The 144179-nt window shown below is 42.2% G+C and overlaps 1 protein-coding gene across 1 annotated transcript; it reads right to left on the bottom strand.

Annotated features, from left to right (window-relative positions):
* Positions 1-1345: 1345 nt before the first annotated feature.
* Htr2a (5-hydroxytryptamine receptor 2A) lies at positions 1346-64568 on the bottom strand. The gene is made up of 3 exons (XM_057786880.1): positions 63072-64568; positions 59870-60070; positions 1346-5488 (listed from the first exon to the last, which is right to left on the bottom strand). Exons 1-3 carry the CDS (start codon positions 63475-63477, stop codon positions 4686-4688), a joined length of 1410 nt encoding a protein of 469 aa, XP_057642863.1. The 5' UTR covers positions 63478-64568; the 3' UTR covers positions 1346-4685.
* Between the last annotated feature and the right edge of the window lie 79611 nt (positions 64569-144179).

Here is a 144179-nt window from a genome sequence, read left to right on the forward strand (position 1 = left end):
AGGTAGCAGGGCCCAGCAGGCCCATTCTAGAGGCGATTCAGTGAGGTACATGGTGATAAGAATGACTCAATGTCATAGCCAAGTGTATAGAAGAAGCAAAGATAGAAACTGGGGTGTTTGGGTTCTGAAGGGACTCTTTCCAGCACTTGGATGAAGTTGGGAGAAGCATTTATGGATTTGAATCAGATGCCCCTGGCTTGAATGACCACTTTTCTTGCTAGCTGTGTGACTTTTGACACGTCACTAACTGAGCCTCACTTTTATCATCTTCAAAAAGACTATTCCTACCTTTAGGATCATGGCAAAGAGTTCATTTATGTAAAACGAGCAAAACAGACAGCTTAACGCCGGGCACACAGTAGGTGGATGCTCAATACATGAGGCATGAAAACCCGGGAAAAACCACTCTCTCTGTAATTATCTCTATACTTTCCTCATTTAAAATGTTTTGGAAACAGGGTATTATCTAACTCAGCCTGGCCTTGTAATCTGTAGGTATCCCCCAGCCTCTATCCTTCAGCCTCCACTCCTGAGTGCTGGGGTTATAGGCATGCAGCTATGAAGCCATGCTCTGTTTCTACTCTTAAAGGTGAAAAGATGACTCAGGTGATATTCTGGCCTATTTAATGATGCTATACGTCCTTGATTAACTGTGGTTCTTGTGTAGGTGTGTGTGTTTGTGTGTGTGTGTGTGTGTTTTCTCGGGCATGTATGGCAATGTACCTGTACACTTGTGGGCATGCCTCTATATCTCTTGGTGGTATCAATAATACACAGAGCAGCCACCTGTATATGGTAGAAACTGGACTCACGACCAATAAGCTCAAGAAGTTGCTGTGGGACAATGGTCTTGCACCTTGTACAGATGTTTTACTTGTATTTTAATAAAATACTGATTGGCCAGTAGCCAGGCAGGAAGTAGAGGCAGGGCAACCAGGCAGGAAGTAGAGGCAGGACAATGAGAACAGGAGAATTCTGGGAAGAGGAAAGGGTGAATCTGCAGTCATGACCCAGCCACAGAGGAAGCAAGATGAGAATGCCTCACTGATAAAGATACCAAGCCACGTGGCTAACACAGACAAGCATTATGGGCTAATATAAGTTATAAGAGTTAATAAGAAGCCTGAGCTAATAGGCCAACCAATTTATGTGTTTTCTTTGGGACTGAACGGCTGCTGGACTGGGTGGGTCAGAAACCTCTGTCAACAAGAAGTGAGGTTCTAGCTTTGTGATGTGGTGAAGTCAGAATTCCAGGCTTTCACTTTCTAACTGTCCTCATCTTGGAGATCTGGAAGGTTTGGACAATTCCTTTGAGCAAACACAGCTACTGACTCACTGTTTTTAATGTACTTTATTGGCAATTAATCATTCATTCATTCATTCTTTTGAAATATTTTAGAATAGATTAAAATCAGTACATAAAATAAATCTTCACTATGTTTGTTACATATGGCACAGAATAACAACACTTTATAAATACGCTTCATCAGTGCACGAAGTGGGAGAAGAACCCTTTTGCTAAAAGCAGTACGGTTGCAATTTGATTGGACTATGGTGGCACTTCCCAAAACTGACCATGAGATGGCGATGTGGCCAAATAGATTATGTAAGCTTTAACTGAGTGTTCCTTAACTATGGCATTGAACCCCTTAGGTCTAGAAGAAGCTATCATTCAACTTAAAGAAGAGTGAAGTCTGTTACTCTTTTAATAGTATTGACTAGAAATGAATCCTTTCATCACGGATCCCTAAATCATTAGAGGGCCATTGCTCCCCCTACTGGGGAGAGGAGGGTATCTGAAAAGCCACAGAAGTCAGGAAGGACCCAGACTAAAGAGAGGCCTTAAGCTACCATTCAATTTAAGATTAATTCATGGAACACAGATGATTGTTTTCAACACCCTGATAAAACTGTGTGAAAATCTTTCCATACCATGAAAGCAACTTCCAGTTTATTTAAAGGGCATCTCTGTTACACAGTGACCTCCCTTGGCAGTCATGGAAGGTCATAGGAATATTAGAACATGAATTCACATTTAGATCAACATGATTCAAACATGCACATGTGTATGTTTTCACCGACTTGCTCTTCTTCCATATAAATATATAAATATTGAATAAAGTGCATGGGAACATGTCTGTACATATATACAGGCACACATTTTCTTATATACACTTCAATAGATACTTACAGAGAGAAAAACCACATACACACTGGTAATATATGTGTAGTCAAAAGACATCTGCCAGGCAGTATTTATGTTCAATCCTGATGAATTAAGTCCGTGGATTTGAATCTGTAATCTTTTCCTTAATGCATATTGACACGTTTGAAACTAAGGCAAAACGCAGAACTTCTGCCCACTTCTATTTTTAGCAGTCATTAGGGTCTAGTCATTAAGGACTAACTCCTTTTCAATACAACCTCGGTACTAGAGACGCACTATCAATTCTATCTGAAGTTCCTGTAAGGACAAACTTGGGAAAACCTTGATGCATTTCCAACTTACGCAATGAAGCTTCCTATATTCTTTAATTCCCCAAACATGTAACATTTCCCAAAGACTTATAGCAAAACACCTTTATAGTCGATAAAAACCCTTCAGCATTTTATCCTGTATCTATCGTCTGTCCCAACAGAAATGTGCAATTTACCCTTGGGCATCACAGTGTCAAGGTGGACCAACGGTGACTGATTCTCGTTAGTCTGTAATAGCCATTTCTACATTATGGTAACTGATATTTGCTTTTTTTAAAAAAAAATTAATTTAATTTATTTATTTTGGTTTTTCAAGACAGGGTTTCTCTGTAGCTTTGGAGCCTGTCCTGGAACTAGCTCTTATAGATTAGGCTGGTTTCAGAACTCACAGAGATCTTGCCTGCTTCTGCCTCCCAAACATGAGATTAAAGGTGTGCGCCTCCACCGCCCAGCTGTATTTGCTTTTTCATTGGGAACTAGTGTCTTTCAGAGTAAAATGAATGCAGTTTTAGAGGGAAGGAATGAAAATATTGCTTTAAGCCTTGATAGTCATGGACTGGATCCAGTATGAGGTGTTTATTTCTATACGTCAGTTCAAATCCTTGATTCAATTTTTCCCCCCATTTCCTTGCCTGCTTGGTAAATGAGGAAAACTGAAATAAAATATTCTCAGGAGTGCATATAAACTCTTTTCTGAATCAGGTAAAAAAAGAAACTGAACTGATTGATTCTCAAAACAAATCCGCTCATACTTTTGATAACAACCAATTAAGTTGTCCTTTGTTAAATGCAAAGATCTTATGCATTTCTTTTTATATCCTTAGCAACTAAGAAATTGCTCCACTCCTAAGATACACTCAGTAGATCACTGTTAAGCTAACCTGTTTTAATAAATAATATAAATACATCAATCTCAAAGTATCATGTTTTTAAAGCCTATATTTATTTATTTACTTTTTGGAGACAGGGTTTCATGCTTTCCACACTGACCTCAAACCTGGTAAACATCTGAGAATGACGTGGAAGTCCTGATTCTCTCACCTGCATCTCCAAGGGACTAGGATTACTGGCTTGTACCACGGCTTCACAAAGCACTGGGGGTCCAAGGTAGGGCTTCCTGCGTGGTGGATGAGCACTCATCATTAGAGCTACATCCCCTGCCCTTTGAAATCAGTTTTACCTGATTAAGTGTCAGTAGAAAAATCACTTGATTTTTTAATTTTATTTATTTTTAATTTTTACAGAAATAGCCTAAGAAACTACAGCTAACAGCGAGAAACCTGAGTTTATTGCTTAGCTGGGACAGTCAACTCAATGTACTGGTCGCAGCTCAAAGGGCGCATGCGCAATGCAGTGGTTCCGTAGAGCGTGACCAAACACCTCCAGGATGCTTTTTTTTTTTTTTTTTTTTTTTTTTTTTTTTTTTTTTAAAGCAATTTCTAGAACTGTATTTCGAAAAGCGAAATTATCCTTTGATAGTTTACGGAGATGAAAATATAAGAAACAAGACCACATTGCAAATTCAGGTAAAGCCCAAGAAGTAGAAGAGAAAGCAGCGCGTTATCGAATAACATTTAAAACCCTTCCACATCTGAGAATTAAATGGCAAACGCAGCAGATGCCAGCGATCATGTGAACACTTCAAAATGACATCTATGAAAAGGCAAGAATGAAAAATATTGTCAAGTATTTCAATTAATTGTATTAGCAATACAAATTTCGTAATACTGTCTATTTTCTATTTTCAAAATATGCATCATGGTGAATTTTAAACGCTTTTTTTTAAAAAAAAAGAGGCTATTCACTATTTTCATCATTTCTAGCTATTTTTATATACAATAATCGGTCACCAACTCACTCCCAAGCCACCCATCAACAACAGGGCTGCAAGGTTTCTATTTGATAATCGAAATTAGCTGGGATTGATTTTATGCCTCATAATTGTACAGTAAAGGAAAATGGTTTTTAAAGATCTCACTGACAATGTTAAAAGGACAATGATAAAACCCTAACACTCCTAGCTCAGATGCTGTCAGGACATTGTCCCAGTGTGCACTGTGACACGCTGCTCCTCGGACACAGAACACAATGAGGCATAGGCTGTTGAGTCACTGGGGTGCTCTCATTTGTCCCAGTCTCCGTACCCCTGCCCCCACACGCAAGGGTTAAAACCTTGTTCAAGTGCAGTTGTCAGAGCAACCAGTCCATCACACGCTGCTAATCTTTTCATTTACTGTGTTGATATTGTCTGTACACGTCTCTTCTGAGGGTTGTTTTCCTAGAGTAACCATAGAGCAGTCGTTACCTGTTGGTTCAGTGTCTTCCTCTGAGTTCTTTTTCTGCCCTCCCTGGAGTTGACTAGACTTGTATGCCAACGTGGGTATGGTGTTCACTAAAATTAGCTGCAGGGGCTTTCTGTTCTCCTTGTACTGACATTGAATGTACCGCGAGAAAGCAGACCTGTAAGTCTTATTGAACAGGGTATAGACCAGTGGATTGACAGCAGAGGAGAGGTAACCAATCCAGACGAACACGTTGAGGAGGGCTCCGATGACATTTTCGTTGCAGGACTCCTTGCAGATGACGGCCATGATGTTGGTGATGAAGAAGGGGCACCACATGACAACAAACAGAAAGAACACGATGCCCAGCACCTTGCACGCTTTTTGCTCATTGCTGATGGACTGCATCGTCCTCCTGCCTGCGTAGGAGCCTGGCTCCCTGTGGATGGACCGCTGGAAGAGCTTTTCGGAGGACATAGAACTCTGAGGGAGGAAGCTGAAGGAGGCTAATTTGGCCCGGGTGCTGAGGTCGCTCACACACAAGGTGGCTTCTTTCTGAAGTGACTTGATAGTGAGGAAGTAGGTGATCACCATGATGGTTAAGGGGATGAAAAATGCCACGAAAGAACCTATGAGGACAAAGTTGTCATCAGCGAGCAGGCAGCTCCCCTCCTTAAAGACCTTCGAATCATCCTGCAATCCAAAGACTGGGATCGGCATGGATATACCTGGAAGAGGATGGAAAGCAAGACACGTGATCAAGATATTGATATGCTGGCTGGTCAAAGAATAAATACCAACTTACCGTAAGGGTTTAATAATGAGAGTTGGGCTAATTCTTACTCTATATGTACTTATTAAATGGCAAAAACATACACAGAGGTAAAAGGTAGCAAATAAAAATGACCACTATCACCACCATCCGGAGATCAACAAACTGCCACGGACAATTTCATGCTGTTTGTTTAAGCACACGTCACATATATCATGCAAGCACTCACTGGGAGACAGAACAAGTTTATTATACTTTAGCAACAATTTTGTAACTTTTCATTTCACATTATGTTATCAACATACCTTACTTTGCAAAGTTGCAAACCTAACGTATTTTCTTTCTAGCAAATTTGAAAAATACAAAAAAGTAACAGCGAATAAAGGAACTAGCACTTATTTTCACCACCGTGGGTCCTAGGTTACATTTCTTTTGTTTACATGACATTTCCTAGGCAGTTTTAGATCTTCCTCTTCCACTTAATACTCATTATACAAATGAATTGCTTTTGCTTCTTAAGGCAGGGTCTTTCCTAGCCTAGGTTAGCTTCAAACTCACCTTGATCCTCCTGCTTCGGGCTCATTAGTGTGTGAGCCAACATGAACAGTTTTAAAGTTAAACAGATTTTTAGATTTTTTGAAATAACACCTTCTGATACTAATTTCAAGTCATCCAGGTGAATTTTGGTTAGTTTTACAAAGCTTTTTATCTTGGAAAATGTTAACATCGGCAAACCCCCCCCAAAGAACAGAGGCAAGAGCTGTCCCAAGGAAGCCACAGAGCTCTTACAGTTGGGAATATGGTGTCATCCAGGTCCTCACCTGGGACATCCCTCCTTAGTTTGAAGCAAACCTCAGACATCACATGATTAAACACGTGCACATCGTATTATGTAGATCTAAAAGTGACAAGCTTTCGGAGAAACCTATGATCACATACTGGCTTCATCCTAAAGATATTTAGTGTTTCCTTCACATCATGAAATACAGAATTCATGTTCAGACTTCTCATTGTTTCCATAAAAATCATATATTTTCATAGCAGAGTGCCCAGTAGGATGAACAAAGAAAGGCAGCTGTACACTTTTATTGTCAAATGTATGACTTAGGCACAAAATGCTAAAGTACGTGGGAATACAAGCTTGCAGCCAACCAGTTGCTCTATACTCAGATTTGGGTCACCTATCACGGTCCTGCAGGTATACGCTCAGGCAGAGGAGTACAGCAGTGAGGAACAGCACAGTTGGTTCTGATCTTGCTGATTTCTCCCCATGGTGATTGGACCCTACTTCGTGAAGGCAGCTTGACCAAGATGGGAGGAGATTTTGTTCCCTTTTTGGAGCTCAGGAGATCCAAAAGAGGCTGGGTAAGGCAACACAACCATGGTTGCCCTTCTTATTCTGTTATTTTCTCTGCCACAAAGGCAGCGTCAGGAGAATGGGGAAACAGAAGAAACAACTGCACTACTCAGTTGGTTTGCTTCTTTAACCAGGGGGTAGACACTCTGTTTCCTTCCAGCACTTTCCAGTATTTTCAGTTTCCTGAATGAAAGAGAGTCTTGGTTGTACTTCCAGCTGCTGATAGCCCAAGTCCAGCTTTCAGGCCAGCTCATCCCAGAGTCAGGACCACTCTTTAACCCTTGCCTTGCCAGTCGACAGGAAAGAAGTTTCCTTTGAGAATGTGTAACACAATCACTGAAGCCGCAGTAACAACAAGAAAACAAGAGAAAAACAGCCAAAGTCTGCATGGTCAGAAACGAGTTTGGCTCTCCCCAAACACAGGTGTGACTGTCCTAACATCCAGCTGTTGGGAGGGACAGGAGCTGGAACTTAGAGTTACACTTGACAGGGACATCTGTCCATCTGTCTGTCTCCCTGTCCTCTCTCTCTCCCCCTCCCCCTCTCTCTCTTAGCTTGCCCACAGTCTGGGCCCACATGGGAGCCAAGGTTGACAACTTCCTTAATTTTTTGAGACAGGGTCTCTCACTGAACTGAGAACTTGCCATTTCAGCCAGACTGGATGGCCAGTGAGACCCTGGATCTGTCTGTCTTCATCCTGCTAGACTGATGGCCAGTGATAACCAGGATCTGTTTGTCTTCATCCAGCTAGAATGATGGCCAGTGAGACCTTGGATCTGTCTGTCTCCAGCCTGCTAGACTGATGGCCATTGAGGCCCTGATCTGTCTGTCTCCATCCTGCCTCTCTCTCTTGCTGTCAAGCCCAGATTTTTTTTTTCCGTCTCTGGGTTTTTATTTTTTTATTTTTTTTATTCTTTTTTAATTAAAATTTCCAACTGCTCCCCGTTTCCCATTTCCCTCCCCCTCCTTCCATATATTGCCCCCTCCCCCGCTCCCCTCCCCCTATCCCCACTCCTCTCCTCCTCCCCCCAGTCCATTCCCCCTCCCTCTCGATACTGAAGAGCAGTCCAAATTCCCTGCCCTACAGGAAGACCAAGGTCCTCCCACTTCTATCTAGGTCCAGGAAGGTGAGCATCCAAACAGGCTAAGCTCCCACAAAGCCAGTTCATGTATTAGGATCGAAACCTAGTGCCATTGTCCTTGGCTTCTCATCAGCCTTCATTGTCTGCCATATTCAGAGAGTCCAGTTTCAACCCATGCTTATTCAGTCCCAGTCCAGCTGGCCTTGGAGAGCTCCCAATAGATCAGTTCCACTGTCACAGTGGGTGGGTGCACGCCTCGTGGTCCTGATTTCCTTGCTCATGTTCTCCCTCCTTCTGCTCCTCATTTGGACCTTAGGAGCTCAGACCGTTGCTCCAGATTGGGTCTCTGTCTCTCTCTCGATCCATCGCCAGATGAAAGTTCCCGTGCCATTCTCCTTGGCCTCTCGTCAGCTCTCATTGTCCGCCACATTCAGAGAGTCTGGTTTTATCCCATGTTTTTTCAGTAGCAGTCCAGCTGGCCTTGGTGAGCTCCCAATAGATCGGCCCCACTGTCTCAGTGGTTGGGTGCACCCCTCATGGTCCTGTCAAGCCCAGATTTTTGCATGGGTGTTTGGGGTCCACATTTGGGTCCTCATGCTTGCCTGGCATGTGCTCTGCCCCTGAACTGTTTTCCTAGCTTCATAAGACTCTTTCTGAGTGCCATTTGCCCATAACTCCATAGGCTTCAGTGAGGATCCTTGTCACTTGTCTATGCAAGGTCATCCCAGTTTGTTGTTGTTGTTGTTACTGCTTTGTTTTTGGAAGGTGAACATAAATGACGTCAGGGATACTGTTTGTGGGAAACCACTCTTCATTTACCACCTGTGTGTCCCTTCCACACTGTTGAGAACATCCTCTGAGCGAAGAGTTGTGGTGTAGGGGAACCCTCCTCTGAGACCCTCTGGTCCCTCACCAAATCCAGTCTTATGTTCAGACTCCATGATTAGAATGGATACACTGGACATTGTTTCAGATGGACTTGGGTTTGAGTCTTGGCGATTGCTCTGGGCCCCTGGGCTGATGTTCAGCTCTCCTACGGTATGAGGCTGGTGCCAGCAAGCCTTCATGGATGGAATGGGGATAAAATGGATCAAATGTGCAGAGCATCAGTGTGGTGCCAGGCCTAAAGGAGATAGAGCAGCAAATGACAAAGCAGGTGGAAATAATTTTCTTGGTGGAATTACTCAGAAAACAAAATCAACATCATTTTGTTCTAAACTATTTTGCTTAGGTTTTTCACATTTGCTTTTATATAATAGAGTTTATGAACCAAAAGAAAAAAGAACAGTGTTTTGGCTGTTTACTATTGGCTATGTAAAAATGATGTAATTATTAGCTTCTGCCAGGGTCATGGGAGGTCTCAATCAATTTTAATTTGGTATGGCTAGCACTGTTGATTACTTTTCTAATGTGATGAATTACAGCCATTACTATTAGTCATGATGCATCTAAACAAAATATCAACTGTCCAAAAGGGTATATGATTTTGTTATTAAATTCTTGGGTGTTCATTTTATTGATTAATACAAAGGAAGTTCCCACCTTGAAAGTGTTTTGGCCTATTATTTATGACCCAGTAATTTATAATGAGTGGCCATGTTCAATGAACCAGAATGTAGGACAGTCTGAAACATCCAATCCCTCAATCATTTGGAACTTGCTATTGTGTCTTGGGTTGATGAGACACACGAATTATACACACCCAGTGGGATGTTTTGATTTTTGCAACCCCGGAAGGAAAGGGTGATGGAACCATTCCCATAGACACAGAGATTCTCCCTCTAAAATATCTGAGATAAGAAGCTTCCTCGGGAGGATATAGTAGAAGGTCATCAGCAGGGTTGTTATGTACTTGGAGAGGACACCTTGATTTGGATGGGGGACAATCATGTTCATGGGTCTTTAGATGGCCCATTTCTCTTCATGAGCAACAAAACGACCCTGATTACTGCTGATAACCATTTGTTTGTAGCGTTTTAGGAAGAAACGCTGGGGTCAGCAAATGTTTGTAAAATACTGGTCGAAAAGTTAAAGCAATACTCTAGAAAGAAGGGAAGAAAGTTTTGTCAAAGAACTAAGGCATGTAGATAGGCTTTGTGTGCACAAAAAGGCACGCTAAAGCATGCTCCTACCAAGAGAGACAAAGATACTGGCTGACAGCCAAGAGTATGGTCACAGTCTTCTCAAGTGCATTCATTTTCTGGCTGCTTTGTTTGATAATAGTGGTTTTTGGAGACCTGACATCTCCTCTCACTGAAATTTCTGCAGATTAAGCATTTTGTTTTATGAACAAACAGTCAGTAGCTTGAACTATGTGACTCTGCATCTCTTTTAATAAGTTCTTCCCCTTCCCCCCGCCGAGGAGTAGAAAACAGCAATCTAAATTCACTAAAGGTAGTGGATCTTCTGTGAACATTTTTTATTCCTCTGCATTAACATTCAGACAGTGACGTGAACTGGGAAACATGGACACTAAGAACGCAAAGACTCTGGAGGGTGTTCTCTTTGAGCTCGGCTCTCTGCTTGCTTTGCAAGTAAAGTTCACATCGCTAGTTAGCGCCATACCGTGGACTAAAGAATCTTAACTCTGAGCTATTGGATGTGACAGATGGGCTTTTCCTTTTAATCCTACACTTTTATGATTTAGGATCTTGCAACTAATGGTTCCTTTGTGGCAACTACTTTTCTTGAGATACAAGAAGTTTGAAGTATTAGGTAGTAAGGGTCTCATGGGATGTTGAGAGTTGGGGGTGGGGTTTTCAGTGGAGAGAGAGCAGAGATGATAGAAACGGGTATTTCAGGGCCTCGAGGACTGTTTTGAGTTATGGGTTTCAATTTCCCTCAGATTGTTACCTTTTCTTTGAATTTGAACATCTGACTTTTTTTTAATTAGAAGAGAGGATTTACTAGCAGTTTTGCAGAAAGTATCATAAGCCAACACTGCAGGATAATCTTCAGGCTGCAGGTAAGGGAAAATTGAGGAAGGACGGGGAAACTGGAAATGGCACCCTCAAGCCTGCCAGCTCCAGTGTGTGGCCACATTTCAGGATACTTTACACAGTCATTCACTCTCCACTGACTTTTTTTTTTAACAAATTGGATAAACACTACCCAGACCACCCTAAGAGTTGCCAAGAATTTCGCCATATGGAGATGAAAATTGGCCCTAGCCAGCTTATGCAACTTACTTAGAATTGCACAGAAATTTAGAGACGAAATTAAGACTTCTACCAGTCTTTTAATTTTAATGGCTAATATTTAAAAAACTGATTTTATAGTAGTTATAAAATCTATGACTATATCAGAGTTCATTAATGTTGGTTTGAGGAAGTCCCCAGTAATCCTAGAAAACCTTTAACTGGCACAGACATGTGTTTATGTATAGTCTATGATAGAACTTCAACAGATTATCTGAAAACTTTTAGCAACCAACATCGTTATCACTAAATCTCAAGATGCTGCATGTACAGTACACACACATACACACTTATATACCTACTCATATACCTACACACAAGTACATACATACATATATATTATATATACACCAACAATACACACACACACACACATACACATACACCCTTCTTCAGTGGATTCTCTGAACTTTGAATCTTCACTCTTAATCTCAAAATATGTGTCTTCTGGTGAGACATTGTGTTTTTGAGGCTAGAAATTAGGAAGACAATTTTAAATCCTCACTTGGTCTCTGCCACTTATAACAGTTGTCCCCAACTTTGGTTGTACATTAGAGTCACAGGTGTATATATAATATATATGTATGTATGTACATGTGTGTAGGTATATGAGTAGGTATGTAAGTGTGTATGTGTGTGTACCCAAGGAGCTTTTTAAAATGATGGTGCCTGGGCCTTATTCCTGACTGATTTACAGAGTTTGAGAACTATGAATGCCCAGGCTCTGTCTTGACATTGAAGCAAAAACCATGCCAGTGACCTCTGAGAGCTAAGCAGTGTGTAATGCAGAGGCTTGCTGCCCAGTTACCCAATCTCAGGTTCTTGGTTCAGTGGCTCCTGGTTCTGCTGGCCCTCTCTGTTTTGTAGCAAAGGGACCATGCTTGGACACTGTCATGATCTCCCATGGGAAGGGAGGTAGAACTCTGACTTGGAGATTCAGATTGTCGGCAGCAACTCCAACTCCCAGAAGTCCATCTACATGCTTCTTGTTCCAGGCAAGCTTTATTTACATTTACTATTTTTGCCTCTTGAAAATATAAATCTCCGAATCATAGCAAATAATCGAAATCATTAAAATTTATTCTTAAAAATTCCTATGTTAATATTGTGGGAAGGGCACATGTGTGAGAAGATCAGAGGATGATTCTGTGCAGTTGGTTCTCCCCTCCCTGCTGTCAGTTCTGAGGACCGAACTTAGGTCTCAGGCTTAGGCAGCAAGCACCTGCTGAGCCATTCCACTGCCCCTAAAACAAATTATTATAACCTTGCTTTGCTGTTGAAACCACAAATCAGAAAAGAACTTTGGGTGATGGTTATGTAATTTAACCTGATTCAATTATCCTATATCAGATATATCCATCAAAACTCATATTATACAGTTATAATAAGTTATTTTCAGTCTAAGAAAATATTAATAAAAACTCAAATATATGGTTTCTTTTAAATCAGCATATGACAGTTAGTGTTGTCCAGCATTACCAAGTGTTCTTTTCTCAGCTGAGTATTTAGCAACATGCTCATCAACGATTTATTCCGGCAAAGGTCATGTCTGGTCCATATTATTGAACCCCCATCTTTTATTGCAGCTTCCCTGAATTTCTACTGTCAGGTTTTTTTGAATAAATTCTACACGGGATACATCTCATTTTGGCAACTCCAGTCTGCAAGGTATGTGTAGAAACAGTCATGGCGTCTGGGAAACTAGACAGCTATGCGTGGCAGCTATGTGTCCATAGAACAGGTCTGATAGATGCCAAATCTGCCTATGGGTTTACACACCCATATAACCAGACTATACAATAGAGGACCCACAATGTTTCTAATTCTGAAGCAATTACCAATCACTCAGCTCACCCTAAGGCCTTTGCGATTTTGTCTTCGTGTAATTCAAAATTCTTAAATTTTCTCCTAATTGTGTAGCCTTCTTGCTCTGGCTCTTTGTCTTCAAGTCTGGAGGTATTCAGAACAGCATTGTACCTGGTTTGTCTTTAAGGCTAGTTGCATAGTAATTCAAGACGTTCTAAGACCCGTCTCCCTGCCCATGCGTCTCCCCCCAGTGACTCGGCTGATATAAGGCTGTGCCCTGTTGCTAGTAAGAGACATTCCTTTTTGTGCACCTAGTAACATTGGAGGGTTGGCCTTAACACAAATTCAAATGGCTTTGGACAGAGGTGGGTCCATGTGGACCTTGGTTGTCATGAAAGAGGCCTCAGGGAATAGCTTAGGGGTGCTAGTCTGAGGGTAACATGATGCATATATCCTGGTATGTTCTTAAAAGTCTAGCATCAAGGGGCACTGCAAATAGGAATGAGTAAACAGAGAATCACATCTCCTTTCTCCTCTGGACCAATTCTGATGCTCTCTACTTCTCCAAATGCTTCACAAACGACCAGGATTTCTGTCAGGCAGGGTCTTGGGTAAGGCAGGGGGCTATGTATCTGGGGGTGGGAAACCTGTCTCATGGATACATTTGCAAAGAAAGCAGACTTTTTATTTTGTATGGTTACCACATATGATATTGGGTTGGGTGGGGACTGTATTCCCAAGATGCCACCAGTCTCTTCCAAGACATTTCTCAAGGCATATCCCCCAACTGTGAAAGCTTTCCAAAATTATTTCTCTCACTCCAATACGATCTTTATTGAGTACCAGTATCAGAAGAAAGCAAAATGGTGACCTATGCGAGGCGGAAGCACTACCCACAGGACGAGGAGTAGACTACTCAGACAGCTAAAACCACGGGGTTGTGGGCACAGGTGTCCACAGTGCCATGTGGAAAGCAAGAACCTGGTTCAGTTCCTTTCCACTCTGACTCCTGGGCTGGGGTTTTGGCCCCTTATTTTCCTTAAAGCTGTTTCTCAGATAAATTGATTAGTGGGAATTTAGAGAGTCACATAGTGGGGGAAAGGCAAGATTTAAGGTTTGTCTCCTGATTGTACATCGCTAGCTGAGTGACCTTAGGCTGTGGAATTTTAATGATTCTACCTGTAATATAAGGAATACTAAGAGAGAGAGAGAGAGAGAGAGAGAGAGAGAGAGAGAGAGAGAGATCCATCCTGATCTTCCTGTAATGAGGAAATAGTGATGCACTGGTACAGAATTATTTTGTAAACTTCTATAAAAGCAATTACAATTCACTTTATGCTGGCAGGATTCTGTAGGTGACACAAAGGGCATATGAGAAGCTTCGGGAAGCCTGGGATCTTACAGGGGAAATTAAATGTGCATACGTAATTTATTAAGGAGGCGGTGCAGCAGGAAATGAGATCAAGAGACAGAGCAGGAGACCTGGGTGAGTACAGCTGCATGATGGCCAACTGCGATGCTCATAGTGGGTTCGCATTTCTGAGGCGGGGCAGTCATGGAGGAGACAGCCCCTGAGCTGGCCCTGTGGCTGAGTAACATCTGGATGGGCTTCTGGACTGAAGGCAGGGTCCAAGAGGTGATCTGCATGCACCCTGACTGAGGAACACCTGGCCTCGTGCATCCCAGGAGGCAAGCGCCTGACCCTGTGTATTTTGGCATAGGTGTGCCTGGCCTCACTGTGGGTTAATGCAATCTCCAGTTTATTCTGAAACAGCAGGCTCAGAAGAAAGCACACATATTTCCTTTGTTTTGTTTTTGTTGTCTTTTTTTTTTCTTTTCTTTTTTATGCTGGACTGAAACCCAAGGCCCTGCCTATACTCATCAAGGACGCCCCTACTGAGCTACAAACTAAGTTCCTCATGCATGTAGGGCCTCCATCTGGGTCAGCAATCAGTTTGGGCCATTTGACCATCAATTGACTATTTAATTGAATCTCCACTGAATGAGGTACTTAGGGATGAAAGAGGAAGAAGGGGATTTACTATAAATAGTTATTTTATAATCTAAGAACTTTCCTGGTCATCAGATCATCAGTCCCAGAGAAGACTAGGGGGGAGAGAGAGGGGGAAGCAGGCAGACCCAGGGCTACCACCAACATCACACGGCTATAAACATGACATATTCAGGGAAATCTGCTTTTACTTGGAACTTTGTCGTTGCTGTTGGAGAGTACTATAATGAGTACTAGCACATTCGATCTTAAGACTTGTTTACACATTTAAAATTCATTAAAGAGCCTGGAAGCTTTTTGTTTTAGGAGGTTTTAAGTATCTATTGTTTCAGAAATCCAAAAGAGCACTTTAAAAGCAATCATTCATTGATTCATTTAATAATAAAATATCATATATCAACATGATAGCATATTTTAATCAAAGAAGCTCCTGTTTTTTCCCAAACACATGGGAAGTGATGCTGTTTTGTAAGTGAATATCTCTTCACCATTGAGTTTAATAGAAGATGGTGGGTTCATGCGACTCCATCTGCTTCCACCTTGGTGTTATCACAGACTCTTGTTGCTGGAGATTGCACGCTGTCCTCATAAGAGGATGAGAAGGAAGGAGGCAAATGACATCTTGAAAATATCACTGATCCCTTTGGACTTCCTATGAGTCTCTGGGATTCCCAAAGAGCTACACAGCCCACTTAAAGCCACTGAGGTAAGAGAGATGGGCAATTAGCTTACAACAGAAAAGCCCAGTTTGGATCCCCTGTTATTTGAAGCAAGGCTCTTCCCTTGTCTGAGTTTCCTCTGTAAAACAAGGGTTGCTCAGTAATGTCCCTTGAAAGGATTGTCCTCAGGAGGAGAAATGAGACTCTCTGTACCATTAGTGGCCATTGTGACACTATTTAACAGCTGGCAAAGAGAAAAATGCTCTGTCACCTCCCTTAATGCTTGGAGTTCATTCCGTCTGAAATCCCCGCTATAGCCCAAACCTCCAGCCACCCTTGTCTGGTTCTAATAGCATGCTACTATCCTTACAACTTTGGAGATATGTGCATAACTTCACTCCTATGCACAAATGTTTTTTATTAACATCAAATATTAACTTCCCAGGACAGAGACTGCAAGTGCTGAACATGACCTCTGGGGAGGGAACAACGGAGTCATCCACGGACATTGAATATGGGTGCAAATGCAAAAAATATGAGCATGACTTAAGAAAAGACATGAGGTTTCAGATGTGCAGAACGAGGAGAAAAGAGATGCTCACTGTGGCTTTTGTCTCTGGACCTTCTGATAGGTGGGATTTCTTAGCTGGCGTTAGGGCTCCTGGGAATTAGTATGAATGATCCTCTTCCTAAGAAGTTCCCAATGAAAGGTCTGCCTTGCTTTCTTTGTTAGTGGAAATCTTTGGATTTAAAAAAGGGTAGCTGATTCTGGCTGATGTAGCAGAAACTGAGCCTCATAAAGTGATACTGAGCCTATCAAGGAATGCGGGAAAGGACTGGGCTCCAGGATAAAAATCTCAGGATTGAAAGTGTACTGCAGGTGCAAGGGTTGGTTTAGAACATTAGCTGATCTTTGTCCACTCTGTGCTCATGAGACCACGGAAGTGTCCCTTCTGCATTTGGGCCTTAGGGTATCTGAACCAACACTGGGTAACTGCTTCATCCTGTCTGTTCATTTCCCTCCTTCCAAAGTCGGAGTCTGACCAGTACATTTCTCCTGGCTCTAAGTCTAGGTCCTAGGAAGAGCCAGAAAGTAAGAGTTCTGAGAAGCTTTGGAGTTCCCAGGAACCTCTTCCAAATATTGAAGTCATGGTGAGAACAGTCATAGCTCTGGAGTGCAGTGGCTGGCACCCACTTCCACAACATGAAGTAAGAGATGCTGTTGTGGAAACGAACTGTGTAAAGGTGTGCAACATTGGCTTATGCTGTGGATTATCACTTTAAGTGTGTAAAGGTGTGTTGCATTTGTTCACGCTGCCTTGTTTAATGCTGTAAGGATGTGTTACATTTGTGCTGCATTTGTTTAGTCATGGTAAGATGTGTTGCTATTTCACGTTGCCTGCCTAAGGCACTTGATTGGTCTAAAAAAAGCTGAACAGTTAACAGCTGGACAGGAGAGAAATAAGTGAAGCTGGTAGGCAGAGAGAATAGACAGGAGCAGAAATCTAGGCTCGAGAGAAAAGAAGAAAACAAGGGAAAAAGAGAGGGACATGCCCTAGGCCAGAAGTTAAACAGCTGCCAGCCAGATATAAGAATCAATGAAAGTAAGATATATAGAAGGGGAGAATGGTAAAAAACCCTGAGGCAAAATGTAGCTGAAGGGAACCAGGTTCATTTAAGTTACAGAATAAAAGCTAGCCAGAAAGAAGCTAAGCTAGGCTGAGTATTCATAACTGACAAGAAGTGTCCTTGTTATGATTTGAGATTTGGTTGGTGGCCTAAAAAAATGCCTGGTACAATATTCAACTGCTGTAATGGTCTATTTCAGAGGTGCTGATGATAAAGTTTCTGTGCCCCCCCCATTTCCCACTTCTCTTGGATTTTATTCTTTTACAGTGGCCTTTGCAGTTAGCATAGGGTCAAGTAGTTAATACTTAAAAAAAAAAATAGGACTAGAAAGATGGCACAGTTGATAAAGTGCCTACCATACAAACACAAGGGCCTGAGCCTCAGAGTCTGCTAAAACCTAGGTACAGCAGCACACACCTGTAACCCAGAACTCCAAGGTGGTGCAGAGATGGGAAGGGCCTTGGTACTTGTTGGCCAGCCAGCCTAGCTGAATCAATGGAATCCAGGTTCAGCGAAAGATTCTGGCAGAGCTGGGGAGATGGCTTAGTGGGTAGGAGCCTTTTCTGGATGAAGACCTCAGTTCAAATTCCCAGCCCCCATCTGGAAAGCAGCGCTTGGGCACGCATGCCTGAAACGCTCGCACAATATTGAGGATGGAGACAAGAGGATCACTGGGACTTTCTAGACACCAGCCTACTTTTAGGCTTAGTGAGAGACCTTATCTCAAAAGAATAGGGTGAAGAGTGATAAAGCAGTACATTCAAGGTCCTCCTCTGACTTCTCCACATTCCCATGGCATATATGCCTGTACACACACACACACACACACACACACACACACACACACAATCAAAGAGGACACTTGATATTGACCTCTGGCCTCCACAGGCATGTGTACACACATCTGCAACACCTCCATTCCTCCATGCACACACACATGAACAAATTTATAGACATACACACACACATACATCAGTCAGTCTGGAGACACAAACCGCTTCCTGACAGCTGTGAACACACTCCTGGGGGCTGTGTTTATAACTTAGTAACATATCAAGGCTATGAGGTAGGATGGGGGCTGGCTGGAAGACCGGTGCTAGGTAGATGGTAATATCGGTGTTGAATTAAAAGGAAAACCGAGACACACGGTACAAGCAAAACAAAATGTATCTGTAGGCTAGAGATAATTTTCCATTTTGTTATTAGCTTGGCGAGCTTAGAGCTTTAGAGAATTTTTCTCTTGAGTTCTTTTTAGTTCACATCTTTCATGGGTTTTTCCCCTTGGCCTTACTCTTAGGGTCACTGTCCCTGTACTGATAAACTGACACCATTTCTACCGCCAGGCTCAAAATAACTTATTTGGTTCCCAAATCCTGAGATCTCTGGGCTTGTTCTTGGCTTCATTTCAGATTCATGCCCTTGGGCTCAGAAAAGACCACTTTTACCCGGACAGGCAAGGTCTCAATTTGACAGTGCCTCTGGGAACTGTTTGGGGGCATGAAAAGCTCCTAACTAGTTTTCATTTTCTAACCCCAGCTACACTTCAGTTCCCTACTGTCTTAATTGTGCTTGAGCTCCTGGAATTCTAGAAGCTTCTCTATGGTTTCGTCTTTTAACACCTAGTTAGGTCAGACCCTCACATTTTGAATCCGTCTCAGGGAGGCTCAGGATGAAGAGGTCGGAGCTCTGCTTTCTCTCAAGTTGCATTTGCTATGAGTTGAACAACACGAACGCCAGTGAAGAGTTTATCATACTACTCTCGTCTTCTGTAAAGATAACGCACACCTTACGTGTTAGTTCAGGGATACGGAGGGAGAATTATTTACTCCTATATCTGAGCTCTAATCCCTACTTGTTCATGCTCCAACTTCTCCAGTCTAAGTATGCCTTTGGGTTTGCAGGAAGAGGCACTGTCTTCAAGTCAAAAAGCACCGTTGACGGAATCTATCTGGTTGTTACCAAGAAGATCGTATATCGCTTTCTTGTGAAGAGCTTTGGTAGGGCTTAATGGCCATCGACGAAGCGGCTTGTCTTTGCATTCACTGCCTCATGCAAACAGACATGCAAAGGCAGCAAGCAGGGAGCAATGACCCACCAGGGTCAGGCTCCGTGTAGGTCACCACAGATGTTCTACCCCACAAGGAACTGATGGGGTGGCAGGCGTTCTTCTCAGCCTTGGAGCGAATGAATGACTGAGTTAGGACAGGAAGTTAGATCTGAGCTATTTTCTTCCATAACTCGAATGTTTCAGGACCATGGTCCGCTGGATGGATGTTAGTCTTGTCTGGTTTAACTAGGCTGTTGTGTTTATAGACCAGTGGGAAGGAACTTTCATAGATCCCTTGACGGTGAGAGGTTTATTAGCGTTTTCATGACTTTCATTTTGAAGCCAGTGCTGCTGGGCTCTGAGGAGCAAGCGCATTCACTCCTGGGGGCATTGAGATGCATATGGAAATTATTCAATATCTCAGAATACTTAAACATGGGCAAAGAAGGGAACAGAAGGAAGAGTTAGAAAATAGAAACAGACAAAACCTCCACCCCAAGGGCAGGGCATTATCACAATCAGTAAGATACAAGTGTGAGCTGCCTGCTTGGCTCTCCACCCTGCATCTCTCTCATGGGCATTCCTACCTTTGCACAACCATAACAGTGCTCTGGGCTGCATCCCATCCCTAGTGCCTTTAGCCCATGAAACGGTACTGCACTGTGTGAACACTCAGCCCAAGATCTTAGGAGAAACATCTTCATTAGGCTCCCTCTGAGCAGGCTAGTAATGTTAGGAACTTGTACGCTTTCTACCCTGGAGTACACTTAATGACCGAATTGATCTCTATTCCCATCGCTATGTCTACATGGCAAGCCCTTGGGATGCATGTTTGATCTTCTCCACTGTTCTTACTACTTCAAGTCCTGCCTGTGGATCCTTGGATCTCCATGGCATGCTCTGGCCTTCCTCTCTTGCTCAGTTACCACCACTCACTGCCTTTCGTAGGATACCAGAGCAGCACTGTTGGTTTCGCTGTTCTTCAGTCCGTAAACTGCTTACCTCTTGTGGTCATGAGACTTGTTGATCTCCCCACCAGGACACTTTCTCCACTGGCAGTCATACAGCCATGTCCTTATGATTCCGTATCCTCACACATCCCCTGTCATCAGAGGTCCCCTCCTGACCACTTAGTCTAAACTGGCCCGAGTCACCGGGGACCTTGCTTTCTGCTTGGCTTTCCCTTTAGCTTGTGCCACATTCTGAGGTCGCTTTCCTGGTTTATTTGCTTGGTGGGTGTCTGCTCCATGAATGTGAGCTCCACAGAAGCAGAGGCTCTTCCTGAGTTCATGCCTAGCACCCGGTGCTAAAATAAAGTTTCTGGAATAAGTGACCAAGAAAATGTAGCTAAGCAGTTGTGATGAAATGGTAAGCCTCATTATATGAGGGACAGAGCTAAAAGATTGCCCAAATATAGGTCATTTGATGGTTAGCAATTTTGGCAGCTTGGGCTTTATAGAAGATTCAGTAAAGATTGAGAATCCTCTGTTGGTGTTGCTCCTAATGTCCCAATTGATAACATTCCCTTTATATTTCTTACCTAGAACTACTCTGGAGAGCTGTGTGGTAGAGGGGTGGTTATAACAAACACATATACTCATGAAAGCCAAATGGGGAGAGAGTATGACGGACGGACAGGGTAATGGGGGTGAATACAAGCAAAGTACAAAGTTATCCACACGTATATGTACAAAAATGTCATAACAAAAATTATTTTATGTAGCTAAAAATTAGTTAAAAAATCAGACTAGTAGCAACTATTTATGCAAAACTCACGCTGTTTCAGGCTCATCTTAAATGCTTTCTGCAAATTAGCTCACCCATTCCTCCTAGCATCCCTGCGATAGCGTTATCTCTATTTGCTGCTGAGAAGATGGAGAGGCAAGTTAATCAGTTTGCCCAAGGTCACACGTTAAATGGTAGAACTAGAATTTTGATCCACACTCAATGTGCCTCTGTAGTCTTTGTTTTCCATGCTGTGTGACCTCAGCATGACAGTTTAGACATTAGGTGTACAGGTTCAGGGATCAAATTTTCTCACTTTGAAGAGTTAGGTGATCAAGTCTGGCTCTTGGGTCCTGAATCCCCAGGTCATGAGGGGTCTAGAAGTCACACTGACCCCTGTGCCATGTTTCTGTGAGCTCACATTGTCTTTTATGTGTGCTTGTGTCATGGGGGTGATCATTTCAAATTTAGAGCCATTAAGATGAGGTTGAGGTGAAAGTGGGTCATGGCTTCCCAGAGGAGACAGATAAAGGTGATGTGGAGTAACTTCTGGAACTTAGTTTGAAGGGATAATTGGCTTTTAACTATAAGCCTTTAATGCGCATCTTCCAGGCCAACTTTCTTTATTACCATTTCCTCCACACTTACAATGTTTAATTTCTGTCATTGGATTCCTGAGAACTGATATCCAAGACCAGTACTGAAGTTGACTCTTTCTCCTCCAACTTCACCTCTGGAGGAGGTCAGAGGGCATGGTGAGCAGGTGTCCTTAAAGAGGGGTGCCGAAAAGCATTTACATGTTTATGTGTCCAAGTTTAGAAGGGGTGGATTCTGCACGCACTCTAACACATAAGACATTCTGACTCACTGGACCTAGATGAACAGTGGCCTTTCTGACGGAGCTGCACGTGTGTGTGTGTGTGTGTGTTGTGTACACACATGCTCATGCCTGTTGGACTTTTTCTCGACAGTCCTTTTCTGAGAGTAGAAAAGCAATTGATAGTTGGGCAACACCGTAAGAAACAAAAGTCACAGTCAAAAGGGACCAGGACAGGCGTTTCTGAGAAAATGCAGTGGAATTATGATAAGTGTCTGGGGGGAGTATGGCACACCGACGTCCCGGAAGAGGATAATTTGCTGGGTTGCACTCACATGTTAACACAGAAGATGGAAATCTGTCAGGCAGGGAGGGCTCTGCAAGATGGGAAGCTTGTAGGATGGAAAAAGGAAGCTCTAGAAAGTTGCTGGAGCTTTCCACTTCACAGGGGCAGGTTTAGAATAATGAAACCTCGCTTCTAGCAATATTGTCAGAATTGTGTGTGTGTGGTGTGTGTGCGTGTGCGTGCGTGTGCATGCATGTGAAGATCCAGCTGACCAAGCTGCCAACTTCTCCGTAATGCAAGCTAACTTTTAGATTTTGTGAGAGTAATAGGAAGTTGTTTAGTTTTCTTGCAGAACTTGTTGAACGCTTGCACCTGATGTATTGTGTGGTGGGCAGAATAATGGTGGTCCAAAGATGCCCTCATCCGATCCTGGAGTCTGTGACTATGTTATGTTACGCTCCATAGTAAAGAGGAATTAAAGTGATGGGTGGGAATTAAGCATTCTGATCAGTTGATCTGAAAAATAGGCTGCAAGCTCTGAACCCACCAGGTGGGCCCAATGTAATCACAGGAGTCATTGGAAGTGGAAGAGCCTTTGATCAGGGCTGCTTAGGGAAAGGAAGCCCACCCGGTCCTGATTGGCTTTGCAGGTGGAACAAGCACACAGGCCTAGCTTGTTTCTCTCCTGGATGTTTAAAGGCAGAAGTCCCACCTCTAGGAAGAGCAATTCTAGCCTTACTGTTGGCTACAAGGTATTATTTACCCATTTCCTGCCTGGGTATCTCCATCGACACGTGCATGGCTCTCGCTCAAACTACCTTAACTCCTGTGCTTAGAAGCAGGAGAGAAAACTCAGAGACTGGTGAATCGTGCTTGCTCCTCTCTGTACTATCATTGCTCACTGGATACACACTGGGACCACCGAGCAACTTAAAAAACTCGAACATTGGACGGTGGCGGCGCACGCCTTTAATCTCACTCAGCACTCGGTTAAGCAGAGGCAGGTGGATCTCTGTGAGTTCAAGCCAGCCTGGTCTACAAGAGCTAGTTCCAGGACAGGCTCTAAAACTACAGCAAAACCCTGTCTCAAAAAACAACAAAACAAAACCCGAACATCTGGCTGAATCCATGTGGTCTGACCTTACATCCCAGGTAAGGCTGAGGGTGTGGACATTGGAATGTTCCTCAGAGCCCCCTGAGTGACTCTATGTAGCATGAATTAAGCTTGTTATTCTTCAGAGGCCAGAGAAGATTCTGGACCTCCACTGCCTCTCAGCCTTGGGCAAAAGGTGGGCAGGCCCTGGCCAAGCACAGTATGGACACAGTGCCAGGGCACTCTCTGCATCGTGGCTTTTTAGCTGTTCTCCCCTCTGGTCGGCCTATGGTTCCTGCAGGTGGATTAATGAACTCTGGTCTGTAGACAATCTTTAGTTTTTCTGTTGGTTTTGAGCCTCTCATCTTCTTCCAATTAGAACAGACAGTCTATAGACCTAGGTTGTGTTCCTTCAGAGCAGGACAAGGAGCCCCCTTTACCTTTTGATTTATTTTTGATTTGATGTGATGAGTGTTTGCTAGCATGTATGTCTGTGCACCATCTGTGTGCCTGATATCCGTGGATGCCAGAAGAGGGCATTGTATCCTCTGGTGCTGGAGTTACAGGTGGTTCTGTGTCAACATGTGGGTTTGGGAATTGAACCCAGGTCCTCTGGGAGAACAACAGTGCTCTTAGCTGCTGAACCCTCTCTCCAGGTTTTCTTTTTTACTTGAAATTCTGAGAGAAGGGGAATCCAGCTTGATTCAGTCAGGTGGCTATGGTGATTAGCACTCCTTTATCCCACCGTGGGCCCAGAAATTCTCTGTTCACTGAGCCACGCCCCTGCTCCTTCCCTCTTGGCTGCTTTAGTAGATTTGGTCAAAATTGGCTTTATCGGAACTTTCTTCCATTGTGTGACAGAAGAGGCACATGGCTAGGTGCATCCAGGCAGTTCCTTTATGGGCTGGACTAGTGTGGTACCGACGATTATAGGAAGGCCTTCTAAGAGGGGTTTGGGGCTGACACTGAAGAAAATACATCACTCCAGAACTGGACCTACCTGACTTCAGCTCTTTCTAGATTAAAAGTTGCCCCCTAGGCTTTTATGGTTTACAGGGCTGATGGTCCGAGGGGGAAAGACCCTGGGCCTAGAGATATGGAACTCTTGGTTATCAGCTTGACATACCTGGGAAGAGGGATCCTCAGTTGACTAATTGCCTCTATCAGATTTGCCTGTGGGGGCATTTCTCGATTAATGATTGATTCAGAAGGGCCTCGCCAACTTTGGGCAGTACGGCAGGTGGTCCTGGATGGCATAAAAACCAGGCTGAGCCATCCTGTAGTAGCACTGCTCTATGGTCTGTTTCAGTTCCTACCTTGCCTTCTGTCAGTGGTGGGCCCTACCTTGCCTTCTGTCAGTGGTGGGCTGTAACGTGTAAAACAAATCAATCCTTTCCTTTAAGTTGCTTTGGGTCATTGTGTTTTCAAGGGATTATAGGATCAGAAGCAAATTAGGACAGTAGTAATGTAATTAACATTTTAAAAAAAAATCCCATTCAATGTAGCAACAGAATAGTGCTTGTGGCTAGAGCATCAGTCTCTAAAGCCTGTTGTGGGCTGGGGCTGGTAGGTTTTCTACAACATGCTCCAAGTACTAAGAGTCTTAATCTCCAGCAGTGAGTATGATCTTACTTGGAAATAAACTGTCTGCAGATGATCAAAATAAAGTCAGATTCTGGGGGTGGCCCCAGTCTAGTATTATTGATGACCTTATAAAAAGGGGGTTGAATAGAACCCAGAGGAAGACCTGCACACAGGTCTAATGCTTTATGAAAGGGAAGACAGAGATTAAGCGACAACCTAAAAGCCAAGGGACAGCAAGGATCACCAATATCCCAGCAGAATCTAAGACCAGGGCATCACGAGGACCCCAGAGGGAAGAGGACCGGCTGGTACCCTGACCCTAGTCTTCTGATGTGCAAAGGGAGGCAAAGACAGTGATGCAGCAGCCCTCGGACTCAGTATCACCCTTCTCTGCCTTTTAGAAGGGATGTTGTAGATTGGTCAAACACAGGAACGCCTACTCACTTCACAGGCTAAGATACAGAAAGACTGACAACCATTCTTGTCTAGAGAAGCGGAAATTTCACAGGTATATCTTTGACAACCATTCTTATCTAGAGAAACAGAAATTCCACAGGACTGAACTTAGTATGTCTTTCAGCAAGAAGAGCTCTGTAGAGATCCCTCTGGAGCCAGGTATGGACATGACTTTCAGTTTGCAGCTGCTCAGAGAGAGGTAAAGTGGTGGAGAGATCCCCAAATAGATACATATTTTCCATTGCTTTTCCTTACACTTTTCAGATGATCTTCACTCCATGTATTCAGCAAACACATAAACAGAGGCAGAATCCCCAAACTCTCCTCCAATGAAAGTGGCAGGCAGGCAGGTGGAAATCTAAGAAAACCTGGAAAAAAGTATTGTCCAAAATACAAAAAAACCAACCAAACAAACAACAAAAAAACAAACAAACAAACCCCACAACTGCAATCTCAGAATTAATACATTGAAATCTCTGTTAAAATGCTCTCACCCATTGGGCAGATGGGTTCTAGCAGTTGGATAGCTAAGGTATCTAGCATGACATATTAATGCATACGATAGGGTACACGTGAATGCTCCATAAGGAAGAGGGGGCCAAGGTCTGAAATGGCCATGGGCATCGGGACAACTGCTTTTCTTCTGCTCCTACTCGCTCACAACTAGACCTTCCTACAAGAGCACCTGCTTCCCAGCCTTCAATAGGATGGAATGATGACTTGGCTTGATGTGAGCTGAGGACAAAGGGGGAGAGGAAAGCAGTCCCTTCCGGGGCTTCATCTCTGCCCATGCACTTTGTCTTAGAAAACCGAGCAATTTAGCAGTGGGCTGAGAACAAGTCTCGGACATTCTTGGGCTCCTGCCAATACCCTTGCATCTCTTGCGAGAGTACCCAGTTGAAATTTTTCTCTGTAGAAATTCATTAAAATAAAAGCAAAGCAGCAGTCCTTCACAGATTTATAATCAAACTAATATCCCATTTAGAAAAGACGAAGCCAAAGCTGAGGCACAGAGTTCTGTCTTTCCAATGAAACTTCAATTAATCGAATGACTTTCATACAGTCTTAACAGAGGCAGGTGGGAGGGACAATGTTTAAGAAACATTGCTGGGAATGCTATAGGCTTCAAAAAATGAATGTGGTAGGAAACACAGCAAAGAGAAACAGCGAGAGAGGTTTTAAGATGGATATGAAGATAAGTTGTCCCCAAGGGGGTGTGGGTCTTTTAAATGGACATGGACACTGTGGTGGTTTGAATGAAAATGGCCCCTGTAGGCTCATAGGGAATGACACTATCAGAACCATGTAGCCTTGTTGGAGGAAGTGTGTCACTGGGGGTGGGCTTTGCAGTTTCAAATACTCAAACCAGGCCCAGTCTCTCTCTCTTCTCTCTCTCTCTGTGTCTCTCTGTCTCTGTGTCTCTCTGTCTCTCTCTCTTCTCTCTGTCTCTCTCTGTCTCTCTCTCTCTGTCTCTGTCTCTTGTTGCCTGCCAATCCAGACGTAGAACTGTCAACTACCTCTCTAGCACATGTCTGTCTGCATGCCACCACGCTTCCCACCATGATGATAATGAACTAAATTTAACTGTAAGCCAGTCCTAATTAACTGTTTTTCTTTATAAGAGTTGCTGTGGTCATGGCGTCTCTTTACAGCAATGAAACTCTAAGACAGACCCTTCAACTTTGTGGCAGTGAATTCAGCAAGGCCTGTTAGGCTTCCTGAACCAAATCCTAGACAGGATAGATCATTAATGCAATCATGTTGGTGGTTATGTATGGTTTCACCCTTGAATTACATTTTTCTTAAGACTTAGACTAAAAGCCATACTGTTATTCAATTCCATGACTGATTCCTGGCTATATTTTATCCATGGGTATATTTTACTGAACATGTAAGGGTCAGACATGAGGTTAAATCCTGAGAAGTATAACCTTTGTCCAATACAGCAATGGTCCGTATTACTAAGCAGCTTACAGGTCAACAGGAGACATCTACGTCAGCAGGGTAAATACTAGCATAAGGATCGTGCAAGGTGTGAGACACACTGGATATTACACCCAACAGGCTGCACTAATAAAATAACACCAACAAGGTCATTTATGATTCATAGAAATGTGGTTCTTACAGCTCTGAAGGCTAGAAAATCAAAAATGGTGGCAATAACAATTGGGTGTCTTATGTAGGCTCATTTCTGCACACACACACACATGCACACACACACAACACTATATTCATGGCATCTTCACATGGTGAAAGGACCAAGGCAGCTCTCACGCACACACACACACACACACATACACACACACCCAACTATAATCATGGTATCGTCACACAGTGAAAGGACCAAGGCAGCTCTCTGAAGCCCCTTGTACAAAGGCATTAATCCATTCATGAGATTTCTGCCCTCAGGATTTAACCAGCTCTCCCCAGGACATTGGTGATTAGGTTTCAGTCCACAGATCAGAGACACACTCACACATTCAGATCATAGCGTGCAGGGAGGGGCACTTGACTTGGATCTGAGAACTGATTAGGAATGATTTCTGGGAAAAGTGATAGCCAAGCCTTCGAAAACACCAAGACTTTATCCAGACAAATTGGATAAATGCCCCAGAGGCAAGGAAGCCGAACACATAATCAGCACCGAAAGGGATTCAATGTGAGCTAAGGATGCTCAAGAGAGACATGGGCTCAGACTAAGATGCAAGAGGCACATCTCGAAAGGGCTTGCAAGCTATTTAGACAAAAGACAACTTTATCCTCAGGGCAATGGGCAGCTTTCAGATGATTTCAGGCAGAGACCAGAAATGATGTAATGAGTGGTTTGGCCGTATGGAGGATGGATTTGGACTAGAGCAGCAAAGAGGATGCTACTGTAAATAAGATGGGCAAAGACAGGGCACTGGGGACAGGAAGCAGAGGGCTCCTCACATCCTGGGAGATAGAACTGGTAGGACTTAGTGACTAACTAGGAATAGGTGCTAAGGAAAATATTGGGAGTTTCTAGCGTAAGAATCTGTGAAGGGAGAAGCAAGGTTTGAAGGGAAGGCAATGGCTCCACATCGTTCATCCTGTGTTGGAGGTAAAGTGTACCTAAATTGATAGATGCCGTCTTAGTTAGGGTTTCTATCGCTGTGACAAAATAACACGGTGGAAGCAAATTGAGGAGGAAAGAGTTCATTTGGCTTACACTCCCATATTGTTCATTATGGAAGGAAATCAGGACAGGAACTCAAACAGGGCAAGAACCTGGACGCAGGAGCCTCTCATAGACTGCAGACTCACCAGCCCAGGGGTGGCACCATACACAATGGGCTGGGCCCTGCTCCACCAATCACCAAGTCAGAAAATTCTTCATAGCTGGATCTAATGGAGGCATTTTTCCAACTGAAGTTCCTTCTTTTTAGACACTTTAGTATGTGTCAAGTTGACCTAAGACTAGCCTGCACACATGCTCACTGAGTTCTGAGAAGGGAGCTCCTGGGAACGCATCTTAGAACAAGCAGCTCTGGGGTCCTCAAGAGGGGAGTGTGGAGCTGAGTCAGGAAGGATTAATGCTGGTGAATAGGATGCGGAGGAAAGAAAACATGCTGGGAAGAAATGGTCCAGAGGGCTGGAGACACAGGGCAGGGCAGTCCTGATGGCCTTCTCCATCATCTTTAATATCTGGGCAGGCTAAAGAGCCAAAGACTTCAGACAAGAGAGAGATGACAACCTTTGTTTTAGAAATTAGACTAGCGTGGATGTAACCTGTCAGCGGGAAGAAAGCAGCCCAATTTAGAGACTGGTATGAGCACATTCAAAAGATCAGCTCCCAAACTGGGGCAAAGACCAGGCGGTAGAGAGGAAGGAATACATTTGAGAAATGCAGTATTCAACTAGGTATGGAGGAAGTTGGCGAGGATAGTGTTCGGGGTTCCGCTTTGGCGACCTGGAAGATGGGCAATACCACCTGGGGGCTAGGGAACCTTGGGTGCAAAATGTCAGGGCAGACTGGTCCCAAACCTTGGTTTTTCATTTTAGTCTTAAAGCCATCAGTTTCTAAAACAGTTGAACGTGTGTCCCTATAGGAAACAATCACCACTGCTCCGTCCGCACCAAGGAATGTGATGTCACCTAGCCCCTAGTCTCTTAGCAGTCTTCGGGCTTAGGAATTAGTTGCGTATTTGTGAAATGGTTTGGTCTTTAGACAGCAGCAGTGCGATTATTCAGCGTCCACGAGGCTGATGCAATCCCTCTGGGATTTAGCACTTGCACGGCATTGTTGTCAAACAGCTCAAAAGAACCAGGTGCCTCTCTGCAGCAGTCAAAGCCTTAAGTTTGCCCATGTCCCCCGAGATGCCGTATGTGGTGGTGGCTGCTCCTCCAAGTGTCTGCAGAGACAAAAAAACGGGCAGCAAGGGCTTTCCTGAAGAATTTCTGGGTAGGTTCTATCCCTGAAGTTGTGACTATCATGCCCTATTCACCAACAGCACCTCCCTTGCCATCATTCAAGGCTGTTTATTTACCCATTCATTGTCTTCTTTCCACCTACACGAGGTCCTGGGGGAGGAGGGAGCTTTCCAGCTTCTCCACCTGGGCCTAACCCATAGCAGCATTGTGAAGCTGGGAATCCACTGTTCTGTCAATCTTGACTCTTGGAGATAGATCCCTGTTTGCAGGCTCTTTTAAGCTGGCAGCATTTTTACATGACCACATTGATGGTTAACAGTCCAATGCCTTTTGCTTTCCTTACCAACCACGGCTCAGAGCCCTGGGATCCTTCCCTATTACCAATCCACATTTCTCCCTTCCCCTGGGAGTCTTTGATCTCCCTCCCCCTCAAAACCCACAATTTAAAGCTCAACAACCGGGTCAAGAGGCTCTTAACCCTGGTGCTAAAACTGATGCTTGCTCAAGTTGGTCGCTGTGCTGTACACGTTCATATGTTGACTACTGTTCCCTCACTACCTTTAATTTGTTTTGCTAGGTAATGCATGGGAACTTTCACAACAAGTAGATCAACGTAAGAAAGGATTCCTAATGTTAGCCATGAGCAAGGGCGTTTACGTGAAAGGGAACCCATAGCGTGGATTATTGCCGATAGATCTATGTGTATAATTGTGACAGAGTCAAGAAATACAGACTCTGGAAAGGGGTGGGGGACTGGAACCTCAACATGTTTACTCTATTTTGAATGGAATGCAATGTTTTTATTGCTTTCAAAGGAAGTTAAGGTTCGTTGAAAGGAGTCTTAACTTGAAATGTGTTGATTCTGCAAGACATTCTTAAGTGGACGATCTTGAATGAACCTTCCTCTTTAGTTGGCTTAATTGGATTCCAACCGGGCAGAATAGATTCTTAATCAGAATGTATTTTATTTGCTTAAAATGAACACCACTGCAGTTGCCCCCTATTTATCAAGAGAGTGGTCATTAAGAGCCATCAGCGGCTGACCTTGACAGATTCCATTACTGAAATAATGAAACCGGATGGCTTACTATTATTTGCTAATGACTCTACATGGCAGAGAAAGCATGAAACCAGGGTGAAGTGAGAGCTCCTTCCTCAGGCAGGCTGACCCCAGGGAGGAGGTGAGGCAGGAATTAGTGAAATGTAAGGAGAACTTGATGAAAACCAAATGCCTCTCGGGCAGAGTTTCTACAAATGAAATCAAATTCGAATATCTATCTTTTAATCACCGGACTGAAAAAGCTGATTACTTAAAATTCGAGTCCCCAGATGTGTTTGTGGGAGGCAGGAACGGGAGGCTGACGAAGGGGGGAAATGAGAAGGCAGCTTTGACAAAGCTCTGGCTATTTCATAGCAGCTCCTGAGGGGATGGCCTGATTCACTGAGGGCATCCAGGCTTAGGAGGGGAATGAAGGGTAAACCCCAAGAACAAGAAGGAAGGAAAAGCAAGTCGGACTCTCAGCCTTATCAGAGCTTAGCAGTTCTCACATCTGGAAACCTGAGTTGGTAGGCAAAGGAAGTAATGTTCTTAGGCTTTTTTTCTTCCCCAAAGGTATTCATAGGCTAGTAGTGTTTTCCTCACTGATCTATTTTGAGCTCGTTAAAAATTCCCTTCAGAAGCACTCCGTGTTCATCAATTATAAATATATGACCCACAGAAAACAACCTAGCTATTTTCATTTTTTCTGGGCAGGACCAGCCGTGCATACAGGAGCGTCTTTTCTTCTGTGACACAGCTCAGGGGACACCGGAAAGGCAGGCCTGTTCTAGCTCAGATATCCCCCCACCTTTCTGAAATTTCCCATCAGGCATGTGTTTCTTCACATCTCTCAAGCATTTTGATGTTTCTACCTTCTCACATAAAAGCATCGGAGGAGATCATGCACCCCTTTGCTCTTAGTATGTGGAGTTCCAGCCTAAATGGAAGTCCTGTCAGGGCTGAGTCCCATGGGGTGGATCATTTTGGAGTAATTATCTGGATGAGGGAAAATAACACTCAGAGGGTATGGCAGAAGCCACTTCCTCCGGTCTTATGGTTTGAAGAGGGAGGGACCAGCTCTGACTGAGCCAGTCTCTACCACCCAGACTTTGTGGCTCACTGATTCTCCAACCAAAGCCAGCTTAGGCATTTTCATGCCTGTCGGTCGCACTGGAACCCATGGTAATGAATACTAAACACAGACAGGGGCAGGCACTCTATTTATCTTGAAGACAGAAATGGAGTCTACGTGGCTACCCTTGTGTCCCCGAGTCGGTGGTCTAGGTTGCTGATGGTTTCCTACACAAGACATTCGCTGGAGATCTCAGAATGACCTCTGTTGAAGAAGGCAAAATATCAGCTATGACTAAACTCTTGGCCAGTGCTGACCAGCTGTAATTACATAAGTGCAGCAGCATCATTTGTAGCTCTACTTGACCTTGCTAATCGGGGCACAGCATATGGGAAATGCAGATGCAGTTTCAGACACACACTTTAAAGCACGTAGCTCCTTTAAAAATACACTTTTTTTTTCTACCAGCCTACAGTTCACAAACCCAGAGAACCTAGACAACAAAGGGGACCCTACGAGAGACATACCTGGATCTAATCTACATGGGAAGTAGAAAAAGATAAGATCTTTGGAGTAAACTGGGAGCATAGGGATCATGGGAGAGGGGAGAAGGGGAGGGGGAATAAAGGGGGGAGCAGAGATAAATATATAGCTCAATAAAAATAATTTAAAAAATGCATACTCAAAATAATTAAAAATAATACATTTTCTGTATATCACTTTAAATACAGAGTATATAGCCTCTGTAGTTCTCACAACCTAAGACTACAAAGATGATCACCCTGCAGACGGTGGGCCTGAATGCAAATGGATGTGTTATTAGGGATTTAGGCTACATTGTATTACCAAATTGCTTGTTTTAATATTAAAATTTTATTTTAAGTATATGGGTGTTGGGGCTGCATGTATGTATGTACCATTCATAGGCCTGGTGCTAGCGGAGGCCGGAGAAGGTATCAGATCCCCGACAACAAAAGTTGCTTGTGATCCACCATGTGAGTGCTGGGAATTGAACCCAGGTCCTCGGAAAGAGCAGCTAGTGATCTTAACCACTGAACAATCTCTCCAACCCTCATACTATCAAATTTAATAAAAGAAAGAAGTTAATTTATTTGGCAGAAGAAAATTGTAGTATAATTCTTTTCAAAATAGATAAAAATGGCTTTGAGAACATAGTCCCCCACAGTGAGGAGCCTCGGAAACAGAAAAGACAGAAATTGGTGACTCTTCCTTAGGTGATAATTAACAGCAACTTCCTAGTTCATAGAAAAACTCAGCTCTCACCTCAAAAGGGGTAACATAGCTTATTCTAGAGCCAAATGTAAATAATCATGGCTTGGGGACACAGATCCAGGTCACCCCAAGTACCGTGTTCCAATGTGACAAGAGCTCCATCAAGTTTTACAGAGTATCGGACCAAAGGCAGGTCGTCAAGAAAGATGCTTTTCAAACACAGTGGGGAGCAGCAGGAAAGGGAACCGCAGCAAAGGGTGGGGGGGGGGCATCCCCGCTCTAGGCTTCAGATTCTGCCTGAAGACACTCGAAGCCTGTGTTTTGGTTCAGGCTGCATTAGTTAGTTCTGTTCCTGGTTATTTGAAAAGGATCTGCCTGATTATTTTCAGATGTTCGATCTAACAGAGGTGGCAATGGAGAGCTATTAAAGGGCTAATAATAATAATAATAATAAGGCATTTGGGCCTGCACCATTTCCGGTTCTCCCTGATTGTGGCATTGTGATCACATCAGTCTTTTGCAATCTTTCATTTTTCTCCCATGCAAACATCAGCTTACATATTAAGTGAACTGTGATGCAGAGTATAACTTGTGTTGTATGAGTTCACTTGGAAAAAATCTTCTAGTGTCTAATAAACAGATCCAGTGCTAAACTGTACAGTGCATCCAGCTGGGAGCCCAGACCGGAAGGGAGAAGAGGAAGCTAAGGGGAGAGTGGGCATGAACAGGATATGAGTTTGGACCCCAAAATGGGAATAACTGGTAACTGGGGAAGGTCTCTGCCTGCTTTTCAGGGGGAAATGAGGAAGAAGGGTGCTGTGGGGGGGAGGGGGTGGCGAGAAGAAGCCAGGAAGACCTTTGAAAGCCGTCCTAAGGACAGTGAAAGACCACACTTCCGACGATAGAAACTAAAGGAAATATACTCCCAACTCGCATCTCAGAAGTCTGCAGCATTGTCCAAAATAATGACAACTGCTTTGTTTGTTCAAACATTTAAGGAATCAGATTAACAGGGTAAAGTGTATGTGTGTAGTATGTATATGCATGGTGTGTGTATATATTAATATATATGTATAAAATATGATGTGTGCATATATGTAAGTTTCTTCTTCCTTCTCTTCTTCTCCTCCTCTTGTATATTATATCCCGACTGCAGCTTCCTCTCCTTCTCCTCTCCCAGCCTCTCCCCATCTCCCTTATCTCTAGATCCATGTCTCCTTCGTCTTCCCTCAGAAAAGAGCAGGTCTCCCAGGGACATCAACCAAACATGGCATAATATGTTACAAGAAGACAAAGTAGACCAGGTACATATCATCACGTCAAGACTGAATGAGTACACCCAGTAGGAGGAAAAGGGTCCCGTAAGTAGGCAAAAGAGTCTTTTTTATTTGTTTGCTTTTTTTGAGACAGCCCTAGCTATCCTGGACCTAGCTCTTATAGACCAGTCTGGTCTCGAACTCACAGTACTGCCTCCCCAGTACTGGGATTAAAGGTGTGTGTCACCACCACCCAGCGAGTCTTTTTTTCTAAATTCAGAGTTTTACTGTGTAGTCTTGTCCGGTCTAGACCTCACTATGTAGACCAAACAGACCTTGAAATTTTGACAATCCTCTTGAGTACTGGTATTACAAGGCATACATCACCATACCCAGATGACTAATTGTGTCTTTTGTATGATTATTAAAAATCTTGGCAATGCTCTGACCACTGAAGAATGAAATGAAGGAATAATACACCGACTGCAGCCAACTGGTCCTTGACATGAATGATGGGGTTATTTTTTCAAATTAGAATCTTAATAAGGATTGAAATCAAATTTCTAAACCATGTGGTAGGGAGTTTCCCTAAGATGTAACAGAAGTCAGCAAGAGCATAACATTGTTATATGCAATATTTTTTGATAACTCAATAAAGGAGGCAAAAACCTTAAGCAAGGCAATAAATCCAAGACAAATTAAGTTCTCTACTTCACATAGTAAAAATTTATTTAAATATTAATTACTACTTCAAAAAATACAAAGATAAATTTGCACCACCTATAAAATGACATTTTAGAGACAAATAGCATAAGTGAGCTTCGGGGAAAATAATCAGATGATTGGGTGGTTTTCAGGCACTTGTCTTTTGTTTGTAACGACATCAGCCACTAATTAAAAATGTTTCAATTCAGTCCTCATAGAAGACACCGCAAGGACCTACCCACTGGTGCTCCTTTTGACAAACCGGCCTCTACGTGCATCCAAAGGTGAAAACTCTCTAAAGTCATTTGACATCTAGAGTCACTCAGGGTCAGCTTTCTCAAAGATCAGTCAGGTGACACTACAGATGTCTGGACACACCTTGAGGGGACCTATTTTGTGACGATCGAATGTGCGAATATGAGTGTGAAGCCTTTGCTGACAGCGTTTTCCTTTGCACGCTTGTGATTACCAACTGCCTCTCTCCTCTTGGAGACATAATCTTTCTAAAACCCTCTTGCTGGGCTTAGAACTTCTGAGTCTCTTTTTCCCGAGAGAATGATGTGTGATCTCCAAAGGGACAGTATTGCTATCTTCTGTGTTCGAGGATGGGAAGAGGGGAGCCCAGTCTCCTAGAGCTGCCTCTCTCCAAGTTACAACTACCTTTTGCCATTCTGTGGTCCTGATCCTTTTCATGAAGCCAATTAGTCGGTACAGATGGTTACTCCGGTGTCCAGGAAAATTTAAAATGGCCTATGTGTGGCAGATGGAGCTGTCAGTCATCCTTCTTGACGATGGTCTAGTTTTAATCTTGGAAATATGTGTGCCACGGGTTGCATCGTCAAGGCTCTATAAAAAGATGAGATTTCTTCCTATCATTGCAATCTCTTATCTATCCCTGTGTGCGTCAGCCCTGATTAACTGTGGGCCCAACAACAGCACTGTTTTCTGGACGATCCTTGAGGAGAAATTTTCTAGGTTGGAAGATGATTTTGTTTGAATCTTCCCTGTGTGACCTTGTATTGATCATCTGGGTGGGTCTCCATGCTCTTAAGACTCTCCCACAGTCGATGTTAGTGGTTTCAGTGTGTGGATTAACCACCGGTGTCAAACCACTTCCTCTCCCTAAACTCACTGAGATCATCTGGAACACACATTCTGTGGTTCTCCCTATCCTTAACAATGTATTGAAACTTTAATTTAAATATGGAGGGTTAATTTTATATTTACCAAGGAGTGAGCTGAAGAACAGGGTGGCTTATTGAAGCTTTGGGAGGCTGGGAACTCTCAGGCATCTGAGCAAAAGGGGACTGATTACAACCAGGGGGGAGGGAGAAAGACTCAGCTATTGGCAGTTCAAGGTCAGTGATGGGACAACAGGAAATAAAATATTTTGTGATCCCCAATGGCAGACTAGATGAAGCAATGGCTTACAGTCACAGAGAGGAGAGAAGCAAAGAGGATGCTGCCCTTCATTCCTAGCAACGGAACGTGATGATAGAATTGCGGCTAAAAGTGGTCCTTAGTGAAGGACCCCTCCATTTTCCCCTTACATCACCTAATTCTGGTTCAGACCCGAACCAGCCCTCCATGTTCCTACCATCCCGAAAGCGACATTGACCGATCACACTTTGTTTTCCATCCCTTTTGATAGGGTCATGCTGTGTCCTCCAGACCATTTGGCCTCAAACACTGAGTCTTCTGCCTTAGTCTCCTAAGTGCTGGGATTACAACAACGCTCTCCCATTCCTCGATTTCTTTTGAACCTTCAGAAGCCAGGGAAGTGTTGCAGGCCTGTGCTGTTGCAGTGTCCCGTGCAGCAGCCACCAGCCACGTGTGTCAGTTGGGTCATGTGACATGTGCATCCATTCACCACTGGATATGGTTAGTGTGACTGGAGACCATTAAAAGTTTTAATTTAAAAACTTAAGTTTTTAATCCACTTTTTTTAATCCACTTAAATGTATGTGGCTATACTATACCTAGTTCTCCAGTCCCCTGGACAGCACAGAATTAGGTGATGTAAGGGGAAAATGGAGGGGTCCTTCACTAAGGACCACTTTTAGTGCAGCTGGTGCTGTTAGATGTAAGTCATATGTGTGGGTGCTACCCATCATCCACCCCGACGGGGGCTGCTCAGGGCTGCTCAGTGCTGCCCAGGGCCAGAGCTCCTGAAGGTTGCTCCTGAAGGAATGAGGTAAGCTCTTCTGGGCTCTTACAGCCACTGCCTGAGACCTTTGCTGTCTTCTTTCATATGTTCCATTATTCCCAAGTTCTGCTATCTTTATCTTGCCCACATCCCGGGACTCCTAAGAGGATTCATTTGCGCGAGTTTTAGAAATAGCTTTGTAGATGAAAATTCTGCGGAAAGTTTCTATTACCACTGGCAGTCCTGACTTAGAGAGATTAGGCTTCTGACACTTCGTCGTTACAGGGCTTAGAGCCACGAATCTCTGTCATTAACGCAGGAGGCAGGCCCTTTCGGACACGCCCTAAGAGAGAGGATGTTTACCCACAGAGCTAGCCTTTCTGCTCCTGCAGCCTGTCGGCACACTCCCTCACTGCTCTGCCCATCCTAGAGTCTCAGGCTCCCGACAGAACTGATTGACATCTGCCTGGGGGCTGTGCCAACAGGTCTGTCTGGGGCCAGTGTTAGCAGCTCTGTCTGAGGCAGGGAGAGGTTGGTCCCAGGGCTAAGCACCATCGCACAGTGAAAAGTACAGTCACTTGAAAGTCAGGAGACAAATCTTTGAGCCCTAACGCTGCCATGTTAGTTATGAAGGCATAACATAATCTCTTTTTAAAAAATATTTATTTATTTATTTATTTATTTATTTATTTATTTATTTATTTATTATGTATACAATATTTTGTCTGTGTGTATGTCTACAGGCCAGAAGAAGGCACCAGACCTCATTACAGATGGTTGTGAGCCACCATGTGGTTGCCGGGAATTGAACTCAGGACTTTTGGAAGAGCAGGCAATGCTCTTAACCACTGAGCCATATCTCCAGCCCCAACATAATCAGGGTAGGTCTTACAGAGACACAGATCTTAGAGCAGGGACTAGATGAAAAGAAGTATGTAACCCTATATGATCCAGATCCTCAGGTAACACAGGGTTGGTTTAGAACAAGATGGGGAACCCTGAAAGTACAATGTGATGGGTCACTCTCACTGAGCGACAATAACAGCTACTGTGGAAGTGTCTAACATGTGCTAGATGCCAATAATTTAAAATTATCTTTACCTTTTCTTTCTCTTTCTCTCTATCTTCTCTGTCTGCCCCCGTCCCCCACCCCGGTCTGTTTGTGTGTTACTGGGAATCAACTCCAGCACTTTGAACATCTGTGTACACACTCTGCCACATGCCTGGCTCCAAATATTTTACATCTGAAAACTGGTATCAACTGGTCTCCCCGCTTGGAAGACGAAGGTCAACAGTGAAGCTTTGAACTGTCAGTCTCAGGAAATAGGTATTTCCAACCTGAATCTGACTCCACTCACCACTGGGGATTTATCTCGATATTAAGAACTGCCTAGATATGCAGAGATGAGGAATGAAACGCAGAACCAGCGAGAGTCAGTTCCCCCTGGGACCATGAATGAGATCCTGCTTTCCCCCAACCTTTTTTGAGGATGCCTGAGGATTTAATAGCCTGAAGCCCAGATGGTGTCTATACCTGGAGTAAAGGGCACATTTGCTTATTGTTCACGACGAAAGACCTGGTTTCCTTACGCTTACTTCCTTTTCCTGTGGTGCAGCTGTTCTCAAGCTGTGGGTCACCACCCCTTGGGGGTCAAAGGGCCCTTTCAGAGTGGTTGCCTAAGGTCATCAGAAAAACAGATATTTACATTATGATTCATAACAATAGTAAGGGTACAGATATGGAGTAGCAAGGAAAATAATGTTATGGTTGGGGTTACTGCAGCACGAGGAACTGTATTAAAGGGTTGCAGCACTGGGAAGGTTGAGAGCCCTGCTCTAGTGTCATCAAGTGTTTATAGCAGTGGGAAGTGACAATCAGACAGCCAGTGGGCACACATGACGACAGTGAGATTACCGGGTGAATCTCTGAGCCGAGAGTCTTATCCGTCGTTCTCTAAGAAAGAGTGGCAGGCTAACTCACTAGCTGGCTAGCAGAGTGTAATTTAAAGATCTAATCGGGGCACCTTTGCTCTGGATATCTGTGTGAATTATTAGACTTTCAAGGAGGAAATAGAAGAGAATTCAAGGATGAATGATAAAAAGAACCTTCTAACCATAAGGTATTGGACTCTTTGAGTAATGGTCTAGATAAATTATAAAGCACACAAAGAAATGATGGCTCATTTGTTTTCCAGTAAAGTTGTAAAGAGATGGTTCTTAAGCAGCAGGTTTCTTTTGGCATTGGAAGAATAGATGATTTTGCGGATGTATTAGGCCATTATTAGCTGTTCTGTTTCCATTTTTCAAGCATTTACCCCAGTCCTGTCATCATACAGCCAAGGGAATGCTGTTTCCCTTCAAAAAGCAGACCTTGGGGAGCCCTGGACATTTGAATGTGAGCGCCCAACATCCTTGCTTTTGTGAGCTGCCAGAGCAGGATCAGAGGCAAGCTGGAAGGAGCAGGTGACCTGGAGGTGAGACAGACAGCAAAGCTCTGGGGCAGCACCTTAACATTTATTCAAGGTCCTGGAGGGTAAAGGCATGGGCAAGAACAAACACAACTGTCAAGATCATGATTTCAAAGACTCCTCCACATGACCGAAAGCAAATGCCAAGACGAGGACTCACACACCACCCAGAATCCAGAAAATATTGCTGCTGATTTTATTTTCTTTAAAACTATGGGATTAGCACCCTACAAATGATGGCTACTCCTAGCTCTTGGCAAGAGCCTATTCATGGGAAGTTGACTCTGTGTTTAACTGAGTCCCTGTTTTATCCTCTATGTGGCATGTGCATGGTTTATCTTCATGTGATTTTGAAGGAGGTCTAGGGCGGATATTCATCTTTGAACAAACGTGTGTGTTGCAAGACTAGGGTACAGCTCACTTTCCTAATGTATGTGAGATTCTGGGCTCAATCTCCAAAAGCATCCTAAAGAATGTAGTATAAACTATATCCATGTTCACCAGCTTCTATTTCTAAGAGTGAGTATGGTGGTTTGAATAAGAATGGCCCCTAGGCTCACGGATTTGAATACCTGGTCACCAGGGAGTGGCACCATTTAAAGGGATTAGGAGGTGTGGCCTTGTTGGAGTGGGTGTGGCTTGGTGGAGGAAGTGTGTCACTGGGTCTGGGCATTGGGGTTTCAGAAGCCTAGGTCAAGGTTGGACTTTGTCTAGAGGCTCTCTTTTTCTACTGCCCGTGGATACGAATGTAGAACTCTCAGCAACTTCTCCAATACCATTGCTACATGCATGCTGCCATGGTCCCTGCCATTATGACTACATGCATGCTGCCATGGTCCCTGCCATTATGACTACATGCATGCTGCCATGGTCCCTGCCATTATGACAATGGACTAAATCTATGAAACTATAAGTCTCAGTTCAATGTTTTGCTCTATTGGAGTTGATGTGGTCATAGTGTCTCTTTTCAGCAATAGAACACTAAGACTGTGAGCAAAATTTCATTGCTATAGTATCGTCATATAGGAAATTGAAATAGGACATATATATATAAAATATGTGTGTGACATACATACACACACTCATATATGTGTGTGTGTGTATATATATGTATACACACACAATACAATCACATATGCTTAAAGACAGGAGCAACTGTAATGGGAGAATTAAATGGAGAGGGTGAGGGAAGAAAGGAGAAAGGGAGGGAATCTGGAGAGGGACAGACAACACTAGTGCCATTTTGGGGGTCATATGTAAACCCGCTGCAGTAGAAACTTCTTAAAATATACACATGTGAAAGAAATATAAAAGGACTCCTCAAATAATGGGGGAAACAAAGCCCCAATGAGACATCTCTTGTCATCAAGTGAAAATCCAGTGTCAGCAATGGGTTACATCTAATTGGGATGTTGGCCAATGGAAACTTCATGAAAACCCTCAGACAACTCAGGCTACTGCCAAGGCTGTCGGTTGCTCTCCATAAGCTGATGGCAAAGCCTTATTGCTGAATGTTAACATATCTTTTGAAACATGAATAATTCGAGCTGATGCCTTCATCCCTGCTGGCTAGTGTACACAGACCTGGAAGGTACTTTGTACACTGTCAGAGGAGAAAGGTAAGCACCAACGCTGCTAGAGATTCTCTGATCTACAATGGTGACCTGTCTGCAGAATATGCTGGTGCAAAAGGGGAAGATTTTGTGTTTTTGTAGGTTTTCTTTATATGTGTGTCTTGGTGTGTATGTGTTTGGCGCTCTCTTTGTTTCCTTTCTGTGTGCTTCTCTATTTATTTTTGTTTTATTTTTATTCATTTGTCTATTTTTACTTGCTTGTTTGTGTTCTTAACAGAGAGAGAAAGAAGGCCTGGAGTTAGAAAGTAGGGGAGGTGGGAAGAATCTGGAAGGAGAATTATCATCAGAATATAATGTATGTATAAAAAAACCTTTTATTTTTAATTGAAAAGTTCAAACACAAAAAAACAGATATATTGGCCTCATCAAAACTAGACCCATTTGTATATCAAAGGGTATTGCCAAGAACCACGAAAAGAGCTTTTAGAATAATGTACAGAATGCAAATCATATCGGCTAAGATTACATTTCCAGGCTAGATGAAGAGCACCCAACACTCAACAAGATAACACCACCAACTAAAGATGGGCAAAGGACTCAGACATTTTTGCAGAGAAGACATACAAGTGGTAATAAGCATATGAAATGATGCCGATTTCATTAATTAGTAGGGATATACAAATTAGGACTACAAGGTCCTAACAGTTAACATATAATCTAGTGGTCAGAATGAAAACAATGGGAAATATGAGTGTAGCTGAGGGCTGGGGAAATGAGAACCATCTTTCATTGATAGTGGGGACCCAAAAAGCTAGGTGCTTTAGAAAAGACTTTGACACTTGATGGTGGTGGTGTGTCTTTAATCCCAGAACCTGGGAGACAGGCAGGCGAATCTCTGAGTTCAAGGTCAGCCTGATCCATAGAGTGAGTTCCAGGATGACCACACACACACACACACACACACACACACACACACACACACACACACAGACTTTGGTAATTCTTTAAAAAAAATAAAACAAAACCAAAACCTAAAACCTAAATCTACTAAAGGACCCAGTAATTCCATTCATGGGTACAAAACTGAAAGATTTAAGGATCTCTGTGAGTTCGAGACCAGCCTGGTCTACAAGAGCTAGTTCCAGGAAAGGCTCCAAAACCACAGAGAAACCCTGTCTTGAAAAACCAAAACCAAAACAAAACAAAACAAAAATCTAGATAGTTATTTGTGTGCCCATCTTCACTGTAATGTCACTCACAACAGACACAGGAGAGAAACAGCAGCTTAACCATCCATTCACCACTAAGCAAGCTGTACCTACACAGAATATTACTCAGCAGTAAACAGTCATCTAAGGGAAATCACTGAAAGGGAAAACATTGTGCAATCTCACTTACATAAAATGCCTAGGATACACAGATCATTAGAAAGTCGGTTAAGGATAACCCAGGAGCACAGCTGGAGAGAGGAAAAGGTTACTGATTAATGGAGACAGTTTGTGTTCAGGTGCTGAGGGCTTAGAAACAGTGTGGATGATAGATGGTACTTTAGGTGCCTTTAATGCCACTTGACAATATGCGTAAGAGTGGTTAAAATAGCAAATTCAGTGTTAGATATTTCATAATGTGATATATTTTTTAAATTATACTTCTATCTTTGTGACTTTGAGGATGTGAATTCTAAATTCATCAAATACAGGTAATAAAATTATTGCCACCCAAACACATATACCTGAGCTAATGATAAAGAGGTAAAACTGAAAGGCCAGTGTAGACTTCTCTGGGGTGGAGGTGGCTGAAACCAGACCAGAGATGCTGCCTGAACATACTACTTTATTTCCCTTTTGCCAGGTGGTCAGAAGTGGGTTGGGGAAGGACAGTTAAGACTGTGCTAGACCAGCACGAGGGAAATATCCGCGGTACTGGAGTCATTATGACCCCAAGGTGGAGAAACAAAGGCATTAGCGATGCCAGGTTACATAGAAGGAGCAGAGCATAGACGGGCAGGTGATGTTCTTGTGGCTGTAAGCTACATTGCATGCGGCAGACAGAACATGAAATGGAAATCACTGTGCTAGAGTTAAAATATTTCGAGTGCTGTTGTATTGGTCAGTTTTTTAAAAGAGAAGATAAAAAGAAAAAGGTTGACTTCATACATTGCAGCTCAACGATGACTCGGTGCCCAATTAGATGCCTGGGGGCTTTGGGATCGATTTCCTCTGTCCTAGAGTTGTATGGAGAACGTAAAATCACAGATCAGGTCTAATTGAGGTGGGATGTTGGAGTGAAGCCAACGGTTTAGTTACAGATTTTGGAAATTCTACATTGTGTGCTACTTGAGAGCTCCCTAAATATTCCAACTGGTAAGACCTCAAGGTTCGGTTTCTGCAGCCAAGATTATGGGGTTGGAGATGAGCTTTGGCTTCGGTAGCCTGCAGAAGTTCAGGTCACCTGGGTATTAATCTCATCAAGGCAGTGTGATGGCTGATTTGTTCTCAAATTCTGCACCCATGGTGCAGACGCATGAAAGTGAACTTGGCACTTGAAGACAACGTTGAATGACGTCAGCGTGTGGCTATAAACTTGCACTAAACTAACAAAATTGAGTTGGGGAGTTTTTCTTTCTCAGCCAGAAAAACTGTACACATGTGAGGACCTGTGTTTGATCCTCATGTAAATGCCAGGCATGAAGGCACATGCTTATAATGCCAGTATTGGGGAGGCAGAGACAGGTGGATCTTTTTGGCCAGCCAGCTTAGCCAAATCAGGGAGACCCAGGTCAGGGAACATGTGTGGACAAGAGGTAAGGTGACCAGTTTCTGAAGAATAAGAACCACAGTTGTCTTCCTGCCGCCACGTGGACCTGTGCACATACGTGCATTCCCCACAAATGGCATGTACACATACATGAGATAGACTATATATATCAATATTATATATTATATTATTAATATTATATATATAAGATTATATATATAATATCTAACCGAATTGGTTAATCCATTGCCTTCTCGTATCCTAAGAGGGATTATCAATTTAGTTATTCTTCGACTCTGAGAAGAGAGCGAAGCCGAATGCAGTCGGTCCTACAAATACAGTCTGATTCAGTTTCCTTGTATCTTGCATCCCAGAAAAATATGTTCCTAGCCCATAAGTATTTGCATCAATTCTAACTCCAAACACATCAGACAAAGCAGAAGGAAATCAGTGTGGAGACCCGCCGCCTCCAGGGCTGCTCTCTAGGTTCACCTGGAGCAGGCAGTTGGGGCAGAGTAGAACCTCTCTGGCCCTTCAGCCTTTTCCTAGTCTAATGCCATTGCTGTCCTGTTAATTCAGTTTGATGAGCCCAGTGAGGCTGTCAAAGAATCCATTTTCTGCTCTGCACTCAGCTCTTGGAAAAGAAAGGAAAATCGTCTTGAAAATGGACTCTTAGCATCACTGATTCAATAGGGTCTACCAACAACATAGTGTGTTCCACCAAGAACTAACCCCACTAAAGGATAACCCCGTGTTCATAACCTCTACACTTAGATAGCCAAAGGTGAAGCTGCAGTTAGTCAGACCTCTGAGAGGTTTTAGCTCCTCCCGTGTTTTGGGTCGCCTAGCTACCTTTGAGCATGACTCTGAAAATTGCATGGAGACTTGAGATCCAATGCTGTTGATGCCAAACATCCCTCATGAAGCTTGCTGACAGTCTGAGGTGTTGACACCTGAGTGCCACGCTGTAACTAGAATACTGAGAAGGATTACCAAAATGTAGCTTGAGTTGAGACGAATTCCCTGTAAGACAACCTTGTGGTTTTCTGAGCCGATTCTAGTTTTCCTTCTGTTTCTCTGTTTCTGCCTGGAAGTAGTCCCTAATGGATGGTGTTGTCTTTCAAACACTGTGGTACCATTAAGATGGGAAGAGACACCTTTCCACCTTCTCCCCAGCTTGCCATGAAAACTGCCCCTGCGTACAGACTTCAGATCCAAGGTAACAGGAGAGGAGATTCTAAAAAAATCAAGGCCAGCACACAGGCTTGAGGAAATCATGCTGGGCTTCTCAAAAGACATTGGTAGTATTGACTAAGTATTGACTACGCATCTCTGGGTCACTGAGAGAAGCCTAGCCAGACATGTCCTCGTCACCGTAGTGGTGAAGACACATGAAGGGAGAAATGATTTCCTTCTGGTCAAGAGAATAGAAATCTCTGGCCTGGGTGGAGACCTAATATTCCAGAGGCCAGTCACCTGGGTAAAGGCACCCCCAAGGTAGCTGGATCCACCTTCAGAGCACGCTAAGCAGGAAAGAGGGGCAATTATCTCCTTGATGAAGCAATGTCCTTTTCCTTTCCAGAATTCCCACCCCCAGTGCAGTTGCTATGGGACTGCTGGGAGGCTCTTTTGGGTCTGCCACATCCTTTGGGCCCTAGAGTAACTTCCCTTTCCTTGCCCTCCCTCTCTCCCACCCTCCCTTCCTCTCTCCCTGATGCTCCTCAGAGCCTAAGTATGCCTTGTCTTTCGGGTACCTTGGCTTCCTTCTCTTTCTCTGACCTCCATACCTGGTTCAAAGTGCAGAACTTTCTTTCTCTTACCCATCTCTGTGCATGGGACACCTGCTGAGATTGACAGCTGGCCTGCTGAGATTGACAGCTTGCCTGCTTTGAGTTTCCCTTTTAAATTGTGAGAGAACTGTTCAAAAGCTTTCTTCTGAGCCTGTTCTTAAAGTATTTTATTAACTAGACTCAAATTTCCAACACAGTACCCTGGTTTCTCGTAATTTGTGGCAATTCTGGCCAGAGCACTCCCCTCCCCACAATTTTCAATAATATCTCTTGCTCCCGAGAGCCTAAAACTTTCTTAGGCTCTATGTCATGGTTAACTCGGCCACTCTGCATATTGCTGCTGGAGGTGCTTGCATAAGAAACACATGGATAGGACAGAAACCCTGTGAGTTTAGAAAGAAGTGTATATCCTGTGTGGCTCATGCAGTCGGCCTAAATCTCTAAGCAAACATTTAAGGAGTGCATCTGAGTCTTCTCAATCCTAGCTTGCTCCTCAGTTCCTATTGAATCAGATTCTCCGGGAATGGCCTTTAAGAAAATGCATTTTCCAGAAACTGCTATGTGCTTTGCGGAAAAGTCATGCTTCTCGGAGATAAAGGTTTTCACCAAAGGTCCAGAGGTCCTCAGAGGCTGTCATTTTTGCTTCTATGTCCCGTTCAGATTTATCTGGATCTTGAGCAAGCATTGCTTGTATACGTCAGTCATATTCTCCCCATAAAGTTCCTTCTTAGAACAGTTTATCCAAACTTAATACAAAAATGCTTTGAAGCAGGCAGGTGTGGGTCTGGCCACAGATTCATTGTGGAAAGGGCTTGAGGCAAGGAACTGTGAAGGCTGTGGCAGGAGTCTAAGTTCTCTATCGCCCCACCCTCCCAGGAACGTTCCCCATGAACATAGTTCCTTCAATTTCTTTCACTCAGAGGAGAAGCTGAAACGGTCCGAAATATCACCTCATGAACACAGGGAAAACATTCCTTGGTAGAATTAACGTGCCACTCCCCTGAGTGTAACGTTCTGGGTTACTGAACAAACTGTGCAAGAGAAGCAGCAGCATGTACGCACTTCCCAGACTCCGTGCAAACTCCTGGTGCTATATGATTTTCATTCTTGGCTTCTGCCTGCAGCCAGCATTGCCAAAACCATCTCCAAGGAAACCAACATCAAATCTGGGAAAATACTGGAAAAGCCACCGTGGAGATGTTCATCCAAACTCATTTGTTGTACTTTTCCAAGTATGGGCCCCTATGCACGCAGGCAGACACAGGCAGACATTCGACTGTAGAAACCACTTCCTTATCAGGCAAAGGCACAAGGGCCTCTGGGGAAACATTCTCTTCTGTCAGCTCTTGGTTGGCTCTCCTTATTTTCTCTCCCTTCTTTTCTCATTTGTCATTCGTTCAACGACATAGATGTGCTCACATTTGTGGCTAAATATGTAATGTGCATATACTTCTATTTCTTCCTGTCTAGCTCTGGCCTGTGATACGTAGATTTAAGGGAAGCCAATAACAAAGCTAGCATGTTTGAGTGTTTCTAGGGAAGCTGTTTATTAAACCGATAAGGATGCGAAGGAAAGCTTGCTGTCGACGTCACTAACGTCTAAACCGAATCATGCTGTGCATATATTTTCAGTGTGACGGTTGGATAGGATGGCAGGGAGACTGGGGTAGAGCTGCCTTAGGGGTGAGGAGCAGTGGAGAACACAAAAGGCTCCTTGGTAGAGCTGTAGTTGACAGTGGCCTAGCTCCCTGCCTTCTTCAGGTGGACTCAATAAACTATTAAAAAATAACAACAAAGGATCTTTGATTAACTGAAGACGCCTCAAGCATCTAATGCATGACAGTAGGGATGGGGATGTGGCCAGATATTTCAAAATGCCATGCCTAAGGTAAAAGCGGGAGACTCAAAGTCACCATGTTCCCAGCACTCCTGGTAACTAGAAACTATCTCTCTTTATTTAAGACAAGCTTGAATATCTCTCTTTAGATGAAACAAATTTTAGTAAAAGCCGCTTCCAATAACAGATGGATGAATCTATCTATTAGCGAGTAGACAGGAGGCTGTCCTTGGCTCCTGTAACAAGCTGTATATGATCAACCCAGTGATGTATTTAGCCTGGGATTGTACTCTGTTAAACATGATCACCTATGCGAATTTTTAGAGTGGTTGAGTTGAGACTTTAAAAAGGGCAGAGATATGGATAAGTGTCAAAATGGATCTGCTCCACAGAAGAGAGTGAATGACAGAAGACAATCAAGTCACATTTTAAAGAGACTTTAGTAAGCTAAACATGGGGCATGGGAGATGGCTCAGAGGCAAAACACTCATCACACACAAACATGACCTGAATTTGGATCCCAGGATGCAGACACAGTTGGACATTGCAATCACATCCCTAATCCCAGCATTCTTAAGTTGAGAAGGGGAGGTGGAGAGAGAAGGTCCCCTTAGATGCTCACTGGCCAGCTGACCTGGGGTACAAAGTAGTGTCCACCAAGAGACCCTGTCTCAAACAAGGTGGTAGGCAAGGAGCATTACTCAAGGTCCTCATAGATATGAAATCATTCACACATACATCATATACCTCCCCAGCCATAATCACACAACTTGATAATATCGAGAGTGGCAAGCATGAGTGGTTTGGACCCTAAAGGTTCTTAAGGACATATTTAATATGTTAGGCACCAAGGTTCTCCTCGTCTCTCTACCTCACCACAGCCAAATGCCCTAATTCCGGGCGTCAGATGTTAATAATAAACGAGAAAGGTAATTTAATAATTCACTTCCTAGATACCACTTTTTAAATATGCCATGGTAATTCACACTTCTTATAATAACACAAAAGACAGAGGTCCCAAACTGGGGACCTAGAATGCTCCAGAAAATTGCTTCATTATGAGAAGAAATCCAGGTTTGTCATGAGCCAGTGAAAATGTTCATCGGCTGATGTTTCCCTAGAATGGCCTGTCCAGAAGAATTTTGCAAGTTTTCTCATAAAAATACTTCCCTTTCTAGATGTCACCAAACAGGAATTTACAACGTGACTGGTATGAGCCTGGGTTAATCCTGGAACTTTGATATAAAAATAGCAGAGGGTTGATGCCTGAGCAGGATAAGTCTGGCAAGTTGGGCACCATCCCTGTGCTGCCAGGGGAACAATGTTCTGGTTAGAGACAACTGGGTTCACATCACCAACCTCTGATACCTCGTGGCAGCGGGCTATAGAATGTTGGAGTTCTAAAAAACTTGGAGAAAGTTTGATTTTTTCCATACAATACACATTCTGATTACAATTCTTCTTCCTCAACTCCTCCCAGATCCTCCCAGAACCCAAATTCCCAACCTTCCTTTCTCACTTCCATTAGAAAACAAGCAAGTATCTAATAAAAGTAAACTAAGATAAAGTAAAAAGAAACAGATCAGAATAGGACAAAATAGAAAAAAGACGCAAAGAAAAAGCACAAAAAAACTATGTAAAGGTTCAGAGAGTCACATTTTTGCACACCTAGAAATTTCATAAAAACACATAGCCAGAAACCATACGATATAAGCCAAACTAATAAGGTAAAGAAACCAAATGCACAGATAACACAGTACGAGACTAAAAACCTCCCCAATACCAGTGAGTCGCTTTGTGGTCACCGTCTATTGCTGGGCATGGGACCTGCCTTCACTGCGCTTTGTGTGCCAGTGAGACGCCTTTGGAGAGAACTAACTTTTTTTTTTTCTTTTTTTCTGAGCATCTTAACCCTTTGTTTATGAGGCCTCTCTCCCACAGCAGTCTTCTCTTGGAAGTTCTCCCTCTGATTTCTCTTGCTAATAATCTGTTCGTCATTCAAGATTCGATTTTAACCTTTCCCTAACCAGCTTCTCTGATGCCCAATGCTGCCATGGTTCTCTGCACGTCAATCATAATGGTAAATTCTGCATGGAATTGTTTCTTCATTATCTATATTTAGTGTGTTTAGATATTTAATTTTTTAAATGAAAAATTAAGTTTTTTTTGGCAACTTTATACACAAATGCAGTATTTTGTGAACATATCCACTACATATCCTCTTAGCTCCTGCTCCCTTAGCTGATTTTTTAAAAACAGTCTGTGGGCATTTCCACGTCAACCTGCTGAGCGCTCAGTTGTGCTCTCCCATGCTGTGCAGTCCCTGGCCCACTGTGGCCTCTCACTTCTCTTGCAATGTTCTTTAATATGGCCTGTGCGAGGTTTCCCCATCTAGGAGCAGGGCCTCGTGGAGCTGAAAGGAACCAGGAAAATGTGTCTCTGGGAATCCACATTCCAACTAAAGAAATTTAATTGCAATTTGATACGTGACTTTCCTCAGAAGGTGGCAATCCTTGAATAAAGGAAACAAGCATCCAGGGAGTGAACTAGACTTGGCCTGTTGATGCCGGGGCTGTGGGCTGTGGACAATGCCCTAAGCAGTAGCCAGTTGTTGAGATCCTGCCTAGGCAAATATAGAGGTCTGCCTGCTTGCTGTTTTTTTTTTTTTCCTCTTTTCCGCTTCTCTCCTTACCTCTTTGTCCACCTGAAAAATCAACAACCCTTAGACAGTACTTTGATTCCAAAGTGGGAAATCCCACTTTCGAAAGGAATGATTCCCAAATGCTTGCTGAAGAAATTTCAAGATCTCAAACGAAAGCTTAGCAACGAGTGGGGAGCCCAACCTGGCAAAGCCCACGAAGAGTCCTTTCTTACAGCCTCTACTGATTAGCGCTGCTAATAACTCTACCAGGCTGATGCTAAGCGGAACAATAAAACAAGCCCTTTCTTGCATAACTATTAGTCTTTATTACTTGAAGTATAGGGAGACAGTCTAAAAATAGCTTTTAAACGGGGCACAGAAATACAATTTCTTTTAAAGGTATTTCAGTGTCAGATTGAAGAAATTAGTTTTTGGATGAGTGCTTGGTTAGGCGTTTTTCTATTATCATGTGGATTGGGAGCAAGAGGGAGTACGTTTTATTTCTGTTTGTTTTGCTTTCTCTTTCTTGTTTTCTGGAAACTTGTGACCTAGCAGGGAAATAGATTATTATCACATAAGTGGAATAGGCAAGGAGATAGATTGTCAAAAGCAGGGCAATACTTAATTTCTGGAGAGAAGAGAAATTTGAAGAAGTGTTCTTAGAGGTGGTGGATTAAAAATTATCTAAGCAAGGGTAAGGGAGGGCTTGGCAGACAGACTTTTGCTAGATACTGTGAGAATAAAGGTGACTCATTGTGGCTGGGGAGTGACGAGCGAGCTGGGGTGCCCTAGGAGAAACACCCCTGGCCAGGGTTTATGGAAATTTTCTTGAAAATGTGAACACTTGGTCCCCAGTTGGTAAGCCAAAATGAACACTTTGTTCCTTAAATTGCTTTTGGTTGTTGCCCTAGGAATTGTCAATGATGTTCAGTTATTAGAGCATTTTGGAGGTATGTTCAGATTCAACTTCCCTATGAGAGTCCCATGAACACAAAGGGAAACACTTGGCTGGTTTTCTTTTTAAATTGAAATTATTAGCACATATGTAAAGATGTACAGAAGTCCATATTTGTGGGGTGCCATGAAATCAGAATACATATATACAATTTATGGTTAAGTATGAAAATATAATGAAAGTCTGGCATGAAAATAGTTGTTATAAATTAAAACTAGTTAGCTGTATTATTCTTCCCATCCCTGTGTGTGCATCCTGGGAAAAAGGTTCTCCACCTGCATAAAGGAAGAGGTTTGATCCAGGGACTGAAGCTTTTGGTTTAGGATTCCATGCACGAGTCACAGCTTCTGAGGATAAAGAGCTTGAATAGATGTGACCCAGCCTACCTCTTTATCTATTACAGAAGTAATAACACAGAGAATGGGTGCTTAGCCTTGAGGGGGCAAATCTTTCTATTTCGATGCACGTCAGAATTACCCTATACGTTGCAGATGCATTTCTGGAATGGGATACTATTTATGGAAAAGGGATTTGAAGAGGTGTATTGGCTTGTCATCATATGACAATGTGCAAACACCATTTTAACCTTCCTATCCCTTTCTTGTCTGGCTCATGACAGTCAGGAAATAAAGGAACGTGTATTTCTTTTCCCCTGGCATCAGTAAGGCAATCAAGGATAGAGTTTGCTCATTTTAAGCATTAGGGTAAAGTCACAGTTAGCTCTGGTAATGGAAATTAGATCTGAGAAGGAAACTATAATCAACAGACAATCCCAGGATCATTCTTAATCGAATGCCTCATTCACTGATTGTCGCTTCTGTGCCTCGGGAAGCTCACAAATGGGACACAGGATTGATTTGTAATTATGCTCATTTTCCTTAGAAGTCGATGGAAGCCTAGGCAAGCAAGAACATGGCCATGCTGGTAGCGATAAATGGAAGAAAACAGGAGGTGTTAGAATTTACCGAGAGCAAAGAAACCCAAATCCTCTGCAAGCAGAGAGCTGAGGCTGCCATTTGTGATATAAGCCCTCAAGGTTGACCCCTGCCTCCAGCCAGTCTTTTTGACTCATGATCTTCCATTCTTGGTTATCTAGACACCTTGGAAGTGATGTTTGTGGCGATTACAACTGTATAGAAGTGTGAGGTGACCGTCCTGTCCTTTGGGATTTCAGTCTTTGGAAATGTGAGCCACAGCCTCCCAGTTTTGCCACCTCAGTCTCCCTATGATTATGATTAACACCCCGAGCCTTTCTAAAATCAGAAGTGGCTCATACCATACCTGCCACCCCCATGACTTGACATCTGCCCTTAGCCCCATAGACACACTTCCTCTGCTTGAACGTCCAGTGTCCTAACTCACCGCTTTTCAGAGCTTCAAATTGTTGGGAAACAGAGAATCAATCGACCCAGTCTTAGCCGACCTTCTGTCTTGACGCTAGTTTAAAAACTGAGGTGCTGAATATTCCTACACGTACTTTTATTTTTCTATAGGATGAATGTCCACCTTTAATAGTTGTGTTAGCTGTCAAAGAACTAACACCTCACACCGTCACATGGAATAGGGGTGTACATATGTTACCATGGTCACCATAGCATGTGTGAGGGTGGGGGTTGGTGGGGGTATCTATAGCCACTGAATCTGGCTGACCAGCAAGTGAAAAATCATGCTACAGTGTTGCTTTAAATCATGACTCTATGCCCGCCCTCCGCGCCAAGCAAAGATTTCACGTGCCTTAGTGTCTATTTTAAGTTATGTTTCTGAAAATTGCCTATTGATTTGGTTTATATCTTTCCTTACTGGGTTATTTGTCCTGAAAAAATTAAGAGGCAGGTGCATCTGGCCTCTTAAAAAGTCTATTTCTTGGCCTGTTATTCTCATAAGTATTTTTGAGTTCACTCGTGACTATTTTAGCCATACCAAACATTTTCCACAGAATTTGCTAAGTCTGTATTTATCTTTACAGTTCCTATACTCGGTGGCCTGTGTTAAAAGATCTGGCATACCACCAGGTGAGCTAAAAATACCAGAGAAATAACAAGCTATGACCTGGAGATACAAGGCGGCTGAGAGAAATTAAGGCTCTTAGTTACTTTATGGTCACTAGTAGAAAGATTGGAGCAATAATTATGAGGGATGAAATTTTAATTAGGAGACAAATGAAAAGAAAAAGTCCTGTTGAAATTTAAGTAAGTGGGAAAAGGTAGAGGAAATGAAGAAAGAAATTGCAGTTCAATGAAAATGGGGACAGCTTAGGAGAGAAGTATGGAAAAAGAAATGGCAGCAATGGCATAAGACAGGTAACGGGACACTAGCTGTACTAGCCGTCACAGTGGGTGTAGACGGCCTGCAGTTCAGGATAAAAGAGAGACTGTCAGGTCCTGAGAAAAACTAAAATGCACCTATACATGGTGAAATGCACAGAAGGCAAAGAAAGAAATTATGTTCAAGTGAAGAGGAGAAAGATACACTGGAGAGGCATGGCGGTAGTAAGAAAGAGTAAAGTAGAATTCATGTGTCTGTGGGTGCTGCCAAGGCAGAAGGGGAGGGCAGGAGCATCAGGTGATGGGGGCGACCTCATTTCTCAAGCACCCACTGATTTGTCTGAGGCCGAATGAACTTGCAGCCATGTTGTGGGCTGAAAAAAAATGAGAGCTGAGGTCAGAGCTCCTGTAGTCAAGAATGCATCAAGCTTTTGCCTGGAGCCATAGAGGAATACACCAGAGGGATAGAAAGCCACAACTAGAAATCAGTTCTTATGAGATCACTGCTTAAAAGAAACAGTGTGAGGGGGCTAAGGGGTGCCTGCCCCTGAGTGCATACACATGCACATGCGCACACACATGCAAGATATGTTAAAGCTCATGGATTCTCTGCTGGTGAAAGCTATTATCAGCAGACTGCCTACTAGATTTTTACACAAGGAGGGCCAGGGAGAAAATCAGCACAGAACCAACAGATAACTGAGATAACCAGAAAACAGTGACTGACCTTTGAGAGATGAATAACAGAACTAGTCCCAGACAACTGAAATCGGTTAAATACTCAACTGGGAAAACCCAAGAACCTAGGAGCAGAAACACAATCTTTGAGAATATACTAGATGGGTTTGGCAGTAGATTAGAAGTAGCTGATGGGAGAAGAATTGGCGACATGGTTGGGGGAAGAAGAGAGCAGGAGGAAGGGAGTATAGAAACTGAGCCCTGAGATGTGTGGATCGAAGATCTATTATGCATGAGTTGGAGCCCCAGAGTGAGGGCGAGGGGGAATGATGCAGGTGCCATAATTGAAAGGATGATGGCTACGGAATTTTCCACAGTGACAACAAGGTGACATTGACCATCAAATTTAAGAACCCATACCAATCAAGTTTAGGATGAAGACAACACTGGCCCATAGCTAGGTAGCACCTAAGAAAATTCATCACAGGACAAGATACTATCTGAAGCCAAGCGACATGATGGCTTCTGTGGACACTGACAGCTGAGCTCTTCCAAACAAGAAACTAATCTAGAGACCCAAAAGGCCACGGAGAAAGTTCTGGAAAAGAAACTGCTCAATTTTATTTTTGTACTAGGGATTGATCTGAGAGCCACACACATGCTGAGAAAATGCTCGTCCATAGCGCTACCGACCAAGCCTCTTTTTACTTTAATTTCATGACAAGGTCTCACTACGTTGCTCACATTACCCCTGAATTTGGGGTTTTCTGGAAACAGAGTCTCATGCAGCTGGCATCATGAGTCTGCATCACCAGGTCTGTTTGGGTTCTATGCTATGCAAAAGCGTGCTTTAAAAGAAGGTAAACTCGAGTGGTCCGGAGTCACGAACATGGAGAGGAAACAGCAAGCATGGCATTGCAAGGAGGTTGTTCAGGAGTGGGGACTGCACACCCAGGCGGAACCGTAGAAGTGAAGAAAGCAGAGCACAGCAACAGAGAGCTCATATGTAGGAAACACACGCCAAGTTCTTAGGGCACCTGGGATGATGCCTTGGGTTTTGTTAACCTATGTGTACAAAACAGGAAAGGAAACACAAAGGACCTCGGGACAAATGGGGTTAAAATGTTCTCAAATTGCTGCATTTCCAAGAGGTGTAAAGGAATTTGTTTTGGGTTCTTTATGAGTAAAAAAATATAAGGCATGCAGATAGTTCTAAAAGAATAGATAATAATAAGCATAAAGAGAAAGATACAATTTATCTAAATTACAGTCATCAGATCAGTCTACAAGTAAGACAGAAAGAAATGGACTGATACCAACTGTAAAAGAGATAAATAATTCAATTAAAAGACAAAAATGGGGGCTGGCGTGATGGCTCAGCTGGTAAGAGCATTTGCTGCGCTTCCAGAGGACCCATGCCCCAGCTTCCACATCAGGTCTCTAGCCGTCTCTGCTATTCCAACTCCAGAGGAGTCCACACCTCCGGCCTCCACAGGCACCTGGACTGTGTGCACATATCTATAAGTAGACACAAGCACGGCACATAAAAACAATTTTTTTTAAAAAAATACAAAGATAGATTGGATTAAAAAAAAAAACAACCAGGTATGCTTCCATTCCGGTGATACATTTAAAATACAAAGTCACAGCCCAGTGGTTATAGGTGAGAGTAAAATATAGTCTAAAGAATGATAACCAAAAAGTCTGACATAAATACAGTGTCTATGGAGTTGAGTTTTAAGGCAAGAAGCCTCACTAAAACTATAGAGAGCATTTGATAATGATTAAAAACAAGCATGAAAGATAAAATCTATACGTAGCTAATAACCCATGAAGGGGCAGAAAGTATAAATGGAGGTTAAAGATAGATTTTTAAATTTTTTTTAATGGGACCAGAGAGTTAGTAATAAGATCTCTCTATAACCCTTCAAAAATACATACTTCTTCCTTATGTAAAGATGTCAGGAAGAAAACGGCAATCTCTGAACTTCATTTAAGGATGCTCAGAAAAGAAACTGCAGGCATCCAAGTTTGGCTCTGTGTTCTTCAGCCTACCGAGAAGCTGAATATATCAGTAAATTAACGAAAAATTCTACGATACATGCTGTAAAAGCTTTAACTGTTAAAGTAGGCCATTCACAAATAGAATTCCATATTATGCAGTCACAGGAAAGAAACCTGCCCATTTCCAACAGTGTGAATTAGTCTTGAAGGAATAGTGAGGATATATGATCTCACTCCTATATGGAGTTTAAGGAAGGCTAATGTAGAGAAACAACAGAATGACAGTTACTGCAATGGGGATTTTTTAGGGTACAATTTATGCCTCAGCAGCTCCCAACAAGAGATACGACAGTTAAAGGGAACAACTCCAAGATGCAGAGGAAGGGAATTTAATCAGTCTAGATGCCTCGTGAAGGACAAAGTTGTCCAGTGACCCCCAAGCCCATCTTTGGGGTCCTGACATGAGGTTTATGTTTTAATAGAAGGTGAACTGTATAAACAGTTCCAGGCAGCTCTGAGCATCAGTGTCTAGCTTTGGTCTGTCGTTGAGAGGTTGTCTGATAAGATACCAGACTCGTGTGAGCTCTCTTCCCGACAGGCAAGTTCTTTCTCTGCCGGGCACCAAGACTTTGGTCTTTCCTTTCCCTCAGCATGGGACTCTGGGAAATTTTGATTCATTGGGGTTCATTGTTTGGATAATCTGTTAACTGGAAATGATGACACAAACATTTGTTTTAGACAATTTCTCTCTGATGAGAGTGCTTTTATTGCAGAGACAGATGAGAGAGGGGGAGATGGGTTAGTTCAGGGGATCTAGTGTATGGCATGGTGTCTGCAGTTACTAACATAACTATCATTTTCTCCATATTCTGACTGCAAAATAAAAGGCATTTTGGTAAAAGGAAGCAGGAGTTAAGTCATTGTGGTGTTTCTTTTACTAAATATTTGTACATTCAGTCACCACAGTGTGCATCTTAAAATCAGGTTCATTGGTTGACTAGACATGATTAAAAAAAAAAAAACAAGAAGAAAAAAAATTCCAGCTGGAATAAGGATCCAAGCATGAAGTCACACACAGAGCAAACTAAAACCTTAAGCCCAAACCAAACAATAGAAACAGAAACAAGAGAAGACAAGTCAGGAAGAAGCTGGCACTGGGCCTTTTCAGGACCCAGGGTAGAACCGACTTCTTAATTTTAGTATTTCTTACCTGACTGCTCCTCAGAACTCCACCTCACAGGTGGTTACAAGGTGTGTAACTTGACTTTCTATATTGACCTGTCTTCTACCACACTATTCATCTGGTTTACTTTAGAAAATCTGCAGGACACATAGACGATTACTTCTGAATGACTGTCAGCATCTCCACAACCCATCCCACCTGCCTCCGCCCTGGGATGACAGCCAGAAAGAGCTAGGAAAGACAGCCTTATTAGGTGGTAGATGAAGTACAGACTGGGGCTGGGTTGCCCTGGCTTGACTCTTGCTTCTAAGTGCTGCCACCTGGTGTGACAGACTGATATACACGGTGACATGGATATGACTCGGTCTGTGGCAATGCTCAGAATCTCTTAGCTTTTGCTAATGGTGTCATCATGAAACTTGTCGGAGACAGGACGTTGTTTCGGCTAAGGGTAAAAGAAAATGGACTCTGGGACTGGAGAGAAGGCTCAGTGGGTACAAGTCCTTTCTGTCATGCGAGGACCAGAGCTAGATTCTTGGAACTCATGTAAATATCCAGTGGGTTACCTGCAACCCTAGCCCTCAGGAGGCAGAGGAAGGATCCCTGGAAGAAACTAGCTGGCTTGACCAGTCAAACTGGCAAGCTCTGGACTCAAGCGGGAGTCCCTGTATCATAAAGTAGAAATAAACTGAGAAAGATTCTCAAAATCTCAACCTTTGACCATTACATTGAATGTGCATACATGCAAACACCCACACATGCAAACACACATACATACCAGATACATGCAAAGAAAAAGGTGCTGAGTCATTCCAGTTTCTGCTTAGCTACTGGGACAGTCTGCGAAGGTGAAGGCAGAGGACTTGGCTCCATGAATTGCACGTGACCCTTCATTCATCAGGCTTCTTTCTCTGATAACTTGGCTCCTGGTTCTCAGTCATGGGTCACTCTCAGCTAGCTGAAGCTAAGGGTTCTCTAGAGTGGTTATGAGCAGCTTGGATGGTTACCTGCAGGCCCCTTCACCCTCCTAGGTGGAACAAGTCCTAGGTGGCACAGCTTAATCCCTTGAACATTTTCTTGGAGCAGAAGCTGCTGGCTAAGGCAGGTGGGGTACGCACTCAGCAGAAAGAGAAAGGGCTTGCTGCCAGAAGCCTAGAGTGCTAGTGAGTCAGACCTGTGTCCCGAGGTTCCCCAACTTATCAAACAAACATTTGAGGTCACTGCTGACCTCAAGTGATAATGTAAGATTCGAAATGGAAAACAGGTTTTTCTCCGAAAAGCATGAAGGTGCTGTTTAACGTGTAACTCCTCATTGCCAACCTCAGAAGAGGAAGCTCAGTGTGCCCATGCCCGCTGCATGCCCATGCCCGCTGCATGCCCATGCCCGCTGCATGTGTATGCCTTGTTTCCCAACTTGAATACTAGCTTTCTCATCCACAAAATGGAGATGGCATCACATCAGTTCCTGTTATCAGCAGGACAAGAAGAAATGAACACAAACTGTGCTTGCTATTTCTGATAGTTCTTTTTAAAATTCCTTTTATATAGATGGGTGTTTCGTCTGCCTGTGTGTCTGCAACACAGGCGTGTTCCTGCTGCCCTCAGAGGCCAGAAGAGGGTGTTAGATCTCTTGGAACTGGGTTGTGCGCCACCATGTAGGTGCTGGAAAGCCAAGTGGGTCCTCCCCAAGAGTAACAGATGCTCTTAATGCTAAGCCATCTTTACAGCCCAATTGATAGGCTTATTGTTATTACAGAGTTGTCAGTAGTGTCGAAGGAGTTCTGGAACTTTAACCTACCATCAAACTCCACAGTCTCTCCTAGAAGCAGCTACCACACCCCACGGGTCTTAACACATACAGTAGTTCCGCCTAAAGCTTTGAGACTTTAGACAGGTCTCAGGGAGTCTTTGATTACAAACCATGTCTCTTGAGGTAGCAGGGACAATTGACTTTGCCACCCAAGAGCTGCCACTTCAGATCCTATAACGGTGGCAGAAGATCAATACCAGCAAGAAGTGAGTGGGCATAGTCGGCCTAACCGAAGTCGGTTGGAATCCTTTGGTATAGATGTCACAGGAGGAAGAAGAAAAGAGAAAGAAGGAAGAAAGGCCACAGAGGTACCAGGCGTCTGAAATGCCGAGCCCTTAAGCAAATGTTGCCACTTCCCTCTGTCCTCGCTTCTGCCACTTTCTGAATCCCCCCATTCGAGACCTGCATCATCTAAGACAAATATCTGTATCCTTCAGCAACCGCAAGTCCAGTAACAACAAAACTCAGATTTCTGGGAGACCCAAGACTTGGAGTACTGAGCTTGGATGGGAGAAAGAACACAGTCGTTCCTGACTTGCGCTCCGCTGGCGTGCCTATTCTTGTGCGTGTGAAGCAATACACACAGTTGCTGTCAGCCCCTGACTTCCACAGATTTCCCTTTCCTAAAATGACTCCAATAATCATGAGGTTTGGGACATCCCTTGCAACAACACAAAACGACAGACCCAGTGTGCCAAGTCTCGGTGCAATACAACAGAACATGTCTCCAGGGAGAGGATGAACTCCAATTTCAAATGTGACCCCGATAAATGTTCTGGCTTACCTACGGATATGGTCCACACAGCAATGATCTTCAGGAAGGCCTTGGTTCTGGAGTTGAAGCGGCTGTGGTGGATGGGGTTCTGGATGGCGACGTAGCGGTCCAGTGAGATGGCACAGAGGTGCATGATAGAGGCTGTAGAGAAGAGGACGTCCAGGTAGATCCAGACTGCACAGAGCTTGCTAGGCAAAGGCCACCGGTACCCTGTGGTACACAAGTTTAGTATCAGAAGGAGCTTCATGCTTCCTTCGGCATGGGCATGTGATCTATACCCTGGGACAATGGTTCACAACTTGGGGACAGGCATTGGTGACAGCAAGGGGGATTACAGGACTTTCAATATTTGAATAAGCAGCAGGTGTGTTTTATTACACTATTAAGGCACTAATAGAGTGGGTGTGAATGGTTCTGGCTTATGGAATTGTGTTAGCGAAAAAAGGAACCTGCTTGTTCCTCTTGAACAAATCCCTTTCCAACTCTGCCCAGTTGTAAGTCCCTTGAGCCATACAGCGGCCAGGCCCCTCCCCTGAGGACCTTTAACCGCCAGGCTATACGTACAGCTGGGAAGGGAAAGTTAGAGGTTCTGGGGAAGAGGCCTGGCCACCTTGTGGCTCAGGGGACTTACACTGGCAAAGCTGTCCTTATTTAGCCACTTCCCCGAAGTTATGTCCTGAGCCCCTTACTTGAAGAACCACTCACATCCATCCATTGTTTATCCACAGGACTTTCTCTAGTATTAAGGTCCTTGTGGTTAATCTAATTTTAGTCACTATTTGATGTGTCCAGCCTCACACAGGCAGGCACTTAGAGACGGTGTGGCGAAATGACTTCAAATACACCCCTTGAATGTCTTTACTTATGATACACAGTCCCCTAATGTTTCAAATACACCCCTTGAATGTCTTTAATTATGATACACGGTCTCCTAATGTTTCAAATACACCCCTTGAAGGTCTTTAATTATGATACACAGTCCCCTAATGTTTCATTAAACTCACATTTGGGGCACGTGAGAACCACTGAGGATGGCGAAGAGAATCAAGAGTGCCTAGCCTTGGAGTGTTGTCCCAGGGCTGTGCTCACACTGTAGATGACAGCTGACTTTCTCAGTTGGCTCCTTACAATGGGGACCCACCCCTGGTCATTCTGATCCAGTATGGCTGGAAAATGTGCATTTAAAAAAAAAAAACAACTCAGAACTCACACTGCTGATGCTGACATGGGAGCCTCTCCCGGCATCAGCTGCTTGGGGGTCCAGCAGGTCACCCCGCCCTCCTCCCCCCAGCATCACCATCAGCCAGTGGAACTTTGGGTCCAGTTAATAATTCTCTCTGGAGAGTGGCTAGAGGTGGGCCCTCAATATCAAAGGGTTTTTAAAACTTCCCAGAGTCTAGTGCAGGAAGTCTGGCCGATTCTCTGCCATCTGAGAAAGACAACAGATGCCATAAAGGAAGTTCATCTTGCTCCTCTCGCGTGTTTTGGAGAGCATCAAGCACTTGAGTAAACCATTATTTAGTTTTGCTAACTGAATGAGCAATGATACATCTGCCTGTGAATGGGAAGGAAAATTAGAGGGATCAGTACTCTCTTTGGACCAGTAGAGCTCCAACAGAACAAGCCCTCATTTATGCACAAGTCTTATCTCTATCATGCTACCCCCGGGGGTATTCACAGAAGGAAAGGATGCGGGACCTAAACCTAATCCCAAGCCTTCTAGCTCTAGTCTCAGCAAATAGGATATTACACTCTTGGCAGGCCTGAACCCAGAAACCAGCTCTGCTGTTGGGAACTGATGTTGGCTCTTGCTTGGTGGGGGAGGGACCTTCCCTGAAAGAGAGCAGGCCCTTTTTCCCTCAAAGTTTCCTCCAAGGTGTCAGAAGAGATTACTTGTGCAAGACAGATTTGTGACTTGTCTGCTGGGGAAAGCGCAGGACTAACCAGTAGTGTCTAGTAGACTCTGCGTGGGTGCAGGCGGTACACCCAGAAGCTGTCACTAGAGGGCAGCTTTGAGCCGAGACCAAAGGACCTGCCGCACTTCTTACGTGGTCAGGGCTGCCCCTGCTGCCCAGAAGCTCCCCCCCCCCCCCCCCCGCTGTGGTTTGGGTTCTTGCACAGTCACCCCTCCTACCCGCAGTAGAGTTTGCCCCCGAGGGCTGGTCAGTTTTAGGAAGTGAGCGCCCCTTTCCAGTGGCTGAGAAATGATAAGCAAGAAAAGTAAGGGAATTATTCGAATGTGTCATTTGAACGGTCAAGCCAGGGCTGGCTTTTACAAAGGGATGCTGACTATTCCTGGCTTGTCTCCTTCCTTCTTGAAGCTTTTCAGGACTAGGTGGACATGTTCATATTGTAGCCACTAGGACTTGGCCAGAAAACCTTGTAAAGGGACCTCTAAAACTGCCTGTATATCTGTGACTCTTGAGCAAATGTGCCAACAGTATAAATATTATTTCCTTTCCTCTTTGTTAGGAGGACTCTGGCTGTATTAACTCATAATTTGAAAGACTATCACGTTCTGCTCCCCCATGGAAGCCTTCCTAGTGTTTGCCAACTTCCCGAGAAGTTTGACACTGTCAAACCTGCTTGAGAAGAAAACAGGATTAATAGCTCTCTGTTTGTTTTCCATCCTCCACCACAACCAGACAGGAGGAGTTTATGCATATACATTTTTAAAGAGTTGAGGGTATAACTCAAAGGCTTTCTTCCATAGTGGCTTCTCTGGGCAAAGGGGACAATTAAAACCAGAGTAATTTATTTATTCTAATGGAGATTCTGAATATTTTAACATTAACCCTACTCCAGTGCTAATGCTCTCTCTGCAAATGTTCCAAGGTACTTGGGAAGGTTTTACCATTCCATTAGAAATGCTGAGAACTCTGTGATAAAGCTAAAACCATTCTGTCCTGAGGCTGGCAAAAAAAGCAAAAATCACATGGACACAGAATGCCAGTTAAATTACGTTCATGGAGTTTTGGAATACAGATGGTAATTTCTCTACAAAATTTATTTTAAAGCTTAAAACTCACCAAGGATCAGGTATTAGGTTATCCAATTTTTTTTTCTCTCCCTCTCTCTCAAGCAAAATAGGATTTTAAGACTAAAGAAAGCTTCTCCTCTATTCTCTCCTGAGCCCCGGTCTCTCTGCAGACGGCATGCACATGCTCCCTGGGACTACTCTGGGGGCCGCTGGCATGCTAACACCACTCACCATACAAGATGGTTAACATGGACACAGGCATGACAAGGAAGCCCAGCAGCATATCAGCTATGGCAAGTGACATCAGGAAATAGTTGGTGGCATTCTGTAGCTTTTTCTCTAGGGACACTGCCATGATGACCAGTATGTTTCCAGCAATGGTCAGAATAATCACTACAGTTGTCAATAGAGCAGACCAGTTTTTCCCCTGGAGATGAAGGATGGAGAGGCATGTCGGTGGGAGGTACCCTTCGCAGGACAGGTTGGTTCGGTTTTCAGCGTCAATTGTCCAGTTCAAAGCATCAGAACCGTTAGCGTCTCTGAAGTCGTTATGGTAGAGCCTGGAGTCACCGTCTAATTGCATTAAGGAGTTTGGAATGGAGCTCAGAGAAGTATTGTCTTCACAGAGAATTTCCATGTCTGAGCCGGAAGTTGTAGCAGATGAAGTATGGAGAGACTCGCAAGTCACAGGCTTGGCTCACCATTCATCTTCGTGTCCTGGCTCTAGGACGCGTTGAAGTGGAGCCCATGTGTGGCTCCTCCGGCTGCCTTTTCCGCTCCCACCGTAAGAGTTACAGAAGTGTGACGGCTCTTGATAGTGCCTCCTCCCTTCACAGCGCTAGGAGGAGTCCACGGGAGAGCCGTAAGTTATCAATGAAGCAAAGGCAAAAAAGCAGTTTTGAACATCTGGGGACACAAACGTGTTCCTGGTTAAGGAAGAAAAGTTTTGTAACCGGTGGGAATCCGCTTCAGCTGATTCTCGGGTTAAATGTGCCGATTTCATGAGTTCAGCCATCACAAAGTTAAAACAGCATGCAATCCAAAATCGGTAGGGAGGGCTGTGTACCCTCTGTATTAAGGAAGTCCGTTAAAAACCAATGCTGTGTTAATCCCATAGTAACTGGAAATACTTGGGTTACCCTTCTCTGGTCAGACAGAATTGCCGCAGCTGCATCAGGAATTTCAGCTCGTGTCTGTGGCTTGGTTAATGAAAGGAAAATGCGTCTCGTAGAGCGGCAGAGAACTTTCCACTTCAGAAATTCTCATGGCAATGACGGCATAGTGGCCAAGTGTGACTTCAACCAGAAAGCAAACCCCACAGCAATAAAAGACAGCCGCGAGAGAACTTACATTCGTTGTCGCCAGGGTCCACCGTCCTGTGACTCGCCTGTCGCATGGTGGTGACTGAGCTGGTGCGGAATCCCCTCTTCTTGAGCTTCCAGCAGCATAAAATGATAGTAATTTAATTTCTGATTCTGCTGACTTACAAAAACTGCAAGCCAGGTCCAGCAGTTGAGGTCTGCGCTGGCTGCCTCTGGCTACCGCTCTGCTCTGCTAGGGTCCCTCCCTCCCAGAGCTGGCTGCTCGGCTCAGCAGGCGCCCAGTGAGGAATCAGTCACCGGGGAGCCCCTCTCAAAGTCACACAAAAGAGCCGCAGGGAAAGTGGGAAGGGCTGTCTGCACCAAGTGGCTCCCGGGTTTCCAGGAGAATAAGCACCTCCCGCTTGTCTCCTTCCTCAGACCTCCTTCTGTCGCTGTTATAACCTGGAAGGTGGCGACAGCCAGGAAGGACGGACCAAAAAAGCCCCCTCCCCCTAGTCTATCTGCTACAGGTTAACGTTGAGAACTTTTGCTTTAAAGAGAGAATGGAGACACGGCCTAGTGGATACGTTCTGAATAAGGCGGGCTACGTGGCACTAATATTTTAGACTGATGGGTGAAGAGTGAGGAGAGACGATAAATGCGGTTAGAAAAACGGCGTGTCCTGGAATCTGGGAGCACCCAGCACTTCTATCCAAGCCAGTGGTGCTGCGTCCCGCAGGGATGGCTGACATTGGCAACATAAGTTCCCAGGAGCCCGGAAATCTGTGACGATAAGTGATAAACTATTAGTACAATGGTTAGTTAGTCAAATGTATTTAAGTACATATTATTTATTGTTATGTGTGTGCACCTTCTAACTGACTCATTTTTCTTCATCTGACAAATGTCACCAGGAGGTAATGAAAACTTCGCTAGAAAATGAAAGGTTTTATTTTAATTAATTTTCAGAAGTGACAGTAATGGCAAGTGCCTCATCTGCAAAGAAGACTCTCTCAAGTGGTTCTAAGGGAAGGCAGACGTAGATCTACGTCTACAGATAAGACAGTGACTTATTTCCCCAACATGAGGGCCTTTCTGGGGGTCCTGTCCACCACATTCTTCCCTTGTCCTTTATACTCCCCACTCAGCCACTCCCAGGCCTTCCATGTGTTGCTAATCACCCTCTCCTCAGGGCAGTACCTCAGCTAAATGTCCAGCTGCCTTCTGGAGCCTTTCATCTGTGACCCAGGTCACCTTTGTCCATTCTGAGCTCCTTGCTACACAACCCTTTGGTTCATGGACTCTTCATAATTATGCACCCACCCCCAATCCTTCCGTCTCCCTGCCTATCCCTCTAGACTCCCAGCATCCCCTCCCATCTCAGGAACTTGCTCAACTCTTCTCTGTTCAGCCCACAGTGAGGAGGCTTTCTACTCTTCCTGGCCAGGCACGTTACTCCCCAGGTGGCCTACCTATCAGTAGGCTGCTGGTCTTCTGTGTCCAAAGGCATGGTCTCTGGGGGCAGGACTGGAGGGAGTAGGCATGGGAGTCAGAGTCCCTTGGTTCAGAATCCCAGCTTTGCAACTCACACAGCCTAACTAACTCAGCTGTCTTGAGAGCCCAGTATTCTAGTCAACCAGGATGATATTAGCTTTATCACTGGGTTGCAGAGAGGCATCAGATGTCACGCATGAATAGCTAATAGGATGCTCTACACTAGCCATTTAATTTCTATTGCTATTATTATTATTACTATTGTTATTATTATTTTTGAGACAGGGTTTCTCTGTGTAACAGCCCTGGCTGTCTTGGAACTTACTCTGTAGACCAGGCTGGCCTCGAACTCACGGAGATCTGCCTGCCTCTGCCTCCTGAGTACTGGGATTAAAGGTGTGTGCCACCACCGCCCAGCTAAAATTATGATTGATTGCAGGAAAAGTCATTATCCCCCTCCTGCCTACATTCCTTACCACTTCTTTGAGGGGTACACAACTCCTTTCTTAGCTTGCTCATTCCCTGGGGCCCCCTACTTTTAGGCCCAGACTCTCACCGCTTTTCCATGGCCAGCCTGGCTGCAGCCTGAACCTTCACGCTTCTGACAAGTTCATCTTTGTGTTTTCAGTTCCTTGAGGCTGGGATGCTCTCACTGCTTCTCTTTTTGTATCCACCTTGTGAGTGTCCAAGGTGCAACTCCCATGCAGAGACCCCTAGGTTTGCCGCTTGTTACTTCTGAGACCTCGAGTAAACCCTTTGATTTTCACATTGGCTTTCCTCACCGGATGTAAAGGAGTAGGATTAGCCCTCCATCGATTTCAGAGGGTTAATTTGAGAGCTAAGTAAGTTTATAGATTTGCCTGGAATATTATAGGCCCACATGTTTTTAATCTTATTGCTGTTATTGAATTTTCGTTTAGGGAGTTTGCTGTCAACTGCCCTTCTCCACTAGAGGCAATGGCTTGCATATACTTTGCAGTCTTTCATTTGAACACTAATACATGGAATTCAACCACATAAAGGCAAGAAGTGTGTACATCTCCTTCGTGGTTGGGTGCATGATTTGTCCTTTAAATATCCATGAAAGAAAAGTGTTAGTCAATGTCTAATGTTCTTCGAAGACTTGGCAGCACAGGCCTGTAATCTCAGCTATTTGGGGCGTTTGGGGAGTAGGGTGGCAGGTTCAAGACCAGCCTGGGAAAAGATATTAAAAAGGATTAATTGCAGTTTTTGCACAGTTTATTGGACAAAGCAACATAGACAGGCTCTATCTAGGTTGTTGATCCCTGATAATAGAAAGTGAGTCAGAAGGGGGAGGAAGATATTTATATCCCTATATATTGGACATAACAATGAGACTTTTTTTTTTGCGACATTTAAGCATATGTACAAATACGTAGTGTTTTGATTATATTCAACCCTAGCGATTCTAAGTCCAATGGTCTTTTTGAGTTTGCAGTGTGTTGGCAGCTGTGGTAGATACTGGAAGGTGCAGTCCAGCGCCCCCTGCAGGACTGGAGTGCCAAGTCTTGTTACTGAGAGCAGGATTAGTACCTGGCTCTCAGTTATGAAAATTGCCCTCATCCAAAGAGGCCCCTTCACATGTGGCCATACTCTTTCCCCGAGGGCAGTTCCCATGTGGTGACAGTAGTGACGCTAGTCTCGCCTCTGCCTGAAGGCTGGAAGTGGTCTGTCAGCAGTCTCCTTAGAGGAGCTTCTCATGTGTACTGAGGCCTTTATTGCATGAGTCGTAAACACCTTCCCCCTCAAAACCTTTATTGTATGGAACCATCCCTCTCCCTCCCGCACTGCTCCCCTATAGGTGTTGATCTGGGAGTCCTCTTTAGTAAACCCTCCTACACAAGCCTGCCCGATTGGCTTCCTGGGAACTCAGCCTAAGACTTAACTTTCCCAGCTGTGTTTTGATGTTTATTCCCCCCGTGGATAAGACTGTCCTACAGAGAGCAGGAAGAGAATTGTTGCTTAAGTTAGCGAATGCCTCTTTGGCATAAACTTCCGGTTACCCATGGACAGCGGCTGCCTTGTTATTGACAGGGGAGCATGAGGCCAACAACTCAAATCAATTTATTATTTGAGGTTGAATTCTAAAATGATTGGGCTTTACATATGGGGTGGCTTTTATATTTAGTTTATTTTGATCAGGCCAACAGAAATTATTGCTTACAATTGCTTTACAGCGTTGCTGGAGTAGTATTGGAAGCCCTTGCTGGACTTTGTTTTCCCCCATGCTAAAGGTCTTGGCTCCTGAAATATTAATGCTTTATAGATGTTAAAATATGTGAAGAAAAAGTTCTGTGAGTAAATAAATCGGGCACTTATTGCATCTTTATAGCCTCCTCTTTAGCATTTTAAATGCTGTAGGAGATCCCGTAATAGAGGAATTTGCTTCTGTTTATCTCTTTTCTCCCCTCTTCCAAAACATTCACTGTAGGTCAATTTTATTTTCTTTCAAAGAACTGAGTTATATTTTGCATTCATCAGAATGTATAGACCTTAAATATGTAATTCATGAATTCTGAAGAAATTTATACACCCACACAATGGTCACCCAAATCAACAAACCTATTTCTATGACTCCATTATTTTTTAAAGCTCCTTCATACACATTTTGACCTCTGCTTAAGCCAGAAACATTTGAGTTTTTTTTTTTATTCTGTAGTTTGTCTATGAGTTCTATCCAGTTTACTACCATAAAACTGGTACATATGTGCTTGTGTGAGCATGTGTGAGTGTGTGTGTGTGTGCTGACAAGGCCAAAGGAGGACAGCTGTTGTCCTGCTCTGTCAGCCTTATCCCTATTCTCTTTAGATAGGGTCTAATACTACACCTAGAGCTCACTGTTTATTGACCTGGGCTGGTTGGCCAGAAAGCTCTAATAGTACTGCTGAGCCATGTCATACCATCCACAGGGTTAAAGGTCAGTGAGGCTATGCCCAGCTTTTATGTATGTGTTCTGAATCTAAACTGAGGCGCTCATGTCTTCTCAGCAAGTGATCTTAACTACTGAGCCATCTCTCCGGAATATCCCCCTATGATCTTTGTTTAAAAATAGACGGTAACCCAGTAAAATCTTCAAGAATCTAGGCATGAATATAGACTGGATCTGTAGTCTGTGCATCCTTTTAAAAATTTTACCTTTTCCAGATGCTGCCAACACCAACCTCTGTTCAATCAACCGAATCCAATCTTGTCCTGAATTGGCAGCATGGAATTCTCTTACTCCATGTCCTCCTTTAAGAATGTGTCCTGAATTTTCCGTGACACAAATTTTACCAATGGTCTGAGGATGAAAGAGCACTATTCACAGGCCATTTCTTAGGGCATTTAATCCGTCAGGTCCCTTGGATGCTGCTTTTCTCTAGTTGGAAATGAGATAGCCTTCTTGGAACGTTTTTCTTTTATTTATTTAAATTTTTTTTAATATAGTATGTTTTGATTATAGTTTCTCCTCCCCATATTCCTCTCAGTTCTTCTCTGCTTGCCCTCCTATCTGGATCTGTAAGCTTTCTGTATCTTGCTAGAAAACAATCAGGTATATAAGAAATAATAAAATAAAAACTAAACAAGGTAGAATATGACAAAGCAACAAAATAAGATAATGGATCAAAGAAAAAACACAAGAAATGCACAGAGACACGTATGATTGCACACAGAGGATCCCATAAAAAAAAAACCCAAAGACTCCTTTGGAGAAAATTAATTTTTCATTTGCAAGTAGTTATCTGTTAGAACTAGCTTCTGTGTTAGGGATGAGGCATGTCCCTACTTCTCCTTTCAGCTCCATGACCAAATCTGGTCCAGACGTGTGCAGGCCCTGTGCATGCTGCCACACTCTCAGTGAGTTCCTATGTAAAACCTAGTGTACTTGACCGCTGTGTATCCGGACCATACAACTTCCACTGCCTTTATCAAAAGAAACAAGTGTTTGAAATTAGTGAATGACTGTCAGATTTTGATTCCCTTTTAGTGAATGTTCAGTTTGCAATGTTTATTAACTAGATAATTCTCGAGTGCTGTGTTGAGCTGTTATTGATACGAAGTACACATTTGAAGATAACCATCTTCTTGCTCAAATACTCGATTGCAGCATGGGAGAGTATTGGGTTTGGGGAAAAGAAATAAATTTGGCAATCTGTGGCATATTGATGGCATTTTAAAAATGACACTGGGTGAGATCATAGCAGAAGCTAGAGGCAGGGAAGGAAAAAGGGCTGAGGATTGAGCTCTGGATTTTTCCAGTATTTTGAATCAAGGAGGGGGAAAAGGGTAGTTAAGTAGGTTGACTTTGAATATCACTAAGTCTTTGCATTCACCTAAAGTCAAGGAAAGTGCACAATGAGGTAACATGTTTCTAATGAGTTCAATATAATGAAGATGAAATACCAAAAAAATCTCATGAGAATGACAGCGTTCAGTGGCCTTGCTCTAGTTGGAGTGCTTAGAGTAGAAATTCATCTGAATGGGAACAAGAGAAAGTGGGAAGAGATGGAAAGATTGGCAATGGATGTAGACAGCCTGATGGAAGATACCTGGAGAGCACAGCAGGGAATACAGAGGTAGGCAGAGGGATGTTGGGAGCCAGAAAACTTGGTGTGGTAGAGTGTACCTGTTATCCTGACATCCCAGAGATGCAGGCAAGAACATCAGGTATTTAAGGGAAGCCTAGAATATATAAGGAGATGGGGAATTGATCCTGAAATGGTGGCAGGAGATTCTTATTATGACAAAGTTCTTGGGTGGTGAAGAGATTGACCACATACAAAAATGTAGAGCAAGAGAGGTAGGACATGTGGGGGCTGTTGATAAAGATGGTAAAAGACACTTCCAGTTCTTCATGAGCTTGGTGATCTAGTTTGAGAAAAAAAACCAAATGACTGTTTTTTACATACTGCAAGCATTCTGTGAAGGTAGTTAGCAGGGTGATGTAATCAGGCGTTAAGAGTGAGGAACAGCTTTTGGTAGGATGGTCTGGGATCATCTTCCATGAAGACTGCATTTGAGTTGAAGTCAGAAGAAGGAAAACACTGGATGTAGAGTTCTCCATGCAAAAGGAGTCAGAAGTGGGCTTCCCCAAGGCTAGGCTGGTCTTGAGTAAAGGCGAGATTGATTCTGAGAACTGGGTAGGAATAGAAATAGAGAAACTGGAGAGAGTATGAGGCTTGAGAGGTTGTTGATCATCAATCATGTCAGCCTTGCTAGGCCACGATAAATGTCTGGATTCTACTTGAAGTGCAATGAGAAGCCACTCAGGGTTTTAGGGATGATAATAGCAATTCTTTTTTTTTTATTAATTAATTTATTTAATTATTAAAGATTTCTGCCTCTTCCCCGCCACCACCTCCGATTCCCTCCCCCTCCCCCAATCAAGTCTTCCTCCCTCCTCAGCCCAAAGAGCAAGGAGGTTTCTCTGCCCTGTGGGAGGTCCAAGGACCACCCACCTCCATCCAGGTCTATTAAGGTGAGCATCCAAACTACCTGGGCTCCCACAAAGCCATTACGTGCAATAGGATCAAGAACCCATTGCCATTGTTCTTCAGTTCTCAGTAGTCCTCATTGTCCATTATGTTCAGCGAGACCGGTTTTGTCCCATGCTTTTTCAGACCCCGGCCAGCTGGCCTTGGTGAGTTCCCGATAGAACATCCCCTTTGCCTCAGTGTGTGGGTGCACCCCTCGTGGTCCTGAGTTCCTTGCTCGTGCTCACTCTCCTTCTGCTCCTCCTTTGGATCGTGAGACTTCAGTCCAGTGCTCCAATGTTTGTCTCTGTCTCTCTCTTCTTTCATCGCCTGATGAAGGTTAATATTCAGGGGGATGCTTATATGTTTTTCTTTGGGTTCACCTTCTTATTTAGCTTCTCTAGAATCACGAATTATAGTCTCAATGTCCTTTATTTATGGCTAGAAACCAAATATGAGTGAGTACATCCCATGTTCCTCTTTTTGGGTCTGGCTTACCTCACTCAGGATAGTGTTTTCTATTTCCGTCCATTTGTATGCAAAATTCAAGAAGTCATTGTTTTTTACTGCTGAGTAGTACTCTAATATGTACATATTCCATACTTTCTTCATCCATTCTTCCATTGAAGGACATCTAGGTTGTTTCCAGGTTCTAGCTATTACAAACAATGCTGCTATGAACATAGTTGAGCATATACTTTTGTTGTATGTTTGGGCATCTCTTGGGTATATTCCCAATAGTGGTATTGCTGGGTCGAGAGGTAGGTTGATCCCGACTTTCCTGAGAAACCGCCACACTGCTTTCCAAAGTGGTTGCACAAGTTTGCATTCCCACCAGCAATGGATGAGAGTGCCCCTATCTCCACAACCTCTCCAGCAGAGGCTATCATTGGTGTTTTTGATTTTAGCCATTCTGACAGGTATAAGATGGTATCTTAATGTTGTCTTGATTTGCATTTCCCTGATGGATTAAAGACCTCAATATCAGTCCAAACACACTGAACCTGATAGAAGAGAAAGTGGGAAGTACTCTACAACACATGGGCACAGGAGAACACTTCCTACGTGTAACCCCAGCAGCACAAACACTAAGGACATCATTGAATAAATGGGACCTCCTGAGACTGAGAAGCTTCTGTAAAGCAAAGGACACTGTCACTAAGACAGAAAGGCAACCCACTGACTGGGAGAAGATCTTCACCAACCCCGCAACTGACAAAGGTCTGATATCCAAAATATATAAAGAACTCAAGAAATTAGACCGTAAAAGGTTAATCAATCCAATTATAAAATGGGGCACTGAGCTGAACAGAGACTTTTCAACAGAAGAAGTTCAAATGGCCAAAAGACACTTAAGATCGTGCTCAACTTCCTTAGCAATCAGGGAAATGCAAATCAAGATAATAACAATTCTTATTGTCTACTATCATCCCTAAAACCCACAAGGTTATTGTGTCTATGCTATGGAGAGAAGATGAGGGTAGGAAGAATAAAAGCAGAGAAAATGCTAAAAGATACCACATGCTCACAGAAGAGATGCTATGGGTTTGCCTCTGATGCTGGGGATGGCTGGGACAGAAATACTTGGAACAAGAATCGCCACAATTCTGACTACCTGTGGTAGGAGGTAGGGTGGTCAAGATAGTAAGAGCAGGGAGGTTGGTTGGTGAGATAGTAAGGGCAGGAATCAAGAACCATTTTCTAGTATTTGGATTAATCAAATAGGTCAATAATACTATCATTTATGGAAAGAGGAAGTCTTAAGAGTTGAGTTTTTGGGGAAAACTACAGTTCTGTTATGGGTATTCTAATATTATCATCCTGATTAGGCTGAAGTTTAGCTGCAGGTAGTACAAGTCTCAAGATAATAGCATCATAAACGGAAGCGTTCCATCTTCAAACAGTCTCCAGGACTGTCAGTCACCCACAGAACTGAGGCTCTTTCTTTTCCCTGTTCTATTATCCCATGATGCTTCAGAGGTAGTAGGGATGCTTGAGCTCCAGCATCTTGTCTGTATCCCAGTTAGCAGGAGGGAGAAAAATAACAAAGTTTCCCTCCCCCTCCTCCTCCTGTGCCAGGCTGGGTACGTGGCTACTGTAGAAGGCACGGCCTAGATTAGCATTGATCAGGAATTTCATGAGGATGGTAAAAGGGGAAGGATGTTGGAAGAAAGTCAGAAGGTTAGGTCCCCAAGGCACAATCACCCCAAGGCAGTTGAATCAACAGACACATCAGCAGTCAGGGCGGGGGTATAACACATTGCAGACATCAACATACATCGTATTGAACTATATGCATTCATGGTTTAGTCCTCTGACAAGTCACCACAAACTTGATTGCTTATAACCAAGTTTATTGTAACTCTGTGGGTTGGAATTCCCCAAGGATCTCCCTGGCATAGATCAAACTGTCTTCAAGGTGGCGTTCTTCTCCACACACTCCCAGGACCTTCAATCCAATCCCCCTTTCAGTTTCTATGATCATCCATAGTGCATGGAAGGCTGTCCCTTCCTTCATCTCTAAGGCCACCCACTACAAAGGAGTCCCCAGGTGTCCATCTGCCTGTTGTCCTCCCAGGGAAGAGTTCTCTGTTTTAAAGACGTGCACAATTTTATCGAGCTGCCTTGGAAAACCCAGGATCTTCTTCCCATTTCAAGAGCCTTAATTCTAATCACATAGGCAAAGTGGTACTTGCTTTGGATAGTAACACAGTAGCAGGTTTGAAGGATTAAGGCATAGGTATAGTAGTTTAAAAAGCAAAGTGGGAGAGATGACTTAGTAGTTAAGAGCACCTGCTGCTCTTGCAGAGGACCTGGATTTGGTTTCTAGCACTTACATGGCTCACAATAGTCTATAACTCCAGTTCCAGGGGACCTGATGCCCTCTGGCCTTCAGGGGTAGCTGCACTCACTTGGTGCACATAAACTCATGTAGGCACACATACATGCACAAAAAGTACATGCAAATTTAGATAAAGAAGCAAATTATGTCACCGTGACAAAGGAAGGGCTTGGAGCATCACAGCGTTTGGATTGTGTTCTAATGATATGGTAGAGGAAGGGGATTTGGCAAACATTACAGCTTGTGAAAGAGGACTCAGCCTATTGCTGACTTACCCTTTACTAGCAAGGTTTGGCTGGACTCTGAGGGTCACATGCCCGTCTCTGGCCTCCCGGAGAATAGGTTACTCAAACTGTGTGAGTCACTTGCCAACAGAGCCTGGGAAATGTGATCAACCAGTTCCATTGTAAGATTGTGGAACGGGTCTCTCTCCCACATAGAGATGCCTGCCCATGCTGAGATGAAGACTCGTCACTCTGTTGGTAGAAGGCACCCTTTGACTTATTTTTTGTGTGTGTGTGTGTGTGTGTGTGTGTGTGTGTTTCTCTTCAGCCACACTGTCTCTGGGATCTGAGTCATCCTTAGATCTTAGGAGAAGCATCACATTTACTTCTGGTCACAGTAAGAGCATTTGCCACGTTCTTCTGTTGGAAGTAAACAGCCCCTCCAGTCAGGCTTGACCTAAAAGTAGTGTATTTCCCCCCAAATATCTAGCTTATTGTCAGCCATGACCTTGACTTGGGAGAAATTAAATATATTATCACTTAGCCTCTCATTATTTTCTGACATGAAGGCCAGAACCGTTTGAGGAAAAGATGTGTTCTAGTCTCAAGGTATTATTCTTTGACGATGTCAATTGTTTCTTCAAAACTTGAGACTTTTTTACAGGAAGATATATGGCCAAGGATGCCAAATTTTGTTTTAGTACGGACTGTTGCGCACCCCTCATGCACAACAGAGGGGTATTTGAGGAGATTTGCTTCTCAATCCTAGCCAGGATCTGGAGTGAGAGTTGTCCATAGGGGATGTGAGTTCTGTTTTCTGTCCAATCTCATTATAACCCTCGTTGAGGCTTGATCTCTGAGCCCCTCTGGTTCTCACTTACTGCTTAAGGGGCAGTGAAGACTAAAGGCTGAAGTCCTCTCCAAGTGAGAAGAGCACTCTGGACCAGCCTTATCAAACCAGCATCCTGAGAAAAGCAGGCTAAGGGTAGAGAGAAATACATGCAAAGAGAAATGCATGCAAAGAGAAACATCTCAGTGTTCAGAGGAGAGATGGGTCGTGTGTTTGCTTCTTCCTTAGAAGGTTGTTTCTTTCAGAAGTACAACCTTGACCTTGTCTTAATTTAATTTTCCTTCCTTTGTAGTAGGTGGCATTGTGGTTTAAAGGAAGTCTCAAACTTTTATAGGATTAGATGGGTAGAGAGTACCCTCAGTTCCCATGTTTTCAAATGGGTTTGCTAACGTGAGTTACTATGAATGTGGGAGACACCAGGATACCAAAAAGGTCAAATCTGCACCTCATGAAGCTGCTTTTCAAATCCAAATGACTGTTCTTTCTGTCTACCTAATATTGATGATTCATGCAGTTAAGTCCTCAGGGCGTTTTATAAATACCTCAGATGGGGTACTGGAAACCACTGAGATGGATCAGAACATTACCTCAAATTTAGTTGCTCCCAAGGCCACAGAAAATTACTCTCCTTGTTCAGTTGTTCATCTCAAATTAGCTCAGTTCCACTCTCCAGGACGAGGTGGTAGGTTTTATTTCAGTGTTTCTGCTGCCTTCTAGGTCCTGGGGTCAATCTGCTGTGACAAAAATACCAGAGATACGTGACTTAGAAGCAGGGGATGTTTATGTTGGCTCAGGGTTTTAGATGATTTATTGGGGAGTCATATGTTCTGTTGCTTTGGGTGTGTGGTGGCACAGAGCATCCTGGGAAGGGTGTGTGGTGGAGGGAACTTAAAACATCACAGTAGCTTCAAGACCATGTCACCAGTGACCTCACTTCCTTGAATTAGTGTTCAGAGTCCTTCTTAAAGTTTTCCCTACTTCCCAATAGTACAATGTCTAGGGACCAAGCCTTTAACACATTGTCCTCTGAGGGACACAGATCCAAATGACAACAGCTTTTGGAGTAAGAAAAGAGGAGTCACATACTTATTTGTAAAAATGAATTATTTGATTAATGTTCTTAAGAACTTTGAAGCCCATCACTATCTCTACATCTCCTGATGTCTATGAAGGACTCTAGAGCACTAGACCAAAGAGGTCCATCCCACTTCAGGCATCATGGGGAGGCTGAGGTAGAATTCCAACTGGTCAGTCTACTGTTTGATGTGTCTGTGGAATTCTTTTCTACCCCTTGAGAAAAGCGAACCTTCAGTTATGGAACTGGCCTTGCCCTGTGATGGTCTCCAGTCGTGTGGTGGCCAGAACCATTTTTAGTTTGTTTCCATGAGATGACCATTGTCCCTGGAATCAAGATTTGAATTTGGTGATTTATTTTAGGGATCCTCTTGGCAGAACCACATGCATTCACTTTGTCCCCAAGTGGTTGTAAACTGTTAGGGTAGAGGGGTTGAAGAAGATGGAATTGTGCCTTTAAGATGTTTCCAGGGAGATACATTCATAGAACACTGATGGAAGAGTTAATTTCATTGGTTAAATAAAGAAACTGCCTTAGCCCTTTAATAGGACAGAAAATTAGGTAGGTGGAGTAGACAGAACAGAATGCTGGGAGAAAGAAGCTGAGTCAGGGAGTCGCCATGATTCTCCCACTCCAGACAGACGCAGGTTAAGATCTTTCCTGGTAAGCCAGCTCGTGGTACTACACAGAATATTAGAAATGGGTTAGATCAATATGTAAGAGCTAGCCAATAAGAGGCTGGAACTAATGGACCAGGCAGTGATTAAAAGAATACAGTTTCCGTGTAATTATTTCGGGTAAAGCTAGCCGGGTGGCGGTGGGAAGCGGCCCCGCCGCTCATATTACAACAGAACACCAGTGGCCTTTGCTCTTATAGGTCCCTACCCACTCTCATATTGTTTAATTCTGTGAGTCTAAATCAAATGCAAAAATGGTTGTTGATAATATATGTTAATTTTGTGGACTGTTTTTGCAAATTCTTAACTACAAAAAATAAAATTCACATAAAAAGCCATGACATTTAGAAGGATCTCTTTTCTGAACATAACCCCATATTTTATATACCACTAGATATTTTCTTTGAACATGTGTTTGCATGTATGCAATAGTACATATATATGATTGGCATGTGATATGTACATTATACATAAAATTAGAAATATAGATTGGCAATGGAATTTTACTGGAAGATTCTCCATCATTCATTTACTTCATCTCATTTTGACAACTAGGCAAAATGTTAGCCTTGTAGGTACCAAAAGTAGCCCCCTAAGGCTAATTTACATTCCCACCAGCAGCTCATTATTGTTCTCCTTGTACCCAACAAAGGTTTCTTTGCAGGGTAACTCTGCCACCTTTAAATTTGCTTAATAACTAAGTGGCTACTAAAGTTTGTTTCTCTGTAAATTAAAATTCCATTCCTTTTCAATTGAGACACTCATGAAAATGTACTTATGTTTGAACTTTCAAGGCATAAAATGTAACAGCATTTTGGAAGTTACAGTGTTTGTGACTAACAAATCCCTCCTTTTCACAAGGGACATACCATTCTCGGTTCAAGCTCTCCTCTTCTGTTCTCTTCACTCATGCTCATTCTGACTACATATAGCCTGTTTCCAGACACTTTCTTGACAGAGATCAAGAGCTTCTTCCCATACCGCTTGCTATAAGAACACTCAGTCTTAATGTTGGGAGAAAATACAAATTGTCAATAGAATTCTTCTGATGGATATGTCATAATTCACTTATTCACATAATTCACTTAACCAGTTTCCTTCTAATATTTAAGCTAATTAAATCAGCAGTTAGTTAAATACAGTTAAATAAATTGTAATAGTATAAAGTGCTAAATTAAAAAAAAAATCACCAAATAGCTCTCAAAACTGGTCCGCTAATGTATGGTCCTACCCACAGCCTAGACTGTGAATCACTCTGAACTTTAACAGATAGGACTGTGCAGAGCTGGGCTATCTGCAAGGTCTTTGTAGCCTTGTAGCATCTTAGGTGTGTGCATATGTTTAGCGTTTGCTTTGCCAGCTTTAAATGATATCTATAAAGAGAAGGAGACTCTCTCATTATTAGTCTTTGCAGGTCTGTAAGGTACCATGTCTAATTTCTGCTCTGTGGCCTCTAATCTTTGTCTTGCGTTTTGACGCTTACTGTCCATTTTGTTATGGGTGGCCTATGATGATCAAAGAATGGTCTTCAGTGGTCTCTTCAGAAGCAATCATGTAACCATACTCCTTGAGTGCTCAAAAGCTAAGAGAAATTCCGTTGCCCGTATGCACAAGAAAACTTGGATCAGGTTAAGATGCTTGTGTCACATTTCCTTTCTGTAAGGATGCCGGAGCTGTTGAGTTACCCATCCACTGGGCTTGCGTATTGCTGTGGAGAACTCTGAGTCTGACGAGGCCACTCAAGTTCATGTATTGAAAACTTCCGTCTAGATCAGTGGTTCTCAAACTGGATTGCAACCCTTTGGGAGTCGAATGACCCTTTCACAGGCGTCACATACTAGATATCCTACATATCAGATATTACAATTCATCAGTAGCAAAATTACAGTTATGAAGTAGCAATGAAAATAATTTTATGGTTGAGAGTCACCAAGGCATGAGAAACTGTATCAAAGGGTTGCAGCATTAAGACGATGGAGAATCGTTGATCTAGATTCTTGAAGGATTTGTTTTCATTTTGGCTTTGTATATTTAGATTACCAGAGTAAAAATGCAAATGTAATTCGCACGCACACACACTCACACACACACACACATACACACACACATCCCTTCACTGTCTGTCAGGCTTTCCTAAAACACTGTAAGAGCTTTATAGTAATATGCTAATTTATTCCCGAGGGTTTCTAATGTTTTCTTGAGTTGTATTTTATTAAGGAAATTTACTAATACTTGGATTAGAATAAAAATAACGAGTTTCATTGTGACATTTCATATGTATGTCATTGTGCTGTGCTCGTATTCTCCCATCATTACATTTGATAATCATTCTCCCTCTGCTCTCCCCATTGCCCACATGGTCTTGTGTGTGTGCATCATCTATGTCTGTCTGTCTGCCTATCTATCATCTATCTATCTATCTATCTATCTATCTATCTATCTATCTATCTATCATCTATCTATCTATCTATCTATCTATCTATCTATCTATCTATCTATCTATCTATCGTGAATGTCAGAAAATACATTCTGTCTATGTAAAAATATAGAATATATATCTTTTGTCCCTCTCCACATCCTATGTTGTGCTCCCTCCCCTTAGAACCATTTGTCCTCATATGATCCCCCTTAGATTTTGATGTCACATATACATGCCTGTATATGTATAATTAAATCAAGATTCCAAATATGAGAGAAAACAGTTTTATTTGAATCTGGCTTATTTTACATAATGCGATTTCTAGTTTTCTTGTAAATGACACATTTTCCTTCTATTTATAGCTCAGCGTAGGTTGGCCCCACTACTGGGCTACTGTGAATTGTGCAGGAACTAATGTGCAGGTGTCTTGTGATGCATTGGCTTGGCATCCTTCTTGGTATTCTTCAGGAAACTACCTGGGGGAGGTGTAGCTGGCACAGGAAAGATCGAGTTTTACTCCTTGGGAAGCCACCATACTGACTTCCACAGTGGCCAGGCTCGTTTACAATCCCACCACCACCGTTTTGAGTGAGACTGGCGAGAGTTGGTGCTCTTTCTTCATTTCTGATTTTAGAGGAAAGGCTTTTGTTTTTCCCCAGGTTTTCCATATGCACTCTGTTACACTCATATTAAACTCCATTATACGTTCCTTTGATTCATTTATCGTAAAGGGACCCTTTCGGCATGCGATTTGTTTCTGAGTCTATTATGCCTGTATGTCTGCATTACATTTACTGATTTATTCATTTATGCTGACCTGTCTTCACATGCCTGGAACGAAGTCAATGAAACCAAGGCGATCATGTATGTCATTCCTTTAAAGGATGCTGTTGAATTAGGTTTGTAAGGATTTTACTGAGGATTTTTATCTTTGTTCATTGGGCTCATTGATATAAAGGTTCCTTGCTCTCTTCCTCCCTCTCTCCTCCCTTTTGTATTTCCCTCCCTCTCTCCCCCCAGTGTGTGTGTGTGTGTGTGTGTGTGTGTGTTGTCCTTATTTGGTTTTGATGACAAGGTAAACTTGGTACCATGGAGTAACTTTGATAATGTTCCCCTCTATTTTCTATTTCATGGGGTCACTGAGGAGCCATGGTCTCAGTTCTTATTTCAAGGTCTGAGGAAATTTAGCAGTGAATCCATCCAATCCATCCAGCCCCAGGATTCTCTTCTATTAAGTGTTTATTGGTTACCCCCAGGATATAAATGCCACCATTTCATCTTTCAGAATATCTTACTGCTCTGGTCATCGTGGGTCATAGGCTTTACAACTGGATAAAACTATTGACTGACGGAATGTGCTTAACTCCTTCTGATACTGTGAGAGCTAGTCTTCAGGGAGAAAGTTTCCAAGTCAGATCACATCTGGATTGACTCCTCCAGGTCCTATGTCTGAAGTGTGTGATATGTCAGCACTACGGTCTTACCTGCAACAGCAAACTCTTGCCTGTATTTGGGTCGTCTTGTACTCTGCTGACCAACAGTTTGAAAGATTTCCTATGCCTAGTATGGGGGTTTTGTTAAATAGAATATGGTGTTTAGGGGGAGCCTTCTTACCCACAAGTGTTGTAACTTCAATGGAATTTTATGTATGTGTACACATTTCCTTATTGTATGAATTTTCAGTTAACATAAAATGTTCCCTCTGACTTTTTCAAGCATCTTTTGTGTTATTTATCTCTCTTTTCTCTATCATTTCCTTTTTCCCCTGTCCTTGGGTTTGTTGATATTTTTATCCTTTCAAAGTACCAGTTTTTGTTGATTCTTTGTTCTTTCAGTGAATGTTTCATTAACTTTTATTGAAATCTTTATTATTTATTTCCATCTACTCATTTTGGGTTTGGCTGCTCGTCTTTTCCTAAGAACTTGAGTTGCATCACGGCTTCTTAGAATTCTCTCAATATATTTTGAAATTAAAATCAATGATGTGTTTATCACATTAAAATTGTATTCCCCTGCTGAATCATTCAAGTTATTATTATTTTGTTGCTTATATATTTTTTTGTTTTCCTATCAGTAGATAGTGGATTGTCTTTTCCATATACTTCCCATAGTAATCAGGAGTCCATCTCCAAACACTTTTCCAGAGTCATAAAACCTCCCAGTGCTCAGGTCAGTTCAGTTCCCTTTCTCCCTGGAGTTGTGCCTTTTGTGGTCACTAACTTTCTGCACCAGCATGGGTATGATGAACAGCAAAATTGTGAGATGGGCAGAGCTGTGACTGGAGCTCAGAAAGAGAACAAGGGACTCTAACTCTGTCAAGAGTTGTCTTCCCCGGCTTCTAATTAATCACCCGACTTTTAACTGATGAGCAGAAATTATGCATATTGACGACTGATACATAATGTTTTGGTACATTTATACATTTTATAATGGTTAAGTCAATTTAACCCAGAAGTCCTTTCAATTTTTTTTATCATTTTTTTTATTCTCGAAGGACTTCATACAATGTATTTTGATCATATTTACCCCTTACCCATCTCCTCCCATATCGATGTCCCCTTCCCTACCCAGACAACTTTATGTCCTCCTTTTTCTATTTAACACACACACACACACACACACACACACACACACACACCCCAACCAAACCTCATCAATTACAGTTGGTCCTGCCTATATAAGCTCAGATGTGTAGTCATTCACTGGAGTGTGGCCACCAGTATGTTGAAAATAGACTTTTCCCTCTTCTAGTAGCAATTTGTTGACAATAGCTTCGTATCTATAGGTGAGACTCATGACCTTGATTATCTATCATCTGTCTGTCTGTCTATCATCTATCTAATCTAATCTATTATTTTTATTTATTCTACATTGTGGTCATAGTTTCCCCTCCCTCCTCTTCTCTTAGTCCCTCCCCCCACTCTTTTCTGTTCCCAACCCCCAATCTACTCCTCCTCCATTTCTGTTTAGGAAAGGGCAGTATGAGTATCAGCCAAACATGGTGCATCAAGTTGTAGTACAACTAAGTACTTTCCCGTGTATTAAGGCTGGACAAGATGACCCAGTATGACCCAGTACAACTAAGTACTTTCCCGTGTATTAAGGCTGGACAAGATGACCCAGTATGACCCAGTACAACTAAGTACTTTCCCGTGTATTAAGGCTGGACAAGATGACCCAGTATGACCCAGTACAACTAAGTACTTTCCCATGTATTAAAGCTGGACAAGATGACCCAGTATGACCCAGTACAACTAAGTACTTTCCCATGTATTAAGGCTGGACAAGATGCCCCAGTATGACCCAGTACAACTAAGTACTTTCCCATGTATTAAGGCTGGACAAGATGACCCAGTATGACCCAGTACAACTAAGTACTTTTTCATGTATTAAGGCTGGACAAGATGACCCAGTATTGGGAGTAGGGTCCCAAAAGTCAGCAAAAGAGTCAGAGATAGCCCCTTTTCCCACTGTTAGGAGCCCTACAAGAGGACCAAGCTGCACAACTGTAACATACATGCAGAGTGCCTAGGTCAGTCCAGTGCAGGCTCCCTGGTTGTCGGGTCAGTCTCTGTAAATCCCTGTGAGCCCAGGTTAGTTGATTCTGTAAGTTTTCTTGTGATTTCCTTGACCCCTCTGGCTCCCACAGTCCTTTCTTCCCATCTTCTGCAGGATTCCCTGAGCTCTGCCTAATGTTTGGCTATGGGTCTGCATCTGTTTCCATCAGCTGCTGGGGGAAAGCTCTCTGATGACAACTGGGCAAGCACATTGTCAGTCCCTGCACATCCCATAGGCAGGACACACTGTAGGTCAAAGGTTATGTGGCTGGGTTGGCTTTCCACTCCCTATACTTGAAGTCTTGCCTGATCACAGGAGATGGCCAGTTCAGGCTACATATCCCCTATTGCTAGGAGGCTTAGCTGGAGTTATCCTTGGAGATTCCTGGGAGATTCCCTTGTGCCAGGCTTTTTACCTGACCCCCAAATGCCTCCTCTTTGTAGCAGTCTCTTTCAATACTCTTCCACCCCACTTCCCCAACCTGATCACGCATGTTCACATCCCCACCCATCCTTAGTCCACTCACAAAATCTCTTCAGTTTCACCTTCCCAGGGAGATTCTGTGTGTTCCCTTTACACCATGAACCTATCCTCTCTGGATCTGTGGATTATAGCATAGTTATCCTTTATTTTATAGCTAATATCTACTCATGTTTGTCTTTCTTGGTCTGGGTTACTTCACTCAGGATGATTTCTTTTTAAAATAATTTTATTCATTTGCCTTCAAATTTCCTGGTGTCATAATAGCTAAATAGTACCACATTTTATTTATCCAGGCTAAAAAAAAGGCTTTTTCATCATTTAAGGAAATGGTCATGTGATTTTTTTCTTCCAGTTTATTCATATGGTGGATTATATTAAAAAATTTTTCTATGTCGACCTTCCCTCTTTATGCTGGGATCTTTTACTGACTTTTGTATGAGTCTTGTGCATGCTGTCTCAATAGCTGTGAATTTATATATGCAACTGCCCCAACTGTGTCTGGAAAACTATTTCCTTATATTCACTTACCACTCTGGCTTCTAAACTCTTTTGACCACTCTCTTTCACAGTGATTCCTGAGCCTTGGGAGGTAGGTGTGATATAGAAGTCCCATTTAGGGATGAATAATCCACAGTTTCTTATCATCTACAATTTGATCAGTAGCTGTGGGTCTCTGTGCTAATTCTTATCTACTGCGAAAGGAAACTTCTTGATGAGGGTGACAGGTCTATAGGTATAATGGCAATCCATTAGTACTTGGTTTAATACACTTAGCAGAGTATTAGTAATAGGCTCTCCCTAGGGCCGATCACCTATTTAGCTATAGATTCTTGGTTCTAATATACATACCAGGCAGATATGAGTTTTGACTTGTGGAATAGTATTTAAATCCAATCAGAAAGTTGTTACTCCTATGGTATGTGTGCCACTATTACACCAATGAGCATACCTTGTCTGGCCAGTTGTTATGGCAGCTCTTAGGGTTCCCAGCTGGATAAGATTGGTGATTATTTTTCTCTTCTGGTGGGGTGCATAACACCTCTTAGCACAGTGAAAGATAGCCAGGAAGGATGAAGCTTGTAAGGCAATACCAGCTTGATTTTCTTCATAATACATGGATCAAGTATGTGATGTCTTCAGCATTAGGGTCTTACTGAAATGTTCTAGAAGGTAACTAAGAGCAATGGCAATTGACTCTATTGCTGGGGGCCTTCTATGGGACTTGACAGGCCAACGACTCTATTCCTGTCCCTGGGATTATTAGTTGTTAGCCTGTGGTATCTAGTAGGGTCACTGTATGGTAACTCCCTTTAAACATTTTATGGAAGTCTAGGTATATGTTTTAGAAAGCTGCTATAGTAGCAGATTTTCATATGATTTAGTGTTTCTCTTGTTTTTAATAGATTTATTTTATAGATTTACTTTTGTTTTATGCATGAGGGTTTTGCTTACATTGATGTATATGCATTATATGCATGCCTGTCTCCCTTAGAGGTCAGCAAAGGGTATCAGATCACTTGGTACTGGAGTTACATGTAGCTGAGAACCACCATGTGGGTGCTGGGGATGGAACTCTGCAGGAGTAACATGTGCTCCTAGTCACTAACTCATCTCTCTCGACTCACCTCACTGTTTACGGTAGAGATTCTTAGCTCTAAAATTTCCACCTTGGACTGCCTTTCATTTTCATCAGTTTATAACTCTTTGATTTCCCTGCCAAATGTCTTTGACACACAGATCACTCTAAAGTATATTGTTCAAACTTCACATATTCGTATAGTTTTATTCCAGTCTGACTTGACATGGAAGAAGAAATTAGTGTGATTATTTTGTATTTGTCAAGGCTTCATTTATGGCTATAATTTAATCTGCTTTAGAGAAACATGCCATGGACTTCTAGGAAGAATGTATTGGAGGAACGCCATATAGTTATCGATCATGCTTTTGATCCATGCTGCAGTTTAATATTAAATTAAAGTTACACACACACATGCACACATTCACAATTGATAGATTTTGATTGATTCATTTCTTTAGTAGTACATAGTGATGTTAGCTGTTACTGCTCTCTGCTTCAGGTTTATTTTGTCAGATATGCATATCGGTAGGGCCAGAGAGATGGCTCAACTGACAAAGTGGTTGTCATCCAAGCATGAGAATTCAAATTCAATTTCAGCACCCCATGTAAAATGTGGGCATGGTCCATCCTGTTATCTCAGCACTAGGGAGGTAGAGACAGAGGGTTCCTGGGCTCTCAGGCCAATGATTCTAGCTGACTTGGTAAGTTCCATGTTCAACAAGAGACCCTATCTAAAAAAAAATAGTGTGGAGAGCAACTGAGGAAGATACCTGATGTTAAACTCTGGCCTCTAGACACACGCGAACACACAAACATGGCATATGCACACACACAAGCACATACAAGTACACAGAAGAGAAGAGTAGAGGCATGTTGGTTTGTGTTTAAGCTTCCATTTCCCTGGTCAATTGTTTGGTAATCTTGTTTTGTGTGCACTGGAGATGTGTTCCTGTAGACAATTTAGTCACTGATTTTTGAGAGAGAGACCTGGTCTGCATCTTCTATTTGGAAAATAAAGATGCTTACCTTTAGCATTACCGACAGAAATTTGTTAATTCCTGTAATTTTGTTGATCATTTCCCTGTTTAGTTAAATTACTTTCTTTTCCTTCCCCACTTAGATTTTCAGCTTGCTAGTTTACTGATCTGGGCCTGATCGATTCCCAGTCCTCCTTTGTCCATCTGTTCCTCTTACTCATTACTGTGATTAAGACTCTTCCTTCAGTGTGTGTAGAGTGACTTTAGGAGTCTTCTGCAGTCCTGGTTTGTTTGGAATGAGTTGATTTCATTTGTGCCTGTCTTGAAATGTCTCTGACAATTAAAAAACCAACCAAGCAACCAAGCAACCAATATCATTGTATATAGGAATCTTGACTGTTTTGTTTCAAAGCTTAAAATATATTATTTAATGCTTTTCTGGATGTTAGGGTATCTTTTGGGATGTCTGATATTATTTTTGTATGTTTACTTCAGTAAGTTGATTTATATGTATTTGAGATAAAATTTCACGTAGCTCAGATTGGCCCTGAACTCATTATATAGCTAACAATGACCTTGAACGCCTGAGCCCTCTACCTCCACCCACCAAGTGCTGGGATTACAGGAGTGTGTAGCACTGTCGCTGGGTGTTAGGGTTTTAGTATTATAGCTTTTACTATTTTTGTTCTGTTTTTATTTTGATTTGTTGACTATAAGACGCCACGAAGACATTCTTCTCTAGCCTTGTCTACTTGAGGTTATAAATGCCTCTTGTGCTTGATAATCCTTTCTTTCCATAAATTTGGGGGAAGTTTTGTTATTTGGGGAAGTTTTGTTTTACTTTCCCCGAATTTGTTTCCCTGTCATTCATAGCTCCTTCTGTCCCTTGGACTCTTAGGTGGTCATGCTTAGTTGTCTATTTTTTCTTATTAATATATAAACGTAGCAGGTCACCAGCCTTCCTTCCTGTGCTGCTCGCTCTAGTCTGCTAGGAATACTTTTTACTCTGGCTTTACACTTTTATTAGTTTTTCATTTTCAACATTTGCTTTCTCAGGATCTCATTTTTTTTTTCTCTAAATTTCCCATCAGTGTTGCTGCTTTCCCCCTCTGTTTCTGACTTTTGTATTTGCAAACTGCACCGAGCGCCTTTCGTTATTCTTCTGCTTATTCCTCTGTGAAAGGATGACCTTCAGCGGTACACTTGGAATTCTTATTTCAACCAGAATCTTTAGATCTTTAGTTTGGGTAATTGATTATGATTTCTTTTTCTTCTCTTTCTCCTCTACCTTCTTTTCTCCCTCCCCCTCTCTTTTTTCCTTGTCCTTTTCCTTTTCTTCTTCTTTTTTGCCTTTTGAGATATTGTTTCTTTGTATATCCCTGGCTGTCCTGGCTGGGACAGAACTTTCTCTGTAGACCAGACTGGTATCAAAGTAGAGACTGGCCTGCCTCTGCCTCTCAAGTGCTATCAGTTATGGTACCTTGAAACCATCATGTTACTTTTCTATTTTTAATTTCTTTCTTTTTTGCTGTTTTTTTTTTTTTTTTTTTTTTTTTTTTTTTTTTTTTTTGTGGTGATTGATGCCTCTGTTAGTTTGGGTATTGTATTTGCTTTTGTTGGGGAATCGTCTTAGTAAACCTCTTTTTTTCTTTTTCTTATTAATTTATAAGGTTAGCATACAAGGTAATATGTTTCATAATAGGCTTTATTCATATGTGTCATGCTGTGTTCTCATTTGCTCCCTTCCCCTATACCTCCTTCCCTCTTTCTACTGCCTCCCTACCCCTTGATCCTCTGGCCTTCTGCTTTCTTAGCAGACATGTTCCACTGCCCTTTCTCCTTACCACTTCCTCCATTCTCACAATCCCCTTTATGTTCTCATACAGAAACACATATACACACATGCATCATTTTGTATCTAGGTAAGAGGAAACATAAAGATGAATCTTTGAATCTGGATAATTTCATTTACCATATTGATTTTCAATTTTATCCATTTTCTTGTGAATATTATTATCTCCGTTTTCTTTGTGGCTGCACAAAATTTCATTGCGTGTGCACACATGCTTTCTATCTTCTTCAGGCGTTCATTTGTTGATAGTCTTCTAGGCTGGTTCCATTCCCCGGCTACTTAGGAATAGTGGGGTGGTAAACACAGATGTGCAAGTATCTTTGGTGGATGTGAGCAGACTCAGTCCTTCACCTACGCACCCAGGAATAGTTTAGTGAGCAGTCTATTTGAAAGGTCTCAATTCCCAGTCTCCTCAGAGAGGAGAAAGAAAATGTTGTAACAATGGCACAACTCAACCAGAAAGACACAGAAATACATTTATGATTGTTTGAATCCAAGTAAAACCCTACCAATGACTATAGAACAACAGCAAGTGAAAAAAAAATGTTGATTGCTAGGAAGCTTAAAAGTATTTAGTCTGTGGAGAACTAGATGTGAATAGATAGAGGGTGTTGGAGCTGAAGAGATGGCTCAGTGGTTAGGAGTACTGTCTGTTCCTCCCGAGGACCCAGGTTCAATTCCCAGGACCCACATAGAAGCTCAAATTTGTTTGCAACTCCAGTTCCAGGGGATTCAACCCATCACACAGATATACAAGCAGGGAAAAGGTGCACATAAAATAAAGACAAATAAATAGCTAGCCGGTTTGCTCAGCTGGTTAGAGCGTGGTGCTGATAAATTCCTTTAAAAAGACAGAGAAAGGTGGCAGGTGAAGTGGAGGAAGCAAGAACCAGTAAGGGTAAATAAGGAGAGGGAAAATGAGGCTGAAGAAAAGATGAGACTGGAGAGGGATAAAGAGGGAGCTGAACAAGAGATTAAATATGATTGTCCTATAAAAATGTGCCAACAGAAATGTAAGGACAGGAATAGAAGAAAGGAGGTGCTGGGTTACCTTCTCTCAGTATCCTCCAAAACTGGAGTCTTTGAAGTGGCTGTGTGGTTGGTTGGAACACTCAGGCCAACCTGGAGACTTGTCTCCTATGGCCTAGTACCCTCTGTCACAATTGTTTTCGCTTTAGTGGCTTCCCTTTGCACACCAGAGGCCCCTGCTGGCCACACTTAGCTTTGTACTCTGTAGGCCTGTCAGGTTATCCTCACCCTGGGGACTTATCAGTTTGTGCACACACTAATGAGGCTCATGTTCCAGTAAGGGGTATCCCAGAAGGCACACGGATGGGGAAGAAGTAAACACAGCACTGGGATCTAAAAGGGTGAGCTGATTTCAGTTCTTTAAAGCACAGTCATTATTGAATGAATGTCTGTTGGAACCCAGCATTCTCAGGTCTTTTGGCAGTGAACCTTAGAAATGTAGCTCCTGAGGATGTTCTTGCCACTGACTTCACGGTCGGGGGTACCTGACTTCACAGTTATTATCTTGTGATGGGTTGAGTCAACTCATTCATGTTACCCTTCACCACCAGAGAAAAGCCTTCTGTTCCTCAGCTTTTTGACACATGGCTGATGCCATGGATCCTGTCTCTCTTCTTGTCTGCCTCCAGGGCTGTCTCTTATCTCAGGAAGATTATGGTTGACTCTTAAGTTCACTAATGTAAGTGTTATTTTTTTTTCCTGTTTTCAAGTCCTTAGGGTAACACAGTCTCAAACAACAGCTTCTCTGTGACTATTAATAATAACCAGAAAATAGAACCTGGCTTCTTAGACATGATGGATGACCAAGTGGTCCAGTCTCCATTGCTGTCCCATGATGCTAAAGGAGACCCAGTCTGACCAAAGCTCAGGTTGCAACTGGCCTGTTGTTAGGCTACCCATCTCCTCTCACCACGGTCACCTGGATGGTGTTTTGGATGAGACTTCTGTCTCCTTTCTCCTCCTAGTACACAGTGTGTTGGGGGCCATATGATGCTTTCTCCTCCCTGCTGCATAAGCGTCTTGTTTTCCCCACCACCTTCCATCCTTTGTGATCTTGGATCTTGTGGCATTCTAGCTTTCTCTGGGATTGAACCTTTTACACCGTACATGGAGGCGGCCCTGTTCTCAGATTCTTACTCTTCAAACATGATTTTGATCGTCTTTCTTCGAGACCTCAGCTATGAGTAGTTCCTCTCTTCTCCTCCCTTAAGCTTTCTCAGCCTGTTTCTCCCTGTGTTTGGGGGATATCTGCTCTCCCAGCTTCAGTATGGTGTGCCCTTCTGTGACTCCTTTCTTCCAGAGTTGGAGCGTCTTAGGTCTCCAGAGGTCTCTCTAATCCTGATTGAGATATAGACCCAAGCTTGCAGCTCTCGTTTACATGGGAGAGTAAAGACCTTGGAGGTTGCGTAGTGTTTGATCAAAATTCTAATCTCCATGGAATTGTTTGAGGATGAAATATTCTTGGTATTCAACTTTTCTTTCTTTTTAAATGATCATGTTTTTATTTTTATCATGTTTTCTTTCTATTACTTACAGAAGCGCTCCACAGGACCAGAGAGCATGGTTCTATCCAGTGGATGTAAATCTGATTTTGACCAATTCCTTATACCTCCCTCCTTCTTTCCTCTCCGCTCTCCCTCCTCTTCGTTTTCTTCTTTCCCCTTCCTTCTCTTCTTTCTCTCTGCTCACTCTTGCTCTGGCTCTTACCCGTGTCCCTGGCTTCAGTCTCCCTAGCCAGCAGTCACTGATGCTGGAAGACAGTGATCAAGGCACACGCTGTCCTATAGCCACTCAGCACCACTTACTGATAATGCCTTTCAGAGCCTTTTCTGTCTCAAATAGGATGAGAAAGCTCATGCTTTCCTCAGACCTACTCCATTCCATTTAAAAAAAAAAAAAAAGGGCTGTCAGCCTTCCTTTCTTCCATTTTCAGCCTTGGGAGAGAGATGGATGCTGGCAGTTTCATGTGAGATCTGCAGTGATAAGCGTGTTCTCTGTCTCATCCCTCACCGCTCTCTGACCTCCTCCAAATTTTGGAGCTCTTTATTGTACGTGGCAGGTTCTGAATAGCAGCGTTGGAAATAAAGATGGAATTTCTTTCTAACTCATAGCTTTTTAAAAACGGTACTGCTGAAGGAAGGAAGAAGCACAATGTTCTTGTTTACATGTTTTGTATCGGAAGTGTTATTGCGCTGGAATGAATCACGCTTGAATTAGTCGCACAGACCAGTCATTCTTCCCCTAAGAGTTAGACTTTGTATCAAGGCTCCCTAACATTATTTTAAGATTTTGACATTATAGTTTTAAAGCCTATGAAAATAAGTGAGAGCCGTGTTCAAAGTAAGAAGCAGGGTCTTTAAAAATTTAAAGGGGACAAATAATAAATTTCAATATTGTCTTGAGGGCAGAGTCCTTCCTGAGACCAGGATCAATGTGTATTCTCTACCGCAGGGGTCAGAACACGATGGCCCACAGACTACACTTGCTGTCTCTTTTCTGTGATGTTTTTGTTAGAACACAGCCACATGTGCTCACATACACATTACCTTCTATTTTTTTTTTTTTTATGCCACAATGGCATGGCTGAGCCATTGTGTGTTGAGTGGCAATTTCCTTCAAGATAAAACCTTCCAGCTCGGGGCCGGGGGCGGGGGAGGTTCATTAAGACAGAGGAGGTGAAACATCCCAGCCCACAGGGAAAGTTGTTAAACTTCAGGAAATCCCTGAAACTGACCAGATATGCTAAGTGTTCTCCCTCCCCAAGCATATATAAGCAAGAAGAACTTCTGAATGACCCTGTCAGACCAGCGCAACTCTCTGGAGAAAACAGAGATCAGCTGAACAGCCTGGAAAGGAACTCCCCAAACTGCTGAGCTGCCGGCAGGCTCTGTGAATGCTCCAGGTCTTCATCTTGGCAGGGGTGGGCTTTGGTGATAAAACTCTAAGTTATTCCTACTTAAAGTAAGTAAGCCCTCACCCATATTCCTGCAAGTAGCCACACTAGAACTTGCTGTCATCAAGCTGGACTTTGATGGCATTCTCCTTTACTATACTGTTTTACTATACTGTTTGTGTCTTATGTGGGGTAGGGGCATCTGTTTGTCCATGTTTCCACAGGAAAAGGGTCATACTGTGTTGTGACAGCAATCATGTGGCATTAAGCTTTTTACAGAAAAAATAGTTACTGAACTCTGATTTAGAATAATTCCCTATCACTTTGTAATTCTTTGTATTTCTTTCTATCAAGATAACTCTGGAGTAAACCAGGAACCCTCTACATCTGGTCTTTCCTCCCAGGAAGTAGCATGTGGGGTTAACATATAAACAAATCTCCTTTGCTATTTCTTAGATATAAACCAGACACCCTTTTTGGTAAATTGTTGCCTTTTGGAGAATGCCAAGAAATTTGAATTTTTCGAGACTTAGTAGAAATCTGTAAGATACTTTTCTGTGGCCCCTCCTTTTTTGGCTGTTTAGAAGACTCTCCTGTAATATAGTCATCTTTCATGGTTGTATGGCTGTCTGCAAATTTTGTTACCACCTATTTTGAGGGTGATAACACAGTCCATGGCTTCTAGAATCATTTGCTATTGACCCTAGCAGCCAAAGACTGTAAAGGAAGATAGTAGCATATAAACCAATTTTATTTATCTGCACACTCTTCTCTCTTCCATTCTGCTCATTGCTTTTATTACCAGATGTGTTTTCCTCTATAATAATAAGTTATAGCTGTTGTATAGCAACTGTATGTACTATTCTCAAAATTGAAAAAAAAAAAGCCAGTGAAGGAGGCATAATTTTTGCCCAGAGAAGCAGTAATACAGCCAATAGACCGTGGGTGAAATGTTCAAGGATTTCTGTGCTTCGTTTTTTTCAACTACGTGATATTTTTTACCTTTCAGTCCTTGATCTTTTGACTCAAACACAAAAACTGTTGCTGAATGTCCCCTGTTTTAAGTTTTGCTTATGTGTCTCGATTTCAACCTCTGTTTCTTGGAAATCGTAGTTGGATCTTGTCTCTTCTGGAACCTAGAGGAGAAGCTTCAACTCAGTAAATTCTTTACTGCAGTGTTATGGGCGCTAATGCACCAGTTTCTCCAGTAGCATCCGATAATGAGAGACTTGTAAACGGAAACACGCCCTTCTGGTCCCCGGTCAGCAGGAAACCCTTCAATACCTTGGCAGGAGTTCTTTTCTCCTGTCACAGTTGACTCCGGCGACCGGAGTCTGATCATCATCTACCCCAGTGACACATATGTTAGTGACACCCCACCGAGGCGAGAGCACAGCTCTGGATTGTCAGCCGCTGCAGCACAGCCAGGCTTCTTTGAGATGTCACATCGTGCATTATTGTTATGGTTTCTGAAGATGCTTGGCTGTCCGGTAGCTCATTTACCACCTGCCATTGCTTGTCGGCTCCAGAAAAGCATGCAAAATTGGGAATGTATAAAAGCTATCTGAACTTTCTTAACTCTGAAATGTTAGGGACATTTCATTGTAATGTTTTCCTATTGGATGATATAATCTTTTATTATTATTATTATTTTATATACCCATCACAGTCCCCCTTCCCTCTTTTCCTCCAACTCCCATCACCTTCTTCTCACCCTCACAGCCACTCCTCAGAGAGGGTAAGGCCTCCCATGGGGAATCAACAAAGTCTGTTATATCACACTGAGGCAGGACCAAGGCCCTTCCCTTGTATCTAGGCTGAGCAAGGTATCCCTCCACAGGAAATGGACTCCAAAAATTCAGTTCATACATTAGGGATAAATCCTGGTCCCACTGCCACTGGCCCCACAAATTGCCCAAGGCACACATCTGTCACCAACATTCAGAGGGTTCTGTCCTATGCAGGTTCCCCAGCTGTCAGCTTGGAGTCAGTGAGCTCTCACTAGCTCAGGTCAGCTGTTTCTGTGGGTTTCCCCATCATGGTCTTGACCTCTTTGCTCACATTATCACTCCTTCCTCTCTTGGACTGGACTCTGGAAGCTCAGCCTAGTGCATGGCTGTGGATCTCTTCATCTGTTTCCGTCAGTTACTGGATAAAGGTTCTATGAAGACAATTAAGTTAGTCACCAATCTGGTTAAAAGGGAAGGCACCCTTCCACTATTGCTTAGAGTCTTAGCTGGGGTCATCCTTGTGGATTCCTAGGAATTTCCCTAATGCCAGGTTTCTCGCTAACCCCATAATGACTCCCTTTTTCAAGATAGCTCTTTCCTTGCTCTCCCTCTCTGTATTTTCCCAAACACGACCACCTCTCCTCTCCTCTCCTCTCCTCTCCTCTCCTCTCCTCTCCTCTCCTCTCCTCTCCTCTCCTCTCCTCTCCTCTCCTCTCCTCTCCTCTCCTCTCCTCTCCTCTCCTCCCCTCCCCTCCCCTCCCCTCCCCTCCCCTCCCCTCCCCTCCCCTCCCCTCCCCTCCTCTCTCCTCCCCTCTCCTCTCTTCTCCTATTGTTCTTTCCCTCTTCCCCTTCCACCCTCTTCCCACGCTCCAAATTTACTCAGGAGGTCTTGTCTATTTCCCCTTACCAGGGGGATCCATGTATGTCTCTCTTAGGTTCCTCCTTGTTACCTAGATTCTCTGGGGTTGTGGACTGTAGATTGGTTATCCTTTGCTTTATGTCTAATATTCACTTATGAGTGCGTACATGCCATATTTGCCTTTCTCAGTCTTGTTACCTCACTCAGGATTTTTTTTTTTAGTTCCATCCATTTGCCCATAATTTCAAGATTTCAAGATGTCTTTTTTTTTTTTAAATCACAGAGTAGCATTCCATTGTGTGAATGTACCACATTTCTTTTATCCATTCTTCATTTGAAAGGTATCTAGGTTGTTTCCAGGTTCTGGCTATTACAAATAATGCTGCTATGAACACAGCTGAGCAAATGACCTTGTAGTGTGAGTGTGCATTCTTTGGGTCTAAGCCCGAGAGTGGTATTGCTGGATCTTGAGATCTGATTCCCAATTTTCTGAGAAACTACCATACTGATTTCCAAAGCAGCTGTATAAGTTTGCATTCCCACCAGCAGGGCAGGAGTGTTCCCCTTACTCCATGTTCTCTCCAGCATAAGCTGTCATCAGTGTTTTTTATCCAGCCATTCTGACAGGTGTAAGATTGTTTGACTTGCACTTCCCTGATGGTAAAGGATATTAGCAGTTCCTTAAGTGTCTTTCAGCCATTTGAGACTCTTTTGTTGAGAATTCTCTCTTTAGATCTGTACTCCATTTTTAATTGATTATTTGGTATTTTGATGACTAGTTTCCTGAGTTCTTTATATATTTTGGAGATCAGCCCTCTGTCAGATGTGGGATTGGTGAAACTCTTTTCCCATTCTTTGGGCTACCATTTTGTCTTGTAGACCATGTCCTTTGCCTTATAGAAGTGTCTCTTTTTCAGAAGGCCCCATTTATTGAATATTGCTCTTAGTCTCTGTGCTACTAGTGTTATATTTAGGAGTGTGGTCTCCTGTGTCAATGAGTTCAAGGCTACTTCCCACTTTCTCTTCTATGAGGTTCAGTGTGGCAAGATTTATGTTGAGGTCTTTGATCCATTTGGACTTGAGTTTTGTGCATGGGGATAGACGTGGATCTATTTGAATTCTTCTACATGTTGACATCCAGTTATGCCAGAACTGTTTATTGAAGGTGATTTTTTTTCTGAGACAGGGTTTCTCTGTAGCTTTAGAGCGTGTCCTAGAGCTAACTCTTATAGACCAGGCTAGCCTCGAACTCACAGAGATCCATCTGCCTTTGCCTCCCTAGTGCTGGGATTAAAGGCATGTGCCACCACTGCCCAGCTCAAAGGTGCTGTCTTTTTTCCATTGTATAATTTTAACTTCTTTGTCAAAAATCAGGTGTTCATAGGTGTGTGGATTAATATCGGGGTCTTTGATTCAATTCCATTGGTCCTTCTGCCTTTTTTATGCCATTATCAAGTTGTTTTCATTACTATAGCTCTATAGTAGTGCTTGAAGTCAGGAATGCGATGCCTCCGGAAGTTCCTTTATTATACAGGATTGTTTTAGCTATCTTTTTTTTTAATATATGAAGTTGAGTATTGTTCTTTCAACATCTGTACTGGGATTTTGATGGGGATTGCACTGAATCTGTAAATTGCTTTTGTTAGGATTGCCATTTTCACTATGTTGATCCTGCCTATCCAAGAGCATGGGAGAACTTCCCATTTTATAATACCTTCTTCAATTTCTTTTCCTCAAAGACCTAAAGTTCTTGTCATTCAGGGCTTTCACTTGTTTGGTTAGAGTTACCCCAAGATATTTTTTGGTTGTTTGTGTCTATTGTGAAGGGTGATGTTTCTCTGATTTCTTAGCCTGGATATCATCTGTATATAGGGGGGCTACTGATTTTTTTGAGTTAATCTTGTTTTCTGCCACATTACTGAAGGTGTTGATCAGCTATACTAGTTCCCTGGTAGAGTTTTTTGGGTCATTTATGAATACTACCGTATCATTTGCAAATAACAAAAGCTTGACTTTTTCCTTCCCAATTTGTATCCCCTTGATCTTTTGTTGTCTTATTGCTCTAGCTAGAACTTTGAGTACTATATTAAATATAGATATGGAGAGAGTAGACAGGCTTTTCTTGTTCCTGATTTCAGTGGAATCGTTTTGAGTTTCTCTCCATTTAGTATGATGTTGGCGTTTGTCTGTCGACTTGCTGTATATTGCCTTTATTATGCTTAGGTGTGTTCATTGTATGCCTGCTCTCTCCAAAACCTTTATCACGAAGGGGTGTTAGATTTTGTCGAAGACTTTTGCAGCAGGATTATACATTCTTATGTTTTTTTTTCACTGCATTAAGAATAGAACCGTTGGCTTTATATGAAACATATTCTTATTTTAGGGACAGGGAAGGGAGATGCATGGATGCCAATGTCATCATGTGTTTCACATTCACATTACACAATGCTGGTGACAGCTCTGCGTGTCAGGGAAGGTGGGACCCGTGACACAGATGCTTCTTGGAAAGCAAAGAGATGTGCCCAAGTTCATGTCATGGCCTCGTGCTTCTATTAGATCTCAGTGCTTACTTCTGTTCCTCTTTTCCTATTATGCTTTCCTTTATTTGCTATGCACCTTTACATTTGATTTTGTCTTGGTCTAAAATTTTATTAATTGACTAATAACCACTGTGTGTTTTGTTACATATGTGTTAGGTTTTCTTTAGGTTTTAATTATGTCATACACACACACACCACAGATACACACATACGCAGGCACACACACAGTAGGCTTTTAGCTACCGAGCAGCTTTCAAATCATGTATGTACACTTCTTATGTACACTTCATATGTACACTTCTTATGAGTTATTAATGCTTGGCCTAGCTTAAGCTCATTTCTGGCTAGCTTTCTTCAACTTAAATTAACCCGTTTCTCTTTATCTTCTTTTGGCCTTAGGGCTTTTTACTTTTCTTTCCTTCTGTTTGTCTTACTTTCCTGCTTCCTCCAATGTCTGTCTGTCTAACAGTTGCCTGACTTTTGACCCTGGGCTTGTACCTTTCTTTCTCACTCGTTCTCCTCTCCTTCTTTCTCGAGCCTAGATTTCTCCTCCTACTTATTCTCTCTGCCCCCAGCCCTATCTATCCCTCTTCTTCCTAGCTATTGGTCATTCAGGTTTTTATAAGTCAATTAAGTACCATAGGCAGGCAAGGTGAAACAAATGCAGTACAGCCTTACATTGTTAAACAAATGTAGCACAACTTTACATAGTTAACATAGTATTCCACAACACATGCGTGCACACACACAGAAATCTCCTTTAAGGTTATAGTACAATTAGTACAGCTGAATTTACCTGAGCTTATCAGCACTGAACTGAGAAACTGAAATATACAAACATTAAAGAGAGCTCTTTAATCTCCCATTTAGTCCTTCCACTTTAACCCCTGTCTTGACTTCCAACAGCAAAGATGGTTTTTGTCTATTGTCCAGTTTCATATCGGGAGACTCACATAGTAATACCCTTTGTATCTGGCTATATCTGTTCATTACTTCATTGCTGAGATCGCAAGTTATTGATATATCAATTGGTTGATAGTTGACAGTACCCCATTATGGGAATCTCCCATAATGCTCTTGGCTAGGGAGATGCTTCTGAGTGTTCTTTAGTTTTAGACTGGATAATGTTCCTCCTCTCTAACAAGCCTTTTAAAGGCTTCGGTCAATCACCCAGACTAGGGCCAAGTTTTCTTCAGTAAACAAAGTTGGTATTACTTTTGAGCATGTTGGACCATGTAAGCAACATAGAGCATGTGCCTGTAAAATTCACCTCAGGTTACAGGAACTGAAACCACAAGCAATGTCACCCCAACCACAATAGAACTAAAGCAGAAATCAAAAGCAGGAAGATAGCAGAAAAATCTGCATTCTTCTAAACAGTTCACTGGCCAAGGAAGTCATCTGAACCACCATCCAGCATATACACAAGCAATACTCAAAACCCAGTAATTTCAAGAAATCAAATTTTTAAATGGGCAAAATACTTAAAGACAGTTCAGTTAACATAATATAGGGTGGTGAATAAATTGGAAAAGGTGATAAGGATCACTAAGTATTAGGGAACGGGAAATTAAAAGCACAAACAGATGCCACTGTATACCCGTCCAGATAAAATGAAAAGCTCTGATTCTTGTACTTTCTCTTGGGGCTCTTTTTCCTTGGATTGCCTTGCCCGGCTTTGATATGATTATTTTTGTTAAAAATAAAATTAAAAAATTAAGTAATATGTTTGCATAATTAATTATAAAGTGCCTCTGAGTAATGTCTGTACATGTTTATATGCTCATCCTTATATGAAATGCAGAAAGGATATTTAAACAATATTGAATTGTTGAGTCACAAGAATAACAGCTGTGAGTGGTGCTCACTTATGCTACATACTTGAACATTCAAGGAACACCCATTTTGTTTTCTTCATGCAAGGACATGCATTTCTCTGATCTGATGTTGGTTCCTGTTTTGTGTGCCTTTTCAATAGTCATGGGGTATCTACCAGAGAAGACTGTTTAAGCCAAGAGAAAGTCTGTATTAGTCAGCCAATGACTACACTAGGTATTTCATATCCCAGCATAGTCTAGAACTTTTCTTAGGGTGAGTTTTTAACCATAAAGACCATGTCCTGAATTGACATACTTCAGTTAACAAGAATAGTTAGTTATAAACAGAACTATAGAAGCCAAAAAGCAAGGATAATACATTTAAAGACTTTCCCAGAACTGTGTCCTTTGATAGATTAGGTCGTTGTTTTTAATTTTGGCAGGTGGTGCTGTCTATGTGCTGAGTTTTACAGCCAGAATGACACTTCCATTATACAGTGAGTTGTGCTAAGGTCTGGGGGCCTGCTATATAATCACTCTGAGCTCTTCCAGTAGGAAGATGAGTTTTCTTTATAAATTGGAAACTGTTGTTTGTATATTTGATTATGAGATTCTCCGTTTTATTCATGTATCCTGTTGTTGGCTTCTATGAAGTTTTCCTATAGTGGAAGGTATTTATGTGCTACTTTCTTATTGTCATGTAGGAAGGAAATGACCAGGCTCTCCAATGGACCACCACTGATGGTTAGGGCCAAGGCTCCTACTAGAGATGATGGGGTGAGATTTCTGACTGTCCTGTCAACTTCCATTGGCTTCTCCTTGTGTTGCAGCCCATCCATTTGCCCACCTGCCCGCCTGCCCATCCATCCATCCATCCATCCATCCATCCATCCATCCATCCATCCATCCATGCTGTACTTACTAATCTGCACTGGGCCATGGGAAAATAGCCTTCCTGCAGGCAGCAGTGAAATTAACTATCCCTTGGACCCCCTTTGACATCATGCATTGGAGAGTGCTGGATAGAAGCTCCCCTTACATTTTCACTGAAATTGAGGCAGGTCCCTTATTATCCTGGAAACTTTTTAGACTTCTTGGGGCCTACCCAGATAGGGCTTTCAGTGTCTCGGTTTTCCCAAGGGTAGTAGTATAGGCTCCCCATTCAGTGTTTTGCTGCTGGTGGTGGGGAACCAAGGTTGATTCATTGGTATTTAACTGTAAAAGAGTTGTTATTAAGATTTTTGCTTTCCTAGCATCTTTGTTACTTTTCCCATTGCTATGCTAACATACCTGACAAAGGCCACATAAAGGGAAAAGGCTCATGTTGGACACAGAGTTCAAGGGTGTGGTCTATCCTGGCAGAGGGGCTTGAAGCAGCTGGTCATATCACAAGTCCAGTCAGACAGAAGAGCAGGGAAGGCTAGCTTTCTTCTTTTTATACAGACTGGGACTCAAGCCCAGGGAATGGTGCCACCTCTTAGTGTGAGTCTCCCGACCTGAGCAAACCTGCCGAATACAATCTCCACAGGTGCTCTCGGAAGCTCGCCTTCTTGGCGATTTCAGACAGATGCAGGTTAACAGAAAACACTATTACACCAAGACTGTACTTTTGCTGGCCCTTTGGCTGGGGAGCTTTTTTTTTTTTTTTTAAAAATATTTATTTATTATTTATTTATTTATTATGTATACAATATTCTGTGTCTGTGTATGCCTGAAGGCCAGAAGAGGGCACCAGACCTCATTACAGATGGCTGTGAGCCACCATGTGGTTGCTGGGAATTGAACTCAGGACCTTATGCAGAGCAGGCAATGCTCTTAACCGCTGAGCCATCTCTCCAGCCCCTGGCTGGGGAGCTTTTAAGGGAGTTTGTTTGCTCTTCTTGTGGGTTTCTCAGTTGTCTTTTGAAGTACCCATTCAGAGATGTATGATGCCAGAATAAACCCTAGAGAAATCACCATTATGCTGTCCATTGAGAGAAGACAACTCAGTCTGGTTTTGGGTTTCTCACCACCTTCCCGAGTTATTTCATTCTATGTACACACACACACACACACACACACACACACACACACACACACAGAGAGAGAGAGAGAGAGAGAGAGAGAGAGAGAGAGAGAGAGAGAGTAGGGGGATAAGATAAAGTACATCTTCACTCTGTGTTTCTGGAAGTACAAGTTATTATCCTGGAGGTTTGTGAAGACCCATTTCGGAATCAAGGACAGGGCCTGAGGAATCCGTTTAGGGTGACTGGTCCACCCCTTGTCTACAAGGAGGGCATCAGGGCTGTGGTTGTTCGTCAAGTCAGGGCTTCCAGGTGATGGTTTAGTATGTAGACTCACAGTTTTTAAAGAACTGTTTCCTAGTTCTGAGTCATCTGTGAAACAAAAATGCTAAGGATTTATTTCTATAATATTTAGGTAGTTTGAACACCATATGAATGAACAAATTATATATCAGCAGAGATAGAAAAATAGAATGACTGCTTCTCATAAGTTTATGACAAAAATTGGAATTATAAATAACGAATAATCTTTCATAACAAGTGAGGAGAGGAGAAATATCATTTAACTTGAATTTATAAAGAAGATAACCAAAAACATTTAAATTCCATACGCACTGCTTACATGGTAATTTGAGGTACAATTTATTAATTGCAGTCAACTTAGTCGTGAAATGTTCATTACATATTCCTGATGAACATTCAACTGTCATTTTCTTGTCAAAAATCCTGACATCCCCTACAGTGTTGGCTGTACCTTTTAACAGTAGTTAAAAAAAAAAATCAGGTTCTAATCCAACGTGATTGGGTTAGAAATGTTCTGCCTCTGATAAAAATTTCTCAAATTGAGCAGAGGGCTATTTTCTGTATGGTTTTTCTAGTTACCCTGACAGTTTGCTTTTTTTTTTTTTTTTTTTTTTTAATAGCACCACCCCTACCTCACTAGTTTCTCTTAAACTGCCTCTGGCATTTCTTCATTCATTAACAATTCTTTTAGGGCCTCCCATTATCCAGGCTAGGGACTGGGTAGACAGATAGGAGCAGTGTGGAGTTAAGTATTCTCTACGCGGTTCCAACCTATTTGCGTAGATCATAAACAAACATATAAAGAAATATTTAAGATTTGGCCAAATGACCAAATCAAGCCACGTTCTTAGCCAGGCAACGGCAGAGAGGAAGAGGTTAGAGAGTGACGGGTGCTGAGGCAGAATCGAGGACAGTTGAGAAAGGCCTTTCTGAGCAGTTAATATTGCAACTATTTCTGACGGCCAGGAGCCGCTGGGAACCAGAGTAAGGCTTTTCCAGGCAGAGTCAAAATGAAAGGCAAAGGTGTTTATGGTAAGCTGGGGAAATTTGAGGAAAAGCAGACAGCCTACCTAGGTAGATAGACTAGAGTAGGCAAAGGTGGATGAGGTTGGAGGCTCCAGTAGCCCACAGGGTATGCAGGGCAGCGAGCTTTGCTATGTAGCTTGGGGATTCAGCAGAGTGTTTTGACCCCTGGAAAACTGAGCAGAGAAGAAGTACTGGGAAGAATTCCAGTGGACTGGAATTAGCTGAGGAAGAAAGACACACTCCAAATAAGAGCACTGTCATCCCATGAGCTGAGGTCCTGGAGTGAATAGGAAGGAGAAAGTGAACTGAGTCCCAGCCTTCATCTTGGGCTTCATATTGAGCGCAGGCGCAATGTGGCCAGCTACCTCACTCGCCTGCTACCATGCCTTCGCTGCCATGATGGGCGCACCCTCAAAACTGTGGACAGAAATAAACGCTTTTCTGAAGTTGGTTTTGTCAGAGCAGCAAGACCAGTGACCAATTCAGAGTCAAACAGAATAGGGCCGTTCAATTCCTATTTCTTCTGCTTACCAGATAGAGGGGAAAATCACTTGCCCTTGGGAGTCATTCAGCGTTCGTCTAGGGATAATTAAGTAATTAAGATTGCTTTCCTCATACAGTTATTATGAGAGTCAAAGTCACATAAAGACGCTCTTCACAGTTCCAAAATTGTGGCGAAGGACATTATGTACTTTGGGAACATCTTCAAGACACATTGCTTAAAATGGAAAAAAGTGAGATACCACTCCCTGTATGTCTTAGTTTTGCTTTGTTTTGTTTGGCACTAACATAAGACAGTGCCTTAGCGACGAGGCCTAGTCCACTGACTGTGGAGGCATATTCTGCACAGAGAGCCCAGTGGGGCTCAGGTGTGGAGTGGGAATACCTGAGTTCAGCTTCTGGTCACTCTCACACAATACCCGAGGCAAACAGCTAATTGAGAGAAAGTGTTTATTTTGGCTTGGTTTCTGTCGTTCCAGTCTGTGGTGGCTTGTGCTTGTGATAGCTCGGGGTGCCACAGCAGGAGTAATGGGCGTAGAAGCGTGTTCTCCAAGGGTGACCAGGAAGACAAGAGGAAGAGGCAGCGTCTCAATATGCCCTTCAAAGAATCCCCTAATCATACAGCTTCAATCCACTAGGCCACCTTTGAAAGGTGCTGTCACTTTTCAGTAATGTCACAGGGTGACTCTTAACAGCTGTGGGGGACATTCCATATTCCACCTACATCAGTGAGAACAAAGGGAGTTGATGCCACATCTGGAGGGTTTTTTTTTTCCCAACACAATATTTTTATTAATTATTTGAGAATTTGATACATACTCACTTTGTGGAATGGGCGCTTAAAAGAAATCCCACACTAGCTCAGAATTGAGGAATAGATGGTTATTTATTTAAGTGTAAACTCACAAATCAAAATTCTCTGCTTGTATAGAGAACAGAGACCGAATCCAGCGACCTGAAGGAGCGGCCGGGGAAGAAGGGGCAGATGCAGGCTTTGCATGAACATATATAGTGTAAGAGGCCACACCCCAGTAGGTGGGTAACCACAAGCCATAAGAGTTCCTACAGCACTCACTTCCCATTCCTCCAATGTCTATTCTCTCACCCTATGACTCCTCCTGCCCTCCCCCGCAGGGGGAAAAAACCTCCAGCACCTACAACTTGTGTTGCCCATACTCATTGGAGCATGGTCAAACCCCTAGTGAGAATTTTATTGGAACAATTAGAATTGGTGTTTATTGAGTTGTCAAAGATTGTAGAGAATTTTTTCTTTTTTCTTTCTTTCTTTCTTTCTTTCTTTCTTTCTTTCTTTCTTTTCTTTCTTTCTTTCTTTTTTCTCTTCTTCTTCTTCTTCTTCTTCTTCTTCTTCTTCTTCTTCTTCTTCTTCTTCTTCTTCTTCTTCTTCTTCTTCTTCTTCTTCTTCTTTAGAAATCAAGCACTAAATTCCATTTTGGTTGTGTTAAGGGGGACAGGTTTCTAAGACATTCAAATGGAGTTTGCAACTGGGTGGGGCTGGAGTGCAGATTCTGAAGGTCCTCAGCATCTGATGGTTTCCAAAGTAGAGAGGTTAGAAGTGATCCAAGTAGGAAGAAGGGGTGAAGGGAAGATGACAGAGCCCCGGGATGCTCTGATGTGCAAAGTGGTTCAGATGAAGGCAGCAAGCAATGCAGACAGTGAGGTGGGAAGAAACCCAGGGAAAGACGCACTGAGAAATCCAAGGGGCCAGAATCCTCCAAGAGGGCTGTAATGCGCCAAACACTGCTTAGCAAAACAAGGAAAAAAGAGTGAACTGGTCACAAAAATGTGTAAAATAGAGCTTATTCTGTGACCTTGTTGATGGGAAGTTTGGGGAGAAGCTGTGTTGAAACTCTCAGTGGGATGGGTTTAGAGCAGAGAAGAATCAAAAAGTCAGCAAGTAAACAGGATTCTACTGTGAAGAACAATGTGGAAGCCAAGCAGTGGGTGGAGGGGATTGAGTTGGGGGACAATGTTGCTGCTGTCTGTTAGGTGTCAGTAAGAGGGGCATGGACATACTGGGGCAGAAGAGATAGCTAGCTATACTGACATGTCATAGAGTAAGTTACCAACGAGAATAGAAGTAAACAAAACAAGACAGATAAAAGATTAGTATGACACAGAAAAATTTCCACTTTAAACTGTCAGCCTTTTCCAAAGTATCTTTCCTAACATCTCTTTGAATGCCCAGTTTCCAACTTATTCCAACATAGGATGTGCTGTGTGAGGGGTGCATGCATTGTCCTACCCGCTCAGCTCAAACCCTGTCAGTGAAGGATCTGTTCTCTGAGAGTCTAGGGATTCTAATGGATCTGTTTTTATTGAATGCCTGTAAGGTGAGCAAGGAACCCATACATGCCAAGGCAGGGGGAGCCCCCATCTTTCTCACTCCTGTGTCTGGTTCAGCTGTGCACACAGACTATAAGAATATTTAGATATCCTGAGAAATTTTAAATGTAGATGCTAAATGGTAGAAGAACTCTTCTCCGGAAAGGAACCTAGAAGCACCAAGGAAAGGATGGGGTGAATACATGAAGAGAAGCAAAGACAGGGCAAGATTGCAGCGCGGAGACAGATAACAATATTCAAATTCTGTGGCTATTTATTCTCCCCATGCATTTTTCTATAAACCTGCTAACTGTCTGAGCAGGTCACTCCCTCTTGCTTGGCTCTGAGCCTCTGTTAATGGTGCCTGCAAGGGTTCCCACGTGATTTTATATCACACAGTTAGCAAAATGACAAGTGTTAAAAAAGTTACTGCATAACACGATGCTCAACAAAAAACTTGGGCTTTCTGTGTGACGTCTGTACCACCTGGAACTGCGACTGGGCAAAAGTCTGGGGATGAAAAAACACAGAGACATGGGTCACTCTTGAAACAAGAATGCCCGTTTTATTGTGTTCCAGGGCAGCTTAAACATTGCTCTCCTTAACTAATGGCCACGCCCTAGCCCTCAGGATTTTTCAGCTGCAAGCCCACCAGAAACCACTTCCTTATTATCAGGAACTCATGAGGGTCTCGTGCTCAGAGCAGCTGCAGGCATAGGAAAACAAGTTGTTTACTCTGGCAGGTAAGGGGTCATAGAAAGTTCAGGGTGTGAGGGTCGCAGTCCCCAACATTTCTGATGGGTTCTCATTTCTGTGTGGAGTGGCTTAAGATACCCTACAAAAGGAGATTAGTAAGGCAATACATTGGCTTTCCTTCCCCCAGATTGTGGTATATATTCACATCTAATAATGGACTCTACAGTCATGCTGGCTGTCTGCTGGTGCCCGTATTTTGGCCTCATGGCTTGAATGTACATAAAATAATTGGGTCTGTGGGACTCTACGTTCAGGTTGTGTTGGCTTGCTGAGTGTGCTGGCATTCATCTTAGCAGCCCACCATGATATTTTCTCATGAAACTAAAGGGAAATCTTCTGCCATGAGAACAAGAAATTCTCTATTCCCAACATTATCCAGTAGCGTTGGAATGCGCACACACCAGCAGCAACATGAATGTGCAAATGTGCACCTAAGGACAAACTTCCCTCTGCCTTGTCCATGGGAGAAGAACTCCACAATGATGTGGCTCTAAGTCCTGGGACCTTTTCGCTGGAGGAAGAGGGAATCCACAGACCAGGAGTGGAGATTTTATTTTTAACCGAAAGAATCATGAAGGCCCTGGAATTTTTTCTTGGGTTGGGAAGAGCTTTTATGTGTGAGGGGCTGTGGTGGCCATGCGAGGTGACCATTCCCAGCTTCTCTTTGCCGCTGCAATGCAGAACGGAAGCTCAGAGCCCCAATTGCTCCAAAATTTTACATGAAGCCTCAATGAGACAATCGATTCCAGCTTGTTAATTGGTGTCTTAAATCTATCTGGCTTTTCCTCCAGACAATGACAGACTTTCTAGGTCCATTTGCCACGGCAGTGCCCCCTCTTCCTGAAAACCAGTCCATGTGGACAGAATCTGGGGCAATTTAAATAGCACGTAGCTATTTGTTTTTCTTTTCAAGATACAAATAATGTCTTTGGGATTAAATTTGTTTCCATGGCTGGTTAAAAGGGCCTCATTGAGTCTGTGAAATGTTGCTATGTCAGTTCTGGGTCTGGCCACTAGGGGGCTGCAACTCCTGCTTATTGTCTCCCTGAACCGGTGGTTCACAACCTTCCTAAGACTGGGACCCTTTAGTAAGATTCAACATAGCTGTGACTCCCAACCATAAAATTATTTTCATTACCACTCCGTAACTGTAATTTTACTACTGTTATAAATCGTAATGTAAATATGTATGTTTTTCCTATAGTCTTTTGAAGGTCACCATCCACAGGTTGAGAACAGCTGCTAGTCTTACATTATCTTAGAGCCTGGGGCCACCTTGTAGAGCCTAGCCACCCGACTGAGAGGACCCTGGAGAGAGGGGGTGCTCTGAGACTATGTGGAGAAACCAAGCTGCACCCAGCTGTCCAACCACCCTTACCAAAGCCACAGGGAGTTGAGTGTAGACATTCAGGAACTCTCATACTGAAGCAGACCCTCAGCTAATCGAGACCGAGGGATCAAGGCAACAGAGCATGGGGCATACAAGAGATCCCCATGAAGCTGAGTGTGGCCATATGCATCTGTAATCCTAGCACACAGGGGGTGGGCACGGAATTAGCATGAAGTCGAGCCAGGACAAGGGTTATACAGTGAGATCTAGTATCAATTTCTCTTTAACCCCTGACACCTGTTATTTTAAAAGACAAGCCTACAGAAAAGAGTGAAAAGCAGCTCAAGAAGCCAATTGAAGCCTCTTTGTGTTAGGTATAATTGTTATCCAGTAGTTCAGTGGATAAGAAAATAGTACTGATGTCTTTGCGGAAACTGCTTTCCTCTTGAGACCCTTGGGTTTTCAGGGCAAGCAGATTTTTAGAAAACCCCAGTGTCAGTGGCCCTGCCATCCTCTGCAGGGGCCTGATGTTACCGGCACGCTGAAAGGTCTTCAGAAGGGTTCAAAAGGACAGAGATGGATTGCTGGGGGTAAGGAGTTTGAAGGGTTAAAGCCGCGGATGGACAGACAGATTCCTCTGAAGAGAGGAATCTGAGGTCACAGGGCAGTGTCCAGATCTTTTCTTTAGGCTGGCTGAAGAAAGTGGAGGTGGGGCGGTAGGGGATGGGGAGCTGAGTTTTGCAGCCCAAGCCTGCATTAAGAGGCAGAGAAGAGGGTGGGAATCAAGATCTGTGACCCCCACTTTTGCTGTAAACTGGCTTCCTGAAATCTGATGTGATGGCCTGGCCTGTCGTGTCCCCTCCACCCATTCCCCCTGCATACCCTGCTTCCTGTTGCTGTCTTTTGGAAAGACTTGGCACTACCTCATACCAACACCCCACAGTCCCAGAATAATCCTTTATCCCATTTTTTTTTTTTTGGTGTGGATATATTTTATCATTTCTTAAAAAAACTATCTTTTCTCATTTTATATACCAATCCCAGTTCTGGCTTCCTTCCCTCCCTCCACTCCCGTCCCCCCCCCCCCCCCCCCCGCAGAGAGGGTAAGGTTTTCCAAGGGGTGTCAACAAAGTCTAGCACATTGCTTTGAGGCAGGACCAAGGCCCTCCCTACTATATCTAGGCTGAGTAAGGTATCCCTCTAAAGGTTCCAAAGATCCAGTAAAAGCCGTAGAGTTAAATTCTGTCTCACTGCCAGTTTGCCCCAGCCATTCAATGGTCATCCACATTCAGAGGGCCTAGTCTGGTCCTGTGCTGGTCCCCTCGCTATCAGGCCAGAGTTGGTGAGCTCCCATTAGCTCCGGTAGACTGTTTCTGTGGGTGTCTCTATCATGATCTTGACCTCTTTGCTCATATTCTCACTCCTTCCTCTCTTCATCTGGAATTTGGAAGCTTAGTCCAGTGCTCCGCTGTGGATCTCTACCTCTGTTTCCATCAGTTGCTGGATGAAGGTTCTATGATGACAATTGAGATAGTCATCAATCTGACTACAGGGCAGGTCAGTTTAGGCACCCTCTCCATTATTACTTAGGGTCTTAGTTGGGGTCATCCTTGTGGATTCCTGGGAATTTCTCTAGTGCCAGTTTCTTACTAGTTCCATATGGCTCCCTCAATCAAGATATCTCTTTCCTTGCTTTTCTTTTCTGTCCTTCCCCCATCTCAACCATTTCATTCCCTCAAGTTTTTCTCCCCTTCCCCTACTCCTCTCCTCCCCCTTCGCTCTCCCTTCTCCCCCCACCCCCATGAACCCAATTTTCTCAGGAAATCTTGTCTATTCCCATGTTTCTTTGTTTTGTCTGTTTCTCTTAGGGTTCTCCTTGCTACTTAGCTTCTCTGGGGTTGTGGACTATAGGCTCCTTATCCTTTGCTTTACAGATAATATCCACTTATAGGCGAGTATATACCATTTTCATCTTTCTGGGTCTGGGTTGCCTCACTCAGGATATTTCTTTCTAGTTCCAACCATTTGCATACAAATTTCAAGATGTCATTTTTTTTTTTTTTTACCACTGAGTTGTGCTCCATTGTGTAAATGTACTACATTTTTTTTTTAAATCCATTTTTCAGCTGAGGGACATCTAGGTTGTGTCCAGGTTCTGGCTATTACGAATAATGCTGTTATGAACATAGTTGAACAAATGTCCTTGGGGGAGGGAGAACTGAACGAGAGGATCACAGCATGTCCAGCATGGCCCAGTCTAACCAACATTTCCTGTAGAACTCTGTCCTCCTACCCACCCTACCCCAGCACCTTCCCTCAATTATTGCTTTACATAGAGTTCAGCGGTTTCCCTGAGCACTGAACCACTGGGCTCCCAGACAAATAACTCAGTCTTAACATGGATCATGCAGAAGAATAGGTGAGAAGGGGATTGCTTAAGGACTGCCACATCTACTGTTTTTTTTCCCAGGACTTCTCTTTTGACTTAGATTCATAGTTCAGCTTCCCTTACTCCCTTCCATCTATGCCCCTGGCTCCTTCAGGGCCAACTGTGGCTAAGCTAAGGCAGTCTCTCAGGTGATGTTCACATGCCCTTGACACTGAGACCTCCTGGAACAGCATAGGCAGACCAATGTCCTTGGGTAAGCCAACACACTGGGATACGAGGGGTTTGCAAATAAGGGTTATATGGCCAGATTCATTTGGACCAGCAAGTGAACAGCACCGTGTCTGCACTGCCTTTTTCATTTTCATCCGAGTTCAGTCCAGCCTAAGGCATCTGACTTCTCTGTTATGTTCCAAATATATCTGCTCATCCCCGAAGTTCATAAGATGATATTTTACACCCCCCACAAGGTGATATTGAGAGATGGAGTTTGCTGTGTAGAGACTTGATTACCAATAGAATGTGTTTATGTATAAAATAAAGAGGGATCCCCTAGATTGGCTTACAGGATAGGAACCGGATAGCCCAAGAGTGACTATCTGCACCATAGAGAGGCTGAGAACCCAGGAGCAGCTCACTCCACAAAGCTGGATACCCAAGCAGTAGCTGTCTGGTGCTAAAAAGCATCACTGATTCCAGGAGAGTCACTGGTTCCCTGTCTGTATTGTGGACTGCAGCACTGTCAACAAAGGATGGCTGCAGCAGCTGGGATAGACACACTGACAAACCACAGTAAAGGAAGACAGGCAAACGAGGTGAAATGCTGTTTCCTTGGACCTCTCTATACCGGGGTAATTCAGTGGAAGGTGCCACCTACCGAGAGTGCGCCTTCTCCCCTTTCTTTTTTTTCTTTTTCTTTTTTTTTTTAGTTTTTAGTTTTTCGAGACAGGGTTTCTCTGTGGTTTTAGAGCCTGTCCTGGAACTAGCTCTTGTAGACCAGGCTGGTCTCGAACTCACAGAGATCCGCCTGCCTCTGCCTCCCAAGTGCTGGGATTAAAGGCGTGCGCCACCACCGCCCGGCTCCCCTTTCTTATTACTTCCTGGATATGCCTCGCAGACCTGCTTAGAGGCATATCTATTATTTGATTGTAGATCCCACCAAGTTGACAGTCATGGCAAATTATGACAGTCCCCGCTGAACATCCTCAGCGTGCCACCCAGAACATTCTGCCAGGAAAAACAACCCATCAGTTCACTGACTAGATTCTACATGGTGACCGTTCTATTATAGTCCTCGTTACAATGAAGACAGATGTCTCTACATTCTAGCACTGATCCAGAGTTGGTTGGTCCCACATTAATGAGTTTAGGCTGGCACCAAGTTGGCCTTTTTTTCTGTTTGTCATCAGCCATGTCACAATGAAGAATATTGTATATTGTAGCCTCTCAAGCCCTCTCTGACTCTACGTAGGTCTTGGGGGCTTTTGCTGCTAGAGAGTTGGCAGTAAAGGGTTGAGTCATTTCTGCTGCATCTCTGCTCCTCTAAGGCCTCATTTGTCTTGCCTGGTTTTCTGAGACAGACAGGTCTTCCCTTTGCAGAAAGGTCTTGCCTTTGCAAGTGCGCTCCTGTGTCCTTCCGTAGTCTGCAGACTCTGATCTTGTCGGTACTTTCTCTTTCATGAAGCCTAAAGGGAACTCCCGGCATTGTAAAAGAACTATTTCATGTACGCACTGTTTGTCTTCTTGCCAGACACATGGATGTTTGGTGGATCTGAGACAGCTTTTAATTTCTAATGTCTAAATTGTAATGCTCTTTAACGAGGCAAAGGCACTCAAGAAGCTCAGCTTCCTTTTTTATGTCTGGTCGGGGTTATACTGAGATAATTTAATTATTAGTATTTTCAGAGGTGCTATGTCTTTCTCAGCATCTTAGACTTTCTGTCCTGCCTCCGCCACCCTCGTGCTAGAGTTACAGGTGGATAGGACCATGAGCAGCTTCGATGTGGCTTCTGAATGCTCACATTCTTGCCAATGGTCCCTATGGTTGTTTGCTACAAACCCCACACATTAGTTACTGTTGCTGCGATAAAACACCATGAGTAAGAAAACTTATACAGAAGGAGTTGGTTTTGCTTGTGGTTCCAGAGGGTAAGAGTCCATCCTGGCAGGGAGGTATGGCAACAGGACAGGATGACAAGAGAACAAGTAGGAATTCGGACAAGACTATCATTCTCGAAGCCTGCCCCCAGTGATGTACTTCCTCCAGCAACGTTTCCCTCGTCAAAGGTTCTATAACCTCCTCAAACAGTGCCACCCACTGGAGACCAGGTGTAGCTCCTTTCCCAAGCCTGTGGGGACATGTCTCAGACTATCACATTCTACAGTGGTTTTCTCTTCGAGAAATTCCATCTTGGTTGGGATAAAGTGCCGGGGACTATGATTTAACCAAGATGCTTGTCAGATATTACTTCAGTTCTTAAAGAAACAATCCATTTCCTGTGCCTGTTGAAGTGGGTTGTGTACAGACTTATAAGGAGTCTCTAAGATGTTGCCAATACGGCATCTTGCATCATTCATCTGACTTTCTGTATCTGGAATACTTAATCTTTATAGCATATTGCTCACAGTTTTAATGTTGATGATTAATTAGTTTCATCAGTTCCACCTGACTTGGAAGTGACATTCCAGGAGTCATCATGACTTGGAGGTCACATGGATTTCTGGTTATTCTAGACTTGTCTGCTTGGCTGTAAAAGTGGAGATTTGTTTTTGGCTTAGTGAGATCTGCCTAGATCATATCCTACTGACCCATGGCCATATCCATGATTGAAAATAATATTCTTATAAATAAGAACTGAGAGACCCAACACAAAGAAACTTAGAGACAGTCTGGGACCCATTCAGAAAAGAAAATTCTCTGAAGAGGAGAGACAAGAAATGTATGGATAAAGAAGAAGCATAAAATATGCATGAATATAGTTCTGGGAAATGAGAAAACAGAATGGGGAATTCCCAGATGATGCTCCATCCATAACCAGAAGCACAGGAGGGCTGGCTGTAGTTTGGAAAAGCTCTGCCAAAGGCTAAAGGAAAACCCTTCATCTCTCTTTGATGCTTCTGGGAGGTGGTGGGATATTTAAGAGGAGGAACATACTGTGATGTCTTTTGGTCACTGAGGGTGTACCCTTGAGATGGGCCTCTGGCCTCTTCTGCACTGACTGTGAATGAAAGGGCCTTCCTTCATAAAACACCCTCCCTCACCTGCCACCAGTTTATGAGTTTCTCCAAATTCCACAGCAATAAAACAAATCAGTTAAGATTTGAAACCCCCAAAATAGTGAGTCACAGCAAACCTTTCTTCTTTGTAAGGTGACTATTTCAAGAGTTCCTCTACAGTAACAGGAAGTTAATAGGCAAAAAGGCTGGAATCCCAAACTTTTGAGTTATAGGGATATGCAGTGGAAATTGAGCTCTATTACTGAGTCTTTTTAGGCTTTAGTGTTGAGGTAATTAAGTAAGATGAGGATTGTTGAGGACATTGTCTGTGCCTGGCATATGGTTTCTGCCCACCTTGAGTTCTTGTCCTGATAAACTGTGACATGGAAGTGTAGGCTGAATAAACCCTTTCCTTCCTGGGTTGCTTTTTGGTCCTGGTGTTTCCTCACAGCAATAGTAACCCTAACTGAGACAAGTTGGTACGAGGAGTGAGGTATCGTGTGCAGACCTGACCATATTGGTTTTGGGAGGATTGTGGAAGGACTTTGGAGCTTTGTGCCAGAAAAGCCATTGAGTGATGAGGGCTTGGTGGGATGTTCAGTAGAAAATTGGAAGGTGAGAATGTTGAGAACAGTGCAGAAGATATGGAGGCCTGGCTTGTGGAGTTGCAGAGGGAAAACAAAGATTATGCCATTTTTGTAAAGAATCCATGGTGTCTGGTGAGCTGGAACTGAAGAATCAGCTGTGATTATTACGAGACCAGAACCACTAAAGTAAAACCTTTGTCTTACTAGGACCATTGGTGCTGGTTCACTGGGGTAGAAGAATCCACTGTGATTAAGAAGAGTTCATCATTGTTGAGGTCAAAGCTTCTGGGAAGTGTTTCATGAGAGTACACAGGAGTTGTGTTCCAGAGGTGGCCAAGGCTGTACCTTGTGCTGACAGCTGAACTTGGTTATGTAAGATTCATGTAGGCAGTACTGGTTTTGAAGACATTAATAAATAAGTCATTGAGAGAAGGTGATGTTTGGCACCATGAAGAGAGTTCAGGAGAGGATATTGGTGAAAGTGCAGCCCATTTGCTGGATAATACCCCAGAAGTTTTGAAAATGCCAGTACCATGGGATGACCACCAAGAATAACAGTAGTGGAAGAGTCAAGCCATTCTGAGTCTAGAAGACAATTTATGTGTGCTGCAGAGGGCAGAGCTCAACAAGGGACCCAAGCCCTTAGGAGGAGCCCAGAAGATCATGAGTAAATCCCAGATATTGGACATTGCTTTGATCTGATTGTAACTATGCCCTGGTATTTTCATCTTGAAGTAAGGGAGGATTTAACTTATTTTATAGGAATCCACAGTTGAGAGATTTAATTTTAAAGGAGATTTTAGCTTTTAAAATAAACCTTGGGTCATTAAAGTGAATGAATTTTTAAAGTGTTTAAATTTGTAAAGAGTAGGGATTTTTAAGTTTGTAAAATATTTTTATATTGGGGTGTTATTAATGTGTGATCTTGGGGATGAACAGGAAAGAAAAGGTTGTGGTTTGACAATGATGTGTTTGTGTGTCAAGTTGGCAAGGGGTCAACTATGCTAGATAGCTTTGTGTCAGCTGGACACAAACTAGAGTTTTCAGGAAGGAGGAGATCTCAGTTGAGAAGTAAGACCCGGTAAGCTATTTTTCTCAGTGAAAGAAAGTGAAAAGGTGATTGTCTTTGGAGCCTATGTCTGAGGGAATTCTAACTCGTGCCATTAGCTAGCCATGGATGTAGACACAGTAGCCCATGAAGAACTTTTTCTTCTATGAAATGAATATTATAATAATATCCAGATATAAAATAAAATAAGCATTGATTAGATTTCATACATCAAAGGATAATATGATTTATCATGGAAAGAGACAAAATGAATGAGCAAGCAAGACCTTCCGGGGAAAGGCTATTGAAGAACAAAGTTTATATTCTTGGCTAAAATGGTTTCCTTTTAAAGTTCTTAGAGAGAGTGCTGAGAGAGTACATCATCAGCTACTGCGTGGAAGTCAAATGAAGACCTTAAGCTCCATGGAAAAGCAAATGCTGCCATGCTAAGCCGAACAAACCAGGGGCAAATCTGATAGCTTACTTGTAGCTCATGTAGGAGAACATGAATAAAATAATCACACATTGATTCAAAATTGAGTATAATAAGGGGTTTCTTATTTAGGGGGGACTCACAGATGACAGTCTTCTGCACAAATGGAGAACAGGAACCAAATCCAGCATCCATGAGAGAGAGGGTGTGTGAGCGTGTACCTTTTTGATACCCAAGGCCATGCCTAACCTGGTCCAGCCTCTCAAAGGCCATTGGCTGAAGGAGATTCCCCATCATCTCCCTCTTTTATTTATTTTGTCTAAATAAAAGAGTTTTAAACCCAATATCCAACCTGGTAAGTGCAGGCTGATATCCATGATGGGAGCCAGATGTAGGAGGACATGAACAAAGTAATCTCACATTAACTCAGAATTGAGTATAATAAGGTTTTTTTTTTTTTTTTTTTATTTAGGGGTGACTCACAGATCACAGTCCTCTGCACAAACAGGGAACAGAACCGAATCCAGCATCCAGGTGAGAGAGGAGGAAGAGAGAGAGGACATGTGAGTACAAAATTTTTGGTACCCAAGGCTGTACCCAATCAGGTCTTCTCAAAGGCCATTGATTGAAGGAGGTTCCCCAGCAAGCACATGTACATTTTGTTCATTCAACCAAAATGTAATATACTAGCATGACTCATAGCCACTGTCTGTAAGGGGTATGTCTATGTCTCTGGCATATTATTCAAAGAACTGCAAAAGAAGACCACCGTATTGCAAAGTGGCAAGGAAGCTTCATTAGAAACAAAGGACACTGCAGGTCAGACATGCTGCAAATCTACAGGGGGCATCTGAGAGTACTTGTGGTCCTGGCTATTATTTGGGGCTTTCTTGTATAGAGTCTAGAAGAAAGAGGGATTGGTAACTGAGAGGGATAATTTGGACATTTCTTTATTTTGATGGACAGATTTAAGTTGTATAATTCTTTTTCTTCTGTGTGCAATTATTCCCACGATGCATTTGATTTTAATCATGTAGTTTCCTGTTAAGCAAATTCCCCCTACAAGTTTATTTGGAGAATAAATATAGTTAGACTTTTTATGCGTATACCTCCAACTAGTTCAGGTCAGGTTGGCCCCCTACTTTAGTATCCAGGTATATCCAGGAATATTTTTGAATAGATATTATCTATGAAATGAAGGTCCCTGATGATGATTACCCTATTATTGTAGTGGGGTGTGTGTGTGTGTGTGATGTGATGCATGAAGGCAAGGGCTGTAAGCTGCCAAGTACATTGATAGAAAAGGGATGTGTGTCTAGAGCTAAGTAAGAGGAGTCCACGCTTGCTAAGCTGTTCCCTAAGCTTGACTGTCTCATATTGCTTCACAATGGTTGTAGGAGAAGCTTTGCAGTCAGTAACACTAAAGGGGATTTTCCCTAGGTTAGTATCGCTTATGTCCTTTCTAGGACCCATATGCCATGTTGACTTCACAGCATTTAATTTTCTTGCCAACACTATGTACAAGGTATTAAGACCCAGATGCTGAATTAACCTGTCCAAAGTCACCTTACTAGTGAATTTGCATTTCCTTTTGTTTGATATTACCTTTCCAAAATTAGAAATCTCTTTTTACACACTTCAATTTCATTCTATACCTGTTCCTCAAAGCTTTTATCAGTGAGTTATATTTATTTGAGGAAACTATCTGTTTTGTTTATTATTCTCTCCTTGTGTCTAAGAATGGACCAATATGAGACTGCTTATTCATTCCCAGCAGCTCAGACCCCAAATAATCACACAGAAATTATATTATTTAAATCCCTGCTTGGTCAATCACTTAAGCGTATTTCTGGATTACTCTTATATCTTAAATTAACCCATTATATTAGTTTATATTTTACCACAAGGCTTGTGGCCTACCAACAAGGTTCCAGTTGGCAGCATGCGTCTTTCCCCTCTGGCAGCTACATAGCGTCTCTTGACCCTACCTTCTTTCTCCCAGCATTCAGTTTAGTTTTCCCTACCTACCTCTACTCTGCCCTATCACAGGTCAAGCCTGCTTCTTTATTCATTAACCAATAAAAACAACATATATACAGAAGGACTTCCCACACCAAGAAGGTATTCAGTACATGCTAAATGAAAGAACAAAGTAGGGCAATATAAAGCATTTCAGGAAGAGGAATGACGGTAAGACCAAACTCTGAGAAGCATGGATGATGGTATTCTGGAAGAAATGATAATAACTACCCATACATCTTACTACAAGCAACTAGTTTGTCAATGTATTACATACACATATCTTCCCAAAGTCCTTAGGGCAGGTGCTGTTGCCATGAATACTTTATAGGTAGGATTGTAAAAGTTCAAGTAAACTAAATACTTGTTAAAATTAAGGTAGTTAGTAAGTGGTGGATCTGAGTGCAGGTATAAAATCATGATCATAACTCTCCTTTTTTTAAATGGAGGAAGGATTTATTTTGTCTTACACTGTGAGAGGTGTGTTGGATAGTTTTATGTCAACTTGATATAAGCTAGAGTTTTCTGGAAGGTGGGAACCTCAATTGAGAAAATACCTCCATAAGACCTGTGTGTAGGGCACTTTCTTAGTTAGTGGTTGATGGGGGAAGGCCCAGCCCATGGTGGGTGGTGCCATCCCTGCGCTAATGGTCCTGGGTTTTGAAAGAAAGCAGTCTGAGCAAGCCATGAGGAACAAGCCAGTAAGCAGCACCCCTCCAAGGCCTTTGCCTCAGCTCTTAGATCCAGGTTCCTGCCCAGCTTATGCTTCGGTCCTGACTTCCTTTGCCGATGAACTGTGATGTGGAGATTTAAGCTGAATAAACTCTTTCATCTTCAAGTTGCTTTGGTCTTGGTGTTTCACCATAGCAACTGTAACCCTAACTAAGACTAAGAGTATGGTATGATGGGGAAGGCATGGCAGAAGTGGGAAGCCAACTGGTCACATGAGATCCATGCCAGAAAATGAATTGGAAGTGGAATTGGGCTACAAAGCCTTAAGGTTTACATACAGTGACCCACGTTGCCCAGTGAGGTGTCACCTCCTAAAGGCTCCTCATCCTTCCCAAAGAGCTCTACCCACTGGGCACCACAACAGCTGTTCTCTCTGTTAGGAGTTGAAGATGATGATACCAGTTAGCAGCTGATTTCTTCTTCAGAAGCCGAGGTCCTCAGAAAGCTCAGAACATAATATCTAAAGTCTTCCGTAGCTATATATTCTTAATCATAAGCTTCTGCACAGTTCACAAATGTGTGTGGAGCATGCACACCACTAACTAGTTCTCTGTTGCACAGAGATGCACAGTTATTTGCATTATTTTGTTGTCTGTAGAGAAAATCAATTTTTTTTGTCAGTATCCTAATTGGTGAATTATGTTCATATACCCAAGTACCTGTGCTGTGGTGTATTCCTCTTGTTCTCAAAGCTTTAAAGGTAACTCTTGGGCAAATCTTTCAGCCTGGCCTCAGTTTTTCTTGCGGATGTAGGGGGAGGATCTTTTGCTCTGATCAAGTCTAGACTGTTAGAGAAATGGAGTGTGACAGGAAGCAGTTGTAAACAATAGAAAGGCCAATTTCTGGATAAGGTGGTTATGAAATTGACAACCTTCTTGCTTGCTTTTCTGTGTTAGTAGTGAGAGGCTGGTTTGATTTAATATGTAATGACTGTCCCTTATAATAAACACTGAAATTTAAGACTATAAATAAAAGTGACTTTAATGGAGAATCATGTGTATGGGTGTTCTGCCTGCTATATGCTTGTGTACCTCATGTATGCCTAGTGATGCACAGAGGGCTTTAGATCATTAGAACTGGAGTTAGCGATGGTTATGGAACACCATGTGGGTGAAAAGAAAGAACCTGGACCATTTACGAGAGCATCCTTGGCTCTTCACTGCCGAGCTATCTTTCCAGCCTGCAAATGGACACATTTTAAAGAATTTCAATCTTTAGATTTAAATTTAAACAATTTAGAGCTTATACCTAATAATGATCCTTCTCAAAACATTTGTATTAAAAAGACAATTATGCCAGGTGGTAGTAATGCACGACTTTAATCCCAGCACTTGGAAGGTAAAGGTAGGCAGCCTGGTCTTTAAGAGCTAGTTTCAGGACAGCTAGGGCTGCTACACAGAGAAACCTTGTCTCAAAAACAAACAAACAACAGCAAAAACAGACAATACATGTTTGAGAGAAATTATAAATAATCTTAAATCTTGTTTTCTAATTCCTTTTACATAATTGCCTTTGAAATTTAATTGACAGATTATACAATGTGTACTTGACATTTACAGTGCAATACTTACTAAAATAGTGTATTTGTGACACAGTGATATAATGTATAAAATTTAAATATATGTACTAAAATTTTAGGCTAGACTACTTGTTAGCCTATATTATGAGTAACATAAGAGTAGAGAGAATCTAAAACCAGTTTTATGTATTCAACATTGGATACATATGTTACCAATATTTTCCCATATTTATAAGCATGGAGGTGTTAAAAAGAAAATCTGAAACATCTTGTCACTTTATGCTTTCATAGTTTATTATGGATCTCCAAGAGTGATGTTGCTTTTTCTCTAACTATAAGGACATCATGATTCTCGATAAAATGAGAGATAATTATTCAGTAGTACCTAATACCATCATCTCAAAGATGCATCTTATTTCTTTACTTTTCAAGTCAGGAACCATGCGATGCCTTCCCCTTTGTTATGTGATTGTGTTTCCTAAGATTCTTTTCATCTTTACTGATTCCATCCCCATTTTAAATGACATTTTAGCATATTGAAGCATTTGTATGGAAACATGTAGAAGGTACACATTGCTTTCATATATGCACATATTTTATGACGCTTCTAGTGTGTTAAGTTTCCATACTACCCCACAAATGGCTTAGTTTTAGCTGTCTCTCCCTGTGTTCCTTTCCTTATCCTCATCTTCCCTTCTTATGACTTGATTATCCTGTTCTACCCCACCCCCATTGATCCATAACTACATAATGTATTTCCCCTTCCTAGGGAGATATCTGCCTCCCAGTCCCTTACTCTGTGTCTAACCTCTGTGGTTCTATGGACTGTAACTTATTTATCATTGGCTTAACAGCTAATATTCACATATAAGCAAACACACATACATATTTATCACTCTGGGTTTGGGTTACTTCACTCGGGATGATTATTTTCTAGTTCCAATCATTTACCTGCAAAGTTCACAATTTCATTTTTTTTTAAAAAAAAACAACTGAATAATATTCTATGGTATAAATGTATCACAGTTTCTTTATCCATTCATTTGTTCAGGGGCATCCAGCTTATTTCCAGTTTCTGTCTATGTGGTAGGATGAAAAGTCCTTTGGATATATGCCCAGGAATGGTATAGTTGAATCTTGAAGTAGATCTGTTTCCATCTTCCTTAGGTACTGTCACACTGATTTCCATAGTGGCTGTAAAAGTTTGTAGTCCCACTAGTAAAGAATAAATGTTCCCCTTACTCCACCTCCTCACCAGCATGAGCTATTATTTTGTTTTATTGATCTTGGCTATTCGACTGGTGTAAGATGAAACCTCAAAGTTATTTTTTTGATTTGAATTTCCCTGATGACTAAGGATGAGGCAAGATTAATAAAAGCTCAGGGTCAGAAATTGGGATTCAACTTGAAGATCTGAAAAGCAAAACAGACCACCACTGGCTCTTTACCTCAACCTCAGTCTGAAGTGGTGATTCTTCCTCCAGGAATCTCAGAATGAGACTGTGTTTCTGAGAGCTATCTACACCTCCACCCCCATCTTATATTCCTCTCTAGGGCTGGGATTAAAGGTATATGACACTGTGGCTACTGGGATTAAAGGTGTGTGTTACCATAATCTGGTCTATAAGGCTGACTAGTGGGACTGATTTGCTCTCAGATCTTCAGGCAGTCTTTATTTATTAAAAACATTTGAAATGCTACTACATAAGGATGTTGAACATTTCTTTAATGCTTCTTAGCCATTTGTGTTTCCTCAATTGAGAATTCTGTTTATTGGGTTGTTTGTTTTCTTGATGTCTAGTTTTTTGAGTTCTTTATATATTTTGGATATTAGCCTTCATCCACTATATAGTTGGTAAAAATCCTTTCTTTTTTTTTTATTCTTTTTTAATTAAAATTTCCAACTGCTCCCCGTTTCCCATTTCCCTCCCCTCCTCCCACACATTGCCCCCTCCCCCCACTCCCCTCCCCCATCCCCACTCCTCTTCTCCTCCCCCCAGTCCATTCCCCCTCCCTCTTGATACTGAAGAGCAGTCCAAATTCCCTGCCCTACAGGAAGACCAAGGTCCTCCCACTTCCATCCAGGCCCAGGAAGGTGAGCATCAAAACAGGCTAAGCTCCCACAAAGCCAGTTCATGTTTTAGGATTGAAACCTAGTGCCATTGTCCTTGGCTTCTCATCAGCCTTCATTGTCCGCCATGTTCAGAGAGTCCAGTTTCAACCCATGTTTATTCAGTCCCAGTCCAGCTGGCCTTGAAGAGCTCCCAATAGATCAGTTCCACTGTCACAGTGGGTGGGTGCACGCCTCGTGGTCCTGATTTCCTTGCTCATGTTCTCCCTCCTTTTGCTCCTCATTTGGACCTTAAGAGCTCAGACCGTTGCTCCAATTTGGGTCTCTGTCTCTCTCTCGATCTATCGCCAGTTGAAAGTTCCTGTGCCATTCTCCTTGGCCTCTCGTCAGCTCTCATTGTCCGCCACATTCCGAGAGTCCGGTTTTATCCCATGTTTTTTTTCAGTAGCAGTCCAGCTGACCTTGGTGAGCTCCCAATAGATCGGCCCCACTGTCTCAGTGGTTGGGTGCACCCCTCATGGTCCTGACTTCCTTGTTCATGTTCTCTCTCCTTCTGCTCCTCATTATAACCTTGGGAGCTCGGTAAAAATCCTTTCTAATTATGTAGGCTGCTGCTTTGACTGCCTGATGATATGTCATGTACAGAACAGCAATGGTCTAAATTCCTCAAATTTCAAAACTGAATAAAAGGTTTTTGTTGACAGGGATTTCTGTCCTACAAAGTCATGCAGCTGTTCAGTTCCAAAGAAACATACAGAGGCTTACATTAATTATAAACTGCTTGGCCTATTATCTCAGGCTTCTTATTGACTCTTATAATTTACGTTAAGCCATAATCCTTGTCTGTGTTAACCATGTGGCTTGGTACCTTTTATCAGCGAGACAATTCTCATTTTTCTTCCTTTATGTCTGGGTGATGACTGCAGACTCAGCCTTTCCTCTTCCCAGAATTCTCCTGTTCTGGTTGACCTTCCTATATTTCCTGCCTGGCTACTGGCCAATCAGCATTTTATTAAAACAATATAAGTGACAGGTCTTTTCAAAGTACAAGACCATTGTCCCACAGCACTTCTCCCCCTCTTTTTTTCAAAATAAGAACCTGAATCTAATCTCACTTATTTAGCTTTTTTTCCTGACCATTATCTATAATAACTTGTAACCAACACTCTAAACAAAGACAAACATCCATAATCCATTTTCTGGGAATGTGGACATAGTTTTCTAGGCTACTTCCTGCTGATTAGGGTGCTGATAAACTTATGGGGATCTAAAGAAAATTTAGAATTATGGTCAAGTCCTGACTGGAATATTCTGTGAGGCTTGATAATCTCAACCAGCAGTCTTGAGGCTGTTTTGGATGTAGAACACAGAGGAAACTCCAACAGAGGTCCTCTGATATATTGAATCATCTGGGCCATCTGCTCCTATTGGAGATTTCTCAGGGGTCTTCCTTGATCAAACCTGATTTTCCTTAACCCAGCCTCTCAATTCCTGTGTAAACAAGAGGAAAACCTCTTCTTAAAGTAACATATCTTTTGACTCAAATTTGAAGAAAAGACATTTTAAAAATATATATGTTGGATTAATCCAACAGCATTTACAATCAAATGTCTTTTAGCAGCTGTTGCTCCTTCCTAAGCCACCAAAGAATTCAAAGATAATACAATAGCATATAGTATCCAGATACTCTATGTAATTTCCATTTTTACATGGCTTTATTTTAAATTCTATTTCTTTTATTTTCATTTTTAATATTTTGCTTTTTGAGACATGGTTTCTCTGTGTATCTTTGACTGTCCTAAAACTCACTCGGTATACCAGGCTGCCCTGAACTCACAAAGATCAGCCCTCATATTACAAATTGGTGCTCTAACGTATGGTGTGGGACAATTGTCTGTATCTGTCAATTATATTTTAAATAAACATTTATTGGTCAGTAGCCAGGCAGGAAGTATAGGCAGGACAACTAGACAGGAAGTAGAGGCAGGTCAATGAGAACAGGATAATTCTGGGAAGAGGAAAGCTTGATCCACAGTCCTGGCCCAACCACAGATGAAGCAAGATGTGACTGCCTCACTGAAAAAGGTACTGAGCCATTTGGCTAGCATAGATAAGAATAATGGGCTAATATAAATTGTAAGAGTTAATAAGAAGCCTGAGATACTAGGCCAATCAGTTTATAACTAATGTACAATTTCTTTGGGATTTAACGATTGTGGGAACTGGGCAACACAGAAACCTCAGACAACAAACATGTGCTCTCTAAATCCACATAAAACCTGAAAGGGTTAGAAAAGGAATTCTAGACACTAAAAAACAAAGTTTAGCTGCATTTTTTTTTCAGATGGGTCTGCTTGCTGACAGCATCTGCAGCTCCTTTAAGAGATGTCTTCTTGATTCAGCCTTAGCAGAAAAAGAGAAAAAAAATGCTGTTTCAAAATGATGGCTTCCTGGTCTGTGTTGCCAGCTTGAACTTTGGCTCTTTCAGGAGGCCAAGTACTTGAATGGAGTTTGTGAGCAGAGTGCTACACTTGCTTAATGGCAACATAGACCCACTGTATGCCTGAAAATGGGGCTGTGAGCATGGCTAGTGCTAAATAGACCTCCAACCCACCATGTTGGACTGGGTGGAACCAAAAGGCAAAGCAGTCTTAGTCTTAGTACTAATGCCTTTTAACATTTTAAGAAGTGCTCCAGGATAGAAAAGGATTTCAGATACACAATAGGACAGATTCAGACATAAAAGACCTCTAAATGAGACACAGTGTGTTTGAAAAATATACAGGCTTGGGACAGAGAAGAAAAAGAGTATAGAGAGTTATAAAAGGAAGTAAATAGTTTATAAAAAAATGAAGTCTTTAAAGATACAGAGTACAGAAAGTCATAGATTAAAGGAGTAAAGATAAGTAAATATTAAAAAGTAATAGAGTGAAAACAAATAAGCCACATAAAGATGAAATATACACAGAGAATCTGGATTATGTATATTATTGTGTTTTCTTTAAATTTTTTGACTGTGGAAGAGCTAAGTACAGGGAAACATTTCATTGTATGGACTGCTAAGCTAAACCAGCATAGATATTTTAAAGGTATCATGACTTTAGAATTTAGGTCTAAGGATATGTTACTTTGGAAAAGAGGTTCTTCTTTTGTTTCCACAGAAGATGAGAACCTGTGGAATTCTTCCAGACTAATGTGGTTTTATGGATCAAGACTCCCAAAAGGTCACTGTGAACACCCCCAAAAATACTTTACCCAACAAAAAGCAGGAAGCAGTTTGGAGAGAACTATGTCCAAATTCCCCAAATTGTTTATAAAGGTTTGTTTACATTTAAAAAGGAGTATGCTATAGAGATTTGAATTGGTATGGATCTTGGTTTATTAATACAAACTTAAGGTCAACTTTATTATATGTTTATTTTTGCTCTTGGTTAAGGTATCATGTTTGTACAGCTCATTTAAAAATGTAATGTATATTTAAGAAATATAGCCGGGCGGTGGTGGTGCACGCCTTTAATCCCAGCACTTGGGAGGCAGAGGCAGGCGGATCTCTGTGAGTTCGAGACCAGCCTGGTCTACAAGAGCTAGTTCCAGGACAGGCTCCAAAACCACAGAGAAACCCTGTCTCGAAAAACCAAAAAAAAAAACTAAAAGGCCAGCTGGCCGGGGACTGAAAAAGCATGGGACAAAATCGGTCTCGCTGAACATAATGGACAATGAGGACTACTGAGAACTGAAGAACAATGGCAATGGGTTCTTGATCCTATTGCACGTAATGGCTTTGTGGGAGCCCAGGTAGTTTGGATGCTCACCTTAATAGACCTGGATGGAGGTGGGTGGTCCTTGGACCTCCCACAGGGCAGAGAAACCTGCTTGCTCTTTGGGCTGAGGAGGAAGGAAGACTTGATTGGGGGAGGGGGAGGGAATGGGAGGTGGTGGCGGGGAAGAGGCAGAAATCTTTAATAATTAAATTAATTAATTAATAAAAAAAATCAGCAAGAAAAAAAAATAAAAAAAGAAATATAGGTTAATAGATAACCATCTATAAGAGTTAAGCTTATAGTCATGTTAGTTCAGTTTTCTAGATATATAGAGATATATTTCAGTTAGATAGGGATTCTTCAAATCTTTCAAAGACCTTCAGAATATGACATTTAAAATGTTTTAATAACTTAGGATTTTCATGACAATGAGACACATGTGCTCCTGGCAGCACCAATCTACTTCAAGAGGAAGATGGGCATCGAAGTGGCTCCTTAAGATGTTTGCTAACCATTCAGGCAAGAAACTACTCTTGCCTGCACTTCTTGATGTTATGCTGCATGAACTGAACATGCAGGATCCACAAAAAAAAAATGACTGCTGAACTTGCCTAAAGGTGAGATGATCCTTTGGGGCTCCTGCTTCATGTAAAAGGTCTGCCAGACATTCTGCAGGACAAAAACAAAAGTGGCAAACTGCCAATATAGGCAGAACTGTTTTTGAAATTTCCTTCTTTGTGGAAAAGTCTGCAGATACTATGGGCCAGTAGTCTGAAGATGGATGCTCCAATGATACAGAAGAACTTTGGGTGACTGTCCAGGCAGCAAGATGTCTGTCAATTCTAGAGTTTTGGAAATTGTCTACTATGCATTTCCTGAATACTTAGGTATTTATTTATTTATTATTTTTGAGACAATGATTCTCTGTAGCTTTGGTGCCTGTCCTGGAACTAGCTCTTCTAGGTCAGGTTGGCCTTGAACTCACAGACATCTGCCTGCCTCTGCCTCCCGAGTGCTGGGATTAAAGGTGTGCGCCACCACCACCTGGATACTTAGAGAATATTATATACTTCTGGAGTCTTTGATGGAGTTGAAGAACAGATAGTTATAGTTTTCCTTAGTTATGATAAAAGATAAAGTAGATATAAATATTGTAACTGTAACTGCTTGATACCTGTCTTGTTATATGTAATTTTACTATGTTAAAGTTAAAGTCTTCCTTTTCATTTAGACCAAAAAGAGGAGGTGATGTGGGATAGATGTAGGTGGGGAAAGCTAAACTGAATGCTGGGAGAAAGAAGCAGAGTCAGGAGAAGCCATGTAGCCCTGCCAGGGACAGATGTGCTAGAACCTTATTGGTAAACCCGAGCCTTGTAGTAAAGTATAAAATAATAGAAATGGGTTAATTCAAGATGTAAAAGCTAGCCAATAAGAAGCTAGAGCTAATAGGCCAGGCAGTGATTTAATTATTTTCTGTGTGATTATATCAGGAGTCTGGGCAGCTGGAAAACAAATGAGCAGCTTCTTGCAACAGTCTTTATTGCTGGCCAGAGGCTACATGAGGAACATTCCCAAATCATGCAGCTCTGAACCTTGCAATTCCTTACCTTTTATTCACAAAAACCATATCCTGGTTGGCAAATTTCAGGGAATAAGAACTAGAACTACGGAAGTATACTTAGTGAGGTTTTACTCAGACACTTTCCCAGATACATTCTGCAACCATTGACTTAGCTGCTGTTCCCACTGTGGAAGGTGGACTAGGTAGATCTTTGATTTTGTTAATGCAGGTGCTGATGCCTTCATGATGAGTCTCAAGGTCTGAGTGGCACCTAAGTTCTTTGTCTAGTGCTGAGGTCCTATGGAAATTTGCTGATATTGCCACTGTTCTGCTCTTGTTTATGTAGCTACTTCTAAGAGGGACTGTCTCACAGCAGGCTTCCTGGCTCTTTCCTGATGCTCCCTGAGACATAGATACAAGAGTTGTGAGGTAGATATATCCATTGTGGCTGGGATCCTCTCAATCCATTGATTTCTGTATTGCGCCCAGTTTGGGCTTTTTGTGATGGTCTCCATTTGCTGTATTTATTATGGTTTGTTATTTGATCCATAATATAGTCTATTTTATAGATGTTTTCATGTGCTACTGAGTCAAATGTGTATTCTTTGGTACATGAGTGGACTGTTTTACACATATTTGTTACGTCTGTCTGATATAAGATGTTACCTAATGTGTGATTTCTGTTTTGTTGTTGTTTTGTTCAAGTGATCTAGCTATCTTACCTACTGGAGAAATCTGGGTGTTGAAATCACCTACGATTATTGGGTTTGTGTTCATCTAAGTTTTTAATTCTGTTAGAAAGCTTTCATGAAATCAGGTAAACCAGAGTTTGGTGCATGCTGTCCTTATTAATTGATCCCCCTTATGAAAATTAAGTACCTTTTCATCTCTTCAGATTAGTTTTAATTTTAAGTCTATTTCTCCAGATATTAGGATGGCAGTCCTTGCTTGCTTTATCATATCATTTTCTTGGATACTTTTTTCCATCCTTTCAAAATGATGCCTATCCTTAAAGCTAAGATTTGTTTCTTGTGGACAGCAGAGAGATGTTTTGCTTCTTGATCCATTCACCTAGCGTCTGTCTTCTGATGGGAGAGTCAAGGTCATTAACATTATTGAAAGAAAGGTAGAGAATACAGTCATTTTGATGTCTTCTGCTGGTTTGTGTTCTTAGTCATGGGTTGTTTTTCATTAAACTATGACTTCATAATCACTTGTTTTCTTTCTAGTTTTGATATGAATTTCTTTTAGGCTGTTTGGATCACAACAAAACTGTTCTTTTTCCTTCAGGCAGTTTTGCTGAGGTCGTAGTCCAAGTTGTCAGCTGTAGTCTGTTAGAAGCACTGAGCGTATTGCTCCAGGTTCTTCTGGAGTTCAGAGTTTTTATTGAGAAATCAGGTGTTATTGTGATGTTTTATTATATATGCAATTTGTGGTTTTTTTTTTTCTATTTCGGCTTTCACTAATTGTTCTTTGTTTGGTATATTTAGTATTTTTAACTATGATGTGGCATTTTATGTTTGTTTTGCTTTGTATAGTTGGGGTTTTGTATGCTTCTTATATCTGTATGGTCAGGCCTTTCTTTACTTTGGTGAAGTTTTCTTCTATGATCTTGCTAAAGATCTGGTCTATACTCCTGATGCCATTGTGATCTTAATTCACATTTCCTCAATGTACATACCCTCAGGTCTTTTGAATGAGTTCTTTAGAGCAGTGTCTACTCAAGTTCTTGTCCCATCTTAAAGTTGAGTTATTAATCTTTTTGCTTTGGGGTTGTAGGAATTCCCTTCATATTTTGACGATCAAGCCTCTGTGAAATGCATAATTTACAAATGATTTTCCCATTTATTACATTACTTTTTACTCTATTGCTTTTTTATTTCGTGTTTGTAAGACACTTTCCAGTTTTGTACATATAGTTTTTGATGGTACAATCATCACCAAGCCAATATCATGGGAATTCCACTCTAGGCTTTCTTCCAGGAATTGGAGACTTCTGTGTCTTAAGCCTTGAATTGGATTTAAAACTTGAATGTTTTTAAATTCATTTTCATGCATAAGAAAGTATGGTTTTGCTCCAAAGATCTTTTAAGTACTGATTAAGATCTTGTCCACATGCTGATCTCACAGGTAAATCCAAAAGTTGTGGGGCTTGCTTTTACAAGTTTATGTCTTCAAACTCTTTAGTGCCTTACAGTTTCCTTTAGGTCCCTCTATTCTCCCTTTAATCCCTTTGTCCAGAATTGCGTGACCTTGGCATATTGCTCTGCTTTGAGCTTCTGCAGCAGTAACCATACGAAGGGTTAAATGATAGGAGCCCTAATAGAGGGAAGAGAACAGTAAAATAGGCCCTGGCACTTCTAGGCACGGTGTACATATAATCCAGGGAGCTGATGCCGAAGGATCATTGAGAATTTGAGGCTAGGCTGAGATACAAAGGAAGAAAGAGCGAGAGTGAGAACGAGCGTGAGAGAGTTGTATTGTTAATCCTTATTCATCTGTCACTCTTTGTTTTTCAGAATCCTCCAATAGTTTCCACATTCTTTCTGTACATGTTTTTTTTTTTTTAAAACTAAATTTAGTGGCCTAGACAGCAGGAAGTATGTTTATTACATCTTGCCTACAATTAGAAACTTTGGCTCAAAATATAAGTCACCGGCTGGCACTTTTTCCCCCATGAAGAGCCAGAGAGTAAATATTTTGGCACTGTGGGGTCTACGGTTTGTGATGAAATCACTCAACTCTGTTGTACTAGTTTGAAAGCAGGTGTTAGCAGTGTATAGATGAGTGAGTCCTGGCTTTGGATAACAGGTGTCTGTCCTGTGGAGAATGGTTTGCCAACCTCAGTTTGAGCCCGTGAGTGCCATGCTGACTGAAGGAAGGAGCAGGTATGTGGGAAGTCAGCAGGGGGTTGACAAAAGCTGCTCATTTTTCCTTGTGATGGAGATGTAGCAAGAGTGAGAACATGGGAGGAACACCAGGAACTTTGCTGTGCTTCAGCCAGGCACGACGAAGCTCCTTCCAATTACACACGACTCCGCATCTAAACACCAGGGCTTTACTTTCTAACTTGGAGACTGTTGTCGTTTTACACCTTTCCCGCTGATTAGTGTTTTGTTTTGTTCTTTTGTGACAATACTTCTTGAACTCAAACTTTGTCACCTATGTCTTTGTCAGTGTTGAGGTTTTGACAGACCAGGGAAGGAAAGCTACCGGGCTCATTATCCAGCCTGCATGCATAAGCGTACTTGAGAGTGTTGCTTTCTCTTCAGGTGTCAGCCAAGAAGATGATGGATAAGGAGAATGCATTAATAATGGAAGGCTGACATTTCTAACTGACTCACGTGGGCACAGGAGCAGAAGATTTGTGTTTATCATAGGAAAGGTTGCTGCTATTAGTCCAGGGTAAACAGAATTGTTCTCTTTCACATTGTCCCCAGGCCGCACAAATCAATTAAAAGTCTGTCTTATCAAAAACTCTACAAATGTAGAAAGAGCCGTGTATGGTGACTTGACCTGGGGCAACACTCAAGGCCGAGATGTATTCTAGTGATTTCATTTTCTTTGCTTCTTAGAAACACAAAGAAACATTTCTTTTCTCAGAAATTGCAAAAAGAAAGAGTTGGCTAGCTATTGTTTGGATATCAAGAGGAATTGGTAACTTCACAGTGTACTATGAAATGTGGTTTTACTCTTGTGCGAAGTCCTGAAGGATTTGTGACCTCCTAAGATCTCACATCTGTTGGGGGCTGGAAGAGGCTGGTGTTCTCTTGAGTTCTTCTGCACATCACCAATGGATCTTCTTCAGCAATGTTTTCTACATTTGTCACGTATCTTCCCTTGCCTGTTTTTCAGGCATGGGCGTCGTAAGGCCATTGCTTAGCCAGCAACCAAACCCAGGGCTTTTCTTTATGTGTACAGCAGGCAGTTAAAGGAATAAATGAACTGCCAGGTTAGCACAGGAGGTAGTGAGACCCTACTGTGTTTTAGTGAAGATGAAAAAGTACTCACTAAAAGTTGAGTTTGGCTTCTGGCTTGAGCAGAGATTTCTCTGTTTGAGTGTACTTTGTAGAGTAGGCTTGTATTGCAGACTCATTTTCTTTCTGGTCTCTCAGTCATGGCTGTTCATAAATACCTATCTTACATAGTTGTATTGTTTATTAACAAACCCATTGGGTATAATGCCTAGCATATAGTTATATGTTTTACCTACCTGGTAAACAGGTTGTGTGCATGGAATCCTAAGGGTATCCATAGACAGGGAAAATGATTTTGGAAGTCAACAGATAGTCAGAATTTATAAATCTGCTTTATATAATTTTCTGGAATGATGGGAAAGATATGGAATATGATGTAACTTTTCTTCAAGGATCTTCCAGAGAAAATTTTATGAAAAAAATCATACTGGGACCCAGGGTGGTAAATACTGGGGCTCCAATGAGCAACATTAAGGAACTATGTATAATCTTAGGGCCATGTTGGTGCTTTAGAGCGTAAGATTATAATATACTGTTAGTTGAGATGGACTTTGACCCAAATGAGGCTTAGGATTTTATATGGATGCAATAAAAGGAGAAAGTGAAAAAAAGTGGTGTTTTGTTAAGAAAGTTAGGCAGCCACCAGACAGACATGGAGATGGCAGAAAAGTAAGATATACAGAATGAAAGTAAGGTAAAAAGCCCCAAAGCAAAACATAGATAAAGAGAAACAGCTTAAGTTATAAGAGCTAGCAAGAAACAAGTATAGGCTAAGGCTGAACATTCATAATTAATAAGTCTGCATGTTGTGATTTGGGAGCTGGTTGGTAGTTCAAAGGAAACAGCCTGGTACATAAGCAAGTCAGCTGAGTCCTATGGACAACTACTCTCCTCACTGATGGGACGACATCACTTTTGCAGCTTGCTGAGCAACCTTGAAGTAGACTGGCCGCCCTTTGCACGTGATGTTTGAAGTGATGAGGTTCTTGAGTGACAGAACCCTTATCCTGTGCACTTGTGCACTCCAGGAGCGGGTGCCAGAGTTTCAATGTGAGTTTCCAATACTCAGTTGGTTGTGGTCAGGAGAGAAATACTGTGGGAACAGGAGCTACACCTGTGGTCAGGGGAGCTGACTATCTTTGACCAAGACACAGAGCTCATGATCGTCTCTTAGAGATCTGACTGTTCAAGGTATGTGTCCAATTATTGTAAATATTAAAAGAAAGGGAATGCTTGTGATTTGACATTATTATAACAAAAGTTAAGGATCCCAGGCAAAGTCAGCAATGACTTTTGGGCTCAGTTTTCCACATTCATGCCAATTATTCATTTTTAAATTCATTTTGTAAAATATATCACTTTTTAAAAATAGAGCAATGCTAGAGAGACCTCTAGCTTTTACCACATATCATTCAGCAAAATAGAAGAGACATCGAGTTAAGAGCGAAACAAACGAAGAGCTGGTGAGGACTAAGAACTGCTTTTTAAATTGAAAAAGTGACAGACCCTGTTATGAACTTCTAAGAGGGAGATAAATTTTCAAGTTAGAGAGGCTTGTGATGTACAGTGACTCAACTGTCCTGCATTTTGTGATGTATTTCCCTCACGAATGGTTTACATTCTCTCACCAATACAATCCTTTTGAAAGAGACAGAAAAGGAGCGAGTGAGGGTCTTTAAAAGTCTTAGCAGAAGTACCCGATCCCCTGAGCGAGGCCAGAGTTAACAGTCCCTTATGGGGTACATTGTAGGAGAGAAGTCTTGATGCCAAGTAGCTGAGTGCTATTGCTAGAAATATTTTTGTGATGGAAATTCACAGCGTATAGTCTACTTTAAATGTGCAGTGTGTCACTACGATAAAGTTTAGTCTCTGAGATATTGCAAAGCACTGTCGATCTCAGGAATGGGCTTTTCTTCATGACCATTCTTATTTTTATTGAACAAAGTTTCATCCAGTACGTTTTCATTATTTCCCCTCCATTAATCCTCTCAGATCCTTTCTACCTCCCCCCCAATTTATGTTTTCTTTCTCTCTCTCAAAAACATCTTCTAAAAAAGCCAAGAAGCAAAAATGAAACAACCCTCTGAAACAAGGAACACACACAAAGAATAATCCAGACCCACAAAAGGAAAATCAGAACAAACAAACAAAAGACCAATAAGGCGAGAGAGAGAGAGAGAGAGAGAGAGAGAGAGAGAGAGAGAGAGAGAGAGAGAGAGAAAGAAAGAGAGAGAGAGAGAGGCACAATGCAAACTCCACTGAGTTCATTTTTGCATTGGACAACTACTCCTAGGCATACGGTTAGCCTTCAAGTGTGGTTGGTACACTCAATGAGAGTCGAGAAAGCTGATTTTCCCTTTACCAGCAGGCAGCAATTGCAGATAGCTTCTTGGTGATAGCCAATGTCCATTTCCTCCTCTCAGCCCTGAGACCTCCATCTGGCTTGAACCTGTGCAGGATTTGAGTGTGTTTCCACAGTTTCTGTGAGTTCATAAATGAACCAGTCCTGCTGTGTCTGGCAGACACTGTTTCCTTGGACTCATCCATGACCTCTGGCTCTTATAATCTTCCTATCATCTCTTTGCATTTATTAATTGTTGATCTTACATCCTTTGCTTTTAGTGTCCTGTTCACCAATCCTTTTCTGGATCAATGAATTCAAACCCATTCCCCACTTTCTCATATCAGATTCAGAGTACCTAGTTTGATGTTGAGGTCCTTGATTCGTTTGGGATTGAGTTTCCTGTGATGTGATAAATATGGGTCTATTTGTATTCCTCTACATGAAGCCATCTAGTAGGACCTGCTCCATTTGCTGAAGATGCTTTCTTTTCTACAGTATGTGTTTTTGACTTCTTTGTCCAAAATCAGGTGACTATAGGTGTGTGGACTTATATCTGGGTATACTGTTCTATTTCATCAATGTGTCTGTTTTTATGCTCATACCCACTGTTTTTACTATAGCTTTGTATACAATTTGAGATTAGGAATAGTGATACTTCCAGTAGTTCTTTTATTATTTAAGATGGTTTTAGCTAGCATGTTAATTTTATGTTCTGCTATTTCCCTGAAAGTGTTTATAAGCTGTGGAAGTTTCCTGGGTTTTTAGGATCATTTGTGTATAAAATCATACCATCTGCCACTAAAGATACTTTCACTTTTCCACTCCTATTTGTATCCCCTTGATTTTCAGTTGTTTCATTGCTCTGAGTAAGACTTCAAGTACTACACTGAATAGGTATAAAGAGAGTGGGTATCCTTGGCTTGTTCTGGGTATTAGTAGAAATAATTGGAGTTTATCTCTATTTAGGTTGGTGTGGCCTGTGGGCTTGCTGTACATTACGTTTGTTATGTTGTGTTATTTATCTTGTGTTCCCAGTCTCTCCAAGACTTTTATCATAAAGGTTCATTGTATTTTGTCAAAGTCTCTTTCTGCATTCAGTGAGATGATCATGTGGCATTTATCTTTCAGCCTGTTTATGTGCTAGGTAATGTTTATTGATTTCTTCATGTTGAACCAACCCTGAATCTCTGGGATGAAGTCACTTGATCATGGTGGGATTTCCTTTTTCTTTTCTTTTTTTTTGTATTCTTGATTTTTCTCGGCAAGTATTTTAATGAGAACTTTTGCATTTTTGTTCACAAGGAAAATTGGTCTACAATTTTGTAATAATCACTTTATAAAATGAATTACAAAATATTCCTTCAGTTTCTCTTTTGTGGATTAATTTGAGAAGTATTGAAGTTAATTCTTCTTTCAAGGTATGGAGTCTAGAACTTGTGGCCCTGGAACTTTTTGCTTGGCAGATCTTTAATGACTGTTTCAATTTCATAGGGGTTACAGGTATGTTAAATAGTTTATCTGATCTTCATTTAACTTTTGTAGATCACATTCATTTCTTTTAGGTTTTCCAGTTTTGTGGAGCACAGATTTTTAAAGTATGTTTTTATGATCTTCCAAATTTCTTCATATTATTTTGTAATTTACCCCTTTCATCTATAATGTTATTAATTTGGAACTTTTCTTTCTTTTTGTTACTTTGCTAAGGATTTACTGATGGAGGAAGGTCATTGGTTAAAAAATAAAGAAACTGCTTGGCCCTCATAGGTTAGAACATAGGTGGGTGGAGTAAACAGAACAGAATGCTGGGAGGAAGAGGAAGTGAGCTCAGACGCCATGCTCCCCTAGCCCGGGCAGACGCGATGCAGCCAGCCGCCAGGTCAGACATGCTGAATCTTTCCCGGTAAGACTGGTGCTACACAGATTATTAGAGATGGGTTGATCAGGATATGAGAATTAGCCAGTAAGGGCTAGAGCTAATGGGCCAAGCAGTGTTTAAAAGAATACAGTTTGTGTGTTGTTATTTCGGGTATAAAGCTAACCATGTAGGAGCCGGGCTATGGGAAGAGGCCCACAGCTCACACTACAATTTACCAGTCTTACTGGTCTTCTGAAGGAATCATTTCATCAGTACTTTGTATGTTTTGTTTCTGTTGTATTGATTTTAGCTTCAAGTTTGATTATTTCTTGGCATTGATTTCTTTTGGCTATTATTTCTTCTTGTTTTAGAGCTTTCGTGTGTGTTGTTAAGTCACTAATACGAGATTTATTATTGCTCCAGGTTTTTGAGGTAGGTACTTAGTAGAACTTATACTTAGTTCTATGACCTTGACTCCTAGAACTGTCTCCATTTTGTCCCATAAGATTGAGTATGTCATATTTTCACTTTTACTCAATTATAAAATGTTTTAAATTCCTTATTGTGTTTTGTCTTAGCCCATTTGTCAATCAGTAGTGAATTGTTTATATTCCATGAGTTTGTAAGATCTCTGGTGTTTGTATTGTTGTTGACATCCAGCTTTAACCCATAGTAATCAGATATGATTCAGGGTATTATTTCAACTTTCTTTTATCTTTTGAGACTTGCTCTGTTCCCAGGGATGTGATCAATTTCAGAGCAAGTTCTATGAACTACTGAGAAGCAAGCATATTCTTTAGTGTTTGGGTAGAATGATCTGTAGATATCTTTTAGGTCAATGTAATTTTTGATGTCATTTAATTCCAGCATTTCTCTGTTTAGTTTTTGCCTGCACGATCCATCTATTGGTAATAGTAGGGTATTGAAATCATCCACTATACTGTATGAGAGACGACATGTGATATTAGCTGTAGCAGAGTTTCTCTTACAAACTTGGGTATCCTTGTATTTGGCACATTAATTAATTTTTAGAATTACATTGTCCTCCTGGTAGATTATTCCCTTAATGAGTATGTCATGCCCTTCCCTATCTCTTCTGATTAGTTTTGCTTAGAAGTCTACTTTTTAGATATTAAAATAGCTACATCTGCTTGCTTCATGGGTCAGTTTGTTTGGGATACCCATTTGCATTGTTTTATTTTGAGGATATGTCTATTCTTGATGATGATGTCTATTCTTGGATACAAAGGAAAGATAGATCTTGTTTTCTAAAACAATCTGTTAGTCTGTGTCTTTTTCTCGGGTGATTGAGACCATTAAATTTGAGAGTTATGAATGAGCAGTGTCTACTGATTCCTGTTACTTTATTGTTATGGTGTGAGTTTTTGCCTCTTCCTTTGGTTTGCTGTTCTTGAATTATTTATTACTTGTGTCATCTAGAATTTAGTTAACCTCTTCAGACATAAGTTTTCCTTCTAGTGCCTTTTGTAGAGCTGTATTGGTAGATAGATGTTGGTTGCATTTGGTTTTATGGTAGAATGCTTTTCTTTTTCCATTGGTTTTGTCTGATAGTTGTGCTGGCTTCAATAGTCTCAGTTTCTCAGAGTTTGTCTAGGTCCTTTTGGCTTTCAGAGTCTTGATTATAGAACCCACTTGTTATTCTATTGGGCCTACTTTTATAAGTTATTTAGTCTTTACCCATGCAGTTTTTCATACTCATTCTTTGTAGATTTTGTGTTGTGGGAAATTCCATTTTTGTCTGTTTGGTGCTCTGTATGCTTCTTGTATCTTGATAGTCATCTCCTTCCTTAAGTTGAGGGATTTTTTTTTATGACTTTCTTAAAAGTATTCTCTGTGCTTTTGACCCAGGTTTCTTCTCCTTCCTCTATACCTATTATTCATACATTTGTTCTTTTCATTGCGTCATAGATATTTCAGATGTTTTGTGCCAGAATTTTTTAAGAATTGATAATTTATTTGACTGAGTTATCTAGTTCTTCTACCTTGTCTTCAGACTTGAAATTCTCCCTTTCAAGTCTTGCAATGTGTTGGTGAGACAATTCTCTGACTTTTTAAAAAAATATTCTTTTATACCCTAAGTTTTCCATTTCCATTTTTTCAGTTGGGGTTTTATTAGTTATTATTTTTTTCATTTAAAATTTTTCATTATTTATTGCAACTGTTTGTATTTTCACTTTCTTCATCAAGGTATTTATTTATATCATCTTGAAAGTTCTTAAACATATCCACAATGGTTATTTTGTTCTTGTCTGTGCTTCAGCTCTACTGCAGCTACCAGGCCTATTGTGGTAGGGTTGCTGACTTGTGGAGGAGGCATGTTGTCTTGACTTTGTGTTTAGTGCTGCATCTTGGAATCTACGGCATTCCTTGGTGGATATATCTGGTCTTGGTTTTGTTGAGTGAACATTGGTTGGTGTTGACCACTCTGTATCCTAGTCGAGTGTGGTGACTGTGGAATCCCTGATAGAGAGTGCTTCTGTGGGTCAACAGGTTAGATAATGAACTGGATATGGGCTAGAAGAAAAGGCTGAGAAGAGCAGAGGGAAAGAGTTGGGGGGAGGGCAGGGTCCACCAGGGAATGGAGGTGGGACAGGAGGAGGGGTTCCTGCAGGCAGGCTGAAGCAGTACTATGACTAAGTCTTGATAGGTTACAATGGAGGACAGTAAGGATAGCAAAATTACCTACCTGAATCTCAGCCCAGTGTGGCCACTGAGGGTACCTGATGGAAATGTTTCTGAGTAAACGTGGCTGATAGAAAGGAGTAAAAGTGGCTGATAGAAAGGAATGGAGATGGCCTAGGAGGGAAGGCTGCGATGAAGGCTGGGGTGGGAAATAGTGAGGGTGGAGCCTGGGATCTGCACCAAGAGGTAGACTACCCAGAGAATAGGGGGTGGGGTGGGGGTGGGAGGAGGAGCTCTGGCAGGTTGGCTGCAGCAAACCTAGAGGGTCTAGAATGAAAGAGCCAGGGCTAAGGACCTGTTTTTGCATTTCACTCACAATTAAATTTTATCCAAAGCTTGTGAGTTTTGTTGACTTTCTGTCTGTAATTCTTGCAGTATAATATTTCCTACAAACAAGCCTGTGATCCATTAATATTCTTCAAAAATGATGAAAACAAAAGCAAGCAGTCATGGCGTACTTGGGAAGTATGGCCTGCTGCTCATAATCGTCCCGGACTCTTCATTGTTTCAAACACCCTGGAGTAGAAAAGAAACTATAGATTGGATTAGCTAGCAAAATTCAACTCTCAAAATGACAAAAAAAAAAAATCTCCAAACAAACTCCAAATTGAAAACCCCAAATCCCCAATCCTTATTGGACTTGTTAGTGAACTTAGTCATTCCTAAGATGAAGAGACTTCTTTTGATTTTGATTAATGTCTCCTCCCATTCTTGGTTTGATACTAAATTCCACAAGGTTAATTGCTTTTATCTTTACCTGATAAAACTGGTTACTCCTTTTGAATATAGTTTTCAAGCTGCAGAATTCTGTACCTGTGGCAATTTTTTGCTGTTTTTAAAAGAAGAAACTCTGGATTCAAAGATTTTTAGAATTGCATGCTGTGCATGAAAATTTAAAATGCCCCATGCAATCTTGGTATTAAACATAGGAAAAATGAAGACAAATTAAGTAGTAAATATTAAAATTTGATAGCCCTTAGTGGGTATTGACGTACAGGATCACAGAGACATTGGCATAGTGTTCTATGACCCAGATAAGCTTGTCTGTAATTATAGGCTTCTAGAATACTAATACCATGCATCAAGAATAACGAGGTCTCCTTGATTTAAAATTGTGGTTATCCATATTGGATTAAAGCAATGACTTTTTTCGATGCCACCGATCAGAAGAGCTTCCTTTGGGACTGACTGTCCCAAGTGGTTCTGTGGCAGGTTGTGTGTAGGAAGGAGAACCGTCCTTTGAAAATGAGCCAGCTCCCTAGTACCAGCCTAGATGTGATACTTCATGCTCATGTCTGAGTGCTTGTGCTGATGGATGCTTCCCTTTCCTGCCTTTTTCCCTGTTATCTGTATAACATGCTAAACTCATTTCAAAATAGTGTCTCTGTGTTTTTTCGATGTGGTGATCTGGCACACACTTTCCAGCCATTTAAACAATTGGATCATAAAGAAGCCACATGGTTTGCAAGCTCCCATTCTAAATTGGGAAAAGTAATTCAGAAACCTTCTATGACTGACTCCAAATGCCAGACTACATGTGAAATTTTGTGGCTGTTCAGAACACTCTATGAAGCTAATGGAACTGTTGATGTAGTCTTAAAGTCTGTCAACTCATTGACTTCCCGTGCTCCCAAGCTCACCTGACAAATCCTCTAGAACTGTTTTCTGGTCATGCTGACCTTGACCCAGTGATGAGGCAGATGGCTCATCTTGTTTTTCTTTTTAGCAACATTAACTCGGTGTGAGGATGACTTCATTTCTTATCTGTATCTTTATATGAAGTTATTCCTAATGGGGAGGGGACTAGATGACTACTTCATGCTCCAAAGCCAATTCCACTGTTTCAGAGAGCATTCAAAGTGTGATGATTTACTTGCTAAGATTTCTCTGCTCTCTTGTCATGGTGTTCTTGTCCTGTCAACTTGAATTTCTTTCCCAGCATTTCTTCCCTCAGAGTCTGGCTTCATCCAGGAGGGAAGCTATAGAGCATAGTTTTGAGGATCCTAGGAGCACAGATTGCTCCAGTGTCCTTGGCACTTATTCCAGAGCTCTGTCCTCAGCCTGGAGTGACTGTGTAAATCCTTATCCTGTGTGGGCTTCCTTGATCATATTGCCCCTGTGAGCTTTCCAGTGGGTTCCTTCTGGCTTTTTCAGGCGTCTTTGAACTACTCCATGCTTCTTGGTCCATTGTGCTCCCCCCGGCACAGATGCTGTGCATGCTGTAGCCACTGGAGCTTTATCTGCCCTCTGGGGTGTGTGGCCATAACTTGTCACTGAATCTGACTGAGGATGTTGATCCCCTGTTTTTGCTTGTTCTTCTAGTTGTCTGCTTTTTCTTTTTAATGGCAAGAATTAAGGAGATCTGAAAGTTAATCTACCTCCGTCTTCATCTTCCTTATGTGATGTGGGAGTCCCCTCTGTGTGCTGTGATTACCATTAATGAATAAAGAAACTGCCTTGGCCTGTTGGCAGGGCAGAACTTAGGTAGGAGGGGAGGACTGGACTAAATGCTGGGAGAAAGAAGGGCGGAGTCAGGGGATGCCATGGAGTCACCACCGAAGATTGCTGAAACTTTGCTGGTGGGCCACTAGAACTAATGGGCCAAGCAGTGATTTAATAAATATAGTTTCTGTGTGATTATTTTGGTTCTGGGTGGCCAGGACAAACAAGCAGCTCCTCCTTATCCAACACCTATGCAAAACATTATTTTGTTCAAAAATATATACTGAAGCTGGTGAGATAGCTCAGTAGGAAAAAGGTGATGACCACGGAGTGTGATGATCAATTGCAGTGCCTGTTGCTCACTTGGCAGAAGGAGAGACCTGACTCCATGAGCCGTCCTTAACCTCCTCAGATGTGCCACGGCATATGCATTTAAATTCACATGTGCAATTTAAACAAATATGTAAATATTAAAAAATAGATATTGAAAGTAGCGATGATTCATTCATGGAACTTGTTTTAGCAAACAGATGGTTTTGTAATAATTATTTTTACAATACCTGTGATTTTGGGGATTTCTTGTAGGTAGGATTGATACCTCGTCTAAGAACACTATTCTGACCAGTAGGCACTCCCTACAGTTATTCTCTGTAGTCAAAGAAGTATGTGCCAGTTTTCCACACCAGATCACACACTTTGTGTTCCAGGATTACAGAAATTCTTCTTTTCGAAACTATGAACCATGTCCTAATTTAAATTTTTTTTTTTACTTCTGGGATATATTTTTGATTTTTAAAAGAAATTATTCTAACACTATTTTCAGCTTACTAGCTATAAATATTCTTTAGCTGTGTGAGCTATGTGGAATCCTCAAATTTTATTCTTATTTGAAGGTCTCTTCTGAACTACTAAAATCTTAATGTCAGTAGAGGAGAAAACCCTAGTGGTTTGTGGAATGTATTATAGAAAAAGGGAACAAAATATAGTAAATTGAACAAGTAGCTGAATATTTAAGTAGTTTTGAATATTTAATTTTCTATCTCAGATGTGGTTAAAAACATCCAGCAGCATTTTTATGCCTTTTGATCTTCATTCGTTCTTTGCTTAGTATACTCTTAGGACCCATTTTTTTTTGTTTGAACTCCAAATTTATACTCTAGAAATGGGGTATAGATCTCACAAGACAGGGGTGGGCATTTGGTTGCTTGCCTTATGGTGGAGATAAAAATCGGAATTTTAAATTTAAAATTGTGGTTTGAACTGTTGCTGGGAACAAAAATGATTTAAAAGATGAAGGGGGCATGAACGATGAGTCAGTGCAGCCAGGCTGGCTTCTTTTAGCTACCAAATGTTGACAAGACATTTTGAGATATATCCATGTAAAAGGCCAAAGAAAGAGTGGTTAATATTTTATAAAAGGGTAGTTGTTATCATAAGCATATATAATAAGCTTAAGTGTATTTGGATAATAATCTTATGTGATTTTTATAGAAGAGAGTATCATTGCATATGGCAATTGATTACATTTATAAATTATATTTTTAAATAAAGTGCATACTTCTGTGTAAGCAGGAGAGGAATCTTGTATGATGCAGGAACTCTACAAAGAATAGACGATACTGACAAGCATTGACTCTCACATGAAATACGCTAGTAAGTTGGAAACAGACATTAATGAAATCTGTTGGCATGGATAAAGTGATCTCAAAACGTTTGTTTCCAATGAAATGATTTAATCTCCTAAGCAGGCTGGCTATGGATAGATATTAAAGTCTAACTGGCTCCAATAACTAAGCAAAACATTTGCTAAGAAACATATACTTTGAAATGTCAGAAGATAGAGCCATATATCATTGTGACAGGACAGTAGATTAGAGATTAGGGTAACCAGCCTTCTTCAGAAAGCCCCGGGTTTGGAAGGAAAGACAGAGGAAATGGAATGATGTGGATGTAGCCTTCACGTTGAATATATAAAGGGAATCACCTTACAAATCTCAATGTCACCTGTCTGATTTGCTGCGGGTGACATAAACATACCGCAGATCTCAACCTACAATTCTTTAGTGGAGAGATTAGAATCTGCAGCTTTAATTCCTATAGCGTTTGTTTTCTATTTGGGTTTGGTAAAATTAGCACAACTATAAGAATTCCCCAAAATAGGAGCAAGGCAATGTGTCAAAATCTGGATAAAGATAAACCAAGAATCTTGGCATTTTAAAATGCAAAATTAAAATTTAAAATTGATAACTGGGTCAGTCCAATGTAGGCTCCCTGGCTGTTGGTTCAGTCTCTGTGAACTCCTATGAATCTGGGTTAGTTGGTTCTGTGGATTTACTTGTGGTTTCCTTGACATTCTGGCTCCTTCAATCCTTCCTCCCCCTCTTCCATAGGATTCCCTGAGCTCTGCCTAATGGCTGACTGTGTCTCAGAATCTGTTTCCTTCAGTTGATGGGTGAAGTCTCTCTGAAGGCAGTTGGGCTAGGCACCAATCTATGAGAATAGCAGAATATCATTAGGAATTATTTTTTGACCTCCCCCAGCTGTCTTTGGTTCTCTCCTGGGTCTCTGGGATATCCCTCCTCTGCATGTGTTACAGTTGGCTAATTTGGTCTTCATGTGAGACTCCTAACCGTGAGAACAGGCTCTGACCCTGACTCTGAAGCCTGCTTTTGGGACCCATTCCTCCTACTAGATTGCCTCATCCAGCCTTAATAGAAGAGGAGAAACAGTCTCATGGCAACATAATATACCTTGGCTGGCTGATATCCACGGGAGGCCTGCCTGTACCTGAACAGAAACAGTGGATGGGGGGTCATATAGGGGAGGTGTGTGTGTGGGCGATGGCTTAGGAAGAGGGGAGAGAGAAAACTTTCAAAAAGAAATAAGAAAAGTAATAAAATAAATAGAAAAAATTTGATAACTATCTTTACATAAAAGGTATAGCCTTTGTACTTATTTTACTATAAATGGTTAGCTTTATATGATGCTTGGCATATTCAAGACTCAGATTACTAAATTTGTAGTTACAATTAAACTAATCATTACTTATTGATCAGGAGAATTAAAATTAAAATTTAAAGTCATCATGCTCTCCCATATGAACTTTAACTTGCCCTTCTATGTGTCTTTAAGAAACAGTAGAGGCATACAGCTGCCTGTGACTTGCTTCGCCGTGGTCTGCCAGCACCCACTATCAAACTTGCCTCACTCACTGTGGAGTTGGAGGCAGAGACCAAGCTGAGTGAGCTTGGGCTTTGCAGAAGCTCTGTTGTCTTCTTGAGCCTGAGTTCTCTGGACTTCTACCTTTGTCCCTGTCCATAGTGCCTTGTTCATGGCCAAAAAAACAACACATGCAATGACACCAAAATACTGGTAAGGTGTATTCATTTTTTCATTCATTTCATCACAACCCTCTATCTCTCCCCTGTTGAGGTGGCATGTTCTACACCCTTGGTCACACTGAAGGGGGACCAGGGCTCAGATTGTGTTAGAGTTTGTCTACAGTGGAGAAAATTCCCATTCAGTCCCCAACTTAAACTTGCTCTCAACAATTGAATGGTATTGTTGTGGAAGGTGACAATGTCCATCATCACTGACCCATGACAGTTTGACAATGGAAAGGTAGCCTGAGGGTGATGCCTGGAGAGATGTGTGATGGGAACTGGGGAAGGTGCCGCTGCCCATGTTTTGGTAGCTCAGGGCTCTAGTGGTTTGCAGAGCACACTCCACCAATTCAGTGTGATGGTGGCTCACCCTCTCCTCTAACCGTACCCTTCGCAGACATTACAGCTCTCTTCTGAGAACTCACTTGAGAGTCAACTGCGCAAGTGGGGATAGAAGGGTGTAGTTTCTTCTCTGCTCTTGGGACAGTAATTTAAGGTGAATGCTCTTATTCTCTTTGTGCACATGGGAAAGGAAATCTAAGTGCAATGAAGTAATAGTACTAAATGGTAAAGAGTCTTTACTCAGATATATTTCTGGTACAAAGCCTGACTTTCTGCTACTAAGCCTTGCTGCTTCCCATTGGCAGTAAATGCTTATTAGCACTACTTTTGTGATAAAGCCCATATAATGCATTGTCTATCACTAATGTATCAGTCAAACCCTCCCTCCCCCAGTTTTGTTAGAACCAATACCCAAGTCTGGGTAGAAAGAAAGGAGATCTATTGGTCTTCCAGTTGGAAGTCTGACCAGGCAGTCTTGTCTGTTTGACATCCAGTGAGAACCCCCTTGCTGTGTCTCCTAGCGGATGGGGGTACATGTCAGCCAAGCATCACATAGCCAAACAGGAAGCCAAAGAGGCGGCAAACCATCTCTTCTGTAACCAGCCTTTCGGAACTAACCAGGGCTCCAAAGGAACTAATTAATTTCTTTGGTGGACAAAACATGCAGTCACTTTGCACCGGGTACCACCTATTGAGCATCTACCTCTGTCACACTGAGGAATAAGCTTCCAGGACATGATGCCCTTGGGAGCCAGTCACTTCCAAACCGTACCTCCCCTTGAATCAACGATGAACTGGTGCTGGTTTGTATGCATTCACAAGAGCACACTGGGCATAACTTTGCCTAGCTATAATCAGCAAGGTTCCGTTGGCAGCTCGGTATTGGCTCTAGCATTAATATTTGTACCCGGTATCACCAAATTCTACAGATCTGTTGCTTTTCCGTAAAACTAGCTGTTAAATATATACCAACAAACCATTCCTCTAAACACCGGGATTTTTTAATGCAATGAAGCAATATTATT

Source organism: Chionomys nivalis, chromosome 12 (assembly GCF_950005125.1).
Source record: "Chionomys nivalis chromosome 12, mChiNiv1.1, whole genome shotgun sequence".
Lineage (NCBI taxonomy): Eukaryota > Metazoa > Chordata > Mammalia > Rodentia > Cricetidae > Chionomys > Chionomys nivalis.

What these genes read in the sequence shown, in the direction of transcription:
- Htr2a (XM_057786880.1), bottom strand. Translation starts at nt 63,477, where the DNA reads ATGGAAATTCTCTGTGAAGACAATACTTCTCTGAGCTCCATTCCAAAC. An exon ending in CATGTTAACCATCTTGTATG is followed by an intron (nt 60,071 to 63,071) that starts GTGAGTGGTGTT and finishes TGTGTACCACAG; the next exon opens with GGTACCGGTGGCCTTTGCCT. An exon ending in TGTGTGGACCATATCCGTAG is followed by an intron (nt 5,489 to 59,869) that starts GTAAGCCAGAAC and finishes ATCCTCTTCCAG; the next exon opens with GTATATCCATGCCGATCCCA.